This window comes from Stegodyphus dumicola, chromosome 3 (assembly GCF_044657685.1).
Source record: "Stegodyphus dumicola isolate Sdum_Otavi_A_Nest chromosome 3, ASM4465768v1".
In the NCBI taxonomy this organism is placed as follows: Eukaryota; Metazoa; Arthropoda; class Arachnida; order Araneae; family Eresidae; genus Stegodyphus; species Stegodyphus dumicola.
The window spans coordinates 5,509,635-5,653,813 of NC_140770.1; the positions used below are offsets into that span (position 1 = coordinate 5,509,635).

At 32.6% G+C, this 144,179-nt stretch overlaps 2 protein-coding genes and 4 pseudogenes across 2 annotated transcripts; all 6 read left to right on the forward strand.

Moving 5' to 3' along the window:
* Positions 1-28,162: 28,162 nt before the first annotated feature.
* On the forward strand, positions 28,163-60,187 carry LOC146997905 (DEAD-box helicase Dbp80-like). Its single transcript, XM_085812303.1, has 6 exons — positions 28,163-28,337; positions 47,380-47,798; positions 47,955-48,143; positions 54,105-54,111; positions 59,086-59,427; positions 59,504-60,187. The coding sequence occupies exons 1-6, from the start codon at positions 28,163-28,165 to the stop codon at positions 60,172-60,174; spliced, it is 1,803 nt and encodes a 600-aa protein (XP_085668429.1). The 3' UTR covers positions 60,175-60,187.
* Positions 60,188-63,819: 3,632 nt separating this feature from the next.
* LOC146997906 (ATP-dependent RNA helicase DDX19A-like) lies at positions 63,820-64,901 on the forward strand. The gene is made up of 2 exons (XM_085812305.1): positions 63,820-64,153; positions 64,230-64,901. The coding sequence occupies exons 1-2, from the start codon at positions 63,820-63,822 to the stop codon at positions 64,898-64,900; spliced, it is 1,005 nt and encodes a 334-aa protein (XP_085668431.1). The 3' UTR covers position 64,901.
* Positions 64,902-68,448: 3,547 nt separating this feature from the next.
* LOC146997907 (ATP-dependent RNA helicase DDX19A pseudogene) lies at positions 68,449-69,523 on the forward strand (annotated as a pseudogene).
* A 3,572-nt stretch (positions 69,524-73,095) lies between these two features.
* On the forward strand, positions 73,096-74,170 carry LOC146997908 (ATP-dependent RNA helicase DDX19A pseudogene; annotated as a pseudogene).
* Positions 74,171-77,738: 3,568 nt separating this feature from the next.
* LOC146997909 (ATP-dependent RNA helicase DDX19A pseudogene) lies at positions 77,739-78,812 on the forward strand (annotated as a pseudogene).
* Positions 78,813-82,322: 3,510 nt separating this feature from the next.
* LOC146997910 (ATP-dependent RNA helicase DDX19A pseudogene) lies at positions 82,323-83,409 on the forward strand (annotated as a pseudogene).
* The last annotated feature ends 60,770 nt before the right edge of the window (positions 83,410-144,179 follow it).

Sequence of the window (144,179 nt, forward strand, 5' to 3'; positions counted from 1 at the left end):
AATAGAATCTCAATATAACAACATTGTCATAAATGACACATAGGGTATCATTTTTGTGTGGAATCTGAAATTTTAGCAGAGACATTTCAAAAGTAATAAATGTATAGTCAATTCTATTTAATTTATAATTTTGGGGTGTAAAGTTCTTCATAACATAGGATAGTAGGATTATTTCTAATTTATAAATTTTTGTTCCTGCGCCAGCCCATAAGACGGTCAGTATCGAAATCGCAGGGTCCTGAGATGGGCATGTTTCATTAAAACAAATTTAGTATAATTTTATGTTTTTCAAATTTTTAAATTCTTAATGAAGATATGAGTTTTAATTATGTATTTTTGCCTTGCCATGAAGTGAGGACTGAATGAATGAGAAATATATCTCAAATTCCAGGGAATAAGTATAAATTGAAATGCTGCAAAAATTATTTATTATTTAATACCCCATAAAAGAAAGTCATATTTTGTTCATATCAGATTTTTTTAAAATAAGGAATGCAAAATTTTTCCTAAATAAAAATGCAAAACAATGTATAAAAATGAAAGTTGTCCATCAAAAAAGTTTTTAATTCGAGTACAAAAACATATCAACTTCAATTTGGATTTCCTGTGTTTCTACACAGCACCAGCTAGATGTAGCTGCAGTTATGAAAAATCTGTTGTTTACACCACATGACTTGCACGGAATATTAAATTATATGTCTTTCTTCTTGCATTTCATTTAAATTTACTGGATTGAATTAAGTCTATTTTGTCCACAGCACATAAACCACACTATTTTGTCCACAGCACATAAACCACAATAGAATAAAAGCACTCTTTAAAATTTACTATATTTGTCTAACATAGCGACGCTCTGGTACTGGGTTCAAATGACAGAGTTACATTTTGTCCATATTATATAACTCAGAATGCATATAAATTTATATCATTTGAAGAATGATCTAATTGTTGTCTCATATTCAAATACTGTAATAAATATAACATGATATATAAAAGAAATTAAGCAAACAAAACAAAAAAGAAACAGTATTTCACGGACGATTCAGTATTTCTCATTGAATTAATTCAGTTCTCACTTCCGGACAAGACAAAGGTACATAAAAACTCAAATATATCTCAAAATATCTATATCAAAACTCAAACTCAAAATAAATAAACTCATAATATCTATAATTAAAACTTACGAAGTAAATCTGAAACACTTATTTCCTCGAATAAATTCCAGAATGGATTAAACATGATTTAGTTCGCAATAATAAGAGAATGTATTATCTTTGTTGTTGCGAAGCTTAGTTTCTGTAGATTGGTAACAAATCCGCTATTTGGCCAAGTTTGAAGTGTAAACAAATGTGTCCGCAATCACAAAATTCATTAGGCTTAGGTGCACTTTCGCAACTTTTAAATTGTTGATAACTCCACAAATATTGCATGCAGATTTACTAAAAGGCATAAAAATCTTAGCCGGAAGATAAGAACATAATTCAATCCTTTTTAAAGCAAAAAATGAACAACTTAACAAACGTATAAGAGTAAAGAAACTGAGATCACCGATCCAGTTGACAGAGTGGATATATACATTTCTTTATATGCGTTTGGTGCGGTCAATTGCAACTAAAATAAGAGGTGCACATCTGCATGTTATAGGAGTGCTTTATAAAAAATTTCAATATTCTGAGGCTACTCCTTTTTGAGTTATGCGAGATAGGTACCTACAGTTGCCATGAAAAATTCTCTTTAGAATTAATTAAAAAAATCAGTTTTTTGGGTGGAAAAGAGTCTTTTATTCATTCCTTATATAGAGTTATTTCAAGATGTTTTATACCTAATTGTGAATATGAGAATATGTGCACTAACTATTGTAATAATTTTTTCTAAATATATTTGTTACTTTTATAGGCAAGAGGACATAAGACGAGGAGGATTTCTTCATCCACCACCTCCTCCTCGTCTTCCCTGGCGCCTTCCCCACGACAAGTAAGTTTTATGCTTCTTCATACACATTTTTTGCAACAGAACGAGACATAAATAATGATTCTAATCCAGTAGCATGATAGTTCCATTTCAGATACCGTAAAATTTTTGTGATTTAGAGATGTTTTTCATGCCATTGTTTTGGGGTGGAACTCGGTTTTGGAAAATGACAATGTAGACGTGCATTTTTATGATCTGTGGTAGTTGCCATTATGACATAAAAATTCTTTGTTTAGAATTCGAGAGAAAGTATATTTAATTAAAATTTTTAAATAAATTTCATTTACTTTTGAATAGAATCTCAATATAACAAAATTGTCATAAATGACACATAGGGTATCATTTTTGTTTGGAATCTGAAATTTTAGCAGATACATTTCAAAAGTAATAAATGTATATTCAATTCTATTTAATTCATAATTTTGGGGCTTAAGTTCTTCATAACATAGGATAGTAGGATTATTTCTAATTTATAAATTTTTGTTCCTGCGTCGCCCCATAACACGGTCAATATCGAAATTGCAGGGTCCACGGACGGGCACTTTTCAGTAAAACAAATTTAGTATAATTTTATGTTTTTCATATTTTTATATTTTTAATGAGGATATGAGTTTTAATTATGTATTTCTGCATTGCTATGAAGTGAGAACTGAATGAATGAGAAATATATCTCCAATTCCAGGAAATAAGTATAAATTGAAATGCTGCAAAAATTATCTATTATTTAATACCCCATAAAAGAAAGTCATAATTTGTTCACATCAGATTTTTTTAAATAAAGATTGCATAATTTTCCTAAATAAAAATGCAAAACAATGTATAAAATGTGATATTTTAAAATGTGTCTGTTTGTAATGAAAGTTTTTCTTCAAAAAACGTTTTTAATTCGAGTCCAAAAACATATCAACTTCAATTTGGATTTCCTGTGTTTCTACGCAGCACCAGCTAGATATAGCTGCAGTTATAAAAAATCTGATGTTTACGCCACTTGACTTCCTTGCACAGAATATTAATTATACTTCTTTCTTCTTGCATTTCATTTAAACTTACTGGATTGCATTAAATCTACTTTGTCCACAGTGCATAAACCACAATAGAATAAATGCACTCTTTAAAATTCACTATGTTTGTTTACCATAGCGACTCTCTGGTGCTGAGTTCACTTGACAGAGTTACATTTTGTCTATATTATATAACTCAGAATGCATATAAATTTATATCATTTGAAGAATGATCTAATTGTTGTCTCATATTCAAATACTGTAATAAATATAACATGATATATAAAAGAAATTAAGCAAACAAAACAAAAAAGAAACAGTATTTCACGGACGATTCAGTATTTCTCATTGAATTAATTCAGTTCTCACTTCCGGACAATAAATGTACATAAAAACTCAAATATATCTCAAAATATCTATATTAAAACTCAAACTCGAAATAAATAAACTCAGAATATCTATATTAAAACTTACGAAGTAAATCTGAAACACTTATTTCCTCGAATAAATTCCAGAATGGATTAAACATGATTTAGTTCGCAATAATAAGAGAAGGTATTATCTTTGTTGTTGCGAAGCTTAGTTTCTGTAGATTGGTAACAAATCCGCTATTTGGCCAAGTTTGAAGTGTAAACAAATGTGTCCGCAATCACAAAATTCATTAGGCTTAGGTGCACTTAAGCAACTTTTAAATTGTTGATAACTCCACGAATATTGCATGCAGATGTACTAAAAGGCACAAAATCTTATCCGGAAGATAAGAATAACATAATTCAATCCTTTTTAAAGTAAAAAATGCACAACTTAACAAACATATAGGAGTAAAGAAACTGAGATCACTGAGCTGGTGAACAGAGTGGATATATACATCTCTTTGTATGCGTTATACACATTTGGTGCGGTTAATCGCAACTAAAATAAGACGTGCACATGTGCATGTTATAGCAGTCCTATATAAAAAATTTCAATATTCTGAAGCTACTTCTTTTTGAGTTATGCGAGATATGTGCGTACAGATGCCATGAAAAATTCTCTTTAGAATTAATTTAAAAAATCAGTTTTTTATAATTTTTTGTGTGAAAAAAGAGTCTTTTATTCTTTCCTTACATAGAGTTATTTCAAGATGTTTTATACCTGATTGTAAATATGAGAAATATTTCGTATCTGTGCACTAACTATTGTAATAGTTGTTTCTAATTATATTTGTTACTTTTATAGGCACCAGGACACAAGACGAGGAGGATTTCATCCTCCACAACCTCCTTGTCTGCCCCGCCACCTTGCCCAAGACAGGTAAGTTTTATGCTTCTTCATACACAATTTTTGCAACAGAACTAGACATAAATAATGATTCTAATCCGGTAGTATGATAGTTCATTTGAGATATTTTATACTTTTTGTGATTTAGAGATGTTTTTCATGCCATTGGTGGGGGGACAATGTAGACGTGCATTTTGATGATCTGCAGGAGTTGCCATTTTGACATCAAAATTTTATTATGTATTTCTTCCTTGCCATGAAGTGAGAACTGAATGAATGAGAAATATATCCCAAATTCCAGGGAATAAGTATAAATTGAAATGCAGCAAAAATTATTTATTATTTAAATACACCATAGAAGAAAGTCATTTTATTCACATCAGATTTTTTTTAAATAAAGAATGCATAATTTAAATAAATAAGAAATCCAGAGAAATGTATAAAATGTTACATTTTAAAATTTAGAATCCTTCACATTTATGACAAATCATGAATATTTGGGTAATTTAAACATGACTCAATAAAACATAAAACAACATGACTCAATCAATTTTAAAGCAAAAAGTGTACAATTTACAAACATATAAGAGTAAAGAAACTGAGATCACTGAGCCGGGTAACATAGTGGATATATATATAAATATATTTATATACGTTTGGTGCGGCCGATTGCAACCAAAATACGAGGTGCACATCTACATGTTATAGCAGTCCTATATACAAAATTTCAACGTTCTGAGTCTACTCGATTTTGAGTTATGGTGTACAGAAGCCCTGGTATAAGCAAAACCCTTTTTAGGATTGCTTTCAGTAAGCAAACACAAATACAGGTAAAAGTGCAGTGGGGGTTTCAAATTCACTGAAGTTTTTATTTAAATGGAGGAAAAAAAAAAAAAAATGCAGCACTCTCAATTCTGATTTTAATCCTTTTCAGGCTCTCGGGAAGATCACTGCTCTCTGTGAGGAGGCTTACACCTTCCTCAGCTGTGCAGTCTCCTTAGGTAATTAATAGCATTTTTTTTGGCAGATGTAGTAATTTAATGTTTTATATATATTTAGTTTGATTTTTCTTCTTTTGTAACTCAATGATTAGTGCATTATTTTCTTTTTGGCTTTTGTTAACCACTTCCCTTACAAATATTTTTGAAAAAAATTGCAAAAAATCATCACATTATTTTAATTTTATTATTAAATACAACGAAACGAAACAAATCAAAATATGTAGGTTTTAAGTTAAAATTTTAATTTTTGTAGGTGTAAAAGCATTTAGTTTTAATATTAGTTTACTATCCCGAGTTATATCGGGCAAATGAAAAAACATTAAATATTACTCTTTGTATGACAGTTTTTGAAACAAGGGACAACACAAAGTGATACCTGACATTCTACACTGGTATCTGGTCTCTTTTTTTACTGGTTTACCACTGGAATCACTTTCACGGGAGCACAGAGTACACTGTATCGTTAGATTTGCTTTTTTTTTTTTGAATTTTTTTTCCACCTCTTCATAATCACTATCTGAAAAATCATCGCTTTCGCTATCTTGCATCATCACCAATATTTAATTTTTTTTTCAACGCATGTACCCTTCTTTATACATTACTAATCCACAAGCCAACGGAGACACGTGACTAGTCCCCCCAAAAGAAGTGTGCAACCAACAAAATTTGGCAAAATGCCAAACAAAGCTGAATCTTTCCTTTTATTTCCTCCATGCGGAGTAAAACATCGGTAAAACAAATCGTACTAACAAATTCTGCTTCACCCAAGTTTTCACGGGATAATAATTAACTTCAATATATACGAAGAGATAACTCAGGATAATCGGGCAAGCGGTTAATCTTGTAATGATTATAAAAGTTTGAATATAATGATGTTTGAAATGCACTGAACCATCTGTTAAATGAATTTATAGAATTTTTGATCATTTCCCTCATCTGAGAATGTATTTGTCCTAGAGACAAGCAAGTTACTGCCTCATTTACGAAATAAGAACTGAGTGCCAAGAAAATTTAAGCAAACTTATTTTTCTGAAAATGCTTTCAATGAACAAAAGGCATGTTCACGTTTTAAAACTCTTTGGCTTCTTGGCAATCGGCAGAAATTTTATCTTTTGATTTAAGTTCATGTAATACTGGAAACTAGCAATGTGAAATAAATTAGGCTAGCAAAATAAATTCATAGTTAACATTTTACCGACCGGTAGCGGTTCGAACGTACCATGCCCTTTCACCGCCCGCTCAGCCGCAGACCTTCCGAGACACCGGCTCGGTTTCGGCCTAGACTGATGCGCGGGAATATATGCGCTTTTCTTAAACTCTGGTAAAATTGTACACTTCGTGTAATTGAAGGGTAACGAAATTTAATAAAATCTTTTACTTAAATCATATTAGTGTTAAACAAAATTTATTTTATCTATTACATTCGTTTTCAGTTTATTATTTACATAAAATATACCATAATCCATATAACAATATTTTTTGAAAAAAGGAAGTTGTTTAATATTTTTTTAAACTATGATATCGCTCGAAACAGTCACCTTTGTGTAGTGGGACATTGCAGTATTTACAAGTGAAACCTGTTCTGCTTAGTTTTTTTTTTTACTTGTAGAAACTCTGCATTGTTGTAGGGGTTTTTTACATTGACCGCTGGTCACTATATTTACTAGTTTACGCTTTCCGAAATTTGCCAGTCTTCCGGGATGATCAAATCGGGATGTGGTTCTTATGGGTTCGGAATTAGATAGATCCTTACCTTGTTCTTCAGTTTCTCAGTCTTCTATCAATGAAAGTGCCGCTTTGTACAGAAAATTTTTATACGTAATCTTCTGTCCATTCAGTGTTGTATATACTTTAAAAGGAGTTAAAAAGTGCACAATTGATGAAGAACATTACGACATGTTTCGTCCATTTTTTTGTTTTCCTAAAAATGGAAATAGAACAGATATTGATCTGCACAATCTACACCCTTCATATGTTTATTATAATCTATTATTGAAATAGGCTTCTGTATGGGGCAATCTGATGTTCTGCTTCTGTTTCTAGATTACGCCATTTGTGAAGAATGTATTGTCGATATCATGTTTACATTCCTTTTGCCATTATTCCATACTTGTAATAAAATATGGCCATTTCTAAGAAATTGATGTTGGCCTCTTGAAAGCTTGACCGTTTGATGTATTTGAGGAAGACCTCTATTCTTTCGAATCGTCCTGCACACTCGCAATTTATTTTAAAAAAAAATTTAGCTATGTTGACACTATTATTATAACTATCTTGATATATATGGTGCCACATGTTCTTATACGGCTCAATGACTGATAATACTGTCTCCTAATTTTTTTCCATCAGCGGCTACACACAAAAGTACGTATCCTGTACGATCTTCGGACAGCTCTCTAACCAATATTCCATATTTTGTAATTTTTTCCGGATTGTATGTTTTGATTAACAGTCTATCTCTCCACGGAATTAAACATTCATCTAGAGACAATTGTTGAACTGGTTTATATATGTTGTTAAATTTTTCCTTGAAATGATCAATGACAGGCTGGACCTTCACCAGCATATGCGAATTGGGAGAAATATCGTTATTATTAGAAAAATGCCAGCTTTGCATTATTTGTAAAAATCTGTTCCTGCTCATAACTTTCGAGAAGAATGGCATTTCTATAGATGGGTCTGTAGAACCAATAATCGTAGAGAATGTCCTTCTTTACTTGTCCCGTGAGAATGATTAGGTGCGAAAATTCCTTCATTTCAGTCACCGTGACATCTTTCCATTTTTTTCGTTTTTGATCTAATTCTATATTTTTCCACAATTTGATAATGATATCTGTTAGACTTCCTCACAAAGTGCTCAATTAGGTCATTTCCAGTCAATAAATTCACAATATCCATTATTCTTTCGGAGGAACTTGGCATAATGTTTACGCCAGAGCTGCGTTCAAAAGGTTTCAAAATTATACTGTTTTTGTTCGTTGACCATGTATCATTGTTGTCTTCACGATTATTATTCATGTCCTCGTCTTCTGAATCACTGTATATTAGCGGTACAGGACGTCGCTTTCGAATGGCTATACTACTGCTATCACTTTCGTCATCAATATTACTTGCGGAATGGCAGTCAAAACAATCTGACAGGTCGTCGAGATAAAACTCGCCGAGACTATCCTTTCCATTCATTTCTAAGCTTAGAAAGAAGCACCGATTATCTAAATAAAGAATGCGAAATGCTTGCTACTTGTCAATCTAACCTAACCAAATCTAACAGAAAGATCAAAAGTCGATTAATCGACGACTCATCGGTAGGCGCTGGGGATCAAAAGTCGATTAATGGACGACCGGTCGGTAAGTGTTGAGGAGCAAACGTCGATTAATCGGCGGCCGGTCGGTATGCGCCAAGAACAAAACGTCGATTAATCGACAGCCGGTCAGTAAAGTGTTAACAGGAATAGCATCAGTAACTGTTTGAATGCAAGAAAGAGCATCGACTGGTCAATTTTCTACACCGTTCACATGTTGAATGAATATCAGTAACGTTGGTACATCGGCAAACTTGATTATAAAATATATTGTTCAGTCGGAAAAAACGCAAAACTTTTCTTAATTCTTTGCATTTTATAAGCAATAAGTTGGCCCCCCCCATGATTATTTTCAACCAAAGAACGTTACCCATATCTTATGATGCAATCTATCAAAGTAAAGATAATGACATCTGCTGTGATAAATCGAGAGATGAAATTTATGACGACTCGTTAATGACTGAAAAAGAATTTCTGGATTTATTGGCAGATTCTGAATTGAAAAAGTATTTAAAGGATTTGAATGAAATTCTTTAAAAATTTTGTACATATTTTAAAATTTTATGGTTTGGATTGGATTACTTAATTATGGCAAAGCACACGAGGGCTATCTGTTTAAAGGAAGGAATGCCTTTGAGGAAGACTTTCTAAAGGAAACTGGCTCGTATACACGTTACACATGGGGAAAACCACGAAAACTCCCATGCAGCCAGCCCGTTCACGGGATTCGAGCCTTGGACCGAACTACCAGTGCTCAGCGTCTCTATCGCTCGGCCGCTGGTGGTCCCTTAAAATTTATGTGCTAAAATGCAAATAAACAAAAATTCGCTAAATTTTATCAAGTATATCGGCATGCTGTTTTATCAGGCCCAGCGGCGGCACCGCTTATGTGACAAAATTGTTTTTCCGAAAATTTTATTGTTAAATCAATATGTTTAAAATCATAGTGATAAGTAGTTCTTTAAAGCAGCAGTTGTTGTTCCTTTAAACAAAAACCCTTCCAAGAGTGTTTATTTGTTGTTTCTCCAGCTTTGAATTTTTTTATGTCACAAATTGCTCTTGCCTGAAAATATTTGTATACAAATAAACAAATATTTTCAGTAGCAAAAAGAGCTTTTTTTTTTACTAAAATTCAGTGCGTATCTTTCTTTAAAATGTCAAATAATATATTGATTTTTTTTTTACAGCATACAGAGAGCAGGATCTCCAAAACGAGATCCATGTGGTATGTGTATAATTTTCATAAAACTTTTCTAAGCATTATCCTTTTGATTTTCTGTAAATGTTGTCATCTAAGAGCAGTGGACTCAAACATAGCATCAAACAAACACAAGCATCTTTCTTATTCCAAATAATTCTAGTATGTCGAATCAGTGATTAACTAACTTACTTAAGCTAAAAATAAAGGGTTTACAAAATATTTCTGAGTATTTCTGGCTGCAGATTTGTGCTGCAGAACCTGCTAACCATCTTCCAATCTCATTTTTTCCTTATTAATTTTCAACTGAGAAGAAACAATGTTTAGTTATAAATGTACATACAAACAAAGTGATTGTTATTTTTGTAAACATTCACAAATGAGGATGAATGAAATTTCATCAGATCTGTAGCTCGAAATCTTTGAAAAAATTTACAGGAATTAAATTTATATATTAATATATATATTTATATGAATTAGTTCCATTTGTGAATTTTTTGGCCGATTCTTATTTTTAATGATAAGTAAAATAATGTAAAACTGCACACTGAAGAATTTAAATATTGAATTTTGTCTTCAAAGTAATGGTAATTAAATTGCTGGATATATATCTGCAAGCTGTGTGAAACTGCTTCAGAGTTACATGCAGCCTGCAGGTAACCAGTTTGAGACGACTGCCTTAGAAAAGTTTTCTTTTTTGTTAATATACTTCATTTTGAATTTTATTAAAATTAATCAGATTAGAACATTAAATATTTTTGTAGGATTATATAACATATATTTTCACTTTTTAAGTGTACAGAAAATACATAATATTTCTCGTGTCAGTCTAAATGAATATTCATAGTACGCGTGCCACAGTCGGCATGCAGAGCCTCATCAGCCGGCATGTGACTAAAATATTACTTCCTTAATCAAAACCACAATAAAATGATACTATATAATTTAAATAAGTGTTTTAGTCTGTTTAGTTAGTTTAAATAAGTATTTAGTTTTGAACATTTCACTTACTTACTTATCATTGTATAATGCCACTGAGATAGGGCCGAATCCTATACATAAGCTTTTCATTTATCGCCACAGAAATGATATACATATTTATTGACCCAATTTATGACGTTTCAATTGTTTAGGCCAGTTATATTACTTGTTACATGGCAAAGAATATGCCAAAGTTGAAGATGTTTGCTAAACCAATTCAAATTTATTGCAGACTGCCAATGAGTTTTAATGCTTTCATTGTTAAATAGATTCCAGTTTTCAGATCTCAGCATCCTGTTATGAATAATTCTAATGTAATATATAAACAGAATGCACAAATATAATGGCAATAAATGATTTAGCATTTTTAGCACACAAAGAAATAACATTATTAGCACAGTAAAAAGAATTTCCTCAGAATTAAGCACATCAAAAGATTCATGCTTACCTTTGAAGAGTTGTACGAGTCCTTGGGAGATTCCTTTTTCTTGTGAAAACAACTAAGTTTCAATTGTTTTTCATCTTCAGTCTTAGCACTAGCCAGTATCTCATCAATATCCAAATTCCTCTGACTAATGGCATTTTGTAGTATGCTAACTTGTTGAGCAACAGTGACATAATCTTTTAAATATTGAGTATTTCATTTAGTAATTCAGTGCAGTTATCCTCAAACAATGCATTTGCATATTTATGTATTTCATCAGGTAGCCCCACAACGTGACAACTAATGGCAGCAACGGCATCTATTTTGTTAAGCGGAGGGAATTCGTTCTCCTCCATCGCACATGTTAATAACCAAAGTCGCAGATGAAAATTATCAGACACAGCACAAAAATAACCACATTCGATTCGATTTAATCCACCCGAGACTGAGATACTGAGATAGCACAGTCATAAAAAGAGCTTGAAAACAGCACAGAATATTTTGCTCTGCTCAGAACAGCAAGCACTTAAAGACTCCTCTCTCGAGCAGCATCTGTACTGAGAAAAAATCAGCAAAACACTTTTATAGTCCCATAGGCTGTTACTTGCGTTGTGTAAAGCTGTACAGAAGCTCCGGTGTAAGAGAAACTCTTAGAATTTTTTTACGGTAAGCGAACATCAATACAAGTGCAGATTTCTCATAAAAGCACACTGGTGTAAACTATGATAAAGAGAAGAATAGATATGTTAGAGATTATATGGAGTGCAATAAATTGCTCTTAAACTGTTTTTATTTCAATGCAAAAATAATTTATACAGCATTCTAATTGACAGGCGATGGAAAAGATAAGGGAGGTGAAGGCCTCTTCGGAAGCTGTGCTCCACGCAGGTAATTAATAGTACTTTTTTTTTGGCATATACAGTAATTTAATGTTTTATTTAACCTCCTCAGACCCGAGACAAAAATAAAAGCTTGATATTTTGTAAGAGGTATTTAAATAGTTGTTTCGATCACTTTGATGTAGAAAAGTGCAATAAAAAAATTTTTTTTTTTTAGTTTATGAAAGCTAGGGGGGATGTATCACATGTGATACATTAGGAACAAGGCACTACAATCAGAATTTTCTTAAGTATTAAGCAAGATTGAAGTAATTAATTTAATATTAGTCTTTAATCACACAATACATACAATTCATAAATTCAACACGAAAATTAAGTTTTATTGGCGTTGTAGGTACATATTATTATTATTTATATTTGTGAAATGCCTTGAAACAATTTCTACTAGTTGTAAAGCATAGAAAAACCTTGCAGTCTGTACATTGTACATTTGTTAAGGCCGAGCAGTTCTCATTCCTGCACCTACTTCGAGGAGTTCTATCCCCAACCATTTCAGGCATGTGCCTACCTTCATTGTTACGAGCTGCTTGATGTGGAATGCAAGTTGTAACTCTGCGTTTTGGAGGGGGTTCATCATTTTCATCTTCGGCTAGCGAAGGAGTGGGAGATGGCTTCTTCAGTAAGCTGTGGATGAGTGTATTTGCATTAACGCAAAATAGTCTAGAATGTTCTTAGGTTCCCCTAATTCTGTCATAGTATTTCTGTACGCGAGCCATGCACTCAACATGGTAAAGTCGATCATATGTAGAATGACTCGTACTGTCCATTTCTTGATTCGGTGCTTCATTCTGTAGAAACTAATGGTACGGTCCAGATGATCGACGCCCCCCATGTAATCGTTGTAATTTATTACAATATGAGGGCAATCAACTTCTAGGTATGACTTGTCCGTTTTCGACCATCTTTTGCATTTTGTGATGGGAGTTTTCCCGTGCTCACTGGACATCAGCAAAACACTTTTATTGTCGAACCATTTCACAAGGGAAATTTTTTGATCCACTCTCACAACTTGATCTATTGACCCTCGGCCTTCTCGTCTCATTTCTTATTGCAGAATACAAATGATGTCACATTTAAATGATAGTACCGTAATTTCCGGAAGAAACGACGCAGCGTTTACGTGTTTAAAACTTAAATTTTCAGCGGGTGCAGCGTTTCTACCCATGCGGCATTTAGGTGCACTAAAAATAAAATATTTTCTATGATGGTCATTGTACATAGTTTGGATGGCCATGTCATTGTGCATAGATTGGTGCTGTTCCCACACAAAAGACCACTCAGTTGCTTTTTGCGAATTTTATCGATAAATGACGGTTTCAGTAATAACTCATGGTGTGATGTCTAAACTTTTTTTTTTGTATTAGTAATTGAATAACAAGAGTATGGAATTCTTTTATGCTAACATTATGCTTGGCGATGATTATAGATTTTTAAATGGCCGACCGAGTTTTTATCACGTGTCATAATCAGAAAACCTTCTTGCTTACCTGTTTCAATATGGCATCAGAACCACACAGAGATGAGTTTTTACTTAGAAATATCATAACTGTATACAGCACGTGTCATAATCAGAAAACCTTCTTGATTACCTGTTTCAATATGGCATCGGAACCACACAGAGATGAGTTTTTACTTAGAAATATCATAACTGTATACAGCAATAAAATAAACAGCTTTGTTCGCGCCATCTTCAGATTTCTCAAACCGTATATATTGGTATAAGTTCAAATTCTCGTTAAAGGGGAAAACTGTATATTTATAAAGCAATGATCCGCACCAGTATATCCATATGCTTCACCTATTAATAACACCGTAAGTAATACGAACCTAAATAAATTACAGTTTCTACGAAACTACTACTTTCTGCCTTACAAAATTCTCCTTAATTATTATAAATATCGGCTATATCATGTGTAATAAAAAGCTCTATAAGTATCCCAATATTAAATACACCAAAAACTAACTTCAGGAATATAACAACTTTTAAAATAAAGCAGTTGACTGTGAAAGAGTATTGAATAAAATACAATTACGAAATTTTGGAGGAAAGTTACAACTTGTGTCATACAGCAATCATTTATTGAAGTTTAATTAAATTACCTTTGCAGTGACTTCTACAGGTTACATTATTTTTCACAAACACTGCTATCACAGATAAGCTGAGTGGTCAGTGCGCTGCTTTGTAAATGGAAAGGTGGCGAGTTCGAACCCCACCATAAATCATTATATTCTTATTTTACCTATTATTATTGTTTTCATTTCTTATTTTATTCCTTACTAGCAGCTTCGCTGGTGGCCTTCGTCTGGCTTTTAAATGTACGGGAAAAATGGCTGAAGGGAACACCAAACGTTAAATTAAAAAACTGCATAGAATGTTACCCTGTAGAAAAACTTCATAAAAAAAGTTATTACGTATAACAAAATTACAATGAAATAAGCAATATCCCTTAATACAAATATTAATTATCATAATAAATAAATTAACCAACTTCCCTTTGCAAAATCTTAAGAACTTAAATGGTATAAAGGAGGTTAATAACTTTGTTTCCTAAAAAAACCACTCAAAACTTTTCAATATCTTAAAAGAGTGAAATGAGCAATAAATAACATAAAAGAATACAAAAAACAAAAAAATTCTGAAAAGCAAAGTATAATTAATGATATTTTACCTTATATTTTCAAGAGAAAAAAATTAGGTGCTACTTTGGTAGATGGCTGCATGGATTTTTGGAGATTTACATTGGCGCAATTGTTGGTGCGGTTTTTACAGTCATCAGCCATCTTGAAAAATGCTGTTTTTACGTATTTTACGCATATAGTAAAGTATTAGAAAAATAAATATCGTTAAAAATTATTTATTATTAAGTAATATTTTGTTGAAAACGTTGTTGTTTAAGATGGCCTGCAAGTGTAAATAAATACATTTACTAAGAGTATTAAATGCTAAAGTAAGGTTAAATTATTACTTTCATATAATAGAATAAAAACACCGCTATAAAAACATTGCGCTAACATTTAATTGGATTAAAATATTGCTTAAATTGAATATCGAATTAAAAACATCATACCAACGTTTAAAAGAATTAAAATATTACTTAAATACTTTAAAATAAGTTTTATAGGATTTAATTATTTAACATTAAAACATATGTGGCAATAAATATCTCAGGAATTTTTGAAAACATTGTATTAATTTTCTAATAAAAGTTGAAGTATACAATTATAAACTATACAATTATAAAGTAAAAGAAAATTATGTACTTGCATTTTTTAAAAATGTTTTACCTGTCGTTTATTGATAAGTACCAGGAAAAAACCAATATTGATAAGTACCAGGAAAAAACCAATACGACATGTATTAGATTTATATATAGCATTTTTCCAGTGCAAATATTTTGAGACAAAATTGGAATACCTGCAAAAAATTAAAGCTTTTTATTCAAAATTTCCTAAGATATACGTGAATTTAAATTTTGGTGCATTTTGATGTTTGTCATATTCATTAACCCTTTCCGGCACGCTACCTTTTAAAGTTAGAGTTTTGATTAAAAAAAAAAAAGGTAGGCAGTCTAATTTAATTAGGCCTAGAGAGTACAGAAGTAAAATTTTGTGAAGATAGCACTTATCGTTTAATTCTGTGGGTAAGTGGGCGCACTGATTGAATAGAGTTTCAAAAAGAATTCTGAAACAAGCTTTGTTGTCAATGAACTGACTGATGAGATGCGGAGAACAAAGAATACAGACTCTCAGTAGTCCTAGATTATCTGTGAGCCTGGTCTGGGCACACCTAGGGTTCGCCGTTTGATTTTAGGCAAGATTTCAAGGTAAAAATTTAAAACTAATATAGAATAAGGAGATTAGTATATAGCTTAAAAAAGCACAAATTTCTTTTCAAACAAACCTTTTATACCCTAAAAAAGTCTGGAAGATTTCTTTGAAAAATAAGGGTCTTAAAAATCTAAACATGGATAAAATATATGGACTGGTTTGTGTTGAGCTGCCATCTACGATAAATAAAGAAAATTCAGTGTAACCAGTTTCATTCAACTTTTTCTGTGCGTACAGAAGGAAAATTTTAGGTGTGTCCAGACCGGACACACTGTGCCGCAAAGCGTTAAAGACATTAAATAATGAACAATATGCATGAATGTATGCCTGTTTCTCGGTAACCTAGAGTCATCCAATTTTCAATATCGTAGTCCTTCACCCAAAAATGGGCACCAGGCACACGAACATTTGCATTTTCCGTTACTTAAATATGCATTTTCTAAACATGCAGAAAATCTTTCAGTAATGTGCATGTTAGTATGCTTCATGCATTCAAAAACTGATATTCATTCGGTAGCATAATGAAGCTTTGTTTTTTCATTTAACATTGGTATCCCAAATATGAAAAAATAAAGCCATGGAAACTTAATAATAAATAACATAAATTCAAACATTCCTATTTATAATAGGTTTTGGATGTAACACGTGAACACGTATAACTGATTTTTGAATGGCACTAAGGAAGCAGTGCTGTGAATTGCGAATACTATTAAGAAAGTTGTAACACTTCATTTTGTTTTGGGATTAATGTTTTAAAAATAATTTGTGCTTTTTAAATTTTTGGTTTATTTGAAGCAGAAAACTTGCTTTCAGTCAAAACTTTGGTATAACCGTTGAAATGAATGTTAACGTTGAAATGAATATTCTTACATAATGTCCAGCTGCAGTAAGATAGTGCAAGGTGGATTTAGGGTTGCCAGAAAAGGGCAAGGGAAAGCAGGTTGCCTTGGTGCAAAATCTCCGTGGCGATAAAGTTGGCAATATGCCGTGGACTGAGTGGACTGACGGAGAACATTCTAGAACAAATTCTTACCAGTTTGGCACGAATGTTCTTGAAAGGAACCCAAAAGCTATATAACCCCGCCGGTATGCGAAGTAGTAGTGTCTCGTAGTCTATCGAGTTGATCTGTTCTAGTGTCGAGGTGTCTAGTCTGAGCATCGCGAGTTGATGCATCGAGTGCATCACGATTCGTAGCTCGGAGAGTCTCGATAGTACTCTCAGAGAACAAACCGAGTCGGGAGCCATTCTCCTTTGCTTCACCGTGAGGCTTTCTTCACCATTATAGCTTTATAGCCTGAAGCCTGTGTTGCTGATTGTTTTAGCGTTATTTGTCGTAGCATTTTAAGAAATAAGGACTAAATGCTGATTTTCTCCTTTATATTATGCTTTTCATATTGTTTTGTTATAAATATTCTAAAAATGCAGTAACAACAGATATTATTAAAGGGAAGGTCTCTCGATACCATTTCTGTTTGAAATGGAAATGAATGGAATTAGAAGAAAAATCTGTGTCAAAGTAAGAGTGAACTGATGATACAGAGAAAGTATTGATAATTTAAAATAAATTTCCCTTTTGATTTGTTTACAATTTTGGTTTTTTATTATTTATTTACTTTTTAAATGAAGTGTTTTTCCCCAAAATCCATTTTATTGTTAGATTCTATGTTAATGTTAATTTTTCGTTGAATATGCATTTTTGTTAATCATGCACTGCGTACATACAGTTCAATTAATTTTTTTTTCTTTTTTTAAAGTGATGCAAAGACTGCCAGGACCAGAAGAGGTAAGAACAATTTTCCCTCCCTCAACATTTCTCTAAAGCATGTCTTTAAAAAAATTCATGAATTTTGATGTATTTTTACTTTAAACATTCAACATATATTTTATTGTTGGAATTTTTTTAGCAGTGGAAAACATGGTATTTTTCTTGAGTATTGTGTTTAGGAAATTCCTAGCAGATTTATTATTCTTTTTAGTATGGAGATTTAAAACTCAGAAAAGCTTCTATTTTTATTAAACAGGAATATTATCAATGGTTATTGAACATCATAATACTATCTAAGCAGTTTCTCTTTTCAAATTTTAAAGGAAATTTACCGTATACGCTCGTGTAATGCCTTTACCCCAACTTTACAGATATAATTTACGTTAAAAAAAGTGACTCGCACAATGTCTGCTCCCCCAAAACTAAAGCATTTCTTACTTTAAAATATATTTTTTAACATTCCCTTTTTCCCTTCAGTCAATATCATTAGTGGATAAAAATCTTTAGAGAAAGAATATGCATTTGTTTTGTCTTTGGTTGATGCCAGGATGGAAAGCAGAGACTTTCCTGGCTTTCTGGTATCCAGTCATAACATGGGTGCAGACAGGATAATAAATGAAGGCAGTCCAAACAGGTTTAGTAATACTTTGTAGTGGTGATACTGAAGGTTTTCAGTTTTTGTTTAGATGGCACAATTAGGTCAAAAGGTTGAGAACCGTTGCTCTAGCTGTTTGACATCTGATTGTAAATTTAAGAACTATTTTTTTAAGAACTATTTTAATATGTGCACTAACTATTGAAAGTTTTTAAATGTATTTGTTACTTTTACAGGGTGTACCTTCACCTCCACGCCCACCAGCCAAAGTAAGTTTTGTATATTATACTTCATATATATTATAATGAGAATAAGTATCTCTCAATTAAGAGTATGAATGTAAAATTTTATTTAACTTGGTTATTAGCTTTTTTATCAGTAGTCAACTTAGTGTAGGAGCTTTTATTAGACATCGGTCGTCAGTTTTAACTTCCCAGTTGAAGTTAAGTCTTGCTTTTTGAGAGCATTATTTATGTTAATGCTTAAATAATGTCCTTTATGATTATTGCAAGAAATCTTCTTTTTTTTTTTTTAATAGAAGATAATTTTGAGGTGTGTGTGGATAAGTTCTTCATAGTATATCGAAATGAAGTAGTAAAGAAACATAAAATAATATCCTGAGATTTTCTTATAAAGCTGTGTAAGAAAGTCGGTTCAAAGATTTTAAAATATCTTACGCTGTTGTAAAGCTGTGAGCAGCTTGGAAAATGATTTAACATTATTCCGTATCGTAACGAAGTAATGACCGACATAATGCATCGTTTGTGCAACTGCCTTTCTCATCCTCTACAGCTATAAAATCTAAAGAGTAGAAAGATTAAACATGAAGGACATGAAAGATGTTTGTTTTGATTATTTACTGTTACGAAAATCTTTGTAGGTTTTTTGATGTAATATCTTAGCGGCACATTATTGCTGCACTGATCTCGTAAAAGCTCTCATATATTGTATTGAAAGTTGAGTATGTGTAGTATCGTATGAAATTGTATCTCTCATATGTATAGTATTGAAAGGTTCTAAGTATGTTTGTTGCTTTTACAGTGGGCAGCATCTCTACCATCTGCACCACCCCCACCACCTCCACCATCTGCACCACTTGCACCATCTGCACCACCCCCACCACTTGCACCACCTGCACCACTCGCACCATCTGCACCACCCCCACCATCTGCTCCATTTGCTCCTCTTTGTCCACCCCCTCCACCACCTTGCCCACCTGAGGTAAGTTTTATGCATTTTCATATGTATTATAAGGAGTATGATTAAGTATCTGTGAATTAAGATTTTGAATGTTTTTAATTCATAATTTAACTAAAGTTCCTGAGATTTGATATCAGTAGTCACCTTAGTGTAGGAGCTTTTAGAAGACGTCTGTGCTTAGTTTTAATTTCCCATCTGAAGTCGAAGTCTTGTTTATTGGGAGTATTGTTTTGTTAGGTTAATGTTTAAATAACATTAAATATAGTAACTTTTTTTATATATTTCATTTAACTTGGTTACTAGAATTCTCATTAGACTTAGTTTTGGAGCTTTTATTAGACATCAGTTCTTTGTCTTAATTTCCCAGTTGAAGTTAAGTCTTGTTTGTAAGAGCATTGTTTTGTTGTGTACAAGTTTAAATAATGTAATTATACATAATTTGTAATCATTTGCTTGCAATTTCTATTTGTAATAATTAAATATTGAGAAAGTTAATGTTTCTTCATGTGTCATATACTTACCAAAAATAAATTAGTTTTGAAATTTCAATTCTCTGTGTACGCCAAGAATTTTTAATGTATTGTTTGTTATGATGTTGCTTCTATTCTGTAAACAAATTCAATAAGATTTGCAAATAATTTGAGCACAAAAGGTATATTTGAGATAATCATTTGAAAAATGTCTTCATTTTTTATTTAACACTAAATTACATACAAGTCATATTTCTTATTATGAGTGTCTGATTCAGAATCTGTTAAGAATTCCGCAAAGAAGGATTAAAAAAATTTTTTTTTCTTTCATATTAACATTATATAGCAAAATCCTCAGCTAGATGGGAAATCCAGCAAACTTATTTAAATACGTTGAAGGCAGTAGGGCTGGAAGAGTGGCAGGGGCCGAGTCCCCTTGGTAGTATAGATGTCATTAATGTTAATGTCATTAATGATTATGGTTAGTTGATTTTCCTATGAAGTATATATAGTTACTGAAAGTTGGGAAAATTTAGGAAGCAGCATTTCGTTCAGCTGATAATCTCTGATATGTGGTACTTCCATACTTCCTTACTTTGTTAATGATATGGGAAATGTTTAAAATGTTATATTTTGAAATTTATAACCTTTCAGATTTATAAATGGCTAATTAAAAATTTTTGTTCCAGCACCGGCCAATTACACGGTCGATGACGAAAGGTCGGGCAGGCATCTCATTTCTGGTAAGACAAATGAAATTTATGTTTTTCATATTTTTCAATTTTTAATGAAGGAATTTTGAGTTTTTACATATTTTTCTGTTGCCGCAAAGTGAGAACTGAATTAAATGAATGAAAAATATGTCTCAAATTTGAGGAATTAAGTATAAATTCAAATGCATTAAAAATGTGTATAAATGCTCCATACAAGAAAGTCATATTGTGTTCACATCAAGATTTTTTATTAATAAGGAATGCATAATTTTCCTAAACACAAATATACGATAGCCAAAGAAATGTATAAAATGTTATATTTTGAAATTTATAATCTTTCGGATTTAAAAATGGCAAAACATGAATACTTGCATCATTTAAAACACTTTTTTAAGTGGAAGACAGACAAACAATCGTGCAAATAAAGGCCAGGAAAAGGAACTTGGCTGGATTTTCAATATAACTGGACTTTTGATGCAATTTGCACATGTGTGTCTTCAATTTTGACTGAATTTTTGAAACAGTCTTGAATTGTATGCAGGTCGGCTTATATTTGGAAATGTCTGGTAGTCTCTTAAATGATTTCTGCTGTTCCTTTAAGTATTGTTTTCTTGCTTTTATTTCAGTGTTGCAATAGCAATTATATTTTCTCATTTATTTTTATCTAGTAAATGTTTCAAATATCATATAATCTGTGTTTCATTATTTCATTTCTTGTAGTATTGTCATGGAATTGTATTGTTGAAATGTGCCTGATCTTAAAGTTTTCCTTCAAAAAAAAAAAAAAAAAAAAAAAAACGTTCTTAATAACATTAAAAGAACATAAAAGCAGTGTCTTTAGTGCAGTAATCCACCTAAATCCATGATTTTATGCCAATATTTTGGTAGTTTTTCAAAACCTTTGGCCCAGAAACTTGGTGGCTGTGAGTCTAAAAACTTATCAACTTCATTTTGACCACCTGTGTGGAATGGAAAGCAGCACCAGCAAGATGTAGCTGCAGTTGTAAAATGTCCGGGAAAGCTCGAAAATTCACATCCAGCAAAACATAACTTTGATAAGTTATATTAGTTTTTACTTGATTTCAGTATCTCATAAAAGCTCTCATATGTATTGTATAGAAAGTTGAGTATGTATAGTATTGTATGAAATTTTATCTCTCATATGTATAATATTGAAAACTTTCTAAGTATGTTTGTTGCTTTTACAGGGGGCGGCATCTCCTCCACCTCCACCATCCCCACCATCTGCTCCTAGGCCGTCACCTCCACGATCTGCTCCTAGTCCACCACCTCCGTCTCCTCCACCACCTAAGGTAAGTTTTATGCATCTTCATATATATTATAAGGAGTATGATTAAGTATCTGTAAATTAAGATTTTGAATGTTTTTAATTCATAATTTAACTAAAGTTCTTGAGATTTGATATCAGTAGAGATTTTTTATCAGTAGTCAGCTTAGTGTAGGAGCTTTTAGAAGATGTCTGTACTTAGTTTTAATTTCCCATCTGAAGTCAAGTCTCATTTATTGGGAGTATTGTTTTGTTAGGTTAATGTTTAAATAACATAAAGTATAGTAACTTTTTTATGGTTATTGCAAGGAATCATTCGTTTTATAGAGATAATGAGTCATTCGTGGAAATGACTTTCTCGTCCTCTACAGCTGTAATATCTAAATATTAGAAAGATTAAACACGAAAGACACGAATGATATTTTTCTTGATTATTTACTGCTTATAGAAAGATCTGTAGGTCTTTTGTTGTAATATCATAGTGAAACATTATTGCTACACTGATCTCATGGATATTTATCTGGTACCTCTTTAACACAATATATTTCAATTTTAAGCATTTCAATTTTAAAGCATTTTTGAAATCCAGATGCGTTTCCTATTTGAATGCTTCATGCTTAATTTGAGTGGTTTAGTAATATAGAATGAGTATCAGAAACAGTATCAAAATACATTTGTTTCTTTTACAGGAGATGATGACTTCCAGGCGGCGGCGGCGGCTCCCAACTCGTGTCAAACCGCCCGTAAGTTTTATTGATTTAACGTAGTTATTTAGTTTCAGTGGTTTTAGTAGACATCAGTACTTAGCTGTAATTTTCTAAAAGTTAGTTAAGTCTCATTTGTTTGGAGTGTGGAGGTATTGATTTTTGTTACTTGCAAGCTGCATGCCCAAATTTCTAGCTGTAACTGTAGCGGATATTTTCAAGATGCGTGAAAAACACTTAACGCTCTGTCGCTGCCGTGGTTGGTCCGATTTATTCGATTTATTCTCCGACTCAAATATCTTCAGTGTTGATTTAACGAGTAGTTATGATGAGTAATTGTTGTGATTAAAGGTGTATTGTTTAAAATCGATCATTTGTATGTGTTTATTCAGTGGTTCTCAACCTTTTCACCAACGTGTACCATCTAAACAAAAACTGAAAAACTTATGTACCACCACTACATTTTACAATGATTATTTTTCAGTTTCTCAATAGAGATATTAAGAAATATATTTTGTCATTTTCACAACCTATTGGCTGTATGGATTTAATATGTTTACATAAAAATGTTAGATTAAAAATTGGTTACGATTTTAATTATCAAAATGTCCTCTAAATAGCTTTAACTTTACAATTTAGTCAGAAATTTGGCTGTGCTTAAGATATTTGAATCTCTTTATGTTTGGTCTTATTTCACTTAGTTTTTAACCATAAATTAGGATCCACTTTTGATTTTATTGTGTATCTATTTTCAAATCTAACATGGAAGAAAATCCTTGTTCACACAAATAGGTTGTGAAAATAGGGCAATAAATTTAATATCTTTATTTGAAAATGCATTTTTTTTTTGGGGGGGGGGTTCAGCCAGAAGTTAACAAATGTGCTATTTTTTAAATCTTCAGTTAGAGTGTGACCACAGAAAATTTCTCTCAATTGTTCTTTTTCCAAACGAGATAAAATTTCAGGTACATTTGAGCAAAATTTTCTTTTTCGTAATCCTTGGGAAAATACATGTTGAGATTATTTATTAATGAAAAACGATGAATTTTATTGTTGTACGTTAATTTTTTTATTTCAAATTATTTTTAAATTATTTTTATAAAAGGTTAAAATATTATTACATAATTCTTTAATTATTAGCTCAAGTTTTTTAACAGAACATTTATTGGTAAATAAATTAACACATTGTCCTTGCAATCCTAAATTTTATTCATTTAATTTTCCCAAAATATCAGCTAAATATGCTAAACATGCCAACCAGAATTCACTAAATAAATATTTTTATAATTCTAATTTTTAATCATACAGGAAAATTTTAATTTCTGATTGAAGTTTAAAGAGAAGATTTAAAACTTTGCTTCTGGATAACCACCTTACTTCAGAGTATAGCAAAAGCGTTTCATGTTCGCTGCCCATCTCTTGGCATAAAATCGTAAATATTCTTCAATTTAAATTTTATTCTTCAATTCTTCATTTTTAATAAAATTAATAGTTTTCACAGCTTGATTCAAAACAATTTCCAGGTTTTCGGGGATTGTTTTAGCTACCAAAGCTTCACAATGAATGAAGCAGTGAGTAAATTTAGTTTCAGGTGCGACATTTTTTATTTGAGAAATAACACCCGAATGTTTCCTGTTAAAGCCTGAGTCCATCACTGCATACAGCAATGCACATATTCCAAGGAATATCATTATCAGACATAAAATTGTCAGTTACAGTACAAAGTCTTTAATCCGGACTCGTGGGGACTTCGGCAGTTCCAGATTTGGGATTTTTCCGAATTATAGATCATCAATTTAAATCTGGTAAGATGGCATTCATAAATTCTACAATTAAAAATATGAAATAAAGAACAAATATGATCTAAAAGGTATCAAAATTTACAACCAAGAAAGAGCTTAATATATATTTGTTTACTTTATTAAACATTTCTTTCAATGCACACATGCGTAAAGCATAAGTTACGCCTAGTGGAATTTAGAAAATTGCAACCAGAAAACTATTTGATGTATATCTGTAATATTTACAATGACGAGGAAATTGATTTAAATCATATCAGAGTACATAGAAATGAAATACTACATATAGTAAGGAATTTTAAACCTAATAAAATAAAAACATCTACCCTGAAGATGAGGATAGTGCTGACAGATCAACTTCCAATTAATTGCGCGCCGCGATGTTTCTTTCTCCACAGAGCAGCGGGAAATTGTTAAACAGATTTCGGAATGTTAGAGAAACAGAGGATATGCTTTATCCATTTTTTGCAGCAAATTCCACTTTTTTTTGCTTTCCACATTTTGCTTGAACTCCATTTTAAAATATTTTATTTCTAATTTAAACATTTTATTACAGCGCCGGCCGTGGACTAGGATAATGACTAAGTACCAGCCGGTGACTAGGTCACAGGCTAAAGAGAAGGGGGGCCCAAGGCCTTATTTTTAAATCCTCTCTCTCTGAGGTAAGCTTCATTTAATTTATGCATTTTATTTTATGCAATTTTTTCGTTATTGCTAAACTGTTGTAATAAATAGTGAATAATTAGGTACATTTGTGACTATTTATTTCTATTTGTATATTATGTTATGAAGCTAAAAAAATTAGAAAGAATGCAAACAAGTAAAACTAATAATGAAGGATGTCACTCACTTCGACCTTCATTTAAGTTTTGAAATGGTAATCTATATGTAGGCCCGGATCGAATAGGGTGCGGGGCCCGATTGGATTTTTTTTTTCCCCCAGAGACCTCTCTCTAAAATTAAATATTTAAATAAAACTCAAATTCAGTATATATATATATAAATATATCAAATGTCATGGATCATCAGACATGTAAACTTCTACATAAATTAAAAAATAAAAATGTTCAAAATGCAAAAACATTTATTGAATATAAATTTACCTCACCGAATATGAATGCATGAATTTACATATTTCTAAGTTTTTGTTCTGTAAATTCTAAAATTGTTTAAAAATCTAATTTCCTTGCATCTTCACTTTCAATCGACATAATTGCTAAACTATTTAATCTGTCCTTTTTCATTGTCGCTCTCAGATAGTTTTTTTGTTCTGGAAAATGATCTCTCTCCAGAAGCAAAACTTTCTGAAATTGTTAAGAATATTCAGAGAGCAATAAACACGTTTAGAAATGCCAGTGCTCTATCATTATCCAATAAAACTTTGAACATTTTAAACGGATTTTCAAAAAATTCTGAAGGAAAAATAGATTTCATAGCTTCCAGTTCTTCAACTAACATTTTCCCATCTATATCAGCTTCTTTCACTTTTGGTACATCATTTTCTGTTAACTTAGAATCTGCTAGAGAAATTTTTAATTCAGCTGCATGTTTTTGAAGTACTTCTTTTTCCATATTTTGAAGTTTTCACAGAAACTCAAAAGATTCATTATGATTTTTTAATTGTTCAAAACGATCTTTTAGTGATTCCGTTGTAACTAAATCTCTTAATTAAGACACAATAACACGCCGAATAAATACTGATTCAGAAGTCAAACAACAAAAATCAGCGTTAATTCACAAAATTTTCACAGGACTAGTTTCGATGGTTTTACCGAACCATCATCTTCAGCTGCAAAACAGCTTTGCAGCTGAAGATGATGGTTCGGTAAAACCATCGAAACTAGTCCTGTGAAAATTTTGTGAATTAACGCTGATTTTTGTTGTTTGACTTCTGAATCAGTAAATCTCTTATTTTTTTAGTAATAATCTCGGGCCAAGACGCAGGATCATAAGTTATATTCTGTGATTCCATTTTCATTCCAATATTTGCTTCTTCCTGTTCCGGCTCCATTCTGTGCAATTGTGTTTCTTCTTCATTCTTTACTTGTTCTTAATCTTCTTCATCTTTATCATGAACTTCTTCATTTTTGTCATTTTCCTCTTCATTTTTATCAGTACTTTCTGCTTCAACTTTGTCATTAGTTTCTTCTTCTCCTTTGTCATCAATATCTATTTAAAAAAAATTTGTTTAAAGCACTTCTGAGTTTTTCACTTTCCGTTTTCCTTTTTGCACTTAATTTCCTTTTTAGACTACCAGTTTTATATTTTCTTCCTACATCTCTTTCTTGTTTCAGTGGATTCGACATCTAATGATAAAATTATAGATTATGTATCCATTTTTTATCGAATACTCTACTTAGATTTTTAATTACAAAAATAATTGTATTGTCAATAAAATTATGTAGAATAATGAGTACTTACCTTATTCAACAATTAGTAATTGTAGTCAGAAAACACGACTCTAATAATTATAACGATTAGAAGAATAGAGAACTACAAATGCAAGAAACAATTGACGTTTGATACTATACCAATGGCTGGTATGTTTGTGGAAATAATTGCTTGTGCATATATACGTGCATAGTACTTAACGTACGTAAAGTAGTTCGCGTACGTAGTGCAAAATCTCTCTAATATAGGACTATCTCGATTAAATTCAATACATTTGACATGAACTTTTACGGGTATGAGTTTTCTATATAATAAAGTATAATATAATAATAAACACATTAATAAATCTCATCCAGCAATGCGAACTTAAAATAAATATATTTTTAATTATTTGAATAATTTATAATTTAGCCATTGTCAAAAGCAATTTGCTTTAAATTTCAAAATTTTTTTTGTTTAGTTTGATGGTAACCCCCTTTCAAATGCGGGGGGGGGGCCCAATCTCCTTTTATCTGGCCCTGTCTATATGGAGCTGCCATAAGGCAATAAGAGCTATTTTTCTAATAGTTCAATTTTAAATCTTCTTGAGCTTAGTTAGAGGGGGACTATAATAAAAGCAGTGCATCTAACTCATCATAAAGATTTTTAATGGGGATTCAAGTTAGGTGAATTGGATGGCCACTTCCTGTGAGCAGTGTTTTGATGTTTGAGGTACTCATTCAGAAATTTTGGTTTATGCGGACATTCATAATTATCCATAAGAATAAATATTGGACAACCTGCTATAACTTGCAGTGAGATAGCTCAATTGATGAGCCTGATCATCAACACCTTCTATTCCAAAAAAGAAATCTTTCTTCGAGAAACGATTTCAAACTCATCGGATATAAGTAATTCTGATGTATATTTGACATGTTGTAATATATTAAGATTGCAAACTAAATGAGGTAGTATACGAAGTCAAGAAGTAGCATTATGCCCTTGGGACCATAATTTGATTTCGTTGCAAAAATGTGTATTGGTCATAGATTATTTCAGTTTTACCGAGGGCCTCAATAATTTCGTTAGCATGACTGCAGCTACAGTAATATAGTATGTCTTAACTAGCAAGTTTATGGTTTAAAATTAGTTCATTGGAAGATATTAATAAATATAATGTGATTAAAAATTAGGATCTGAATTAAAGATATAAATTTTTTATTTAGGCACTTGGCAAAATCGGGGGTAGTGGTACGACAAAAGCAGATCTGGTAAACAACTTGGGAAGAATTGCAAAATCTAGTGCCAAAGCATTTATGGAAGCAGTGCAGGCTGGTGTGGGATCTGGTAAACAACTTGGGAAGAATTGCAAAGTCTAGTGCCAAAGCATTTATGGAAGCAGTGCAGGCTGGTGTGGATATCTCTATGATTGGACAGTTTGGTGTAGGTTTCTGCTCAGCTTATTTAGTTGCAGACAAACTAACTATAACAACAAAACGTAACGATGATGAGCAGAATACTTGGGAATCATCAGACGGTGGATCTTTCATGGTTCAACCTGATCATGGTAAGTTATTTAGTGGCATATGGCAGTATTAATTTTGCTATATTAAGAATAGCTGAGATATCTTTGGTAGTAAGTTAATAGAATATTAATGTTCAAGTAAATATACAATTTAAGGATTTCATTGTAGTTGTAAAAATTGATGACTTTAGATGAGTGTGATGAATCCATGGCCAAGAAGCTATTAGATACATAAATCTAGGATTTCTGTTACTCAGCACATCTGACTGATTACTACAGGTTGCTACAATAGTGATAATGAGTGCAAACTGTCACATTAGAGATGATCAGTTCAGTTACATTAAAAGTTTTATAACTGCCCCTTTGGCCATAATATATAGTTATTGTGAATTAAAATTTCTCTATGATATTAAAAGTAAATAGATGAATGAATGAAGTGATCCTTTTTAACACATAAGCCACACAATACATTAGTTTGTCTTATTTTTTTTTTTTTTTGAAATAATCATACTACAGTTTGTAAATATTTATAATGCTTTATTTGCTAAAGGAAACATCAAATTCAAAATTCTATGTGTACATCAAATGACTTCCTCGAACAGAATTCCCCTACATTTCATTTAAACTTATTGAATTTAATTAAATTTACCTATTGCTCGGTACTACAACCCAGCTTCACGCATCCCTACAATGCGACCACATATAAAGTCATTTAGTTGTCTGTGAGGTGTTCGATATCCTCGTAATAGCATCTTTAGTTGCTTCTTAACGGAATTACAATGCCAGCAACAAAAGAGGATAATTTTTCACCTCTGTTACTGCTTTTATACTTTGTGAATAGCGCATTAGAAATGTGCGCTATGATCCTAATTCCTGTTCATTTGCATGTTTGATCAAGATGTTTTTGCATGCGAAATTTCGTCCTTTATTGCAAAAGTCCTTCTTAGTGCTTTGATTTTTTTTGCAAAAGAGCATATATTTTTTGAAAACGTATAGTCACAAGTATTTATTTGAATTTGGAAATTAATGAAAATTGAAAGTCCTTAAAAAAGAAAGTTTAATTATTCCAAAAATGAATAAAATAAATTATACAGTTTTGTACTAAGAAATATGTTAAAAAATTCTTTGCATAGGCCCACCAGCGGCTGAGCGGTAAAGTCGCTGAACACTGGTAGTTCAGTCTGAGGTTCGAATCCCGCGAACAGGCTGACTGTATGGGCATTTTTGTGGTTTTCCCCATATGTAACATGCTTAAATCCCCTTAGAAATACAATTTTCCTTAGAAAGTCCTCCACGAAAGCATTCCTATTTCCATGTAGTGCCGAAGGGCAGAACATGTAAATAATAATCCTTTGCACTGGTTATTTAAAAGTGTGAGCATTGCAACCATTTTTCCCACATGGATATTAAAGTCACTGATGATTGATCTTTGAATCCTTCACTATGAGCAATGATCATCATGAATTTTTTTTTAATTGGAAACGTTTCGCAGAAGGCCACTTATTTTTTATGCAAATATGATTGAAAAAAGTGGTAATAAAACGTGATTATGTGTATCATACTGCTTATACTTTATTTAGGCCTTTTTTAATAGAATATTTTGACCACGTGCTAGTGAACAATATGCATTAGGGGTAAAATTATTTCCTAAAAGCCACATTACGCATTGGTACATATGTGTAAAAATGAAACGAAGTAATGAAAATAAGTGATAAAACACAAAAATTATTTTATATGATACTTTATCAGTGGCAGATATTTAATATACGTGAATTATTATAAGTTTGTAACAAATATATTATTACTGCAAACAGTATTTTTAAACATTTTACTTGTAGGTCATCTTCGTGCAATCCAAGCAATAAGTGGAAGATCCGTCGTAAATTTTGCATATATAAGTAATATCTGTATGTTTTCCTGGGAATAGCAACTTTTGCACTGCTTTCAAACTATCTTTCCACTTTTCTCTTCTTCTTGTTGATTGATCATATGTTCTAATTAGCTGAATTATGCACGGAATCACGAGGGACAAATTGTGGTTTCAATAAACTGCATATCACCAATAAACAAAAGTCAAAGTGATATTTTCTGTGGAATATTTGTTATAGAGAAAGTGAGAATTTGAAAATCATTAATTTCAAAATATGCACAAATATTTTGGTAGGCCATCTAGAGTCCCTTCTCCACCATGATCATCTGATCTTGCTTATCAATCCCTGTCATAAATTTATTACATTGAATGACAGCAAATAATTTTCCTTTTGCCTCTTGTTTGTCATTTCTACAATATCGTTTTTGTATTCATTAGAAACATAAACTACATTTCTTTTATCTTTCCTTTTGTTGATTATACACCATTAGCATACTTCACTACCGTTACCCCTATCTTCAGTTTTTCGTGCCAACCACCATCTAATTATTCTCTTGTCCTGGGTAGTGTATTTCAGCCAGCCACATTTTGAGCAAATTCACCATATTTCTAATTTTACATAGTCAATACTTTGGGGCTTCTGAATTTTGTAGTTTCACAAAGTGCAGTGCTCCAGCAATAAAAGAAAACGATTCCTGCTCATAGTGCGCTCAAGTGTGTTTCTCAAATATTGTATCTGTTTTCTGGTAATCTTGAATGTGGTTTATTCTCATAGTTCTCGTATGTAAAATTAATCCCACAAATACCAACATTTCATCTTTTGTGGATTCCTTCCAAGCATTTGTTTCACGGCAACAAAGTACTTTATGAGTCTAGTCATTCTTTTGAGTACTTACTTCATCCAAAATATTTTCAGTAAGTAAATGACAAAATAATGATTTGGATTGTAACCCTAAATAGGCTGCAACAAACACTCTGATTTTGCGAAAGATTTTGTGATTTTATTCCATTGTTGTTGGGGAATTTTCCCAAATTCGTACCATAGAAGAATCAAGCTGATGTCATGTCGCCTCTTGCACATCTTTCAACTCGTCATCTACTTCAGAATCCAAAATACGAGGGCCATCCAGGAAGTAGATTACGTTTCCGTCTGTGTCCGCTAGGGGCGGGGCTAGCGCGGCCATCTTGGGGTCAGAGCGTTGCGCAGCTCAGTCTGCATCTAGCCGTGCTAGTGAGAGGTTCGTGCTGTGCTCCGTTCAGATACTGTGATGGTTTGAAATGTCTGCATTAATTGAAAATCCCGCGAGCTGCGAGGTGCGCTCAGTAATAAGGTTTCTGACTGCAAAAAACTGTAAACCGATAGAAATCTATCGGCAGCTTCGTGAAGTGTATGGGGACAACATTATCACTGAAGGTGGAGTGCGTCAGTGGGTCATAAGATTTCAAAATGGCCGAACCAATGTTCACGACGAAGATCGAAGTGGGAGACCCAGCATAGTGACCGCCGAACTTCTCGAAAAAGTTGATGCTAAAGTCCGTGAAAATCGAAATTTCACAATAACGGAACTTTCTTTGAGTTTTCCACAAATTTCGCGAAGTTTGTTGCACGAAATCATCAGCGAAAAGCTTGGTTACCACAAGTTTTGTGCAAGATGGATTCCAAAAATCTTGACAGAGGACCACAAAAATCAGCGAATGGCTGCAGCGTTGAACTTTTTGGACGCTTACCATAAGGATGGTGACTCTTTACTCGATCGCATCGTTACTGGTGACGAAACATGGGTGAAACATGGGTGGCTGGCTATGCAGCGTTTTGATGACGACGCACAGCTGCAAGAAGAGGTAACGAAGTGGTTGAAGGCGCAGGCGGCCGAATTTTTCGACGAAGGAATTTCCAAGCTCGTACATCGCTACGATAAATGCCTTAATTTGTATGGTGACTATGTAGAAAAGTAGTATTTGAGTGTGGCTTTCATCTGTATATAATAAAATTTGTTTCCTATACTTTGTTTATTTTTTTATTCCTAAACGTAATCTACTTTCTGGATAGCCCTCGTATCATGGGTATCTTGGGGAGAAATTAAATCTTCATCGCTGTCATATCTAACATCATTCAAGTGCTCATCCAAAAGTTCAGCCAACAAATTTGCTATTTCATCACCTGTTAAAGGCTTCTTGGATTGCTTTTTTTTGGGGAGGGCATGAAGGCCCTGTAAAACTCATTAAAGATTCTTTTTTTCATAACTAATAAGGCTATAAATTTTAAACCATATGCTTTTAAAATTACTTCTAACCTATAATCCACCCAATACCAGCAGACATATTTAACATATAATGCCGACTAAAATGGAGACTTAACGTTGAGTTGCAGCTCTTTCTGCGCGAATGGACGGCTGGCTATCAAGATATCTCTCGACGCTCCACGCCGGCATGATTTGCTTTTTATTATCGACACCATGTCGCATGCTGGTGTGAGATAAGCAACAAAAGTGTTGAGTAGAGGTGTACCTTGTGGGAGGTATAATGTAAATGCAATTACTTAAATTTCTGGGCACTGTTGGATGCATTTATTTTAAAGAAAAATGTAGTAAAAGACTAATTAATGGCTAAAACTTACTTAAAATTACATTTTTCTAATGCTTCTGCATGACTGTTAATTTTTCTTCTCATTTCCATTCAAAATTACTTTTTAGGAATTATATTATTTCCTTATTTTGTTTTACAGCTAATTTTGCATGTTGGGTACGGTCAAATGCAGAATATGGAGCAATTTTTACTGTACTCAAGAACTGTATTCAACTTACTGTTTGTAGAACTGCACTCAAGTTACTGTTTGTTTGGGATCTTTGTCTTGGAGGAATTTTTATTCCAGTTTTTGTGCACATGCTTTTAGGTCTTTGTTCAGAAACTTTTCCTATTTTCATACTGATTAATCCATATTGTGTCTTATGAAGATTTTGAATTTCAAGGTAGCCACAGATACCAAATTATATATCCACTTTTCAGTAACAAGGCAACAGAGTTTTCTAATGCAATTATTTGTTGGGCTTTTGCTACACAGCACAATACATATGCTGGATCTAAATGTATTAAATAACGAGAAATTTGGAAATATTGCATAATGCAAATATTGTTGATATTTGTATTGCTAGCAGCCTTATACAGATTCTGGTTCAGTACAAAGTCTGAGATACGGGCTTCTTTGGACTTCAGCCATTATGGATTTTGAATTTTCCTGGATAAGTAGATCATCAGTTTATGTCTATCTAGTAAGATGGCATGTAGAAATTACAGAATAGTGATTTATGAAATAATGAAGCATTTGCGAAATAAAGGGAATAAAAATTTACACCCCCCCTCCAAAAAATTCAATGTAGGTTGTTTAAGTTGTTTCGTTTTTATTTGCTAATACTTTCTTTTTCATTCTATAGATAGACATCATTTCTTATTGGGTTACCTTATTAGAGTGCTGTAATGGCTGTTTCAAAAACTCCTACTAGATTGTCATTTGAAATTTTTTTATTGTAAATGAACTATCTGTTATCTTCTTCGCTACTGGTAGTAATATTTTTTTGGATTTAGACCTGTATTACAGATTTTGTCATCCATTAATTGATTAATGATTTGGATATTGTTGGATTAATGATTTGGATATTGTGAACGCAATGAAAAACTTCTGTTCTGTTATGTTACTTCTTCCCAATTGGAAAATTTCGATTTTTGTTTGTGATATCTGAAAACCATTTAATTCTTGACTATCATCATAAAGCTTAGCTATGATCCACTATACACTATTGGCAGTGTATCGCAAGATTGGTAATTAAATAGAGCTGGAGCAAACCACATGTATTCATTACCGAGTAGCAGGTACATCGGTTGACTCGAAGTACTGATTCGGTACTCACGAATTCATTTCTTTACTCGCATCTGTCGTACGACGCGGTTTATTCGAGTACGAATGATGCGGTTGCTATTAGAATACCTTTGATGCGGTTGCTATGGGAATACGAATGATGCGGTTTCTACGCGAATACGAATGATGCAGTTGCTGTTCGAATACAAATGATACATTTGCTAACAATACCCGTGTGCCACATTTTTCATTGATAATTTCGAATTTTTTGGTTAACTCATCGGGCAAACTCTTGTTTACATTATGTGTTTTAGTTGAAATATTGTTTAGTTGTTGATATTTAAGAAAATGATCAATTTTGATAGTGTGAAACGTTATTTTGTATTTGCTTTTTACATTTAGATTTATAGCACATATTATGTCTGTAATTTGAAAATTTAGATGATTATTGATTTTTTTCTTGAGGATGCCATAGGGAGATTTTATTGATTTGAAATATTTATATACTGCACTTAGGTATGGTTTAAATAAGAATATGTAGATTAATATAAGTTCTTTACTTCCTTGTACGAAATAAAAAGGAAGTAAGTATCGTAATCGAGAAAATTTTTTGGGTATCATATTTCAACGGAAATATCCATTTTTGACGATTACAGAATCCATGTGAGTTATTTTTTGGTGACGTCTGTGTACGTACAAACACATTTTTTTTTTCCAGAAAAGGATTGTTAAATGTAATCCCATTTACTCTAAGCTGATACTTATGAGTAATGATTATGACTTCAAGTTGGTACTTGAAAGGCATTTTTTCGTGACGTATATATGCATTTCGCATAACTGAAAAACGATTAGTTCTAGAACGTTGAAATTTTGTATATGGGCCCGTTTTAACATCTAGATGTGCACCTCCCTTTTTATTGCAATTGGTAATACTACAAAATGTAAATATGTATATTTTAAATAAATTATAATTAAATGTAAAGTACACACACACACACACACACACACATATATATATATATATGTATATAAATATAAAATAAAAGCCAAGTAAGGCAAAAATAAAAGCCTTGGTTTTTATTTTATTTATTTATTACTAAGTAAGTTACTTGGCTTTTTATTTCGCTTATATTTTATTTTTATTATTTCGTTGGTTGTAATCAGGACTTAATTTTTGAAATTAGAAGTGCTGGAGCTCTGGAAGGCTATCAGGAAAGATGAATAAATAAATAAATAAATAAAAATAAAAAATAAATAAAATAATTAACAACTAGAATATTAAATGATTATTATTATAATTCAAGAAAAATGTAAAGACAAATGAAAATTTAATTAATTCTTAAATTAATGATGAACAACTAAGTAATGAAATAAAGTACCAGACATCGTCTGGTTTAGGGGCTGTTGCTGAAATTGCAATTTAAGAACCAAGCCAGGCATTAGCTAAATTTAGGCCCTTGATGAGCAAATAATGTACTGTTTACCAGAGTATAGATAGAAATTTGGTTATGTAGCCTATTCTTCTAAAATGATGTTTCGTCGCTGCCTTCACCAACCAATTCCCTCTTTTTCGGTTTCGGATTAATTGGTTACAGCAATGCACACTAGGGCTATTGCCTAAGGGAAGGGATGCCTTCGTGGAGGACTTTTTAAAGGAAAGTGGCTCATATGCGAGTTACACGTGGGGAAAACCACGAAAATGCCCGGGCAGCCAGCCGTTAGCCGGGAAATAAACCCTGGACCGAACAATTAAGTCTTCAGCGACTTTACCGCTCGAGCGCTGGTGGGCTCTTCGCTGTTTGAAAAATAGGTGTTCACTTTACGATAAAGCAAGCACCTGTTTTCTTCAATTAAAACAGGTTAAACGATATGACTCTTACTACTTCAATCTCACTTAGCTTTCGATTTCTAATATTGATTCAATATTTTTTTGATTAGAATAATGGATTTCAAACATGTGCAAAAGGTGTGTATCTGAATATAATTAGGTTTTTATAACATAGGGCCCATTTTATTAATTTCTAAAGCAATAGAACCACATTATCGCCGTTTTGAAAGAAAGCAAAGATGTGGCAAATGTATAATGAACATTAATATACATGCTTTACTAGAAATTCACCCTTTCGTCATTAGCGGTTCTGATGAAAGGAATGGGGAGCAGCAGGAAACGAAATAACAAATAACGGACAAATAACGTAATCTAATTTTTAATGCGGTCTCATAGTTTCTTTAGCCCACCAGCGGCTGAGCGGTAACGTCGTTGAACATTGGTAGTTCGGTCTGCAGTTCGAATCCCGCGAACGGGCTGGCTGCATGGGTGTTTTCATGGTTTTCGCCATGTGTAACATGTATGCGAGCCATTTCCCTTAGAAAGTCCTCCACGAAGGCATCCCTCCCTTTAGGCAGATAGCTCTAGTGTGCTTTGCCATAATTAAACACACCAATAACAACCCAGTTTCTTTATTTGTATTTGGGAAAGTTTTATTGTCATTATGAAAAGTGAAATTTGATATGGGTACTGCATAACTTTTTAAATTATGCTTATTTTTGCTGCACTTCATTTAAATTTATTTCCTCGAATTATTCTAACTTAATTAAGCGATACCTGAAGGCAAGTTACAAATGGCATCAAACACTGCAAATTTTGAAATTAAATTTCCCGGTCAATCTCTGTTTACGGGAATCAAACTTCTTGTATTTTTATTTTTTCTTAATGAGTATAAAACTTTGCCAGCTATAAATATAGGAACCAGAAGACAACATTAAAAGTTAGATTTCATAATTTGTCCAAAATAATTTCTTTTTAAAATTTGACATTGACAAAATATGAATATTTTCGTCATTTAAAATACTTCTATTTTTGTTGCACCGTATTTAAACTTGCTTCTTCGAGTTATTGACATTAAATTACATTAATTCCGTTATCTATTAGAAAATAATTATAGCAAATCATCTAATTATGACATCTTTAAGAGGTCACTTTATAAGAGATCTGTATTTTTGAGAACATAAACAAACATTGGTAGTGAACATCACCTTTTTAAGACCACGACATGTAAAATACTCTAAAAAGTATGAATGGTTGCATTTAAAGAGGACCCATTACTTTTAATAAAGAATGTAACATTAATGTTAATTATACGTGTGTTTGGTGTGTTGTGTGCCAAAATAGTGATACCGTGGTTCTGTTGCTTTAGAAATGTGTGAAATTTAAAAAATGGATACTATATAACAAAAATGTTATTATATTCAGATACAACTTTTGAATATGTCTGAAATTCATTCTTCCGCTCAGCATAATTCGTCTGCATAAAATAATAAATAATATTAGAAATCAAAAGCTAAGTCGAAGTAGAAACAGACGTTCTAAACCATTTTAATTGAAGTAAACAGACGTTCGTCTTATCGTAAACACCTATTTTTCAAACAGCGGATAAAACGGAAAAGGGGGAATTGGTGGGGGAAGGCAGCGAACAAAATGACACTTTTTGGAGCTGGGATGAAATGAGAAAGGACGAGAAGGTACTAAGCCAACAAGACAAGGTCTGGTATTTTACTTTATAATTTAAGTATTCATCATAAATTTAAGAATTATTTTAATTTTTATTTGTCTTTACATTTTTGTTAAATTTTACTTATAAGTATTTTATATTTCAGTTGCTAATTATTATGTTACTTTAATTATTCATTATTTTAATCACTATTTTTTATTATTTTAATTATTAAGTTTTTAATAAGTAATTTTTTATTATTTTAATTACTAATTAATGTTATTATTGTAATATTTATTTTATTTCGTGTTTTATTTTTTATTTTATTTTTTCCTATTTTCCTGACGGCCTTCCGTAGGCGCTTCTGACTTCTGAGACACCACAAAAAGAGGTGAATTATTTGTATTCAAAAATACGACGCAAAACTCAGTATCGCATAGGGCCGTATACTGATCCCTAGGGCGGCATCCCTAGGGCCGTATACTGATAAAATAGTCTCAGGATACAAATACCGATTGACTTTACCGAAAGTAATGAGTAACGATACGATAGTAACGAGTACTGGTTCACTGAGTAATGAATACATACGGGTACACAATTTCTCGTTACTTCTACAGCACTTGTAATTAAAAAATATATAGTTCTGTTAAATTCTGCCTTGCTTCTACTGCACCCTGATGAATTTAAGCTGGAATTATATTTAGTCATTTAGTATACTTAGATCTATTTCCTGCACATGATTTTTGGTAGTCCTGAACAAATAAATTTCCACATATACTTCAGGATTATCCAGGCAGGCAATAGATATTTTGCAATCTGGTTCAGACTCTGTGGGTCTTAAATTCTGCCTACAGAGTCAAATTATTTTGACCATATAGAACTATGCCTATAAATGATTATTTCTTCAATAGGAAGGTATTTAATTCAGTGCTGAAGTAAAATCAAAAATCGGGACATGCACCTCCAAAAAAACATTTGCTGCTGATTTGGTGGTCTAGATTTCAGACTTTGTACTCTATATGTTTATTTGCATCTCCAGCCATTAGAAGTTAATTCGTGAGCGTAAAAGTTATGCTGTTTTTGCAGGTTTGCTTTTGTAAATAATTAGGTTATTATTATACAGTTTGTAATGGCTTTTTGATGAGCATGCAAGCTACACTCACCCACACACTAATACTAAACAAAAACAAAAGGATGAAAATTCAGATAATGATAAGGATTCTGATGGATTAAGCTAACCAAAACAGCTAAACTGCCAAAAACCTCACCTCCTAATTCAATTGCTACTCAGAATAGTTTGAGTGCATTATCGAATTCTACCACTCATTCAGACACTAGAAATGATAATCAACCATCGCAAATAATTAATAGCACTCAAAAGAGTTAACGATAATCAAGAAAATAGGAAAAATCAAACAATGGTAAACAATGGGAAGATGGCACCAGATATAACCGATATCTAAAAAAATCTCAAACCTTTCAAAAGCAGTATTCTATGGCACAGTGGAGAATGATGGTCACGGACAATTTAGAAACGCATAACATTGAACACTATGTAATTACACGTAGACATAAAAGACCAGTAAGAGTTGTTATCAGAGGACTGCCCATCACGACAGATAGAGATGAAATAATAGCAGAATTAACGAACTTAGGATACTCAATTTACAAAGTAGTACAAAGACCTCGTTTTAAAACTAAACAACCTTTGCCTTTATTTCAAGCCCAACTAATTCAAAGTGCCAATATTAAAAATATCTATAATGAAACACACCTAGGATTTTTCATGATCACTATTGAAAGATACATCAACAAAAGCATAGTTCCACAATGTCACAATTGTCAAAGATTCCATCACTCATCAGATAACTGCTTCTTTTTGCCTCGATGTGTGAAATGTGCACAAAACCATAAAACTTCAGAGTGCCCTACACCAGGACAAATAGATAAACCAGTCTGTGCAAATTGTCTAAAAAATCATCCAATGTCCGCAAGGTTGCAAAAAATTTCCTAAAAATACAAAAAGTTACGCCCAAGCCACGTCAAAACACATGCAAACAGTTAAATACCAGAACAACAGTAACCAGGATAATAATAATAATAATTTTTCAGATGTATTCTCTACTTTAAAAGAATTGTACACTATTTTTGGAAATAGCAATGTATCAAAATTATTCAATCTATTAAGATCCAACATGGATCAGCTAAGAAAGGCAGAAACTCCTATGGGAAAGCTATTCCTACTCTTCAATATATGTGAAGAAGCAAACATCTTTATTCCAAGTTAATTAATACACTTTAAATTTACAAAAATCATGGCTTGCATGTGATCTTCCTCAGCCTCTCAAATTGTAACTCCTTCTCAACCTGCCATTGGACGTTTCAGTGTCACCTGACCTTCCTCAACTTCAGATAGTTCAGCCTATTCTCCGCCCATTTCCAGCACTGATGTCTTCAATGATAGACGTTACTTCTCTCATCACGCATTACTTGCACGTATTCCCGATGCTACGTTTCGATATGTTTATCAAGGATTATTGCCTTTAATTATTGCTTTTCATTACGATATGCCTTCACTCACCAGATGTAAATAATGATCGATGATCATTATTTATTACTCATTACGATGAGTGACGTAACATCGATCCGGATAGGACTCCAGTCCAGGCGCCCGTTGCAATGAACGTCTCATTCAAGGATGAAATAATATAAAGCAGTTGATAAAAAAAGGGTTTGTCTATATTTTAGGGTGCCAAATATATTATCACTAAGTTGTTTTATTTATCACCAAATTGTTGTTTCATTATGTTAACCTGAGTAGTTGAATGTTATGGAAAACCTATTTTGACCTGATTGGTTGCAGACTACAGTGAATTTAACAGATGGGAAAATATTTGTAAGGGTTTATTTCAGCATAGGATGTCAGTTAGGAAGTATGTTGCTTATTTTGCATTGTACACCATAAAATGGCTATATGTGATGAGATTAATGTGAAGTTTTGTATGATTTGAAATGAAAGGGGGGAAAGCATTAATTGACTGGTATGTAAATAAAGGTTTACTTAGTCATTATAAGTTCCCTATTTGTACAAAGAAAGTGCATACGGTCAAATGTAAATATCGTTCAGCTAGCTTTGAATGGGTTTGTCGCAAGAAAGGTTCATGCAAGGAATGCCACCGACAGTCTGCCACTATGGAGGATATTTTTTTACTCTTATTTTTGTGAATTTGTGGTGACGGCAGTATGCATATTTTAGTTCAGATCAGTTAAGAAAGTTTTTGGAAGCTGTTAAGGAATTCTGTGTACTACAGACTGAAGACACAGAAATTTCTAAATATGCTAAGTCGATATTTCCTTTTTGTAGTGCATATATGCAATAAGATGTATTTCTTTTTTTATGTTATTTCATTGTGTGATTTACAATGCAGTTTATTGAGCTTTGATTAGCTACAAATTGTGTTCAATTTTGGTGATGAGTAACTTTATTTTAACATTATATGACATCATAATTCTTCTGAATTTTTTAAAAGTGGAAATAGATCAATGTGTACATGGACTGAGTTTGTGCAATTTTCGGATTTTTTTAAAAGTGAGAATAGATCGATGTGTACTTGGACATCGAGTTAGTGCAATTCTTTGACTTGTTATTTTGGTTTTGTATAGCGGCTGTCTTGAAAGTGTCCCTTTCTGGCCAATCGCCAAAAATTGGCAACTTTTGCCGAGGCTGACACTGAACTGAAATATATTTTTACACTGTTTTTAAATTTTTTGTAGTTTTGCTGTTGAATTGAATTTTATGTGGCATAAAAGCAAAGAACATGATATTTAATAAATAATGCATAAAAGTGATAAATAAAAAGGCAAAAATTTGTTAGCCATCTGACTAAGATAATTGAATATTGATATGACAAACTGAGGAGACTGAAAAAATATAAAAGTGTATGTGAACACCTGACACTTTATCGTGAATTCTAAACATACCGCTATGCAACTTTCAAAATGTTTTTGCTGTTGTACTGAATGAGGTGTAAAGGCAAATAAAACAGTGCTTAATAAAAAAAGTTCTGTACAAAATTTCTGATTATTTCTGATTACAGCTGACTGATAGACTACAAGCTTGGCAAGAGCATTAAAAACCTTTCTAGGTGACTGTTAATACCCAAAACCTTTCAGTTTCTTTTACTTTTTCTATGAAAATTCAGAGGATAAACTATGTGAATAATTAAATTACCAAAAGATGCAATTACAAAACTTTACCAATATCTAATAAGACATATATATTTCTACTTGTATCTCGAATATCTTCTGTTTTTGTTGTCCACTGCCACTCTGTAGAATTCAAATCATTAACTGCGTCTTTGTAGTCTAGTGCAAGTCAAGAGTGTGTACAATGCCATTTTTGTGCGTACGTGGATAACGTGTATGTGCAATTCTTAAAAACGTGGAAAGCAGTTTGCGATTCTGGACTTTCTCCCAATTGCGCACCTAATCTTCGTCATGATTAAGCACTTTTGTTCCATAAAAGTTCTAGCATATGCGTAATTCGGCTAGCAGATTGTTGGAAAAAAATTTTGAGTAAAAAATAAATAAATAAATATATGCCTTTACTTCGTGAAAACAAAATGGCGTAAAAAAAAAAAAGGCACCTAGCAGGTTGCTGTAGCACGGTTGGTCGCCAAATTTTTACCAAAAAATCGCGAAGTTACCATAATCCAAAGATTAACCAAATACATTATTAATTAATTATGTAGCTAATTTTGCTTTGTGAATTGTGCTTTATTTTTATTTATTTATACAGTTAAAAGTCATTAATCCGGACTCATCAGGACTTCGGTGATTCTGGATTATCGATTTTTCCGGATTATAGATCATCAGTTTGAATCTGGGAAGATAGCATGCAGAAATTATAAAATTAAAAGTATGACACTGTAATTCATAAAATAAAGAACAATTATGATCTAGAGGGTATCAAAATTTACAAAAAGAAAAAGCTTAATATTTATTTTTCTATCATATGAGGAAATAGAATTGGGAAGTTATAGTAAAGGCTAAAATCACAAACAATTGGCTAATTTACATAATAATAAAATATTTTTAAAAATCCGAAATGTTTCAGATTTTAAATTACATCCAAAGGGCATTTCGGCTAATCTGTGGAATATGGTAACAGGTTTTTTGGCAACATTTTGGTAAGGCGATAAAAGTTACTAGCTATTACTTTAGTAGTGTACATGGATAAAGTCAAGAGTGTGCGCAATGCCATTTTTGTGCAATTCTGGGTTTTTTTAAGTGAAAATAGGTTGACGTGTACACGGATGATTCCGTGTATGTGCAATTCTTAAAAATGCGGCAAGCAGTTTGCGATTCTGCACTTTCTCCCAGTTTCGCACCTAATCTTTGTCATGATTAAGCATTTTTGTTCCATAAAAGTTCTAGTATAAGCGTTAGCAGATTGTTGGAAAAAATGTTGGGGGGAAAAAAAAATAGAACATGCCTTTACTTTGGGAAAACAAAATGGCGTCCAAAACAAAACTAGCAGGTTGCTGTAGCAGGGTTGGTTGCCAAATTTTCGCCAAGTTACCATAATCCAAAGATTAACCAGTGTTTCTTTAACGTTTTGTGCATTACCTTTATTTATTAAATGTCAGGTTCTTTGGACTTAAACCATAAAAGTTAGTTTAATAGCAATGTTGCAAATATGAGCATTTCTTTAGAATTTCCGATACACTGTTCGACGTGCTGGAGATAAAAAGTCCCCCCCCCCTAGTGTGTTGCCATTGCTCGCTTTTAAATCATTGAGTTTGTTATTCAAAAATTCATTAAAAGTTTTACAAAATATGAAATCGATAATAAAACAAATTCCAAATGCCTATATTCGCAGTAGGATTACGTGATTCAAAATTGGATGTCTCTAGATACCTTTGTTTTATTACAATACGAGAAATATACATATATTTATGCAGATTTTTCATTATTTAATTTCTTGAAATATAATGCAGGACTCGTAACATTTTGTGGCAACATTTGAAAAGTGAACCGACATTTATAGGAGTCCGACGCAAAATGCCAAAATGAAAGTAATAGTCCTTCGGGACTCAAATCCCTTTGGACTAAGAACTGCACATATCTTTGAAGAATAATTTTCCTTAAGTATTGTTTCTTTCTTCAACATGTTTCCTTTTTATTTTATAATTTTTTGCTTTAATTAAGGATTTCTGTTTTTTTCTAAAAAACACTAAATGCATTTAGAATGTACAGAAAAAGTGACGAATTATATTTCTTTAGTAATATGAACATTCAAAAGAAATATGAAATATATATGGTAACGTGCTGACGTGGCAGAATTTTTAGAATTTAGTTACTCACCGACCAACAAAATCTAGAAAAGGCAAAACTTTTAGAATTTAGAGCAAGCATTGGAAGCAGAATTTAGAAAGGTACTAGGCAGCAGAATTTAGGATTCACAGAGATTGCATCAGGCGGGAAAATGCTTAGTGCCAGCTGTGAATGATGCATTAAGACCTATTAGATGAATCTTTTAAATTGTAAGTTTTCAATTTCTTTATTAATGAAAAAAATCCTTTTTATAATGCCTGCCCATGTGATAGGATTAGAAGCATTTTTTTATATTTTCCATGCTTGTGTCTAGAGAAAATAATGGGAAGATAAACATGTTAAGATTCAAGTATCAGAAGTAAGACATTCAAATATTCCGTTTTCATTGTTCTTCCAGACATTCTCCAAAAAGTAAGAAATTCATTGCACACTTTCTAGAAAATACATCCATTATGTGTTGATACCATGCATTTTTCATTTTGTCACATATTTCTCGAATCTTCTAGAATCATGGGTTGCCTTCAAATCCTTTTCCACTTTCCAAGCTGCAATGTCTAAAATCCTAAAGAAAAATTATCCCTACAATTTCTGTAACAGCAAAAAGCCATAGTTTGGGGAAAAAAAGGGAAAAATGTAAAATTAATTTTATAGAGAAAACTGATGCACATTCTGAGACAATTACACAGGAAAAACTCTTACTATGAAAAAATTAATCTTTGGAATATGGTAACAGGTAGTTTGGCGAAATTTTGGTAAGGCGATAAAGGTTACTAGCTAGGACTTTAGCAGTGTACATGGATAAAGTCAAGAGTGTGCGCAATGCCATTTTTGTGCAATTCTGGGATTTTTTTTAAGTGAAAATAGGTCGACGTGTACATGGATACCGTGTATGTGCAATTCTTAAAAATGCAGCAAGCAGTTTGCGATTCTGCATTTTGTTCGAATTTCGCACCTAATCTTCGTCATGATTAAGCACTTTTGTTCCATAAAAGTTCTAGCATATGCGTAATTCGGCTAGCAGATTGTTTGAAAAAAATGTTGAGTAAAAAAAGTAAATAAATAAATAAAAACATGCCTTTATTCGTGAAAAACAAAATGGCATATTTAAAAAAAAAAAAAAAAAAAAATGCTTTGTGAATTGTACTTTATTTTTATTTATTTATACAGTCAAAAGTCGTTAATCCGGACTCGTCGGCACTTCGGCGATTCCGGATTATAGATCATCAGTTTGAATCTGGCAAGATGGCATGCAGAAATTATAAAATTAAAAATATGAAACCGTAATTTATAAAATAAAGAACAATTATGATCTAGAGGGTATCAAAATTTACAAAAAGAAAAATCTTAATATTTATTTGTTTACTTTATTAAACATTTCTTTCAATTCAGAAGTCAAACAACAAAAATCAGCGTTAATTTATTAACGTTGATTTTTGTTGTTTGACTTCTGAATTAGTATTTATTCGGCGTGTTATTGTGTCTTAATTTCTTTCAATGTAAGTTGTTTAAGTTGCTTCGTTTTATGTGATAATACTTTCTCTTTAATTCTATAAACAGAGATAATTTCTTGTTCAGTGACAAAGTTCCCCTGTTCAAGTCCTATAATTGCTGTGTCGAGAATACCGCAATCGAAATTTTTTCGTTTTCAATAACCTCTGTGTTACTTTCTTTACTACCGGAAGCAAATTATAATGACGAGGAATTTGATTTAAATCATATCAAAAATGGAATACATCGAGATGAAATACTATATTTAGTAAGGAATTATAAGCCAAATAAAATGAAAACATCTGCCCCGAAGATAAGGATAGTGCTGACAGATCAACTTCCAATTCATTGCATGCCGCGGTGTCCCCCCTTCCCTGCAGGATAATACTTCTGATTTCTGAATCATATCACTAATTTTATCTGCCATACACGCTAACTTGCGTATATCTTCATCACTAACTAATAATATATTCTTTATTTAGGTAGCTTCTCAAGCCAAAATGATTTGATTAAATTTTCAGACACATCCATAGTAGCAACTGATCTCAATTTTTGCAAAAGTTGTTTTGTCTCCAAGCTCAATATCAGTAATCAAACATTTAATCTGTACATTTTCACTTTCCTTAAATACATGTAATTTTAGCATCTGAAATATTTTGTGGCACTTTTGTTCGTTACAATATCCCAGATACTTCCGACTAACTTAGGTTCAAGTTGTGAAATTAAATAATTTAATTTCGTTTCTTCTGAAACAATATTACTGATTTTGAACTGCACCTTGGAAAAAAAAAATATTTCTGGCTTATCATCCCCAAAGAGGAGGTATTTTTACACTCCTCTTATGAAGTTCCAGCCACTGCACCTGCACCAATTCTTCTCCATGAGTCATGTGTTGTCATTTCAAAAATAAAACAGGGTCAGCAGTATGTAGTCTTGACTACTGATATTCAAACTGCATTATAATTAGAAACAGCAAGAATCACTAACGAATAGCTAAGTTAGTGCTTTTATCTTTTTGCTATTAAATGAGCTGCTGCTTGAATAACAATAGAATCAACATTAGAAAACGGAATAATCACAAATCATTATTAGTTCCTATTCAGTGTAAAATAAATATAAATATGAATAACTACTTGTTGCCATTCACCATAAAAGAAATATAAATATGAATATTAACAAAACATTAAAGTTAGTTTTACAAAATAATTAAACACATGCAAAAATATAAAATACTTGAAATAAAAAATAATTATTACTCATGCAATAACTACACATCTTAACATTAACTTTATTTAGGAATACAGTTACTTTAATTGCAGTTTGTGAATGCTTAGAATATACGAGTAGTTTATTTAATTTTACGTTTAATTCTAATCTAATAATTAATTTTCCTTATTTTCGGAAAATTGGTTATCACAGTGGGAGAAATGTCTTGACATTTGGTAAATTCATTTAAAAATGTATTATACTTGTGCAATTAATAGCAAGCAAGCTTATCATTATTTTGGTTTTGCCTTTGTTTTTTCAGTTCAAAAAAACAAAGAAACAAGTTAACTTATATTGTTGCATAATATTTTGTGTATTAAGTTTCTCATTTCAAGTAATCCTAACATGATCTCTTGTCATACATTTTTAATACCAATTGTGCAGCACTAGAGCATGAGAGATCTTGAGAAATTTCACAATTTTTTAAAAATTAATGAGTTAAATTTATGCACTTAAAGCTTTACATGTTTTGCTGTGCTCCATTGCTCCTTTTTTGATGCATTTCAGACATAAGTAATTAAAAAATCAGAAGATGCTCTTGCGAATTCTTTTATTAGAATTGTCAAGTTTAATTATGATTACGCATTTCTTCCAAAGTTTTCTTGACACAATGTAATATAAATTGCTGAAATATTTAACCGATTTTTTTTCCTCTTTCTGCAGGTGGTTCAGTTATAGAACTTGGAGCTCAGTGAATCCATGGCATCGAAAATCCACTGTATGTATTTTCGAAAGCATGTGAACTCTTAGCTGATAATTTAAATGAAATCTCTTATGAAGACAAAGGCCTATTTTGTACTCCTGCTGGGGCTGTTGATAAAATGATTATAGGAGAAGTTCAAAAAGTTTTAAATGATGCAAAAAATGCCCTTGGTGAAAGCTGTTATCCAGACAGTGATATTCCACAATCAGTAACCGAATATTTGTCTCACGTATTTCAGAAGTATTTGGCTAGTTGTTCTGATGATTATGATATATCTATTAAATGGGGAATATTTAACTGGTTTTTGACTTTTGAGATGATAGACAATGGTTCAGATGATTTAAGTGATGTTTCTGTCCAGAGTTATATTGAATGGGCTGATTGTCCTGATGATTTATATCATATAAACTTCAAAAAAGGATTTAGTTCTTTGATAGACATTCTTAATTGTCAACTATCTGATAAGACTGTGCTTCTAAACAAGGCTGTCAAGATTGTAAAGTAGTGTAAAAACTTTTGCTACGATAGTTTCAATGAATTTTCATTAAAACATCGATCTTGTGATAAATTTCCTGTTTTAGTTGAATGTGAAGATGGTGAAAAGATTTCTGCGGATTGAGTAATAATTTCTGCTTCTGTTGGGTTTTTGAAGGAAAATATGCATACGTTTTTCAGTCCTAATTTACCCGAAAAGAAAACCAAAGCCTTATCTAATATTGGTTTTGGAACAATGGATAAAATATTCTTGATATTTGATGAACCTTTTTGGACTTCTGATGACCATGGATTTAAAATAATTTGGGCAAATGAAGATGAGAAAAGTATAATGCTTCAAAATGAGGTAAAAATTATCACTCTTCTTTAGTTTCCTATTTTTTCCTCTTAAATATGTATCTGTTTTAATCTAATTTTATAGGAGTTAACTAAAATTTAATGCTTGAAATTTTTCATAATTCTTCTGTATCGATGATGGAGATAGTCTCTGTTCATCTAGTAAAGTGATTGGTAGCTGTAAGATAATATGTGAATCCATTGGAAGGAAATGCGCCTGTTCAGGAACGTGCACGAACTCAGAACATACACAATTTAATATGTACTTTATAATGTAGATTTTTTGTGGCAACAGTGATGTTTTGTTATATACAGTCAAAAGCCGTTAATACAAACGCTTCGGGACTTCGGCGATTCCGGATTATAGATCATCAGTTTAAATCTGGTAGGATGGCATGCAGAAATTATAAAATTAAAAATATGAAACCATAATTTGTGAAATAAAGAACAATAATGATCTAAAGGGTATCAAAATTTACAAAAAAAAAAAAAAAAAAAAAAAAAAAAAAGCTTAATATTTATTTGTTTACTTTAGTAAACATTTCTTTCAATGTAAGTTGTTTAAGATGCTTCGTTTTTTATGTGATAATACATTCTCTTTAATTCTATAAACAGACATATTTTCTTGTTCAGTTACAAAGTTCCGCTGTTCAAGTCCTATAATTCTTGTGTCGAGAATACCGACTAATTTGTCAATCAAAATTTTTTCGTTTTCAATAACATCTGTCACTTTCTTCCCTATCGGAATTTGATTTAAATCATATCAAAGACGGAATACATCATCCAGATGAAATGCTACATTTAGTAAAGAATTATAAGCCAAATAAAATAAAAACATCTGCCCTGAAGATAAGGATAGTGCTGACAGATCAACTTCCAATACATTCCTGCTGGGGCATTAAAGATAAACAAAGTTTAGATAAACAATTGTTAAAGTTTAGATAAGCAAAGGATATGCCTTTATCCATTTTTTACTGCAATTCCACTTTTTGTTTAATGGACTTCGAAACATAGTTTCGCTTTGTAGATCCTTTACATATTAGTAAATATATATCAGAAATTCTATTTGACATAATCGAAAGTTCAAGCTTACTTTTATAAAATTGCTGTAACAGTCTGCAAAAAATAATAAGCCGGATCCAATTCGAAGATTAAGGAACAACGCAATCTGCAACATTAACTGAATTAGATAATTTTAGCTTAGCTTATACCGTCCATTATACATTAAACGTGCATGCGTAAACATATTTTGCGCATGTGCACATGCATATTTGCAGCGTAAAGGTCTTACGCACGTGCGTGAACGTGACACGTGCGCAGAAAGTTTGTAGCTTTGAGGTCCGGATTATGGGTGTCCGAATTAACGACTTTTCACTGTAGCTTGTTTCTTTTTCAGATTCAAAATATTGTATAATAAGTTGCCAAAATGAAACTTTATAATATGACAGTGAAAAATAAAAATGTTTTATTTTAGTGTTATTTTTTAAATATAATTTTTTATATATTACCATTATTTTAATGAAATTTATGAATGTTAGGATGTTTTAAAAAAATTATCGAAAGATTCTCAGATTTGGGAATTAAAAAGATCTTAAAATCGCCCAAATGTTGACAAGTCGCCAAATTTAGAACCGTTTAATAAAAGAATTCACATCCCCAAAAGAGAAAAGTTGTTTAAGAGGTCTTTATTAGAAAAAATGAATTTTGAAATGCTTATGTTTCACTTCTTTCTTAGAAACTCGAAGAACCCATCATTTATATTAGAAATAGAAACAAATTATAACTCATGAACCCATTCAAAACATAGCCATGTATACATCAGTGAATCTCCAAGAATATTCCTCCAAAATGCTCATTCACACTCAAAATGGCAGTCGTAAAAACAGACAGAAGTTTCAAATGATTAAAATTAAGGACCTTCTGCTGATTTTAGCCAAAATTAAGGACTTTTAACGACCAAAAATCGATTTAAAAAAATCTAAGGACTTTTAAGGACCGTACGAACCTTGTGATTACCTATTATTTTCCTTTGTCTCTCAGTGCATAAATAAATATATGTAATTTTGAGATAAACAAATCCCCGTATTTACAAATTATATGCGTTATTGTAAGACAACTATCACTCTTTTTAATTGCTTACCAATAAATTCACAAAATATTCTTCAAAAGAGGTGCCAGATGATGCTGGCTAAAATACCCTATTATGCTGCTCCTATTACGATAAGAATATAGTTAAAAGCAATTTAAATTATGTATATAATGAAAAATTCATCCTTCCTTTACGTCAATATCCAAAAAGCCTCCTTCAGCTACTTCAAATGTCAAACCCATTTTTGTACCGGCCGTTACTGCATCAAAAAAACATTCTTCTGCATGGGCATCTACATTTACAAAATAACAGTTAATGAAGGGCAAGAATACTGTTGCAAGAAATACAGCCTGTAAAACTGATAATTTGTGGGAAATGATATTCATTTTTAACTAATTATAGGTCAATCAAAATTTGCTCATAATATTAACAGCCACGTTCATTTACGTTTTACGGACAGAGTCAGAAACATTGCAGATGTTGCCACTTATACAAAGTTCTATCTACTAAACTTGATTTTAAATGGTTAGGCTCAAGAGCATATTATTTTACACATGTCCTAACAGACTGTAGAAACATTAAAGATAGAAAAAATTATTCGCTCTTCTAAACAACTTCCAGTTCTTAATTTCCTTGTCATGCAAGTTATATTTATATGCGTTATGTGGTCAGCCATCAGGATTATCGGTGATCCTACTTAAATTCAATACTAACTGGCATTACGATTTTCATGGTTGGTCTGATGCCGACTGTTGAGTAGTACTATCTGTGCGAGAGTAATAAAAATCAAGCACCTCAGTGGAAAAAGAAAGAAATTATTATAATTGCTTGAGAAATAATCTGCTATCTTTTCATCGTATAAGCCGAAAAGTATGTATCATAATATCTGATGTCTTTTAATTGGTTTCGTATATTGTTTTGTAGTTTGCAGTGCCATGCCGTTCTGGTACAAGTGTATTCGATGTGCTATTTTGGTGCATTCTAGCATTTTCCTCATTGTAAATATTAATTTAAAAATTAATTCATTGTTAATATTAATTCATAAAATTATAATGAGAGATTTTCTCTTCCTAAGTCAAGAAGCACTGTCAAATTATTTTGAGTATATTTTAAGTGCTTGTATTAGCTTATTGGACTTATTTAGATTAACAGTCTGTGTTGAATGAATGATTTTGCATAACTTAGTGTAATAAAATTTATTTTCAAAATCATTTTAACTGTTTGGTCATTATAATATTGCACTAGCTTAGAGTAAGAAACCAAACTCGATTTCTTTGCATATTAATCAGTCTCTTCTGAGCAATTTAACTAACTAATATTTGAAGTTACTATGAAAGAGCTTATCTGTGAGATTTCATATTATTCATAAAAGTAAAAATGTTTTTGAAGTACTTATTCTAAAAAGAGTTTTGGTAACAATACGTGGAATCTCAAATTTCCTGTTGAGTGTTTTTTCGGAATAATTGACTAAATATAAATTTATGCTGGCATTTTATTTTAAAAAAACGTAAACAAGTTCACTTTTTAAAAATTATCTATTGATATTTAAAATGGATTTTAAGTAAATTTGTAATCATTTTTCCATATAGATTATATATACAGACAAAAGTCGTTAATTCGGACACCCATACCTCAAATCTACAAACTTTCTGCGCATGCGTCGTGTTGATTCACAGCGTAAGACCTTTACCGCTGTGAATTTGCGTGTGCGCATGCACAAAATACATTTACGAATGCGCGTTTAATGTATAACGGACGAGATAAGCTAAGCTAAAATTATCTAATTATCTATTTCAGTTAATGTTGCAGATTGCGTTGTTCCTTGATCTTCGAATTGGATCCGGATTATTATTTTTTGCAGACTCTTAGAGCAATTTTATAAAAGTAAGCTTGAACTTTCGATTATGTCAAATAGAATTTCCGATATATATTTACTAATATGTAAATATATATCGGTATATACAAATCGAAAGTATCTTTCGGAGTCCATTAAACAAAAAGTGGAATTGCTGTAAAAAATGGATAAAGGCATATCCTTTGTTTATCTAAACTTTAACGTTTGTTTATCTAAACTTTTATCTAAACTGCGGTGTGCAATGAATTGGAAGTTGATCTGTCAGAACTATCCTTATCTTAAGGGCAGATGTTTTTATTTTATTTGGCTTATAATTGCTTACTCGGCTTTGATATGATTTAAATCAAATGCCTCATCTGATAGGGAAGAAAATGACAGAGGTTATTGAAAATGAAAAAAATTTCGATTGACAAATTAGTCGGTATTCTCGACACAGCAATTATAGGACTTGAACAGCGGAACTTTGTAACTGAACAAGAAGTTATGTCTGTTTATAGAATTAAAGAGAATGTATTATAACATAAAAAACGAAGCAACTTAAACAACTTACATTGAAAGAAATGTTTAATAAAGTAAACAAATAAATATTAAGCTTTTTTTTTTGTAAATTTTGATACCCTTTAGATCATAATTGTTCTTTATTTCGTAAATTACGGTTTCATATTTTTAATTTTATAATTTCTGCATGCCATTTTAACAGATTTAAATTGATGATCTGTAATCCGAAAAAATCGATAAACCGGAATCGCCGAAGTCCCCACGAGTCCGGATTAACGACTTTTGACTGTATACATATATACGTATATATATATTTGCAATAAGTGAAGTTGATAACATTTACGCATGTGGCATTTTACATTTTTGGTCTATATTTTAAATTAAATATGCTTTCCTTAAGAGAATAAAAGGTATCTTAGAGTAAGAGGTCTGTTATTTTTAGTTGTCTATCTTACATACGTATATAATATGTTTTGCTTTTTAAGAGGAAGAAATATTAGTAAATGCAAAAAAAATATTTAGTGTTTGTCAATTCTTTATGAGATTTTCTCATTGCCACATGTTAAATACTCTCTTTTAGTGTAATATGATTAAAACTTTTTAAATTTATTTCCATTTTATAATTAATTTTTTTTGATACAGTAAGAAACAAGCAATCTATATGCTTAATTAGTAGAATTACCAAATATGGGGCCTAATTGGTTTTTCTGGTGGCATTTGTCACCAAAGATAAGCAAACCCAGATACTAAGAAATGAATAATTTCTGAGAACTGTCGATTTATCATAAAGTGAGAATGAAAGCATAGTTGACATAACGCCCAAATTTGTGAAAATATGCATAAAATAGAGTTATGTAAATCCATGGAAATGAATATGAAGATGCAGTGTGTAAAATAGCCAGGAGGGAAGAGGCTTTCATGTTATTTTCAGGTTATTTTCTGGTTAAAGGTCACATTCTTGATAGTGGTCATTCTATGGCTACATGAAAAATAAATTAGATACTTTTCTGTTATGCTCCTGCCACACATTTTGGAAAGTGTGTACCTAATGGAAAAATACAGCATGTGTGTATGCATCCTTATGTAAACTAATCTTACAACTTAAAATTATTTACCCATAAAAAAACCTGCCAAAATGCATAGCAGGCACATAACTGAAAAGTATCATAAATAACTTTTTTTTTAAGTAAAAAGTTTGGAATTTATTTTCTTTTAAAAAAACATTTCAGTTAAAACTCCTTTGTTTAAGTGTGCTTCTCCTTTCTTGATTTTTTTAAGCTTAAATCATCAATAAAACCCAAAATACCCAATTTGTGATTATTTCCTGCTAATTGTGTCATTTCTATAAAAATTATATAAATCAATATTTTACCTAAATGCATACTAAATCTCTCTGGATTTTGGTATTTTTTCACATCATGTGAAATTTTTGTCTTCGTGATACAGTCTGGGTTTTTTTCATTATGTGTGTTTGCACTTGCAGTACTAAATACCCTTTCAAAATTCATCTCAAAGCTTCCCCTTCATAGGGAGATGGTAAGTGCTAGGCAAATGTTTCAGCATATACGTTTATTGGATCATCTTAAAAGTTTTTGATGATAAATACTAATGAAGCAATGAAAAAACATAAGAAAATTTGGAACTACTCTTATATGCGCCGTCAGGTCGCCAAATGTGGCGAAAAATTTCTCGCCATGCTGGCACATTACTATCCAAATTTTTTGTCTACATTTCGAACTTTATGCGTAAAATGTCTCCAAAAAGCCGGTTTTCGCATGAAAAAAATCCAAAACAAAAAATTTAGAGAGCAAAAACGTAGTTTCTAACCAGAAATATTTTATATGAATCCATGTACACAGCGATATGTTTTAACTTAAAAAAAAAAATCTACGTATTGCACAGTCTAGCGAGCAAAGGAATCTACAAACTACGCACACCTCGCTTTAATAATTTAACATAACAACAATAAATTTCAAAGAATACCATGTACACAGCATTCTGTTTAAACTTGAAAAAACATCTACGAAATGCACAATCGAGAATAAATTACAAATAATTAAAAAAACAACAGAAATTCATAGTAAAAAAACAATGAACATAACATTCTACAAAATAAAAACAATAAAATAAAATGCACTTACCATAATCAGTACTTTTTCGGACAGCAGAACGTAGCTTTAACATGCCGCCACATGCGCTCTATATGACAGCCACAAACGTCCTCCACGGCATCAGGACGTAGTGATGCCGTGGAGGACGTCGCTATCCACAAAATTGATGCTATGGTTCACAAATAAATGTTCAAAACCTTCTTCTCCTAAATCCTTGTAAGATTTCCAGCCATCCAAAAAAATAGTTTACAAGGCTCAATCCCCTCTTTAATACACTGCATCAGCGTTTCCTTACTTCTGTCATGCACAGCCACTAAAAATAAGCTCCCAGACCCTCTTACAACCACGTCTCTCATTGCAACATAGGCCATTTCAAAACATGCACGACACGAACCAACAAGCAATTAAACCACTCCAGCAAATGAGTTTTCAACTTCAAAAGGGTTTGTCACAATCGTGACAGAAACCAGTGCCGGACACATATCGCCACATTTAGTGATCTTAGGGTGCATATAAGAGTACAGCTGAAAGTTTCATTGAATTACATAAGTATCATTTTGTTCTATGACTTTTTGCTTTCCTTTTGGCTGCTGAGAAATTCCTTTCATAAAAATGTTATTAGGTTCTTCATAAAGAAGTTACTGAGGCCCTGCTTGACAATCTCTCGGAGACTTTCAAAGAGACAGAAATGTGAGGGGGGTCAAGGTCTGGTGAACATTAAGGATGACACAAAACATCTCAGCCATGCTGAATAGGTCTTTGCCTGATACTCTTTAAAGTGTAGGTCCGAGCATTGTCATGGTAAAAGATAACACCTCGACTATTGGTCAGTTCTGAGCACTTAGCTTCGGTTTCTGCTTTTAGTGAAAAAGTATATTGCCTGACTTGGTAGCAATAATTTATGTTACACAATTTCTTTGTTGTCCCACCATACACAAAGCATTACTTTTTTGGGATGCTATCCTCTACAAAAGGAGGTTCATTTAGTGTATCCTGTAATCTTTTTTTGTAACATTATTGCATAGCATCCACTTTATGTCTCCAGTAATGAGCCATTTAAAAAAATGAGCTTCTTTATTTATTTTTGGCAAGAAGTCGCATGTGGAAACTGAAGCAAGCATATTCTGCTCTGTTAAAAGTATGGGGTACCCATACGTCATAGCAAGTTACCTACCTAGTCGCCTTCTAATGACATACAGTGCATTTGAAATATTAGGTTTGCCTGATACTTCTTGCTCTGTTTAATGTGGATTTTCAATGATAACTTTTAATAGAACCTTGTTTATGGAGGATGGCCATCCATAATCTTCGAGGCTGAAATTTCTAGCTTAAACTTCTTGAATCACATTTGAATTATGTCATCAGAAACAGTATTTTGTCTACATACAGCACAAATTTTATGAACTGTGTGACTACCATTTTTAACATTTTGCATATTAGCGGAACCACCTTTTGTGCAATGCGAGTTTTTACAGATGAAAAAATAAAAGGTTTTGTTGGACCATGTGTGTCCAAATCACGAAAATCACCAACCTTTCATGACTTTTTGTTAAAGAAAGGTTGCCAAATAATAATTCGTGTTTTATATGTGTTCTCAGGTTAGATTGTCACGAGTATGGCAGGATCAAGCTGTTGCGTTGCCGGCTTCCGTTCGCAAAAATATTCTGGGCTGCCAACTTTATTTTTGCACAAGGTCAAGTAAAAACAAACCACATAAAAAATCTAGATATTTTTTACTTCTGACTCTTTTTGTTTTTTGTTTATTTGTTCGTTCAGTTAAGCCAAATGTCTTGGTTCAATTAATTATGAAGCTTTTACAATATTTCACACTGCACAGTTTGTAGTAAGTCATTGCCATTGATCAGGTCTTGAGGGTATCTCAAATCGGACTATTTTTATTTAACAATTTGAAGCCTGAATCAAATAAATATTTATAATGTTTTTATGAAAATGTTTTTATCAACTTTTGTAATAAGCAATATTTTAAATTATTAAAATATTTTACAATTCATGACATGATCAGGTGCAATGTGCATGAAAAGCCAGAGCCCCAAAACATACTCAGTTTTGTAGATAATAATAAAATATTTTGTTATATGCTAACAAAAATGTGATATAGTATTAAAAAGTCACAGAAAACTTACTTGTCAAATAGCAACATAATAGGTTACAGGGAGCCTATGGGGCATTTCATATGTTAACTGGAAATGAAGAAATATATTCACTGACTGACCTTATGACTGTAAGTGGCACTAGAAGAGGGGCAGCTAATTGGCTGGAGAGAAGGAGGCAGAGCAAACAAAAGTGCTCGATGTGTGCCTAGCAGATCAAATTGTGCCTAGCAGATCAAATGCGACTGGCAGAGTTTTTAATTAGTAGGGAGAAAATCATTTTAACAGCACACATGCTTTGAGTATTATATTTCTCATTTCTAAACCTTTGTAAAGAAAAGAAAAATTTGCTGGGGGTTTCGATATCTATATTTTGGACTTCGTACAGTAATTATTACTTTTTATGTTTAGAAGAGTCACCAGTATAGGTCACTGGTCATTAAATTAATTCAGTCTTACCAGTGACCCTACCAAAGCTAAATTCTGGAACAACTGTTTTACAGAATCTGGAAGATGTATTCATTTATGACATGGTCATTAGGGATTTATTGTGCCTGCTGCTCTCTCAAGGTCACCATTTGGATCTCTCATGAAATCCAAGGGAGGAATTAACTATCCAGATTTTTTTTCTTTTTTTTTTTTTTTTTTTTTTTTTTTTCTAAAAACCACCTATGAACATGAAGCACAATGCTAACTTCACCTAGAAAAGTGCTTTACGAGTGCTAGTTTGAATAGTAGGTTTCTATCTGCAGTTTTTTATGATGATGGGAGAGAAGTTCAACTGTATGTTTTATGTTTTTTAACCTCATGGAAGGAAGAAAGAAAAGATCACTAGGCCTTATTGGGAAAATTTAAGTGAAGATTACTTGAAAAGTTGCATTTAGTGAAATATTGAGAAATTGCATTGTGTGCTCTGATAGTGATTTAACATTTAATTTTACCTTCTTCATGCTATAAACATCTCTATGGCAAATAATCTTTGTCAATTATAATAATAATAATCTTTGTCAATAATCTTTGTCATCTTTAGAATTAAAAAAAAAATTGTTGGTGAAATAACTAAGTTGTTCCTCTGATTTTTAATTAAGGACTGGTTCATAGTCCTGCTGTAGACATAAAGATGGGATAATGGTTAGAGATGGTGACTGCTGTCCCAGAGAGCCCAGGTTCAATTCTCAGAGAAGGCATGTGTGTCTGTAAGTGTTTTGCTGGCAAGGGGGCACTCAAAATATGCAGCTAGCTGACACCTTTTTGAGAGTTTAATGGTAGGAGAACAAGGTTTAGCAACCTTCGGTATTTCATCAGCAGTTAGGCATTGTGATATCTAATATGCCTACTTGAATATTTGCCTTGTTTTAACCTGTCGACCTCTGAGTCCAGTTACTGTAATGATTAGTGATACATATTGATGGGTCTGTCTTTAAATCCTGGAGAAAGCATGGATGTATATAAGCATATAGTGTCTGCAGCAAGCGACACTGAAAATATACAGCAAACCTGAAGTCCTTTCAAGAGATTGGTGATAGAGGGAGAAGGGTGCAAGTCTCTTGTACCACCACACCTCTCAAAATTGAGACAGAAAGCCAGGTTGGAGGTATACTTGCGAGAATGTACAGGTTCCAGTCATCATATAGTATGTAATCTACTGCTTTTAGTTAGTTATTTATTTCTTAGACTAAAACATTCTTTTTAAATTTGAGCATGCAAAATAAAGGTGAGAAGACAGCAAATTTTAGGATCACCCTCTAAAAATAAACAGCTAAGTAATTAGATCACATATTACATGATTACCCAGGTGCTGGCCTTTCTTCAACCTGGCTCTGTTGACACAAACATATTCATGATGTAAAAACTTCACAAAATATGATTATTTATTCTGTCCTGTTTAAAAACCAAAGTCTAGATGGTAACTAAACAAGATAGTTCCAAATTGAAATAGATACTATTTCTCCACTGGGAACCATTTTCTACATTTAGTTAGTAGGTAACTTGTATATTCATGAGTTTTTGGACATAGAATTGAATACCATTTAATGAAAGGCATAATAATCAGATTTATTTTTATTTATTTATTTATTTATTATTTTCTTAAGTGCAGCAATAGAGTTATCACTTTAAAGTAATGTCATATAACTAAAATAACTGCTTTTTATGATCTTCATACATTTTAATTATTTGGGACGCATGCATTATATTTGTTATGATTTCAGTTTTTCTAAGTATATCTTTGTCTTTGCATATGTTAGAATTTACAGAAATCTATATTTTGACATTTACATTTTCGATAGGCTTTATCATGGCAGATGTTGATGATTGGGGTCTTTCTTCTCATATACAAGATAAAGGAATTTCGAAATTAGTTGACAATTTAAATTTAGACGATCCTATTCTACCACCTGTGCCACCTCCAATACCTCCTCCAAAGATTCCTGATGAAGCATCAAAAGACGATGATGAAAAAGATGATGAACCTGAATTAAATCCTGCTGAGATATCTCTGATGAAAAAACTTGCAAGATTTCATTTAATTGAAGTTTCTCATGATATAGATATCCAGAGAAATCCTAATTCATCTCTGTATTCTGTGAAATCTTTTGAAGAATTGAATCTGCGACCTGAACTTCTTAAAGGTGTGTGTGGTATGGGATTTAATTCACCCTCAAAAATACAAGAGGCTGCAGGCTGCTCTTCCTACTCTTATTGCAGATCCTCGACAAAATATGATTGCTCAGTCTCAGAGTGGTACGCTTAAAACTGCTGCTTTTCTTTTGGCAAGTTTGAGCAGAGTGGACAGAAATTTGAAATATCCTCACATGCTTATTTTGTCCCCAACATATGAGTTAGCCATGCAGACAGGAAAAGTGACAAAACAAATGGCAAAATTTTGTCCTAACATTGAATTTTTTTTTGCTGTTAGAGGTGAGGTTTTGCAAAGAGGAGAAAAAATTACTGCTCAGTTTATGATTGGAACTCCTGGTAAAGTTTATGATTGGGCAATGTGCTATAAGTGTTTTGATCTCAGGAAAATAAAAGAATTTGTTTTAGATGAAGCAGATGTTATGATCTCGACTCAAGGATATCAAGACCAGTCTATTCGCATCCGTAAGCAGCTACCGAAAGACTGTCAGATGCTGCTGTTCTCAGCTATTTATTCTGAAGAAGTCATGCAATTTGCAGAATTGATTGTTTCTGATCCTATTATAATTAAACTGAAAAGGGAAGAAGACAGTTTGGATAATATAGATCAGTATTACATAGTATGCAGAGATAAAGAAGAGAAATTTCAAGCTTTGTGTAACATATATGGTACTGTGTCAATAGGACAGGCTATTATATTTTGCCATACCAGGAAGACTGCATCTTGGTTAGTTGAATAGCCATTCTCAATAGATTTACAGAAGGAAAAGAAAAAGTAAGTAACAATTCTTGGTAAGATGCTCTGTAATTATAAAATAAAATTTATTTATGAAAGCAGTTTTTGCTTTTCAAAGAATAAAAATATTAATTTACCTTTAGTCAAACATGGTATTAATATTCGCATCATCCAAATGAGTAATTTTCTAAATTTTTGAAATTTCTGAATTTAAAGAAAAAGAGAAATGAATTATTGATATATATGTTGTTTAATTATTCTGTGTATGGTTAGTCATTTCTTGGATTTTTGTCATTATATTTCCCAATAAAAATATTTGCAAGTTATTGCGATAGAAATTTTTTAAAGTTAATTTTAATCACAAAATATAAATGGACAAAAAATATATGATAACTTGATTCAATATTGTAATTTATGTAGTTAAGACCACCCAGTAATGTCCAAAGTAAATGCCTCTGGCAGCATGAATGGCAGATGCTGTGGAAGTGACTCAGATATTGAATGTCTGATATAGTGTCTGGAGTGATGTATTCTCCAGATATCTTCGGCAGTGTGAAAATTGCTCACATTTTGTGCAACATTACATTTGGTGTTTTTTTAGAGAATCCGGTTATTGAACTTGTAGTAATCTCAAAAGTTTTCACACTTAGTGTGAGGACTTACCTGGAAGTAGTGTTCTTGCAGTGAGACTATTTGAAAGCAATTCTGATTGTATGACATGCTGTATTCAAGGCCAGAGCCAATGCAGCTATACCAGTAGCATTTTAGGAGACATGGGATGGCAAAAATCATATCTTCGATTGTGGCTGTGTTATCTTGTGGAAAGATTACATAGATAATTGTCAGCTTGCATGAATGTACTTGATTGTGAAGGATGGACACCAAATTAGTTTAAATTGCCATTTAGAGCTACTGTTAACGAAGAACACAGAAAATATATAAATCAAATATATTCAAAACAGTTTGTTCAGTTGCGGGCTGCCTCTACCCGAGGCTGGGTGCATTATGAATAAAGACAAAAAATTCTTAACCCCTTCGCGCCGACTGTCACGTATACGTGCCAGCAACGAACACACTTACCTAGCGGCCGACACGCAGGCGTGCCAGAGGATTGTTCCGTTCTCTACCGACTGTCACGTATTTGTGCCAGTACTTTGGAACTTTTTTCAAACTATAATTTCTGCCACAAGATGGCACTGTATGTCCATATGGTTTCAGATACATGTACATTAGACCTTCTGCTCGAAATGAGAGAAGCATGACTCACATACACGTGCTTTTGATTATATAAACAAACGGGGAAATAAATGTTTCCGAATGGCGTGATGTCTCTTTAAATCGCACGTGGTAGTTGTTTACTGTAAGTAGAGAAGTTTTATTTGCTCTAAAGCGTTGGGTATTTCGGTTTGCAGTTCAGTTTTTAGAAAGTAATTAGATCTTGTTAGACGTGAATTCTTTGTTTTTACCGTTGCAATGTCGAAGCCTCGAAAATGTTTAACAGAGCATGAAATAGCAGAAATGATGCAAAATATTTCAGATATTTATTCTGATATTCTGATATTGATTCTGAAAGATTAACTGAAAGACATTTTCCAAAACTTTGTTCAGAAGAGACTGATAAGAAAATGAGACGACGATGCTTCGTTTGTTCACATTCCCGGAAAAATCCTCCAAAACGGCAAATGAGTTATTACGAGTGCAAGGAATGTAACGTAGGACTGTGTGTAGATCCCTGTTTTGAAATTTTTCATACGAAAAGAGAATTTTAAGTAATATATTTAGTTTTCAGGTGTATAATGTTAAAATTCATAAAATGGTGAGTAATTAAAATAAAATGTGTAAAATATGCATTTAAACAAGAAATAAGGTAATTAAAGTATATATATAAAAATGTCTATAAAGCATAAGCCGTTTAAATACTCTATAGAGCATTTTTAAACAATGCGTTGATACTTCGGAAATTTCATAGATTTAGGCTTACTAGCAAAAAAGGCCCCCGGCCCTGGAGAGACGCTCGCGTAAGACACTGCCGGCCTCAGCGATAAGCGCGCGTTTTCGCTACCCGGCTCGAAGGGGTTAAGAAGCCATTCTTTTTTTTCATCACAACATTCTCACTCTTCCGAGATCAGCTTTCGTTCTGTCTACAAGCAAAACATTCGAAAAACTCAGCATGCAGGCTGAGCAGTGCTTCGCGCCATTTATTACTTTAGTTCATTTCACAACATCCTCCCCCCCCTTTGAGACTCAGGTTGAGTCTCAAGCTCATAACAAACATTACTTAAAAGATCACAACATCCTCCCCCCCCCCTTTGAGACTCAGGTTGAGTCTCAAGCTCATAACAAGCATTACTTAAAAGATCAAGTTTTTTTTGGAGCTTTCACATGTTGTCCAGAGGAGGAATATTGTTGCATCACCATTTTATCAGGTGCAATTTCCCTTTTTAACATACATCCAGCACTAGAATTAGATTCCTCTGCACCCAGTTTCTTATCAGGAATTATGTTTCTATCATTGGCCTGTATCTCCAGAGGAAAGATGCATTGTATTGGTCGTACAGCTGTTCCATGCCGGGTCTTGAGTTTAACCGTACAAATCTTTCCATCACGTCCAGGTATGAATTCTGTAATTCGGGCTAAGGACCAAAATAAACGTTTTCTGTTATCATTCTCCATCAGTACTATTTCTCCTACTACAGGTTCCCGAGATCGTTTTTCATTATGCTTTTGAACCAGTTGACTAAGGTATTCTTTTCTAAATCGTTGTCTCAGATCATTTAACAATTTAGTTCTATACTTTAATCTCTTATTAAGACTTGACGAATTTAATTCATCAAGATCTTCAACATTGGAATTTCTGTTCTCGATAAGAAACATGGCGGGTTTCGGAGGGACTAATTCCTGCAGACCACACCTCTCAAAATTGGAACAGAAAGCCAGGTTGGAAGTATACTTGCGAGAATTTACAGGTTCCGGTAATCATATAGTATGTGATCTACTGCTTTTAGTTAGTTATTTATTTCTTAGACTAAAACACTCTTTTTAAATTTGAGCATGCAATAAAATAAAGGTGAGAAGACAGCAAATTTTAGGATCACCCTCTAAAAATAAATAGCTAAGTGATTAGATCACATGTTACATGATTACCCAGGTGCTGGCCTTTCTTCAACCTGGCTCTGTTGATACAATCATATTCATGATGTAAAAACATCACAAAATATGATTATTTAGTCTGTCTTGTTTAAAAACCAAAGTCTAGATGGTAACTAAACAAGATAGTTCCAAATTGAAATAGATACTATTTCTCCACTGGGAACCATTTTCTACATTTAGTTAGTAGGTAACTTGTATATTCATGAGTTTTTGGACATAGAATTGAATACCATTTAATGAAAGGCATAATAATCAGATTTATTTTTATTTATTTATTTATTTATTATTTTCTTAAGTGCAGCAATAGAGTTATCACTTTAAAGTAATGTGATATAACTAAAATAACTGCTTTTTATGATCTTCATACATTTTAATTATTTGGGACGCATGCATTATATTTGTTATGATTTCAGTTTTTCTAAGTATATCTTTGTCTTTGCATATGTTAGAATTTACAGAAATCTATATTTTGACATTTACATTTTCGATAGGCTTTATCATGGCAGATGTTGATGATTGGGGTCTTTCTTCTCATATACAAGATAAAGGAATTTCGAAATTAGTTGACAATTTAAATTTAGACGATCCTATTCTACCACCTGTGCCACCTCCAATACCTCCTCCAAAGATTCCTGATGAAGCATCAAAAGACGATGATGAAAAAGATGATGAACCTGAATTAAATCCTGCTGAGATATCTCTGATGAAAAAACTTGCAAGATTTCATTTAATTGAAGTTTCTCATGATATAGATATCCAGAGAAATCCTAATTCATCTCTGTATTCTGTGAAATCTTTTGAAGAATTGAATCTGCGACCTGAACTTCTTAAAGGTGTGTGTGGTATGGGATTTAATTCACCCTCAAAAATACAAGAGGCTGCAGGCTGCTCTTCCTACTCTTATTGCAGATCCTCGACAAAATATGATTGCTCAGTCTCAGAGTGGTACGCTTAAAACTGCTGCTTTTCTTTTGGCAAGTTTGAGCAGAGTGGACAGAAATTTGAAATATCCTCACATGCTTATTTTGTCCCCAACATATGAGTTAGCCATGCAGACAGGAAAAGTGACAAAACAAATGGCAAAATTTTGTCCTAACATTGAATTTTTTTTTGCTGTTAGAGGTGAGGTTTTGCAAAGAGGAGAAAAAATTACTGCTCAGTTTATGATTGGAACTCCTGGTAAAGTTTATGATTGGGCAATGTGCTATAAGTGTTTTGATCTCAGGAAAATAAAAGAATTTGTTTTAGATGAAGCAGATGTTATGATCTCGACTCAAGGATATCAAGACCAGTCTATTCGCATCCGTAAGCAGCTACCGAAAGACTGTCAGATGCTGCTGTTCTCAGCTATTTATTCTGAAGAAGTCATGCAATTTGCAGAATTGATTGTTTCTGATCCTATTATAATTAAACTGAAAAGGGAAGAAGACAGTTTGGATAATATAGATCAGTATTACATAGTATGCAGAGATAAAGAAGAGAAATTTCAAGCTTTGTGTAACATATATGGTACTGTGTCAATAGGACAGGCTATTATATTTTGCCATACCAGGAAGACTGCATCTTGGTTAGTTGAATAGCCATTCTCAATAGATTTACAGAAGGAAAAGAAAAAGTAAGTAACAATTCTTGGTAAGATGCTCTGTAATTATAAAATAAAATTTATTTATGAAAGCAGTTTTTGCTTTTCAAAGAATAAAAATATTAATTTACCTTTAGTCAAACATGGTATTAATATTCGCATCATTCAAATGAGTAATTTTCTAAATTTTTGAAATTTCTGAATTTAAAGAAAAAGAGAAATGAATTATTGATATATATGTTGTTTAATTATTCTGTGTATGGTTAGTCATTTCTTGGATTTTTGTCATTATATTTCCCAATAAAAATATTTGCAAGTTATTGCGATAGAAATTTTTTAAAGTTAATTTTAATCACAAAATATAAATGGACAAAAAATATATGATAACTTGATTCAATATTGTAATTTATGTAGTTAAGACCACCCAGTAATGTCCAAAGTAAATGCCTCTGGCAGCATGAATGGCAGATGCTGTGGAAGTGACTCAGATATTGAATGTCTGATATAGTGTCTGGAGTGATGTATTCTCCAGATATCTTCGGCAGTGTGAAAATTGCTCACATTTTGTGCAACATTACATTTGGTGTTTTTTTAGAGAATCCGGTTATTGAACTTGTAGTAATCTCAAAAGTTTTCACACTTAGTGTGAGGACTTACCTGGAAGTAGTGTTCTTGCAGTGAGACTATTTGAAAGCAATTCTGATTGTATGACATGCTGTATTCAAGGCCAGAGCCAATGCAGCTATACCAGTAGCATTTTAGGAGACATGGGATGGCAAAAATCATATCTTCGATTGTGGCTGTGTTATCTTGTGGAAAGATTACATAGATAATTGTCAGCTTGCATGAATGTACTTGATTGTCAAGGATGGACCCCAAATTAGTTTAAATTGCCATTTAGAGCTGCTGTTAACGAAGAACACAGAAAATATATAAATCAAATATATTCAAAACAGTTTGTTCAGTTGCGGGCTGCCTCTACCCGAGGCTGGGTGCATTATGAATAAAGACAAAAAATTCTTAACCCCTTCGCGCCGACTGTCACGTATACGTGCCAGCAACGAACACACTTACCTAGCGGCCGACACGCAGGCGTGCCAGAGGATTGTTCCGTTCTCTACCAACTGTCACGTATTTGTGCCAGTACTTTGGAACGTTTTTCAAACTATAATTTCTGCCACAAGATGGCACTGTATGTCCATATGGTTTCAGATACATGTACATTAGACCTTCTGCTCGAAATGAGAGAAGCATGACTCACATACACTGCTTTTGATTATATAAACAAACGGGGAAATAAATGTTTCCAAATGGTGTTCGCACGTGGTAGTTGTTTACTGTAAGTAGAGAAGTTTTATTTGCTCTAAAGCGCGGTTTGCAGTTCAGTTTTTAGAAAGTAATTAGATCTTGTTAGACGTGAATTCTTTGTTTTTACCGTTGCAATGTCGAAGCCTCAAAAATGTTTAACAGAGCATGAAATAGCAGAAATGATGCAAAATATTTCAGATATTGATTCTGATATTCTGATATTGATTCTGAAAGATTAACTGAAAGACATTTTCCAAAACTTAGTTCAGAAGAGACTGATAAGAAAATGAGACGACGATGCTTCGTTTGTTCACATTCCCGGAAAAATCCTCCAAAACGGCAAATGAGTTATTACGAGTGCAAGGAATGTAACGTAGGACTGTGTGTAGATCCCTGTTTTGAAATTTTTCATACGAAAAGAGAATTTTAAGTAATATATTTAGTTTTCAGGTGTATAATGTTAAAATTCATAAAATGGTGAGTAATTAAAATAAAATGTGTAAAATATGCATTTAAACAAGAAATAAGGTAATTAAATTATATATATAAAAATGTCTATAAAGCATAAGCCATTTAAATACTCTATAGAGCATTTTTAAACAATGCGTTGATACTTCAGAAATTTCATGGATTCAGGCTTACTAGCAAAAAAGGCCCCCCGCCCTGGAGAGACGCTCGCGTATTACACTGCCGGCCTCAGCGATAAGCGCGCGTTTTCGCTACCCAGCTCGAAGGGGTTAATAAGCCATTCTTTTTTTTCATCACAACATTCTCACTCTTCCGAGATCAGCTTTCGTTCTGCCTACAAGCAAAACATTCGAAAAACTCAGCATGCAGGCTGAGCAGTGCTTCGCGCCATTTATTACTTTAGTTCATTTCACAACATCCTCTCCCCCCTTTGAGACTCAGGTTGAGTCTCAAGCTCATAACAAACATTACTTAAAAGATCAAGTTTTTTTTGGAGCTTTCACATGTTGTCCAGAGGAGGAATATTGTTGCATCACCATTTTATCAGGTGCAATTCCCCTTTTTAACATACATCCAGCACTAGAATTAGATTCCTCTGCACCCAGTTTCTTATCAGGAATTATGTTTCTATCATTGGCCTGTATCTCCAGAGGAAAGATGCATTGTATTGGTCGTACAGCTGTTCCATGCCGGGTCTTGAGTTTAACCGTACAAATCTTTCCATCACGTCCAGGGATGAATTCTGTAATTCGGGCTAAGGACCAAAATAAACGTTTTCTGTTATCATTCTCCATCAGTACTATTTCTCCTACTACAGGTTCCCGAGATCGTTTTTCATTATGCTTTTGAACCAGTTGACTAAGGTATTCTTTTCTAAATCGTTGTCTCAGATCATTTAACAATTTAGTTCTATACTTTAATCTCTTATTAAGACTTGACGAATTTAATTCATCAAGATCTTCAACATTGGAATTTCTGTTCTCGATAAGAAACATGGCGGGTTTCGGAGGGACTAATTCCTGCAGACCACACCTCTCAAAATTGGAACAGAAAGCCAGGTTGGAAGTATACTTGCGAGAATTTACAGGTTCCGGTAATCATATAGTATGTGATCTACTGCTTTTAGTTAGTTATTTATTTCTTAGACTAAAACACTCTTTTTAAATTTGAGCATGCAATAAAATAAAGGTGAGAAGACAGCAAATTTTAGGATCACCCTCTAAAAATAAATAGCTAAGTGATTAGATCACATGTTACATGATTACCCAGGTGCTGGCCTTTCTTCAACCTGGCTCTGTTGATACAATCATATTCATGATGTAAAAACATCACAAAATATGATTATTTAGTCTGTCTTGTTTAAAAACCAAAGTCTAGATGGTAACTAAACAAGATAGTTCCAAATTGAAATAGATACTATTTCTCCACTGGGAACCATTTTCTACATTTAGTTAGTAGGTAACTTGTATATTCATGAGTTTTTGGACATAGAATTGAATACCATTTAATGAAAGGCATAATAATCAGATTTATTTTTATTTATTTATTTATTTATTATTTTCTTAAGTGCAGCAATAGAGTTATCACTTTAAAGTAATGTGATATAACTAAAATAACTGCTTTTTATGATCTTCATACATTTTAATTATTTGGGACGCATGCATTATATTTGTTATGATTTCAGTTTTTCTAAGTATATCTTTGTCTTTGCATATGTTAGAATTTACAGAAATCTATATTTTGACATTTACATTTTCGATAGGCTTTATCATGGCAGATGTTGATGATTGGGGTCTTTCTTCTCATATACAAGATAAAGGAATTTCGAAATTAGTTGACAATTTAAATTTAGACGATCCTATTCTACCATCTGTGCCACCTCCAATACCTCCTCCAAAGATTCCTGATGAAGCATCAAAAGACGATGATGAAAAAGATGATGAACCTGAATTAAATCCTGCTGAGATATCTCTGATGAAAAAACTTGCAAGATTTCATTTAATTGAAGTTTCTCATGATATAGATATCCAGAGAAATCCTAATTCATCTCTGTATTCTGTGAAATCTTTTGAAGAATTGAATCTGCGACCTGAACTTCTTGAAGGTGTGTGTGGTATGGGATTTAATTCACCCTCAAAAATACAAGAGGCTGCTCTTCCTACTCTTATTGCAGATCCTCAACAAAATATGATTGCTCAGTCTCAGAGTGGTACGCTTAAAACTGCTGCTTTTCTTTTGGCAAGTTTGAGCAGAGTGGACACAAATTTGAAATATCCTCACATGCTTATTTTGTCCCCAACATATGAGTTAGCCATGCAGACAGGAAAAGTGACAAAACAAATGGCAAAATTTTGTCCTAACATTGAATTTTTTTTTGCTGTTAGAGGTGAGGTTTTGCAAAGAGGAGAAAAAATTACTGCTCAGTTTATGATTGGAACTCCTGGTAAAGTTTATGATTGGGCAATGTGCTATAAGTGTTTTGATCTCAGGAAAATAAAAGAATTTGTTTTAGATGAAGCAGATGTTATGATCTCGACTCAAGGATATCAAGACCAGTCTATTCGCATCCGTAAGCAGCTACCGAAAGACTGTCAGATGCTGCTGTTCTCAGCTATTTATTCTGAAGAAGTCATGCAATTTGCAGAATTGATTGTTTCTGATCCTATTATAATTAAACTGAAAAGGGAAGAAGACAGTTTGGATAATATAGATCAGTATTACATAGTATGCAGAGATAAAGAAGAGAAATTTCAAGCTTTGTGTAACATATATGGTACTGTGTCAATAGGACAGGCTATTATATTTTGCCATACCAGGAAGACTGCATCTTGGTTAGTTGAATAGCCATTCTCAATAGATTTACAGAAGGAAAAGAAAAAGTAAGTAACAATTCTTGGTAAGATGCTCTGTAATTATAAAATAAAATTTATTTATGAAAGCAGTTTTTGCTTTTCAAAGAATAAAAATATTAATTTACCTTTAGTCAAACATGGTATTAATATTCGCATCATCCAAATGAGTAATTTTCTAAATTTTTGAAATTTCTGAATTTAAAGAAAAAGAGAAATGAATTATTGATATATATGTTGTTTAATTATTCTGTGTATGGTTAGTCATTTCTTGGATTTTTGTCATTATATTTCCCAATAAAAATATTTGCAAGTTATTGCGATAGAAATTTTTTAAAGTTAATTTTAATCACAAAATATAAATGGACAAAAAATATATGATAACTTGATTCAATATTGTAATTTATGTAGTTAAGACCACCCAGTAATGTCCAAAGTAAATGCCTCTGGCAGCATGAATGGCAGATGCTGTGGAAGTGACTCAGATATTGAATGTCTGATATAGTGTCTGGAGTGATGTATTCTCCAGATATCTTCGGCAGTGTGAAAATTGCTCACATTTTGTGCAACATTACATTTGGTGTTTTTTTAGAGAATCCGGTTATTGAACTTGTAGTAATCTCAAAAGTTTTCACACTTAGTGTGAGGACTTACCTGGAAGTAGTGTTCTTGCAGTGAGACTATTTGAAAGCAATTCTGATTGTATGACATGCTGTATTCAAGGCCAGAGCCAATGCAGCTATACCAGTAGCATTTTAGGAGACATGGGATGGCAAAAATCATATCTTCGATTGTGGCTGTGTTATCTTGTGGAAAGATTACATAGATAATTGTCAGCTTGCATGAATGTACTTGATTGTGAAGGATGGACACCAAATTAGTTTAAATTGCCATTTAGAGCTACTGTTAACGAAGAACACAGAAAATATATAAATCAAATATATTCAAAACAGTTTGTTCAGTTGCGGGCTGCCTCTACCCGAGGCTGGGTGCATTATGAATAAAGACAAAAAATTCTTAACCCCTTCGCGCCGACTGTCACGTATACGTGCCAGCAACGAACACACTTACCTAGCGGCCGACACGCAGGCGTGCCAGAGGATTGTTCCGTTCTCTACCGACTGTCACGTATTTGTGCCAGTACTTTGGAACTTTTTTCAAACTATAATTTCTGCCACAAGATGGCACTGTATGTCCATATGGTTTCAGATACATGTACATTAGACCTTCTGCTCGAAATGAGAGAAGCATGACTCACATACACGTGCTTTTGATTATATAAACAAACGGGGAAATAAATGTTTCCGAATGGCGTGATGTCTCTTTAAATCGCACGTGGTAGTTGTTTACTGTAAGTAGAGAAGTTTTATTTGCTCTAAAGCGTTGGGTATTTCGGTTTGCAGTTCAGTTTTTAGAAAGTAATTAGATCTTGTTAGACGTGAATTCTTTGTTTTTACCGTTGCAATGTCGAAGCCTCGAAAATGTTTAACAGAGCATGAAATAGCAGAAATGATGCAAAATATTTCAGATATTTATTCTGATATTCTGATATTGATTCTGAAAGATTAACTGAAAGACATTTTCCAAAACTTTGTTCAGAAGAGACTGATAAGAAAATGAGACGACGATGCTTCGTTTGTTCACATTCCCGGAAAAATCCTCCAAAACGGCAAATGAGTTATTACGAGTGCAAGGAATGTAACGTAGGACTGTGTGTAGATCCCTGTTTTGAAATTTTTCATACGAAAAGAGAATTTTAAGTAATATATTTAGTTTTCAGGTGTATAATGTTAAAATTCATAAAATGGTGAGTAATTAAAATAAAATGTGTAAAATATGCATTTAAACAAGAAATAAGGTAATTAAAGTATATATATAAAAATGTCTATAAAGCATAAGCCGTTTAAATACTCTATAGAGCATTTTTAAACAATGCGTTGATACTTCGGAAATTTCATAGGTTTAGGCTTACTAGCAAAAAAGGCCCCCGGCCCTGGAGAGACGCTCGCGTAAGACACTGCCGGCCTCAGCGATAAGCGCGCGTTTTCGCTACCCGGCTCGAAGGGGTTAAGAAGCCATTCTTTTTTTTCATCACAACATTCTCACTCTTCCGAGATCAGCTTTCGTTCTGTCTACAAGCAAAACATTCGAAAAACTCAGCATGCAGGCTGAGCAGTGCTTCGCGCCATTTATTACTTTAGTTCATTTCACAACATCCTCCCCCCCCTTTGAGACTCAGGTTGAGTCTCAAGCTCATAACAAACATTACTTAAAAGATCAAGTTTTTTTTGGAGCTTTCACATGTTGTCCAGAGGAGGAATATTGTTGCATCACCATTTTATCAGGTGCAATTTCCCTTTTTAACATACATCCAGCACTAGAATTAGATTCCTCTGCACCCAGTTTCTTATCAGGAATTATGTTTCTATCATTGGCCTGTATCTCCAGAGGAAAGATGCATTGTATTGGTCGTACAGCTGTTCCATGCCGGGTCTTGAGTTTAACCGTACAAATCTTTCCATCACGTCCAGGGATGAATTCTGTAATTCGGGCTAAGGACCAAAATAAACGTTTTCTGTTATCATTCTCCATCAGTACTATTTCTCCTACTACAGGTTCCCGAGATCGTTTTTCATTATGCTTTTGAACCAGTTGACTAAGGTATTCTTTTCTAAATCGTTGTCTCAGATCATTTAACAATTTAGTTCTATACTTTAATCTCTTATTAAGACTTGACGAATTTAATTCATCAAGATCTTCAACATTGGAATTTCTGTTCTCGATAAGAAACATGGCGGGTTTCGGAGGGACTAATTCCTGCAGACCACACCTCTCAAAATTGGAACAGAAAGCCAGGTTGGAAGTATACTTGCGAGAATTTACAGGTTCCGGTAATCATATAGTATGTGATCTACTGCTTTTAGTTAGTTATTTATTTCTTAGACTAAAACACTCTTTTTAAATTTGAGCATGCAATAAAATAAAGGTGAGAAGACAGCAAATTTTAGGATCACCCTCTAAAAATAAATAGCTAAGTGATTAGATCACATGTTACATGATTACCCAGGTGCTGGCCTTTCTTCAACCTGGCTCTGTTGATACAATCATATTCATGATGTAAAAACATCACAAAATATGATTATTTAGTCTGTCTTGTTTAAAAACCAAAGTCTAGATGGTAACTAAACAAGATAGTTCCAAATTGAAATAGATACTATTTCTCCACTGGGAACCATTTTCTACATTTAGTTAGTAGGTAACTTGTATATTCATGAGTTTTTGGACATAGAATTGAATACCATTTAATGAAAGGCATAATAATCAGATTTATTTTTATTTATTTATTTATTTATTATTTTCTTAAGTGCAGCAATAGAGTTATCACTTTAAAGTAATGTGATATAACTAAAATAACTGCTTTTTATGATCTTCATACATTTTAATTATTTGGGACGCATGCATTATATTTGTTATGATTTCAGTTTTTCTAAGTATATCTTTGTCTTTGCATATGTTAGAATTTACAGAAATCTATATTTTGACATTTACATTTTCGATAGGCTTTATCATGGCAGATGTTGATGATTGGGGTCTTTCTTCTCATATACAAGATAAAGGAATTTCGAAATTAGTTGACAATTTAAATTTAGACGATCCTATTCTACCATCTGTGCCACCTCCAATACCTCCTCCAAAGATTCCTGATGAAGCATCAAAAGACGATGATGAAAAAGATGATGAACCTGAATTAAATCCTGCTGAGATATCTCTGATGAAAAAACTTGCAAGATTTCATTTAATTGAAGTTTCTCATGATATAGATATCCAGAGAAATCCTAATTCATCTCTGTATTCTGTGAAATCTTTTGAAGAATTGAATCTGCGACCTGAACTTCTTGAAGGTGTGTGTGGTATGGGATTTAATTCACCCTCAAAAATACAAGAGGCTGCTCTTCCTACTCTTATTGCAGATCCTCAACAAAATATGATTGCTCAGTCTCAGAGTGGTACGCTTAAAACTGCTGCTTTTCTTTTGGCAAGTTTGAGCAGAGTGGACACAAATTTGAAATATCCTCACATGCTTATTTTGTCCCCAACATATGAGTTAGCCATGCAGACAGGAAAAGTGGCAAAACGAATGGCAAAATTTTGTCCTAACATTGAATTTTTTTTTGCTGTTAGAGGTGAGGTTTTGCAAAGAGGAGAAAAAATTACTGCTCAGTTTATGATTGGAACTCCTGGTAAAGTTTATGATTGGGCAATGTGCTATAAGTGTTTTGATCTCAGGAAAATAAAAGAATTTGTTTTAGATGAAGCAGATGTTATGATCTCGACTCAAGGATATCAAGACCAGTCTATTCGCATCCGTAAGCAGCTACCGAAAGACTGTCAGATGCTGCTGTTCTCAGCTATTTATTCTGAAGAAGTCATGCAATTTGCAGAATTGATTGTTTCTGATCCTATTATAATTAAACTGAAAAGGGAAGAAGACAGTTTGGATAATATAGATCAGTATTACATAGTATGCAGAGATAAAGAAGAGAAATTTCAAGCTTTGTGTAACATATATGGTACTGTGTCAATAGGACAGGCTATTATATTTTGCCATACCAGGAAGACTGCATCTTGGTTAGTTGAATAGCCATTCTCAATAGATTTACAGAAGGAAAAGAAAAAGTAAGTAACAATTCTTGGTAAGATGCTCTGTAATTATAAAAGTAAAATTTATTTATGAAAGCAGTTTTTGCTTTTCAAAGAATAAAAATATTAATTTACCTATAGTCAAACATGGTATTAATATTCGCATCATTCAAATGAGTAATTTTCTAAATTTTTGAAATTTCTGAATTTAAAGAAAAAGAGAAATGAATTATTGATATATATGTTGTTTAATTATTCTGTGTATGGTTAGTCATTTCTTGGATTTTTGTCATTATATTTCCCAATAAAAATATTTGCAAGTTATTGCGATAGAAATTTTTTAAAGTTAATTTTAATCACAAAATATAAATGGACAAAAAATATATGATAACTTGATTCAATATTGTAATTTATGTAGTTAAGACCACCCAGTAATGTCCAAAGTAAATGCCTCTGGCAGCATGAATGGCAGATGCTGTGGAAGTGACTCAGATATTGAATGTCTGATATAGTGTCTGGAGTGATGTATTCTCCAGATATCTTCGGCAGTGTGAAAATTGCTCACATTTTGTGCAACATTACATTTGGTGTTTTTTTAGAGAATCCGGTTATTGAACTTGTAGTAATCTCAAAAGTTTTCACACTTAGTGTGAGGACTTACCTGGAAGTAGTGTTCTTGCAGTGAGACTATTTGAAAGCAATTCTGATTGTATGACATGCTGTATTCAAGGCCAGAGCCAATGCAGCTATACCAGTAGCATTTTAGGAGACATGGGATGGCAAAAATCATATCTTCGATTGTGGCTGTGTTATCTTGTGGAAAGATTACATAGATAATTGTCAGCTTGCATGAATGTACTTGATTGTCAAGGATGGACCCCAAATTAGTTTAAATTGCCATTTAGAGCTACTGTTAACGAAGAACACAGAAAATATATAAATCAAATATATTCAAAACAGTTTGTTCAGTTGCGGGCTGCCTCTACCCGAGGCTGGGTGCATTATGAATAAAGACAAAAAATTCTTAACCCCTTCGCGCCGACTGTCACGTATACGTGCCAGCAACGAACACACTTACCTAGCTGCCGACACGCAGGCGTGCCAGAGGATTGTTCCGTTCTCTACCGACTGTCACGTATTTGTGCCAGTACTTTGGAACGTTTTTCAAACTATAATTTCTGCCACAAGATGGCACTGTATGTCCATATGGTTTCAGATACATGTACATTAGACCTTCTGCTCGAAATGAGAGAAGCATGACTCACATACACTGCTTTTGATTATATAAACAAACGGGGAAATAAATGTTTCTAAATGTTTCCAAATGGTGTTCGCACGTGGTAGTTGTTTACTGTAAGTAGAGAAGTTTTATTTGCTCTAAAGCGTTGGGTATTTCGGTTTGCAGTTCAGTTTTTAGAAAGTAATTAGATCTTGTTAGACGTGAATTCTTTGTTTTTACCGTTGCAATGTCGAAGCCTCAAAAATGTTTAACAGAGCATGAAATAGCAGAAATGATGCAAAATATTTCAGATATTGATTCTGATATTCTGATATTGATTCTGAAAGATTAACTGAAAGACATTTTCCAAAACTTAGTTCAGAAGAGACTGATAAGAAAATGAGACGACGATGCTTCGTTTGTTCACATTCCCGGAAAAATCCTCCAAAACGGCAAATGAGTTATTACGAGTGCAAGGAATGTAACGTAGGACTGTGTGTAGATCCCTGTTTTGAAATTTTTCATACGAAAAGAGAATTTTAAGTAATATATTTAGTTTTCAGGTGTATAATGTTAAAATTCATAAAATGGTGAGTAATTAAAATAAAATGTGTAAAATATGCATTTAAACAAGAAATAAGGTAATTAAATTATATATATAAAAATGTCTATAAAGCATAAGCCATTTAAATACTCTATAGAGCATTTTTAAACAATGCGTTGATACTTCAGAAATTTCATGGATTCAGGCTTACTAGCAAAAAAGGCCCCCCGCCCTGGAGAGACGCTCGCGTATTACACTGCCGGCCTCAGCGATAAGCGCGCGTTTTCGCTACCCAGCTCGAAGGGGTTAATAAGCCATTCTTTTTTTTCATCACAACATTCTCACTCTTCCGAGATCAGCTTTCGTTCTGCCTACAAGCAAAACATTCGAAAAACTCAGCATGCAGGCTGAGCAGTGCTTCGCGCCATTTATTACTTTAGTTCATTTCACAACATCCTCTCCCCCCTTTGAGACTCAGGTTGAGTCTCAAGCTCATAACAAACATTACTTAAAAGATCAAGTTTTTTTTGGAGCTTTCACATGTTGTCCAGAGGAGGAATATTGTTGCATCACCATTTTATCAGGTGCAATTCCCCTTTTTAACATACATCCAGCACTAGAATTAGATTCCTCTGCACCCAGTTTCTTATCAGGAATTATGTTTCTATCATTGGCCTGTATCTCCAGAGGAAAGATGCATTGTATTGGTCGTACAGCTGTTCCATGCCGGGTCTTGAGTTTAACCGTACAAATCTTTCCATCACGTCCAGGGATGAATTCTGTAATTCGGGCTAAGGACCAAAATAAACGTTTTCTGTTATCATTCTCCATCAGTACTATTTCTCCTACTACAGGTTCCCGAGATCGTTTTTCATTATGCTTTTGAACCAGTTGACTAAGGTATTCTTTTCTAAATCGTTGTCTCAGATCATTTAACAATTTAGTTCTATACTTTAATCTCTTATTAAGACTTGACGAATTTAATTCATCAAGATCTTCAACATTGGAATTTCTGTTCTCGATAAGAAACATGGCGGGTTTCGGAGGGACTAATTCCTGCAGACCACACCTCTCAAAATTGGAACAGAAAGCCAGGTTGGAAGTATACTTGCGAGAATTTACAGGTTCCGGTAATCATATAGTATGTGATCTACTGCTTTTAGTTAGTTATTTATTTCTTAGACTAAAACACTCTTTTTAAATTTGAGCATGCAATAAAATAAAGGTGAGAAGACAGCAAATTTTAGGATCACCCTCTAAAAATAAATAGCTAAGTGATTAGATCACATGTTACATGATTACCCAGGTGCTGGCCTTTCTTCAACCTGGCTCTGTTGATACAATCATATTCATGATGTAAAAACATCACAAAATATGATTATTTAGTCTGTCTTGTTTAAAAACCAAAGTCTAGATGGTAACTAAACAAGATAGTTCCAAATTGAAATAGATACTATTTCTCCACTGGGAACCATTTTCTACATTTAGTTAGTAGGTAACTTGTATATTCATGAGTTTTTGGACATAGAATTGAATACCATTTAATGAAAGGCATAATAATCAGATTTATTTTTATTTATTTATTTATTTATTATTTTCTTAAGTGCAGCAATAGAGTTATCACTTTAAAGTAATGTGATATAACTAAAATAACTGCTTTTTATGATCTTCATACATTTTAATTATTTGGGACGCATGCATTATATTTGTTATGATTTCAGTTTTTCTAAGTATATCTTTGTCTTTGCATATGTTAGAATTTACAGAAATCTATATTTTGACATTTACATTTTCGATAGGCTTTATCATGGCAGATGTTGATGATTGGGGTCTTTCTTCTCATATACAAGATAAAGGAATTTCGAAATTAGTTGACAATTTAAATTTAGACGATCCTATTCTACCATCTGTGCCACCTCCAATACCTCCTCCAAAGATTCCTGATGAAGCATCAAAAGACGATGATGAAAAAGATGATGAACCTGAATTAAATCCTGCTGAGATATCTCTGATGAAAAAACTTGCAAGATTTCATTTAATTGAAGTTTCTCATGATATAGATATCCAGAGAAATCCTAATTCATCTCTGTATTCTGTGAAATCTTTTGAAGAATTGAATCTGCGACCTGAACTTCTTGAAGGTGTGTGTGGTATGGGATTTAATTCACCCTCAAAAATACAAGAGGCTGCTCTTCCTACTCTTATTGCAGATCCTCAACAAAATATGATTGCTCAGTCTCAGAGTGGTACGCTTAAAACTGCTGCTTTTCTTTTGGCAAGTTTGAGCAGAGTGGACACAAATTTGAAATATCCTCACATGCTTATTTTGTCCCCAACATATGAGTTAGCCATGCAGACAGGAAAAGTGACAAAACAAATGGCAAAATTTTGTCCTAACATTGAATTTTTTTTTGCTGTTAGAGGTGAGGTTTTGCAAAGAGGAGAAAAAATTACTGCTCAGTTTATGATTGGAACTCCTGGTAAAGTTTATGATTGGGCAATGTGCTATAAGTGTTTTGATCTCAGGAAAATAAAAGAATTTGTTTTAGATGAAGCAGATGTTATGATCTCGACTCAAGGATATCAAGACCAGTCTATTCGCATCCGTAAGCAGCTACCGAAAGACTGTCAGATGCTGCTGTTCTCAGCTATTTATTCTGAAGAAGTCATGCAATTTGCAGAATTGATTGTTTCTGATCCTATTATAATTAAACTGAAAAGGGAAGAAGACAGTTTGGATAATATAGATCAGTATTACATAGTATGCAGAGATAAAGAAGAGAAATTTCAAGCTTTGTGTAACATATATGGTACTGTGTCAATAGGACAGGCTATTATATTTTGCCATACCAGGAAGACTGCATCTTGGTTAGTTGAATAGCCATTCTCAATAGATTTACAGAAGGAAAAGAAAAAGTAAGTAACAACTCTTGGTAAGATGCTCTGTAATTATAAAAGTAAAATTTATTTATGAAAGCAGTTTTTGCTTTTCAAAGAATAAAAATATTAATTTACCTATAGTCAAACATGGTATTAATATTCGCATCATTCAAATGAGTAATTTTCTAAATTTTTGAAATTTCTGAATTTAAAGAAAAAGAGAAATGAATTATTGATATATATGTTGTTTAATTATTCTGTGTATGGTTAGTCATTTCTTGGATTTTTGTCATTATATTTCCCAATAAAAATATTTGCAAGTTATTGCGATAGAAATTTTTTAAAGTTAATTTTAATCACAAAATATAAATGGACAAAAAATATATGATAACTTGATTCAATATTGTAATTTATGTAGTTAAGACCACCCAGTAATGTCCAAAGTAAATGCCTCTGGCAGCATGAATGGCAGATGCTGTGGAAGTGACTCAGATATTGAATGTCTGATATAGTGTCTGGAGTGATGTATTCTCCAGATATCTTCGGCAGTGTGAAAATTGCTCACATTTTGTGCAACATTACATTTGGTGTTTTTTTAGAGAATCCGGTTATTGAACTTGTAGTAATCTCAAAAGTTTTCACACTTAGTGTGAGGACTTACCTGGAAGTAGTGTTCTTGCAGTGAGACTATTTGAAAGCAATTCTGATTGTATGACATGCTGTATTCAAGGCCAGAGCCAATGCAGCTATACCAGTAGCATTTTAGGAGACATGGGATGGCAAAAATCATATCTTCGATTGTGGCTGTGTTATCTTGTGGAAAGATTACATAGATAATTGTCAGCTTGCATGAATGTACTTGATTGTCAAGGATGGACCCCAAATTAGTTTAAATTGCCATTTAGAGCTACTGTTAACGAAGAACACAGAAAATATATAAATCAAATATATTCAAAACAGTTTGTTCAGTTGCGGGCTGCCTCTACCCGAGGCTGGGTGCATTATGAATAAAGACAAAAAATTCTTAACCCCTTCGCGCCGACTGTCACGTATACGTGCCAGCAACGAACACACTTACCTAGCTGCCGACACGCAGGCGTGCCAGAGGATTGTTCCGTTCTCTACCGACTGTCACGTATTTGTGCCAGTACTTTGGAACGTTTTTCAAACTATAATTTCTGCCACAAGATGGCACTGTATGTCCATATGGTTTCAGATACATGTACATTAGACCTTCTGCTCGAAATGAGAGAAGCATGACTCACATACACGTGCTTTTGATTATATAAACAAACGGGGAAATAAATGTTTCCAAATGGTGTTCGCACGTGGTAGTTGTTTACTGTAAGTAGAGAAGTTTTATTTGCTCTAAAGCGTTGGGTATTTCGGTTTGCAGTTACCGTTGCAATGTCGAAGCCTCAAAAATGTTTAACAGAGCATGAAATAGCAGAAATGATGCAAAATATTTCAGATATTGATTCTGATATTCTGATATTGATTCTGAAAGATTAACTGAAAGACATTTTCCAAAACTTAGTTCAGAAGAGACTGATAAGAAAATGAGACGACGATGCTTCGTTTGTTCACATTCCCGGAAAAATCCTCCAAAACGGCAAATGAGTTATTACGAGTGCAAGGAATGTAACGTAGGACTGTGTGTAGATCCCTGTTTTGAAATTTTTCATACGAAAAGAGAATTTTAAGTAATATATTTAGTTTTCAGGTGTATAATGTTAAAATTCATAAAATGGTGAGTAATTAAAATAAAATGTGTAAAATATGCATTTAAACAAGAAATAAGGTAATTAAATTATATATATAAAAATGTCTATAAAGCATAAGCCATTTAAATACTCTATAGAGCATTTTTAAACAATGCGTTGATACTTCAGAAATTTCATGGATTCAGGCTTACTAGCAAAAAAGGCCCCCCGCCCTGGAGAGACGCTCGCGTATTACACTGCCGGCCTCAGCGATAAGCGCGCGTTTTCGCTACCCAGCTCGAAGGGGTTAATAAGCCATTCTTTTTTTTCATCACAACATTCTCACTCTTCCGAGATCAGCTTTCGTTCTGTCTACAAGCAAAACATTCGAAAAACTCAGCATGCAGGCTGAGCAGTGCTTCGCGCCATTTATTACTTTAGTTCATTTCACAACATCCTCCCCCCCCTTTGAGACTCAGGTTGAGTCTCAAGCTCATAACAAACATTACTTAAAAGATCAAGTTTTTTTTGGAGCTTTCACATGTTGTCCAGAGGAGGAATATTGTTGCATCACCATTTTATCAGGTGCAATTTCCCTTTTTAACATACATCCAGCACTAGAATTAGATTCCTCTGCACCCAGTTTCTTATCAGGAATTATGTTTCTATCATTGGCCTGTATCTCCAGAGGAAAGATGCATTGTATTGGTCGTACAGCTGTTCCATGCCGGGTCTTGAGTTTAACCGTACAAATCTTTCCATCACGTCCAGGTATGAATTCTGTAATTCGGGCTAAGGACCAAAATAAACGTTTTCTGTTATCATTCTCCATCAGTACTATTTCTCCTACTACAGGTTCCCGAGATCGTTTTTCATTATGCTTTTGAACCAGTTGACTAAGGTATTCTTTTCTAAATCGTTGTCTCAGATCATTTAACAATTTAGTTCTATACTTTAATCTCTTATTAAGACTTGACGAATTTAATTCATCAAGATCTTCAACATTGGAATTTCTGTTCTCGATAAGAAACATGGCGGGTTTCGGAGAGACTAATTCCTGCAGACCACACCTCTCAAAATTGGAACAGAAAGCCAGGTTGGAAGTATACTTGCGAGAATTTACAGGTTCCGGTAATCATATAGTATGTGATCTACTGCTTTTAGTTAGTTATTTATTTCTTAGACTAAAACACTCTTTTTAAATTTGAGCATGCAATAAAATAAAGGTGAGAAGACAGCAAATTTTAGGATCACCCTCTAAAAATAAATAGCTAAGTGATTAGATCACATGTTACATGATTACCCAGGTGCTGGCCTTTCTTCAACCTGGCTCTGTTGATACAATCATATTCATGATGTAAAAACATCACAAAATATGATTATTTAGTCTGTCTTGTTTAAAAACCAAAGTCTAGATGGTAACTAAACAAGATAGTTCCAAATTGAAATAGATACTATTTCTCCACTGGGAACCATTTTCTACATTTAGTTAGTAGGTAACTTGTATATTCATGAGTTTTTGGACATAGAATTGAATACCATTTAATGAAAGGCATAATAATCAGATTTATTTTTATTTATTTATTTATTTATTATTTTCTTAAGTGCAGCAATAGAGTTATCACTTTAAAGTAATGTGATATAACTAAAATAACTGCTTTTTATGATCTTCATACATTTTAATTATTTGGGACGCATGCATTATATTTGTTATGATTTCAGTTTTTCTAAGTATATCTTTGTCTTTGCATATGTTAGAATTTACAGAAATCTATATTTTGACATTTACATTTTCGATAGGCTTTATCATGGCAGATGTTGATGATTGGGGTCTTTCTTCTCATATACAAGATAAAGGAATTTCGAAATTAGTTGACAATTTAAATTTAGACGATCCTATTCTACCATCTGTGCCACCTCCAATACCTCCTCCAAAGATTCCTGATGAAGCATCAAAAGACGATGATGAAAAAGATGATGAACCTGAATTAAATCCTGCTGAGATATCTCTGATGAAAAAACTTGCAAGATTTCATTTAATTGAAGTTTCTCATGATATAGATATCCAGAGAAATCCTAATTCATCTCTGTATTCTGTGAAATCTTTTGAAGAATTGAATCTGCGACCTGAACTTCTTGAAGGTGTGTGTGGTATGGGATTTAATTCACCCTCAAAAATACAAGAGGCTGCTCTTCCTACTCTTATTGCAGATCCTCAACAAAATGTGATTGCTCAGTCTCAGAGTGGTACGCTTAAAACTGCTGCTTTTCTTTTGGCAAGTTTGAGCAGAGTGGACACAAATTTGAAATATCCTCACATGCTTATTTTGTCCCCAACATATGAGTTAGCCATGCAGACAGGAAAAGTGGCAAAAAGAATGGCAAAATTTTGTCCTAACATTGAATTTTTTTTTGCTGTTAGAGGTGAGGTTTTGCAAAGAGGAGAAAAAATTACTGCTCAGTTTATGATTGGAACTCCTGGTAAAGTTTATGATTGGGCAATGTGCTATAAGTGTTTTGATCTCAGGAAAATAAAAGAATTTGTTTTAGATGAAGCAGATGTTATGATCTCGACTCAAGGATATCAAGACCAGTCTATTCGCATCCGTAAGCAGCTACCGAAAGACTGTCAGATGCTGCTGTTCTCAGCTATTTATTCTGAAGAAGTCATGCAATTTGCAGAATTGATTGTTTCTGATCCTATTATAATTAAACTGAAAAGGGAAGAAGACAGTTTGGATAATATAGATCAGTATTACATAGTATGCAGAGATAAAGAAGAGAAATTTCAAGCTTTGTGTAACATATATGGTACTGTGTCAATAGGACAGGCTATTATATTTTGCCATACCAGGAAGACTGCATCTTGGTTAGTTGAATAGCCATTCTCAATAGATTTACAGAAGGAAAAGAAAAAGTAAGTAACAATTCTTGGTAAGATGCTCTGTAATTATAAAAGTAAAATTTATTTATGAAAGCAGTTTTTGCTTTTCAAAGAATAAAAATATTAATTTACCTATAGTCAAACATGGTATTAATATTCGCATCATTCAAATGAGTAATTTTCTAAATTTTTGAAATTTCTGAATTTAAAGAAAAAGAGAAATGAATTATTGATATATATGTTGTTTAATTATTCTGTGTATGGTTAGTCATTTCTTGGATTTTTGTCATTATATTTCCCAATAAAAATATTTGCAAGTTATTGCGATAGAAATTTTTTAAAGTTAATTTTAATCACAAAATATAAATGGACAAAAAATATATGATAACTTGATTCAATATTGTAATTTATGTAGTTAAGACCACCCAGTAATGTCCAAAGTAAATGCCTCTGGCAGCATGAATGGCAGATGCTGTGGAAGTGACTCAGATCTTGAATGTCTGATATAGTGTCTGGAGTGATGTATTCTCCAGATATCTTCGGCAGTGTGAAAATTGCTCACATTTTGTGCAACATTACATTTGGTGTTTTTTTAGAGAATCTGGTTATTGAACTTGTAGTAATCTCAAAAGTTTTCACACTTAGTGTGAGGACTTACCTGGAAGTAGTGTTCTTGCAGTGAGACTATTTGAAAGCAATTCTGATTGTATGACATGCTGTATTCAAGGCCAGAGCCAATGCAGCTATACCAGTAGCATTTTAGGAGACATGGGATGGCAAAAATCATATCTTCGATTGTGGCTGTGTTATCTTGTGGAAAGATTACATAGATAATTGTCAGCTTGCATGAATGTACTTGATTGTCAAGGATGGACCCCAAATTAGTTTAAATTGCCATTTAGAGCTACTGTTAACGAAGAACACAGAAAATATATAAATCAAATATATTCAAAACAGTTTGTTCAGTTGCGGGCTGCCTCTACCCGAGGCTGGGTGCATTATGAATAAAGACAAAAAATTCTTAACCCCTTCGCGCCGACTGTCACGTATACGTGCCAGCAACGAACACACTTACCTAGCGGCCGACACGCAGGCGTGCCAGAGGATTGTTCCGTTCTCTACCGACTGTCACGTATTTGTGCCAGTACTTTGGAACGTTTTTCAAACTATAATTTCTGCCACAAGATGGCACTGTATGTCCATATGGTTTCAGATACATGTACATTAGACCTTCTGCTCGAAATGAGAGAAGCATGACTCACATACACGTGCTTTTGATTATATAAACAAACGGGGAAATAAATGTTTCTAAATGTTTCCAAATGGTGTTCGCACGTGGTAGTTGTTTACTGTAAGTAGAGAAGTTTTATTTGCTCTAAAGCGTTGGGTATTTCGGTTTGCAGTTCAGTTTTTAGAAAGTAATTAGATCTTGTTAGACGTGTTTTTACCGTTGCAATGTCGAAGCCTCAAAAATGTGTAACAGAGCATGAAATAGCAGAAATGATGCAAAATATTTCAGATATTGATTCTGATATTCTGATATTGATTCTGAAAGATTAACTGAAAGACATTTTCCAAAACTTAGTTCAGAAGAGACTGATAAGAAAATGAGACGACGATGCTTCGTTTGTTCACATTCCCGGAAAAATCCTCCAAAACGGCAAATGAGTTATTACGAGTGCAAGGAATGTAACGTAGGACTGTGTGTAGATCCCTGTTTTGAAATTTTTCATACGAAAAGAGAATTTTAAGTAATATATTTAGTTTTCAGGTGTATAATGTTAAAATTCATAAAATGGTGAGTAATTAAAATAAAATGTGTAAAATATGCATTTAAACAAGAAATAAGGTAATTAAAGTATATATATAAAAATGTCTATAAAGCATAAGCCGTTTAAATACTCTATAGAGCATTTTTAAACAATGCGTTGATACTTCGGAAATTTCATGGATTTAGGCTTACTAGCAAAAAAGGCCCCCGGCCCTGGAGAGACGCTCGCGTAAGACACTGCCGGCCTCAGCGATAAGCGCGCGTTTTCGCTACCCGGCTCAAAGGGGTTAAGAAGCCATTCTTTTTTTTCTTCACAACATTCTCACTCTTCCGAGATCAGCTTTCGTTCTGTTTACAAGCAAAACATTCGAAAAATTCAGCACGCAGGCTGACTTCACAAACAGCACCGCTTCACGCCATTTATTACTTCAGTTCATTTCACAACATCCTCTCCGCTGAGTCTCAAGCTCATAGCAAACATTACTTAAAAGATCAAGTTTTTTGAGCTTTCACAAGTCGTCCAGAGGAGGAATATTGTTGCATCACCATTTTATCAGGTGTAATTCCCCTTTTTAACATACATCCAGCACTAGAATTAGATTCCTCTGCACCCAGTTTCTTATCAGGAATTATGTTTCTATCATTGGCCTGTATCTCCAGAGGAAAGATGCATTGTATTGGTCGTTCAGCTGTTCCATGCCGGGTCTTAAGTTTAACCGCACAAATCTTTCCATCACGTACAGGGATCAATTCTGTAATTCGGGCTAAGGATTAAAATAAACATTTTCTGTTATCATCCTCCATCAGTATTATTTCTCCTACTACAGGTTCCCGAGATTGTTTTTCATTATGCTTTTGAACCAGTTGACTAAGGTATTCTTTTCTAAATCGTTGTCTCAGATCATTTAACAATTTAGTTCTATACTTTAATCTCTTATTAAGACTTGACGAATTTAATTCATCAAGATCTTCAACATTGGAATTTCTGTTCTCGATAAGAAACATGGCGGGTTTCGGAGGGACTAATTCCTGCAGACCACACCTCTCAAAATTGGGACATTGTTTGAGCCTTTAAAGCGATCAAATCCATCTTCAAAGTATATTCAAAATCGAAGTTCAAAATCAAAAATTCAATATGAAAATTCCAATTCGTAGCACCCGGTCCCATCAAGGGTACCACTATGTTGCGAAGAACACAAAAAATATATATCAATCAAATATATTCAAAACAGTTCATTCAGAACAGCTGCCTCTACCCGAGGCTGGGTGCGTTATGAATAAAGACAAAAAATTCTTAATAAGCCATTCTTTATTTCCATCAAAACAGTCTTTCTCTTCCGAGATCAGCTTTCGTTCCATCTACAAGCAAAACATTCAGCACGCAGGCTGAGGTCACGAACAGCAGCGCCTCGCGCCAGTTATTACTTTAGTTCATTTCACAACACTATGGCTCACACAAATTCAGTTGGTAATCTGGGGAGTTCCATTGAAAGATCTATGCATGGCTAGGCTTCATGTGATTTCATTTAAGACCAAAATGTCTGATAAATCTGTCACAGATTTGAGATATTTTAGCAGATAAATACAAATAGAAATGCATGTGAATGAAAATATGATATTAGGTGCTGGTGTGGTTGTTGAAATTGATAGAAACAAGCTTGTAAAGAAAAAATTTCTGAATGATTAAAGAGTGAATGGAGTCTGGGTATTTGGATGTTATGAAAGATCATGTGATTTTTGTTCTCCATCTGATGAAGTTATGAAGAAGAACATAAAGCAGAATCTATAATTTTCTGACATTGCTGGAGCACACGTAATTGTCTTCCAGTCATTCATTGTGTGACATTTAAGGGCCCTCTTTCTATGGCTCACACAAATTCAGTTGAGAATCTGGGGAGTTTCATTGAGAGATCTGTGCATGGCTAGGGTTCATGTGATTTCATTTAAGACCAAAATGTCTGATAAATCTGTCACAGATTTGAGATATTTTAGCAGATAAATATAAATAGAAATGCATGTGAATGAAAATATGATATTAGGTGCTGGTGTGGTTGTTGAAATTGATAGAAACAAGCTTGTAAAGAAAAAATTTCTGAATGATTAAAGAGTGAATGGAGTCTGGGTGTTTGGAGGTAATGAAAGATCATGTGATTTTTGTTCTCCATCTGATGAAGTTATGAAGAAGAACATAAAGCAGAATCTATAATTTTCTGACATTGCTGGAGCACACGTAATTTTCTTCCAGTCATTCATTTTGTGACATTTAAGGGCCCTGTTTCTATGGCTCACACAAATTCAGTTGAGAATCTGGGGAGTTCCATTGAGAGATCTGTGCATGGCTAGGCTTCATGTGATTTCATTTAAGACCAAAATGTCTGATAAATCTGTCACAGATTTGAGATATTTTAGCAGATAAATACAAACAGAAATGCGTGTGAATGAAAATATGATATTAGATGCTGGTGTGATTGTTGAAATTGATGGAAACTAGCTTGTAAAGGAGAAATTTCTGAGTGATAAAAGAGTGAATGGAGCCTGGGTGTTTGGAGGCGATGAAAGATCATGCGATTTTTGTTTTCCGTTTTATGTTATGAAGAAGAACATAAAGCAGGGTCTATAATTGTCTGACACTACTGGAGAGCACGTTATTGTCTTCCAGTGAGTCACAGTGTGACATTTAAGGATTCTGTTTCTATAGCTCACACAAATTCAGTTGAGAATCTGGGAGTTCCATTGAGAGATCTATGCATGGCTAGGCTTTATGTGATTTCATTTCTTTTAAGACCAAGATGTCTGACAAATATGTCACAGATTTGATAAATTTTTGCAGGGAAATATATGTAGGAATGCAGGTGAGATATGACATTAGGTGTTGGTGTGATTGTTGAAAGCAAAAATTTCCAAATGATGAATGGAGCTTGGGTATTTAGAGACACTGAAAGAGAGAATAACTTCCACACCCTTATTGAAGTTATGATGTGAAATTTAAAGATGGGCCCTATAATTGCCTGTGTTAGAAAGCACATTGTGTTCTTATAGTGTGTCATTTAAGGTGACACTTCTTATAGTCTGCCTATTTCTAGGACTCTCACTACTCCGTTGAGAATCTGGAATGCTCCACTGAAACTGGCCACTTGTAATTCAGAATCTTTTGAGATACAAGTCTAGGAGAAATATGTCATGGGTAGGAAGAACTTTCGCAGAGAAGTGTATGTAGAAATGTATATGCATAAAAATAATATGATTATAGAGTTTTTCGTGTAACTGTTGAAATTAGTGGAAGCACAATTGGAAAGTGGAAATTTAATCATGATAAAAGAGTGAATAGAATCTACGTTTAGAGGCACTGAAAGAAGCTGCAACACTTTTTTCTTCTTTAGAATTTATTGGCATAAACTGAGGGGGATGTTGAGCTAAAACACATTTGATTAACTAGTCTGTTATTTGTACATTTTTCATAAGTATAAATGGCATCTTCCTGTGCCCAAAAACATAAAATGACAGAATTTCCATTATATTTTTTAAGAAATTGTTTTTTACTTCAAACAAGGTTTTTAATGAAAGAAGCAGCAACATATGTGTATAAAAATGAATTCGATTCTTTTAACATTTTGTAAGGCTGCTTTGCAAATAAATTTTGTAAATATGAATATTCAGAAACAAATGTAAGGGACTAAATGAATTCCTCCTGAATGCAGTTTCATGAATAATTAAATATAGCACTTTTATTATAATTTATTGTCATTAATGTATTCCATATAAAATACATGATTTGAGATTCCTCCCCCCCCCACACACACGTGTAAAGAAGCATCACCTGACCTAATTATTTAAAGAGATCTTTTTAGCACATAAACATATATAGGACAATTAAAACAAATTACAGTACAAAGTCTTTAATCTGGACTCGTCGGGACTTCGGATTAGGGTTTTTTCCGGATTATAGATCATCAATTTAAATCTGGTCAGATGGCATGCAGAAATTATAGAATTAAAAATATGAAACTGTAATTTGTGAAATAAAGAGCAATTATGATCTAAAGGGTATCAAAATTTACAAAAAAAAGTTTAATATATATTTACTTTATTACACATTTCTTTCAGTGCGCGCATGCGTAAAGCATACATTACGCATAGTCAAAATTAGAAAATTGCAACCAGAAAACTATTTGATGGCTATTCATGATATTTATAATGACAAGGAATTTGATTTAAATCAATCAAAGACGAAGTACATAGAGATGAAATGCTACATTTAGTAAGAACTTATAAGCCGAATAAAATAAAAACATCTGCCCTGAAGATGAGGATAGTGCTGACAGATCAACTTCCAGTTCATTGCGCGCAGCAACGTTTCCTCCCCGCAGAGCAGCGTGAAATTGATAAACAGATTTCGGAATGGTTAGAGAAAACAAAGGATATGCCTTTATCCATGTTTTGCAGCAATTCCAATTTTTGTTTGATGGACATCGAAACATGCTTTCACTTTGTAGATCCTTTGGCAGCTCCAGAATCAGAAACTCTTTTTGAGATAATCGAAAGTTCAAGCTTACTTTTATAAATTGCTCTAAAAGTCTGCAAAAAAATAATAAGCTGGATCAATTTGAAGATTAAGGAACAACACAATCTGCAACATTACCTGAAATAGATAATTAGATAATTTTAGCCTAGCTTATACCGTCCGTTATACATTAAACGTGCATGTGTAAATGTATTAAGCGCATTCGTAAATGCATTATATGTTTACGCATAATGCATTTAGGCATGCACAGGAAGTTTGCAGCTTTGAGTATTAAGATCATTCTGGATTATGGATGTCTAAATTAAAGACTTTGTACTGTATTTTGAAAATATCATTTACAGTTGCTCTGTAATGAAGATATTCTCAAAATAAATACTCTTCGGCAATTCATTTATCTTCTTCAAAACGTATTTAAGCTAATAATTGAACAGAGTACGTTATATCAGTATTTTCATCCAACTGTAATGCGAAATACTTGCTGTGTTTTACTTTCTGAACAAGTGTCTTAGGTATGAATTTGCCATTTCATGAATTCATCAACTTTACTAGATCATTTGATAACGTGTTATTATTAATTTCATTAGCTCCTTTTTCGTTTAATAATTTTAAAACGATATCTTTAGCTGCTGGTAATGTAAGGTTTTCTCCAATAGTGTGAACCTGCCCCAGTCTTAGCCATTCTTAGGTTTACTAGACAACTAAGTTCCAAAGCTAAGTATTTTAGGAATTCTCCAAAGAATGATTTTTTAAAATTCTGTTCCTATTAACGTTACACTACAAATCCTCAGCCAGATTGAAAAACCAGCAAGATTGCTTATTTAAATCCATTGAAGGGCTGGAAGAGTGGCAGGGGCTGAGTCCCGTTGTTAGTAGGGATGTCATTAATGTTACGAATACGATTATTGTTAGTTGATTTTGCTATGAAATATTTATAGTTTCTGAAAGTTAAAATTTTGGAAGCAGCATTTCATTCAGTGAGTATCGGTGGTCAGTCTCATATGTGGCACTTTGTTAATAATGATATGGGCAATAATAATGTTAATAATGATATGTACTTAATTTTTGGGAGGAAGAAAATGTAAATGAATGTAGTGCGAAGAAATGAATGAAATGTTAGATTTTGTAATTTATAATCTCTTAAATTTAAAAATACCAAAATAAAAGTATTTGGGTCAATTTAAAACATTTTTGTAACTGGAAGTATGTATATCTGTGATAAACAGACAAACAGTTGTGCAGGTAAAGGCCGGGGAAGGAATTTTGCTGGATTTGTGTTATAAAAAAGGCTGACAGAACATATCAAAAACGCTGAGATACATGACCATTATCTACGGAATCACATCCAAAATGAACACCTCCATCTGATGGGTGAAGTGGTTCTCAAGAAAATAATTGCAGATGCTCACACTATCAAATATGTCTCCATCATGGTAGATTATACTCCTGATGCAAGCCATCAGGAGCAAATGACTATGATAATATGAATTGCCAATGTTTATGTGACAAAAATTGTGATTTGTAGGCTTTTTGGCAGTAGGTAGTAGCACACGTTCGACAGAAGCATGCTTGAAAAAGCTTGATGAACTAAATTTGCTGCAGAAAATACAAAACTGCAGATGGCAAGGATTTGATAATGGATCCAATACGAGAGGACAGAACAGTGGGGTACAAAAACGCATACTTGAGCTAAATCCGAAAGCATTTTACCTTCCATGCGGTTCTCAGATATGGTGAAATCTTCGACTACTACTATCGACCTTTTTTTGGATTTTTTGCTGTTTGCTGCAACAACTCAGTTATGGTATTTGCTCAAGCGATATGTTAAATTGTTTACAGTGAAGCCAACCTCAGAAACATGCTGCCAGTGTCGAAGAGATTCCGTTAAATCTGTGAGGTTTCAGATAGAATTGATTTATGGTGCATTATTAATTGAGGTCTCCGAGAGAAACGACCCAAAGGTAACAATGAAGGCTGCCAGTTTGGCAAACCAAATTAAATGCTACCCTTTCTGGGTATTGTTAGTAATAGGGTACTATCTCTTGGAGAAAGTTAATATTGTGAGCAAAATGTTGTAAAGTAAGGCTATGCAATTTGATGTCACTTTGAATTGTATTCAGAACACAATCAACTTCCTGAAATCCTACAAAGAAACAGGTTTCGATTTGGCCCAAGATGCAGCTAAAGAGTTATGACAAGTTTGGTTTCTTGCTCAATTTCCGATGCATTACGGGAATGAGCGCAACTGACCTGTGATGTTCTGAGCGTTACCTTAACAGATAAAATTTCTGGGTCGGTTGTTGATGCTCATGATTCATGTGCTGAATTGGGCAACTTAACAGGTTTAGTGCAACAAAGTACTGCTGCTTTTAAAAATCTGCAGTTCATTAAATTCTTTCCCAAACGTCTCTGTTGCATTGCTTATAGCTTTGACATTTCCAGTAACTGTCTCGTCTGCTGAACGAAGCTTTTCAAAGCTCAAGCTGATTATGAGTGACCAGCAAACAAGCATGATGGAAGAGCGATTGAGCAAACAAGCATGACGCAAGAGCGTTAATATCAATTGAGGGACAAAATCTCATGATACTGAGGAATACAGTTGTTTGGTAGGAAGTTCGATATTACCTTTAATGTTACTAACAGAGGCTGTTTGAAGTCTTTAACATGACTTTGCAATATTTTTTACAATTATTCCAAATTTGTCATAGTTTAAAGCATTGGCTTTTTTTTTCTGTTAACACAATATGTGCAGTTGATGAAAATAATTCATTCACGTCATGTTCGTTTTTGTTCTTTTACTGCTTGTAGTTGAAACGTATTAACTTATTTTTAATGATCAGCAAACAAATGCTTTTAGATAAATGTGAAAACAACTATATTGAGAAAATTATTTCTGTACACTGATAAATGTACAGAAGTACAACAAAGTTTATAAATTAGTGGATGAATGTTCATTAGTATTTAATATCTGATACAAAATAACTGATACATGATCAGAAAATTGCATGAGGCAAAATGGCTGAAATTTTTAATTTTTATTTTAGATGCCAAGACAAGAACGAAGTTTGTATGCAGGATGATCACAGTGATGCGGAAAAGTTTGCATTCCAAGCTGAGAAGGCCACTCATTGAGCATCAGCATCAACACCTTCTATTCCAATAAAGAAATCTTTCTTCGAGAACTGATTTCAAACTCATTGAATGTAAGTAATTCTGTTGTATATTTAACGTGTTGTAACATGTTAAGATTGCAAACTAAATGAGGTACTATACAAAGTCAAGAAATAATGGAGGACCCTTGTGACCATCATTTGATTTCATTGCAAAAATTTTTATTGGTCATAGATTGTTTCAGTTTTACCGAGGGCCTCAATAATTTTCAACAAAGTACTGCTGCTTTTAAAAATCTGCAGTTCATTAAATTCTTTCCCAAACGTCTCTGTTGCATTGCTTATAGCTTTGACATTTCCAGTAACTGTCTCGTCTGCTGAACGAAGCTTTTCAAAGCTCAAGCTGATTATGAGTGACCAGCAAACAAGCATGATGGAAGAGCGATTGAGCAAACAAGCATGACGCAAGAGCGTTAATATCAATTGAGGGACAAAATCTCATGATACTGAGGAATACAGTTGTTTGGTAGGAAGTTCGATATTACCTTTAATGTTACTAACAGAGGCTGTTTGAAGTCTTTAACATGACTTTGCAATATTTTTTACAATTATTCCAAATTTGTCATAGTTTAAAGCATTGGCTTTTTTTTTCTGTTAACACAATATGTGCAGTTGATGAAAATAATTCATTCACGTCATGTTCGTTTTTGTTCTTTTACTGCTTGTAGTTGAAACGTATTAACTTATTTTTAATGATCAGCAAACAAATGCTTTTAGATAAATGTGAAAACAACTATATTGAGAAAATTATTTCTGTACACTGATAAATGTACAGAAGTACAACAAAGTTTATAAATTAGTGGATGAATGTTCATTAGTATTTAATATCTGATACAAAATAACTGATACATGATCAGAAAATTGCATGAGGCAAAATGGCTGAAATTTTTAATTTTTATTTTAGATGCCAAGACAAGAACGAAGTTTGTATGCAGGATGATCACAGTGATGCGGAAAAGTTTGCATTCCAAGCTGAGAAGGCCACTCATTGAGCATCAGCATCAACACCTTCTATTCCAATAAAGAAATCTTTCTTCGAGAACTGATTTCAAACTCATTGAATGTAAGTAATTCTGTTGTATATTTAACGTGTTGTAACATGTTAAGATTGCAAACTAAATGAGGTACTATACAAAGTCAAGAAATAATGGAGGACCCTTGTGACCATCATTTGATTTCATTGCAAAAATTTTTATTGGTCATAGATTGTTTCAGTTTTACCGAGGGCCTCAATAATTTTGTTAGCATGACTGCTGCTAGAGTAATATAGTACATCTTAACTACCAAGTTTATAGCTTAAAATTAGTTCATTTGGATGACATAAGTAAATATAATGTGATGTAAAAACTAGCATCTGAATTAAAGATATCAATTTTTTATTTAGGCACTTGACAAAACCAGGTGTGAATGTCTCACAGATCCTAGCCAACTGGACCTGTAAAGAGTTAAAATCATTCCGAACGAGGAGGATAGAACCTAGGCCATCATTGACACCGGTATTGGTGTAAGAATTGCAGATTTGGTAAACTTGGTGATTTGGTAAACAACATATGCCTTAGTTTTTATGTTTTTAGCAAGGAAAATATTTTTCTATTATAAAATTGCAAGCAATTGTATCCTGAAAAGCACACTGAACTAATTATTTGGTTTAATTAATTGGTTTAATTATTGATTTCCATACACCAAATGATGCAAATTTTTTTATGAACAAAAATGCTGATTGTGAAAATCGACAACCATAATGATAATGATAGTTTTCAAAATATAGAATTTATTCATCATTGGTTTTTATTAACATTGAACATTTGTACATATATTTAGCTACTAAGCCATTTTTAATCCTTTTAGGTGCATTCTGATCAAAAATCAAAGATTATAAATACTTGAGTAAATTGGTTCATGATATGCATGAACAAAATAAATAATAATGCTTAATTAAGCATGAAGAAATGTAAGAGATGTTCACCTGATGGCAATAAATTGGTGAAGCTCAGCTTAGTTTTACTGTTGTTATTGTAAGCACCACAGATGTTAACATGTATTTTGCATGGAAGTTTGAAATTCTTTGGCCCACAGAAGACATTTCTCCACTATCCAGCAGGAATGGACTAGAATCTGCAATCATTAGCATTATTATTGAGGAAAATTTTGGAAGTTCCTGTGAAATCCAGACTGACGAGAAAATTAATACAGACAATAATTCTGCCCTCTAAAAATTAAGCTTTTGCTACTTTTACCCAATAAAAGATGTTAGTATTGAGGATCCCCTTCCAATTCTATTCCAAATGCTTGTTACATTCATTAATTTATCCTGAATTTTAGAGATTTGTCTGTTTGTCCTGTGTATGATTATGTGATGTGCTCAGTTTCAAGGATCTCTTTAAATAACTAGAATGGATAATTCTCGTTAACGTGCAGGGAGGGGGAAAACACAAATCATGAACTTTATGGTATGTATTAACAAGAATAAAATGCCTTATAAAAATATTATATTTCATTGTTAATGAAACTGCAGCCACAGTTAATTCATGCAGTGGCTTGTTTTGTTTTTAAATATTTAAGTTTACTTTTTTTCTTGCTAAACAGCCCTAGAAAATGTTAAAGAAGTAAATGATTCCTTTTCCAACACATATAATATTGCTTATTTCTGTCACATACTGCTTATTGTTATAAATAATAAAAGAATTTTTAAGTTGTATAATTTATTAAAGATATAGCTTAAATGTTTGGGCATTGGAGGCTGCATTTTACATTTAAGAAGAATGTACAAATAAAGGACTAATTAAATGCATATATTTTAGCTAAAATTGCACTTTAAAGTATGCTCTGGCATGAGGTTCAGTTTTTCTACCCATTGAAAATTATTTTTCAAGAGTTATATTCTTTCCTTATTCTGTTTTGCAACTCATTTTACATGTTGGGTAAGTGTTTACATGTTGGGCAACTCATTTAAGTGCACAGAATATGGAGGAATTTTGCCAACATGTGTGCAGTTCTTCTATATATGCAATTCTATAAATGAGCACATAGAACTTTTATTTGGATATTTAACCTGGAAGAATTTTTTTATTTGAGTTAATGTGCAGTTATTTTTAGGTCTTAGGTCATTAGGAAACTTTTGTATTTTCATATTCTTATTCATATTTGTATGTTCATATATGTTGTATATTTATTTAGGAAACTTTTGTATTTTGTATATCCATAGTGTTTGTTACGAAAATTTTAAGTTTTTTAATTTGGAGGCAGTAAAAGATACCCAAACTATTATGCCTCCACCATTGGGTAGCAAAATTATCTTTGTTGAATCTAAATGTGCTAAATATTGTGGAATTTGTAGATGTTGGAAAATGCATACCATTTTGAATTTATTTTGCTGCTGCATCATACAGGTTCGAAAGTTCAAGACCTGGATTTGTCATAACATCAGGTATTCTAGATTTGAGACTTTTCTCAATATTACATCATCAGTTTAAATCTGATAAGATGACATGTAGGAATTATAAATCTGAAAATATGAAATAGTGATTTATGAAATAATCTAAATATTTGTGACCTTAAGATGAATAATATTGCTACGAAATGTACAAGGGCGGTAAGATGGCTTCCCCACAAAGCAGTTTTAAAATTGCCATAAAATGGCAAGGGAAGACAGGGTCGCCACATTTGGTGAGAAATCGCCCAATTTGGCGACAAATTTGGCTATATATCATGGACGGGTGGAGAACTTTCTGGAACGAATTCTTACCAGTTTTGCCCAAAATGTTCCCGAACACAAGCCGAAAGCTATATAAAACCTGCTGGTCTGCAGTGAGTGTGTGCTTCATCGAGAGGGCGAGTGTGTGCCTCGTCTAGAGTGTGAGTTAGTATCGAGTTGGTATCTCGTCTAGTGAGTCAATCCCTGCGGAGTCGATCGAGTTGACAGCCGAGCAGAGTGTGCCGAGTGTGTCGGCAAGTGCACCAAAGGAGTCTGTTAGTGTATCGTGGTTAGTGCATCGTCGAGAAAGCGTGTTGAGCTCCAGGAACGACAAAACCGAAGAGTTGGGAGCTGTGCTCGTGTGTTCTCGAGTGCATCGTGAGTTGTAGTGTGGAGAGTCTTGAGAGTATGTGAGGCTGTGTGACACTGTGCCTGTTAACCTGTAGGCTGTGTCGCTGATCATGTTTATAGTAGTTCATCGATGACTGTTAAATGTGTTTTGGAGCTGTCCTGACAATACTGGCCAATAAAGTGTGTATCGATACTTTATCAAGTGTCTTCATCCTCAGTCACTCCAAATCCTCACAAACCCCGTACGAATGTGAAAGAAGAAAATAACGCATTAACTGGTGTCTGGAGAATAAAAAAAAAGTAACAGTATGATTTATATTGATTAATATGACCTTAAGAGCACAAAAAGATGCTTTATTTAATTAAAATTTTTATGCGTGTTTTGCATAAAAATACAAAACATGCATAACGAAATAAAATTAAAAAAAAACATAATGAAAGGAAATATAAAAAAAATCTGAAAGCTTTCAGATTTTACATTATGCCCCAATAGGAATTTTTTAAATGTTTTGTGTGTTACCTTTATTTATTTGCCACGTATGGCAATTGGATTTCATTCCAAATAAAGCTAATATTATGTATAGAAGAATGAGATGTACTTAGTAGGGGGAAAAAAAGAAATAAATAATGGTTCTTCTGGGAAGTTTCCTAATAGCAAAATGAATGGGCATCATGTGAGAATGTCTATGATTAAATATGCCTTTTTTGGAGATAGTGCATTTGGTAATGCCATACATGGGTACAAAAGCCATCGATGGTTTAATTTATTTTGATGTAGATTACTTTGAAAACTTTGTCACAGACTGGATGACGTTTCCCAAAGAGTTATGTGTAGGAATGTGTATGCAATGATGAAAAACAGCATGATTGGAGGTTGTAGTGGGATTTTTAAGACTGACGAAAGCAAGTGTGAAAAGCTAAAATTTAACCGTTACAAGATGTAAACTGTAAATGGGCACTGACAATTTAAAAAAAAATATTTTTTGAGGTTCTGGAAAGAATTGAAAACTGTTTTTCAAGTTACACAGAAAAATATGAGGCAAGGTCCTATAAATGTCTCGGATTCTTACAAGGAAGAAGACATTCTTCATTGTGTCACATGTAAGCTGTGATAATGTGACATGTAAGGTTCTGTTCTTAGGGTTCACACAAAATTCACGGAAGGCTTGTGGATTTTCATTAAAAGCTTTTGCATAGAACTGGGCAGGCGTTATTTAATTTCATAATGAAGCTTTGGTGATATGTAACACAGATGCAAGAGATTAAGGAGAGAAATGAAAATAGAAATATATGTGAGTGAAAATAATATGATTGAAGGTGCTGTTTTGATTGTTGAAATTTATGAAAGGAAGTTTGAAAACGGTGGAAATTTCATAGTGATAAGAGTGTTTGTTGGCACTTAAAAGGGAGGGTGATTGTTTCCTCTCTTCTTTAACGGTATGAAGAGGCAAGTTCCTGTAATTGTCTTTCAGTCAGTCAGATCGTGCATGGAACTCACCTCGTGTGATTTTATTTGTTTTGATGTAGATTACTTTGAAGCATCACAAAATATATCACACAGTGGAGAAGTTTTAGCAGAGAAGTATGAGTCATACTGTGTGTAAATCAAAGTATGATTTTAGGTGCAGGTGTAATTGTTGAAGTTCATGAAAGCAAGTTTGAAAAGTGGAAATTTCAAATTGTGATAAAAGAGTGAATGGAGCTTGGGTGTTTGTTGGCACTAAAAGGGAGTGTGATGTCCCCCACTTCTTTGAATTTATGAACAGGAACATAAAGCAGGTTGCTATAATTGTCTGATATTGCTGGAAAGCATGTAATTGTCTTTCAGTCATAGTGTGGCATTTAAAGACCCTATTTCTGGGGCTCACATAAAGTTGGTTGAGAATTTGTGGAGTTCCATTGAAAGAGCTCAGCACAAATCTGGACATTTGTGATTTAATTTCTTTTGAGATGTCTGGGAGATGTGTGTCATGGATTGGAAGAGTTTTTGTGGAAAAGTATGTGTATGAGAATATGAGTGGAGCTTCTGGTGTGATTGCTGAAACTGGTAAAAGCAAAACTGGAACGTGGGAATTTGATCATGATAAAAGAATGAATAACGTTTGGAGGTATTGTGAGAAATTCTGGCAGTGTTCTTTTTTGAGTTTTCATAAATGCAAATGGCATCTTTTAGTGTCCAAAAACTTATGTTGCTTCGTTTCCATTATATTTTGAATAATTTGCTCAATTTAAAAATATTTTTCTTATTAATAACAATATGCATAATGTGAAAGAAATGAGGTACATTATACAGTAGACTCCCGATTATAAGCGCTTCCCGCACAAAGTTTTTTTTTTTTTTAAAAAAAACAAGCGTAAAGCAAAGAAAATAAAAATGTTCCAGAAAACTGAACGAAATGTTAAATTTGCTAACATCGTGTTTATTTATGGCAAAAATATCCCAGGCCTTCTCTGAACCTTCCCCTCTGATGAGTCAATTATTTCTTACTCACCCTTGCAGTGCCCGCTCGACAGCCTTCTGTCGTCTTAATCTTACTGACACGTCCACTTCCTCCCACTCGGTATTTTTAGTTTAAGCCTGATAGTGTTTGAGAACCGGTCAGAGTTAATTTCTTATCTTTTATTGTGTTCAGTGCTTGTGCTTTTTGGTTTTGCGTTTTTCGCTACCGATTTAAAATGTCAGGAAAAGGAAAGAAGGTTGTGTTGAGAATTGCGCAAAAACTATAATTAATTACCAAAGTCGCAAACGGTGCTACAAGGCAAGAGATGGAATTGGATTACGGAATCGTAGAAACAGCAGTACGTGACGTTCTAAAGCAAAAAGACAATCTGGTGAACTTTGCATCAATGTCAGACAGTGCTTCTGCAATGAAAATGCGAAAAACTATGAAGAGTTGTACCTTTGAGCTAGACACAGCATTGACAGAGTGTAAAAAGTTCACGATTTGTGTTTTTTTCCCCCTTCCCTGCATGTGAATGAGAATTATCTTCTCTAGTTATTTAAAGAGATCTTTGAAACTGAGCACATAATCATACACAGGACAAACAGGCTGATCTCTAAAATTCAGGATAAATCAATGAATGTATAACCAGCATTTGGATTAGAATTAAGGGGAGAAAATTCTCAGTACTACATCCTTTATTGGGTAAAAATGGCAAAGCTCAATTTTTAGAGGGTGGAATTATTGTCTGTATTAATTTTCTCCTCTGTCTGGATTTCCCATTAACTTCCAAAATTTTTCTCAAAACTAATGACGCAGCTCCCAGTCCATTCCTGTTGGAATAGTGGAGAAACTTCTTCTGTGGGCTCCTTCTCAACCAAGAATTCCCAATTTTCCATGTAAAACACCTGTTAGCATCTGTGGTGCTTGCTGTAACAACAGTAAAATTGAGCTGATCTTCACCAATATACTGCCATCGGTGATAATTTCTTACTTTTGTTCATGCTTGATTAAGCATTATTATTTTATTTTATTTATGCATTTTATGAACCAATTTACTCAGGTATTTATAATCTTTGATATATATTTATAATCTTTATTATATTTATAATCTTTGATATATTTATAATCTTTGATTGCACCTAAAAGGATTATACAAGATTAAAAATGGATAAGTAGCTAAATATATGTACAACTATTCAAAGTTAATAAAAATACGAATGATGATTAAATTCTATATTTTAAAAAATATTGTTGAGTTATCACTAAGGATACAATTTCTTGCACTTTTATACAGAGGAAATTGTGAGTAGGGTAGGAAAGCATTAATTTCTGAAGGAGTAAGAAAATGAGGAATATAAAATGAATAATGAATGTACACAGTGCTGATGTGGGTAAACTTCTTTGAAGTACATTATATTGGAGCAAAACAAATTAAAGTGCGAATATTAACACATTAAACAGTGCTTGAATCTTCATATAAAAGTCTATAAATAGGTACTGTAGAATGAGACTTTTCAGATCAAATGAAATTTACGAAAAATTTAATATATATTGTAAGAAAAAAAATCAGTTAAAAAAAATCAGTTGAAATAAAAGGGAAAATCGTTCTGAAATCCTCTAAAAGTGGGGAATGAAATTTGTAAAACTCAAATTGGAAAGTAATAAATGGAAAGTAATGCCAACGAAAAGCAATTTCCATTAACATCAGCAGTACAACTGGAACTTGGAACTAGTTGTTATACTGCCATGCAACTATTATAAAATACCTCTTACAAGCTCTTTAGAGAGTCACCGAGCCATGACAAAAGTGATAGTTCGCTAACAGAATTTCCCAGAAAAGGTCACCAGTTCGCTAACAGAATTTCCCAGGAAAGATCACAGAAATAAGGTGGGAAGCAAGGACACTTTATCCATCAACGTCCACAACACAAAAACCATCCACTACATAGGAAACAATGGTGAGAACTGGAAGCAGGTGGCACATGTGGCTCCATCCGCTGATTGGAAAGGAGAAGATAATCATGGGGCAGAAGGGGCCAGAACAATGCTGATATGTTCAGCTGATGAATCAGAAGCATTATAGTGGCGAATCAGGAAGGTTGAAGTCACAGGAATTTTGTCAGCAGGTCCATGCTATGAGAAAATTAATTTCTCATTGCAAGTTCATCATTAGATGTGGGAATATATTAGTAATTAATTTATCTAACTTAATGATTTGCATGAGGTCTTCAGGTGGTGAGGTAAAGTGTGATATTCTTTGGGGAGGAAATCCCATCAGTCATGAAGTTCGTAATTTCTTGATCCAGAGGGTTGTTAGCTGGAAAAACGTTTGGCTTGAACTGATTTTCGAGAGAGTTGGCAAAAAGCTCTGCTTTTTCTTAATCAGTGCAAGCAGTATTCTTGTTTCTGATTGGCTGAGAGTAATGTTTGGTCAAATTAAATCGTCCAACGTAGTTACAAAAGGAACTGTCATCTAAGTTAAGCTGATGGACTTCACATTGCCATGGTTGGAATCTGTGTTTGCTGATAAGAGACTTAATTATTAGATTTTTGGTTTTTGCATAAGGATCCCAGGTGAGATTGAAGTTTTTATGCAGGTGATTCCGTTGATCAAATTTTATGGTGGTGGCAGAGTTATCCACAAAAAGTATGACGATTTTTAGTGAGACAATGAATTTAAAAAATTATGTCGGTATCATACTTTAACTGAGTTTAGTGATATTAGGAGGTGATGTGCAGGTAAGGAGGCTTAGAATCCCAGATCTTAGAACAGTATCTGAAAATCTACGTATGGAATTTATGTATGGAATGTACCAGGTCTGTTTTTCATAGTGACGAGAGAGAGGGGCATTTAATAATCGCAGTAAAACTGTGCTTAGCGACACCAATATAGTGATATCAGTGATCATATATTTTCCTCATATGTATTATTTTGCAAAAATTTCTGCTACCGTTATAGGCTTTGTTTTTATATTTTATTTTATTTCCTTTATGCTATCTGTGAAATTTGTGTTATATGGAATACTCAGATTTAATATTACAATAATTAGAACCTGATATGAGTAACTTTAATGTCCTTTAAATTATTTTCATCTAAGCTGGGAACTAGAAACATACACTAAAGTAAAATAGCTTATTCACTAAAGCAAACATAACAGTTAATTTTAATTCTTTATTCGTGATGTTATACATAGAAGGTCAGCTGTTGATTTAAAGAAGTGAATTATGAGTTTCCCTTAAAAGAAATTTCATTGCTAAAACTGCAGTTGTGAAATAAATTGTTTAATTTCTAACTTAATCTGGACCTCGCCATTGTTACTGAGATTTTCCAGGTACTTTTTTTTTCTCCATTTTGTACTAAAATTGGAGGAAATTATATGTCTCAAAGAAGAATTTCAAAGTAAAGAAAAATGAAGTTAAAGAATGAGAGGGGCATTCTAAAATACAATTTGGAAAAATAAAAATGATAATATAAAATTAAATTCAGTAGGTAGGCAAGCATAGAATAAAAAAAGACATGTACATTTTATTATTATCCTCAGTATTGTAACATGAATGGCATTTCACATCAAGAACAAAATATTTTAACACTAGTATATGTGTTTGTCACAGCTCTGTTATTATATGATATATGCAAACAGTTAGAACTGGATTAACCATTTAGCAAAATAAGCATGTTTTAGGGCAACAAGGAAATGGTCATTAGGAACAAAACGTCGTTAGAAACTCGAGGAAAGGATGGGGGGGGGGAATTGCCAGTTTTATTGTGGAATGAACCAAGACCTAGAAAGAAGAAATGGGGGGGGAGAAGTAAATGTATATGAGGCTTAGTCTTAATCTGGGTCTACATATTTTATATATACAGTATGTATATGTAAAATAATAATAATCTTCATAATATGCACATGGAAATGTAAATTTTAAAATTTAGTTTAATTAAATATTTATTTTATAAGGCAAATGGATAAATTTAAGAAAAAAAATTGAAAATTATTTTGAGTTTTCTTTTTCTGTGTGACAAGTGAAATATCTAAAAGAAGTTACTTCATCCCCATACCAAGCATTTTAGGCCACTTTCTGTGGCACATGTTTGCATGATTCCTGAGTTTTGCAGAATTACATACACTAGTAGGAATTTATTCACTCAGTGGCTAAATATATTATGCAAATCAGATCATATTCACACTACATACCTAGGAAGGGAAAAAAGTTAATTCCCTTCCAGTCCTACTATTATTTTTTGTAATAAAATATTATAATTGTGTAACCAGTTTTTCATAAAAAATTATTTTATATCAGATTCACATGCTTCACTAAACCATCTAAAAGACTGGGACAAAATTATTGTCATTCAAAAAACAAATTATGTTTAAACTCCCTCCCCCCCCCCCAATTCACCAGAACTAATACTAAGTTCTGGTTTCTTTGCAACAGAACACTTTTAATTTTGTGTAGGAAATCTTTGCCTTCTCCAAAATCTTTCTTTTAAAACACTGACAAAATTTATAAAAAAATACCTTTCTGTCAAATTTTTCAAGTCTGGTTTAAGTAATTTATTGTGCATGTAAAATTGCATTCTTATATATTTTTTTAATATCATAAGAAACTAATATAATAATAATATAGTAATAATATGCAAGACTGTCTGAGTTCTACTCCAATAAAGTATTCATCTGAGAATTTATTACAAATTTTATGAGAATTAAATTACAAATTTTATGAAGGTTGATGATATATTTTTATTTCAAACTGTTTATTTCACTTTATTAAACATGAAGTGGAACAAAAATTTCATATTATTCATGACATTATTAAACTACCTTCTCTATGGTCTTGCTGACCTCAGAGTATTGAGCTAATACTTTAATTTGAAAGCCTCTTATACTATTCAGTCACTTATAAATGTAATCCTTTTATCCTTAATTAATTTAAATTTTATATGTTAACATGTCTTTTGTGTAAAGCTTAAACTGTAATTATATAATTTATACATTTTAGGCATTTTAAATTTGTGTGTGCATTAAAACAGTTGTCAAAGCACACTGTTATAATTCTTGACACTATGTTTAAATACAATTCATCATAGAAAATTTTTTAAAGAAAAAAATTATTGTGTTAAGGCTATTGAAAATCTATACAATAATTTTTTAGTAAAAATCTTTTCTTTTATGCATATAATTTCTAAGTGAATATTTTTGTTTTAAAAAATCTTCATGTTTAAAAAATTATTAAATAGATGCAAAGTAGTTCATGAAGTCAGTTATTAGGCTATTAGAGGAAGAAAATTTGCTTAGCACAATATATAGAAATGTGTAAACCTTTTCTGGGGAAATTTTAATCAATTTAATAATATCAATGTTTGTTGAAAAAAAAATGTCATTTTATTATGAGGAGGGAAATAATAAAATTGTATGCTTTAATTTGTGCATTTTCTTATTTTTATGTGCAGCATGTACTAATTCTGTAAAATATAAAAACATGACTGCACTTAGTTGAAACATGACTGTTTAAGGAAATCTGTTGTTTTATAAAAAAATTGTGAATATACCAGATTTTATTGTTTGAAATAATTAGCGAAATTATTGTATTATGAAGATGCATAAATACAATTTTTGATTGAAATTTTAACATGCATTTGTATTATATTTATATAAAAAAACAAATTTACTTTTTATTGAGATAGTTATGTCCATCTTTATTTTTTGTGTGTCTCTTACAACTAAAAATATTTTATCAGAAATGCTAACTTTCTAAAAGTTCTATTTTATTAGAACTGAGTATTTTTTTAAATTGTTTTTTCTTTATATATTGATGAGCCAAACTACATTTGCATGCAAAAATATTTTGTTTTATGTATTTTAATACATCTTCCTCATTTTATTTAACATTTGTAATTAAGAATAAATTATACACAGTTCTTGGCTATGTTGAACCATTCTGGCATAAACTGTTATAACTTTCATCTATGTTAGGTTATATTTCTGTGTATTTGTTTGACACGTTAACTCTGTATATTCTGCTTAATTCTGTAGTTTCATCTTCTGTTATATTTTGAGGATAAAATCTAAGCATTTTGCTTTTAAATGATCCTCTGTGCACTTGAACTGTTATTCATATTTTCACAATAGCGACCTATCACAATAATGAATAAATTTTCTACCATTTGTGTTTACAGTTTATGAACTACTGCTTCTCCAGTAGGTGGGGGGGGCACTGAATAGGGCACACTGCTCATGGCCTCGCGTATATGCATTAGACACTCATCAGCTGTAATACACAAGTTTGGACCGCAAGGAGAAAAAAAAAAAAAAACTTTTAAGCTCAGCCAGAAATGAGAGATATTACTGGTGCATTAAAATTAAGTCACTAATTCTTGTCTCTGACTTTTTTTCTGATGTTAGAAATCATCAACCTCACAGGACTGCCAGCTCCAGCAGTTTACTAATTATGACTTCAACATCGTTTTTAAAACTGGATGAGAGTTATTGAGTGCCAACACTGTGTGATATGATTTTAAATCTTCTCTTTCCAAAAGAGATCTTTTGGACCTCAAAAATGAACTTCTTAACCACGAGCTTTCAACATTTCTATGAACTCCTTTTATTGCCTAGAGGAGATGGATTGATTGGATACAGCGTCCCACCTCCCGTGGAAAAGAAATTTTGTCTGCTTCCCCTAATGTGCCTGCGACCTCAAGTCATGTGGAAAGAAATCTGTTTTCGTCAAAAATAATATCGATGCTGCCATTCCTCTGCAGTGTCACCTTTATATGTTCCCAAAGAAGGTGAGACTCTACAAAATCGTAAATGTTTAGGAGAATATTCCTGAATGTTCCATGACTGGCACAGCAGAAAACGGGCTGTCAGTGCCTTTCAGTGCAAAAGAACAACTTCCACTTAAGGTTTTTGTATGTGGCTTACTTAATCAGTGGATGAAAACTCTGACTCCACCAGAAGCAAAATACAGATCAGGGAAGCAAACAACCAGCAGCTGTTTCAGGTGTCAGTACTTTGGGCATATGCAAACTGGATGCCCTAAACATTCTGGATGTCTTTACTGTTTATCATATACTTGCAAGTTCCCAGGAGATGCAGAATACCTGCATAAAACGTAACTCAGACAAAATTGGTGACTTTTACAAAATGTCCTTTCCATCACAGCCATAGGCAGGAAAATTCCAGCTTCAACTGAAAGCCTAGAGTTTTGGACTTTTATCGAAACGACTCCCGAAAATCGAGCCAAACTTTGTCAAACAATTTAAAAACAGGGAATTTGACCAAAATTTTGGTTTACAGGATCTCCACTATTTAGGACTTTCTGTGCAAAATTTTAGAGACTGTAAAATTGTGTTCACTTGGCAAATTGTTTCGAGAAAAAACTGTAAAGGTGTCGACAATTTCCATAATAATGATTCGCCTGGACAGTTCCTGAGCAAACATGGAAGAATTGCCTATCTATATTAATTTTTCATACCCCCCCCAACAGAGATAGCAAATCAGATACTTTTCACTCTCAGACTCCATAAGGAACACTTTGAATGTCTGCGAAGTATCACTGTAGCTGTGATTTGCCTAAGTTTGTAAGTTCACTGTGTGTGTTTTCGTAGCAGTACCTTTCTAAGTTTACTACCTGAAAGGCAAGGACACTTATTATGAAAGACAACACTTATTTGTTATTTAACTCAGGACTTGCAGTCTGCATTGTTCAAATGTTTGTTACCTTGCTCCTGCTGACAGAAATACTTAGAATGTATTTCTAACATTACTTAAGCAGGAGAAACTGTATTTTGAGATCCCATAGTATTTAAGTGAGAGAAACTGTATGTATTTCGAGCTTCTGTAGTATTAATACTTGATACAAGTACATGATGGCAATGAGTATTTGCATTTATTATCTTTTTCTATTGTGTTAAATAACTGATGCTTGTGACAAATTCATCACTCCCCAGTGATCTGTAGTATTTAAACATTTACAGAAAATTTGTGTAAATGAATTAAAAAAAGAAATGTGAATATATGAATATGTTAAACAAGGCAAATAATTTTGTGTATTTAATAAATAAATAATTAATTTTTTTAAATTAATTTATCTTGTATAATTTTCAATTTAAATATTGAAGTTAATTTTTATTAACTTTTTCTGCTGTTGATAAACATTTAATGCTCTGAACATTCATATTTAAAATAACTTTCTATTTTTTAACATTTTAAAAATTTATATTATATGAAATTATATATAATTCTTTTATTTTTATAATTATTTTGATTTAGAAAACTAAGAAATCGGGAAATAAAGATGAAACTTGTCACAAAGAGAAAAAAAAAAAAAAAAAATCTCCAAGATATGTGTTGTCTTTGTTATTGATATTTGTTGTTATATCTGATCATGTTTTTCTGCTTGCAAAATTGCAACTTAATTTGGCATTTCTGTGTAAATTAGGAGCACTAAATAACAACATAATGCTTTGTAATTTCAATATTGAGAATTGAATTATTATTCAGAATGAATAATTCCTAAAATTCAATATTTCAGAATTGTGCCATGAAATGTTTAATTTTTTTAATTTGGAAGCATTATTTTACAAATATTTTGAAAAAGGAGAAAAATCTTTTCAATACTTTATATTTCTTACATTTATATTTTTTGCCTCCTCCTTGAAATTTTCCAATTAATATCTAATGTTAATTAGTTGTTAAAAGAATATATTTTTGAACTTGATATCTGAATTTTTTGTTTTCTGTGAAAAAAAAAAAATGATGCAAAAAAGTATGTCACAAGACGTATATTTAAGATTTTAAAATTGATTCTTTTTGACAATTACAGTCAGTTTTTGAAGAGCTATTATTAGATTTATTCTAAATTTTATTAATTGCTTTATGTTGTTTAATATATTTAATGCAAGATATCTTGCACTAAACAGTAGGTATTACAATGACAGCTATTTAAAAAAAAAAAAAAAGAAAGAAAGAAGAAGCATTTCTTGTGGAAAAAAATTATTTTTAATTATAATTTTCTCTGTTACTGAGAAACGTTAATTCCTAATATTAATTCAGAAGTTATTAATATATTTTTATTTTCTAAATCTGTAAACATTATTTAACAAAATAAAGTGTTTTTCATATTTCCAAGAATTTTATTAAAAAAAATGCAGAAGTGTGGGAACATTTTTCTCAGTATATTATTTTTTTTTTCCTAATCATAGAATTGCTTCTGTCTTGAAAATTTCTCATTAATAACTAATATTCAGTAACTGTTAATATGAATTAAATTTATTACCTCAACTTTTTGTTTTATATATCTGAAAATTATTACAACAAAATATTGCTTCAGAAATAAATTTTATATGTTGTGGAAAAAAAATTAAGGAGGCTGGCAAAATTGTCTGTTGTTATGTAAACCAAACCCTGGTACCTTGTGTTACTATGGAAATGCATGTATTACCTAAGAATTACGTAGAAAAACTTTGCATCTATTTCATATTTCATAAGAAATATATTTGATATTTTTTGTTTTAATTATATATTTGTGAAACTTAAATTTACATAGCATTAAATGCTACATTTCTCTGAAAATTTCAAATGGGAAATGACAGTTTTGCATTTTAAAGCTGGGCTAATTTTTAGCATTCAAGAAATATTTCAGGTTTTGTATTTAAAAAAGAAAAAATTTTTTTAAAATAAGATCTTAGGCTAAAAAATGAAGTCTAAGAGGATTTTAATATTAGTGTTTGAACCTATATTAATTGTTTTCTGTTAAAACCCATGAAATTTTATGCAGGATAAATCAAAGCACAGGCACAACAAAGCACAGGATAAAAGAAATCCACTTTTTTTGTTTTATTTTTTCCTTTAAATATAAGACCATGTGGAATTTTTTAAAACTTTTCTGTTGTCTTTCATTCTGAAATACTTCATTTAGCTGTGATATCTGTAGAGTTCACAGCTAAGTGTTAAGGAAAAATATAATTTTTTATTCTTACGTGCCTTAATGTTTAGCTGTAAACAAATTATGCTTTGAAACATTCTGCATATACTTTTTAATTGTAAAACAGTATATTATTTTAATATTAATAATATATTAAATAATAAATATATATTATTTTATATATTAAACAATAAAAATATATTATTTTAATTATAAATGAGTATTTTGTAAGGAGGCAAAGCTAATCTTTGAGGAGTAGTATGCATGTGCATCAAACTCTCTTCAGAGGATAATGTACCTGGTGAAAGGGAGACATGAAGTATTTTTCTTCCTTCAATTCCTTTGTTCCTAAACATCTTTCATGGGTTTTTAAATCAGCACGATTCATACAATAAAATTGATGAAATGCAATTTTCACTGCAGGAGAGGGGGGAAAATAATGCTTCAAAATAATTTTATCCAAGTTTTTTAAAATGGTTTAGTTAAGGTAAATGTATGCAAGTCTGTTGTAAAATAAGTTTTTGTGAAAAACTGGTCATAAAATGATATTTTATTAAAAAAAATAATTGTGAGAAAGGAGGGGAATCACTTTTTCCCCTTCATAGATATGTACTGTGAATTTGATCCATTTTGCATTGGAAATTTCTCCATGAAGGCAGTCCTTTTAATTACATTTCATCAGTCAATATCATGTATCATGTCAGTGTCATGTATCAAGAAAAGGACAAGTTAAACAAATTTAGATGAAAAAACAAATTAATTATAGAAGGACTGTATCCTGTCCTTTTTAAATAATTTATTTGCATGTTGTTGTTATTGGATATTTTGTCTAATATTCATGAGGAACTAGATTGAAAGTTTTAAAACTTGAATGTCTGAAACATAAAAATACCCTTTAGCTTAGAGAATTAAGAGAATTAAGTTTATTAATTAAGAGAATTAAGATGTAGAGAATTAATTTTTAGTTCATATATATTTTAATTGTGTAAGTATATTACTGAGATACCAGATAAATCATTTCAAGGGAATAATTTATTAGTTTAGTCTTAAACAAATCATTTCTACCTTTCTATGTGCATATTGTTTTTATTTAACATTTTGGGGCACAAATGATAAGCCTTAATAAAGATTTAAAAATGTGCGTTTTTGCTTAACTAATGAAAAGGCATTCTTTGAATTGAATTTGCAAGGAGAAGGAATGATTTAATTGAACATTGTGTAAGTGTTATTGAAATAAAAGTCAAAGCAACAGTTTTTAATTAATATAGAGAGAATAATTTATAAAATTTCTAAAACATTCATTTTGGTAAGTTGTAAAATTTCTGGAATTTCTCATAATTTTATGGAAGGATTGCATCCATTCACTTGCTAGTAGAAAATGTTGATTTTTGTTTTAGAATAAATTTAATTTAAAGCAGTTTTCTAATTTCTCCACCAAATACTCAAAATTAGGCTTGAGTTTTCACATGTGTTATCATTTACCCAGGCTTACACATAGCTTGTGAGGCATGAATAATCATGAGATATTTAAGAATTAAATCTTAAATGATTTTAATTATTAAATAATAGTTGCATTCACTTTAAACCTTATGTAATTTTTAAAAAAAATTGATAGCTTAATATCTCTGTTGCAATGAAGTGAATGAAAAGCGCGACTTTTTCACTTTAGATCTATATTTGAACTATTTGGTAGAAAAGTACTCTGAGAATTTCTGCTTTTAAATTGTGTTTTATATTTATGCTTATGAGAATTACCCCACTCTAAATTTCTACACTTTTTTTCTGCATTCATCATTTTCATTTTGCTGAGCTACTGTCTGTGTACTATAGCAAGTTACTTTATTATTATTAGCTTTGTCCTTACTGTTCAGTAATCTTAAAAACTATTTACAGTACATGTGAATATGAAGTTCATAATAGTTGAAGATAACAGAGCATGCAGTTATATCAGTATTTCTATGATAGGAAGAGGTTCTAAAATCACAGATTCATAAGTGAAAGCTTTTATATTCTGTGTATAAAATCTCAGGAAATTGTATAGATAGCCTTAAACGATTTTTATTTTTAGTCTTCTTATTTTGATTTTTAATGTATTCCCCCCCCACCCCATATTTAATGTGAATGATACTGTTTATTTTGCAAAATGAAAATAAGTCTATGGTTTTAGCAGACATTTTTGAACAACTTATTTTTCTATGCATAGACCTGATATGCAGTTCTGTTCTAATATATATGAATAAATGTTCTGATATGAATATTTCATCCTACAACCCCTCAAGGCAATGCAACAGTTATATATTTAATAACTTTAGTTATTATGTGTTTTTGTTTCTGGCTTTCACAAGAATAACACATTTTCTAATAAAAAGCTATGTTTGAAATTTATATTGTTGAAAATATTTAAATGCCCGCTGAAAAATTATATAGTTGAAATATAAATGAGTAAACAAAATGAATAAACTTTTAAAATAACTTTTTGTAAATTATAAATAAAAAATATTTGCTCTATATGGTTGCAAAGATTACTGCATATTAATTACCGTATTTTTCGGCGTGGGACGCCCACCAGTGTATAATGTTCATCTATAATTTTATGCTAGATTTTTAAATTTTTGTGTGTATATCTGTATAACGCGCCTTTCGAACAATAATGTACTGCATTGACAAGTCTTAAGAGGAACAATATGTGTGTGGGTTAAATGCTTGAGGGAGTATTTCCTGCAAAGAGGATGGATTCAATGCAAATGTCCAAAAGAATGCTATGGTAGGGTTTTGAGAGAAGGTGGATATAATCTGGAGAAAGAATGCACTTCCAACACGAAAGAAGTCGTGGAATTAGATTTCATATGTTTGCTCTTTCTGTGAAGTGTGATTTTCAAGTGAACATCGAAGGTTTTAGTTGAAATACAGTTGATCTTGTGTTAATTTTAGTAATAAATATGGTTCCTGCAAAAAACACACTGCTGGTTTCAAATGCAAAATCATTCAGTTTGTGAAAGAAAATGGAAATTGTGCTGCAGTGAGGGTGTTTGGTGTTGGTGAATGATGGACCCAGTGATGTTTGTTTATGTACCAGATTTGCAGGGACGGTGAAGATAAAACAGAAATTGATGATGTGCCTGAGGATATAATGGAATACCAGCATGTTGAACATTTTATGCTATCCGATAATGAAAAGATTTTAAATTTAAGAGGTATGCCTTTTCTTTTAAAACAGTATAAGTAAACACAAAAATGTAACTTATGTGTGCCAATTTTTTTCCATATTTTTAATTTATTATTTTTATATCCGTCGTGCACTCGTATAACATGCACTCGTAAATTTCGATCATATTTTTGGCAAAAGTGCATGTTATACACTGAAATATACGTTATGCATTATGTACTGTGTAGAAATGCATTACTTGCCATTTAATGTCAGAATTAATAATATAGCTGCTAAAAATAGAACATATTTTGGGTTTCATATGTTAATTATACCAAAATGTATCATATTTGCATAAATTTATACATTTTGAGCGGAAGGCTTAAATATAAAGGAGGGATAAATATTATTAATTCAGTAATAAGAATAGAAAATAGGCAGAGTATAATTGAACATTTAAAAATTGATACTTATTTGAATGAACTATGCTTCAATGCGTATGTTATTTTGTATATGAAATACTAATGACAGTTTTAAATAATCAAAATGAGAATAAAATTTCATTTAATAATCAAAGGCGTACATCAAAGGCGACCTCATGGACAGAGGACTGCATATCTAGTAGAATAAAATATTGTTAGTACTGTCTTGAGACAAGTTTTGGAATTTTATTGTTGAGAGACATTAATAATGAATAGTCTTTCAAAAAATTTTAATTCTTTTTTCAATTAAAATAATTTTAATTCAAAAGTAAACACATAATTTTAGGAAGCTTATAGCCATGTCACAATATGAAAAAATTTATTCTGCAGCAAACAGTTAAAACTGTCAGTTAAGCATAAATAATAAGATTCTGAGACGACGATCATTTTAAACTGCTTAATATGTATTAAAGGAAAAAATTTGTCTATTAAATAGTTGATATTTTGAAATACATAATTATAAATTTAAATTAAATAAAAATGTAAAAATTTATTTTGCTGCTGTCATAAAAGAAATACGCAAATTCATAATTTGTTTCACCTTTTCAACAACATCTCTTCACTGAATATATAAATATTAATGATAGCTAATGATGTCCAATTAGCTACATATCTTGTTTACCAATCACCAGTTTACCAATTAATGTTTTGGTATCTGAATGTAATAATTATGATGGATGTAGAATTTTTGAAATATAAACCAGGTTACGAAATAAAAAAGAACATTTATTAACACAATGTAAAGAGGGAAAAAAAGACAGTCAGCAGCACTGCATGACCGAAAGTGTAAATCAATCCGGAGAATACTATGATGACGTGGTTATTTGTAACAGTAATGAGCCATCTTCATGACTTGTAATATGCTGCAGATGTAGGTAAAAACTCAGATCCCATGTGGCACACAGCCATCACACCTGTCCTGAAGAAGTGGATTCTTAATTAACTTGCTTGAAATAAAACTTGAACTTACAAGAGCAAGTCCATGTTGTGCTGGATATATCTCTACTATTCTTCTTAATAGCCATGTCACCTTTTAGCAGAATAATATCACCAATTTCCAGGATTGACCATTCTGATCTGGATTTCAGCATATGCAAGCATTCACTGTGCGATCTCTCTTCTTCATCTTCTTTATTTTCTGCAACAGAAACCTCATGGAATGAAGGTGAGGCCTGATACAATCACATTCAGGAATACTTGTAGTAGTTTCACATAATTCTTTCAAAATTCACTCAGTTTTCTCTTTGCTTCAATAAAGTTACTTCCTTGTCACAGGAAATGTGTCAGGTATGCCTTGGCTGCCAGCAAACCTCTTGAATGTAACAGTCAATTGTTAAATCTGAGACAGCTTCTTGGTGAATAGCTGTTGTTGCCATGCAAACGAATAATGCAGCATAGCTGTTAGTATTTTTCATTTATCATGTCCTTAGTTAAATTTTAAGTTACTGGGCCCACATAATTAATACTACAGTTAACAAGTGCCCCTTCTAATTATACTTTAAATTCTGGCAAGTTAAAATTTACTTTTACACGTTACAAACTTTGCATTTTGCTTTAAAATCTTTTAATAATTTTCTTTGCTCCATTGATCCAACAGTTGTGTTTTAAAATGGAATTTACCACTATACAGCTTGTATATGTAAGTTATCTAATTTCATTCAGCTCAATCAAGAGTTCATCCAGTCTATTAGGAGATGGAATAATAAATGAATGCTTAGCATTATAATTTATTCTAGTATGCTGAATACAACCTGCCACTTGTAGGAGGCCATCTTCAAAAAAATTATTCGATGCCACCAACAAAATTATTTTCAAAGGTTTCTTGTAACTTAATAATTGTATTCCATCTTTAAAATGCACTTACTATACCCACAGTGCTAAATAATGCCTTGATGCTTTTCTACATTCCAAAGAGTTATAGGGAAAGGTTCACCCTTGAAATTTAGCATACAGTTTTGTATCTTTTTGATAAGGAAGCTGTGCTATTTAAGAAAGTACTTAAAGTTTCAATTTTTAAACTATGTCATAAAAGTATGGTATTAGTCCTCTTTTCAGTCAATGATCCTCAGTGATTCAGTCAAATTCAAGGGGCCTCTTTTAACCACCACAGTCAGTTCATTTTGAGCTTTTGGAACAAATACCTCAGGAAGCAGGGCCTGCTGGGTATAATTTTGATTGAATGTAATTCTGATGAGACCTCAGTAAAACTCCCAAGATTTCTTTACTTCAGTTAACATGTTTTCCATCTGTGAGAAGATGATGATAACCTTATTAGTACAACTTTAGAATCAGCCCATGCAAAGATTTGAAATTTACAGTAACTCGGAATATTTTGGATGGAACCAACAAACTATGATAGCATTCAGTTCTAATCTAGGAAGAGAAGAATAACTGTAGTCATCACAGCTATTATAATATTAAGTTCTTGCTGTTATAATTAATCACTTATTGGTATGCAAAATCTGATGCATCACAAGATGTTTGTTAACTGCATTTTCTGTAAGTGAATGCATCTAGGAGGAATTTTAATATACTGAAACTGAATCCATTTTTCATTAATACTATTAGGAACCAGTTCATACCAATCACTATTGAAAATCCAAAGATGTCGATATGTAATCTTCATCGCTTTTACAGCTATTGGAAGGTTGAAAAATCTCCGATGATTAAAATTTTTTCATATTTTAGGTTTTCTTCAACAGCCAAGACTGTCTTAATCCCATTATATAATAATGTTGAATCACATTATAATTTCAACAATTTAGACAATTTATTAGGCATAATTTTCATGTTGAGAGAACCAGTTTCTTGGTTCAACAAATTTTGGCTTAAAGAAAGGCTAATTGTTTCACCATTTCCTCAGTTTAAACTTTTTCAGTTCCTTAATTTCTTTAGTCACAAATTTCATAGCTTCCGATATATAAACTGCCTACAAGTATCAAAAGCCTTTTCAGTGCATTCCAATCTAAAGAAACGACCATTGCATAGAAATAATTTTTTATTATCTCTGATAATGTGGGAAATCTTTTTCACCATTCACTGCAATTGTTTCAAAGTGTCATTGGCAGAAATGAAAAGGAGCCATGAAATAAATTACCATAATTAATCAATCCCATACTTTTGTTCTGCAAAGCATTTCTACCTTCTTTAGCTATAAGAATGTGCTCATACAAATCGGCAGTATTAGACATCAACACTACAATATGTATTCTGAAACTTCCAAGTACCGAAAGTAATCGCACTTGATAGTTAGGCCTGCAAATAATATGGAATTCAAAGACTTTCCTTTATAGTACGCTTAGAAAAACCATAGCACTATTTGGTATAAATGCAGAATGTTGAGGAATGTATTATGCATTTTCAGGTACACATGTGTGTTAAATTAACTAGACTCATAGACTCAGTTTTTCATATTGGGGCATGTATTCTTTATAACCTTTTTGCAAACTACGATTTCACTTAATATATTCTCTCATATTTTTAGCAGAATCTCAAAACGGAAGCATTACGAAGAGTCTAATCAGAATTCACTTTGAAAAGTTTTACATAATATTTCTCTTTGCCTGCTAGCACTGTAACCCTTTGAAGTAACTCACTAGTTTGCCAAAACCACTTCAGGGCTTTGTCAGTGTTTAACTCAGTCCAAAAGTTGTGTAGTGCAATTGCGATTTCATTATCACGAAATGTGTTTCATGTTTCCAATTCTTCGAGAAAGTACTCAACCAAAATATCTGTGTTGTGCCACTACTGAATTTTTAATTATACCTGGCAACAAAAGGCAAATCCATTATAACTGCCAATAATAATGTCAATTTTTCTTACTATATTCAAGATCAGCTAACAACAGAATCTGCAGATGGCAGAATATTATGATCCGTATGCCTCGGTGGAAGAGGAGAGGTAACTTATTTAGCATAACACTCTCTTCCAGAATGAAATTTTGGAATCATGGGCAGAAAAGCACATCTGGATAAACAGTAGATAGAGCATAACTTCTTTTCAGTGGTAACTTCAGTGTACAAGACTCCGAAATAAAGCTGCATTCATTACCAGTATGCAGAAGAACAGAACAACTGTGCTGGTTTCCCATTCTATCAAGTGCTTGAATGATTACTGTGGGAAACAATACTTCTTATTTTTTCCACAAAAATAACATGCCATGTAAGCTTTAAATTATAAGAATTTGAGATCACAACTGGATTTACGTCAGCTGTAACAAAACTGACTTACTGTTCTCATGTAACAGTGTATTACTTAAATTTAGAAAAAGTAATGCAAGTATGTTAAGTACCACAGAGGCAATTAAAGCACGGATTATATATTTTTTTTACGTTATCTTTCCATATGTTACACCTAATTCCTTAAATTTAAATACTTTAATGGTACCCATTCTTTAAGCAAATAAACAAAATTATTTCTTTACATTAATCAGACGCAGATTTTATTTACAGTGGCATTTTCGCTAAGGTCTCTATTCATGTTCAGTATTACAAATTTCTAATGAAGCACATCTGTTACTTAAATTCTGAGACGTTATCAGATAAGGAATGTCAATAGCTACTTTTGAGACCATAAATAATGAGTTTCAGAGTCTATTTTTTGACACAAAATAAATATTAAAACAACTTTTAGAAGCTTCTACATGCAATGAATATGAGTTCTGAATTACCTCATTAGAAATATCACCTAAACGCTGTAAGCTTGAATGATTTGATGCTGGTTTATCTGAAAACGTTTCTAATAGCGATATCAGTATCTCTTTTTGTCATTATATTGCTTGAAATTGTTGTATTGTCAGAAATAACTGTTGCCCACTGATTAATGGGTAACAGATAAATACCCAAAATTTTACCTGCCTTATTAAATAGCAATTAGAAGCATCTCTCATTGGCCTTACTGGGAAAATCTTGAGGCACTTTACATGTAATATACCTGTCTGCTGTATAAAGCCTTAAACTTTCTGTACGAAAGTTCACTTTGCAGCCCATAGCTACCATATCGAGTTGACGATGATCTAAAACAAATGGCCACTCTAAGATACATAAGATACTGTTTCGGTACTGTAATGAAAGTCAGTAGAGTACAGGAAGTCTTTTTTGGAGAAGTCTGATTTTACGAGAAGTTAATTCTCTCACAACTGGGAAGGAGTTGAAATTAATCTTGTCTAATAGAAGATATCCAAGACTGTGGCCAGTAACAGACACTTAGTGAGGTATCAGGATGGTAAGTAGCATCATAATATTTCATCTGTTTTGCAGAGTATATTTATAGAGCGCAGTAAATGCTTTTACGGATTTCTACTGGTAATATAGCCTTAAGAGTAGAAAGAATTTATCTCATGTTATCTGCCACGACTTACCTCAACAGGCTTGTTACCTAGTTTAAATTAACTGAATTCATTTAATGTATCTAAGAATTTTCTTTGCACTGGTTTTCAGTGTAGCTTTTAATAATTATAAATTAATGAGTTTTCCCTGTAGATTCTCCAGTAAGTTTTGTAGAGTTCTAAGTATTTCCAAAACTCAATTCTTATGTAATTTATTGTAGTTACATGGAAGATGAAAAAAAATTAATTTCCATGAAAATTAGTCCTTTACCTACCTTTTGCCTCCCCTCTCGTAGGGAAACTTCCAGATTGGCAAATTAAAATGATATGAAACATTCTAAGCATGTTCTTTTAAGGTCTACACAGTTAGTGTTATAGAAGCATGTTAATTATTTTATGTACTTCAACAATGTTTGAACACTGATGCCATATGTGTTGTGAATTTTGTATAAAAATTGTATTTGTGTAATTCAACCTCTTTAGAGCACTTGATGGATCTTTCTAGTGAACTAAAATGCCTTTACATTGAAATAATAACATAATATCTAAAGTATCCTTGACTTTCAATAACTAGCTAGAGCATATAGTTTAACTTACTCAATACCAGTACTCAAGGCTACAAAACCATTTCATTTGGACAACTTAAATCTTAAATGCATTTACCATCCTAGACTTCATGTACTGCAATGTGCTTGCTTGAGCAGCGTCTTCTAATAATACAAGGCAAACATCAGCAGCCAAAAATCCAACAGAATGCTGTGGTTTCATAACTGTGGTTATGATTCTTTCTCTGAATTTAAACTGCCATTTGCCAAACTAATCTGCATAAAATCCTAGTGTGAACTTGTGACAAAACAAGGCATAAAAGAACGGAGTAAAATGCTAGTTAAACTCAAATTAAATGGCATATCTTCAAAGATGAGTTTTTTATAATGGCTCAAAATAATATAATTTGCCTTTTATTTAGTAAGGTCTTATATGTTTAGCAGCAGTAATTCAGAGCCAGGAAACAATAATAAATATGTGCAAAAAAGGCATTGTCCAGATAATGGCAAATTTTGAACATTCATTCTTTTCCTAAGTCTGGCATATATCTACTTACTTGTTATTGAGATCATCTGAATATAGTGCATATTTAATATAAAACTACATCTTTTAACAAACTGTTCCGTACCTCGATTGACTTATAAAATAATGAACTTAAAAAAGGCATGTTTAGATTTTTCTGCATAAAATATAACTCACCTAATAATATCAGCATCATTATGAATAACTATTTATTGCTTGATTTTCATTGTTTTTGTACATAAAAAACAGAAAATAAATTTTGCAGAAGTCTTGTTTTGTCCAGCAATTTAATTGTTAGGAATTAAAAATTCAGTAAATTGATACATATGTTAAGTTTAAAATTTAAGTCTACAGATTAATATTAAAATATTCACCTGATAAATCAAAGCACAGCAAAATATGATTCTTTGTTTCTGCTTCGTTTGTCCCACATGTTCTCAAAGTAGGACTTGTCTGCTGCATTCATTGTTTTATTATCTGCTTCTATGCAAACTTTATATAAATTGTCAATTTTTGTTTTTTTCATGATGTACCAGTTTCATTAATCAGTGGCACATAAAAAATGTTTCTCATTAAATTCCACAATTTTGGTTATTAATTTATATAGCATATATAAAACTAAAAAGCGAATAATGTTTTCGAATTCTGTTGATCCCTTTGGGGTACATTCTTAACTCGTTTCAACAGAAATATTACGTAAAGTTCCTTTTCATATTTTCTTATAGCCCATTTATTAAATTGTAAATCCAAAAGAAAATTTCAAAAGCAGAAATCTTCCATTCATAGTTTACAAATTAAAAATTACCTTTAGTTATGAAAAATCATATCAATGAATATAAAAACATTTTCTGAATAATTTTAAAATTAATATAATTGAGTATTAAATTAAATAACTGTTAAGCAAAGGTTTTAGTAAATTTTTTTCTTGATTTTGTTGTAGCAAATTCGTCAAATATTTTCGAGGTATGGATATTATTTAACACTTCTTGTTCTATATATATAATATACGCTTAGTGTTTAATCATTCTTCTGACATGGTACTTCTTAAATAGATTTTTACTATTTTTAAAACAGATCCTGATGCATTAGAAACTCTAATGGTCAAAAAATTTTTCAGAATAATACATTGGGAAAAGTTGACATTTCTCGGGCAGCATGATATAATTCTGTGGCAGAACTAAATTCGTCATCTTTCTTTAAAAATAATAAAAATTGTCGTACTTCATCATCAAATTCTATACCACTTATATCACCTTTATAAATATTTTAATTTTTTCATGCAGACTTTTTGCTCTTAACTCGAAAAATTTTAAAGTATATTTTAAAATTTTCTATGTTATCTCTGTGAGCTATTATATTGTTCCTATAATATATTGTTACAAATAACAATAAAAGAATTAAAAATTGTTGTGAAAGTGATTTGGATTCTTCAATACTCTTGTCAAAAATATTTTCTTTATTTGTGGTCTGGAATTCTGCTTTTGATATGTCAGAGATGTTATAGAAGTTTCTTCTTTTATGCCAAAACATTCATGATGGAATACTGCAATAAGATTTTCTAAAGATTTTAAGAAATCAGCTCTTTTAAATATGTTGCATTGAGCTGATTGTATGGATTTGCTGCTAGCATTGGTTTTCTGTAAAATGGTGTTCCAAATTATTGAGTATAGTTCTGTATCTGCACATTTTTAAAACTAAAGATGTGCCCTCCACTACAGCTACTTTTTTTTCCCCTGAAAGTTTCATTGTTTTATTCCAGATTGGATGTTATCCAAAATTAAAATCCAAGTACCAGAAAGAATTTTCTAGTATTATTAAATGAAGCTAAATTAAAAAAAAATTTAAATATGAGAACATTTGGTTTCATTCAGAATATTACAATTTTAAAATTTTAATTATTCTTCATAATATAGTAATTTTGTAAATTGTAATAAAACTAAAATGCCCTCTAATCATGAACATATTATAAAACTACATAAATGACATATTATTTATTACAGTATAAGTAAACATTATAGTATTTGAATATTATTATAAATGATTATACTTATCAGTTTAGCAAATGAGACATAGGAATAATTTTTTCATGTATGAACATTAACAAAGCAAACTGAAAGTACACTGAAGAAGCTGTGTACTGAAGCAATGTTTAAAATGTTAGAGCCGCTTGGGCAATGACCTATTCTCAACAGGGTCAAGATAACTTGTTCTCCTCTATTTGCCATATACAGCCAGCATTCAGTTGTGGATTAAACATTTCTCAGCTCGTTAATCGCGATCTCTCTGCCATTTATTAAAAAAGATTCATCATCGTACTAATATCTATGAGTGAAATCTGGGAATTGGATATTGTAGTTAGCAGTTTAACTGTAATGTCTGCAAGTTCATTCGCTTTTATGCCACCCTCGCCAGGGATGCAGAAATAAAGAATCTGATATCTTCGATATTTTAGTCTGTTTAAGCTTCAGAATTCTGGTAATACTGCAATATGAATTTATACTTAAGCTCTTTAAATGATGTTAGGACACTCAAGGAATCTGTATAGATAACGAAAATCCTCCAACATTCTTTTGACATAAATGTTTAGAGCATGATAAACTGCAGTGAGTTCAGAGGAAAAAACGCTGCAGGCCGGTTGTAATCGATATCCCAGAATTTTTTTTTCCCTACTACAAAGGCTACACCAACGTGATCTTGACATTTTGATCCATCTGTACAGAGGGATATCATTTCTGTATTTGTGTCTCTGTTTCACAGTGATCTGGCTGTAAATAACATCACTAACTGAGTCAGTGTGCTTTTGAAGTCAGTGTGAACTCTGTATAAAAGACGAAGTAGTGAATACTCGATATGTCTTTGAAGAATAAATACTGCAGAAGAAAGTTCTAAATAACCTTTTTATTTCAACTAAATTAAACAGATGCCTGTACTTGGTGGTCACAATTCACCACCACTTATGGCTAAAGAAATTAACAGAAAATAAAAAATATGAAATGCACATTAAATTCAGATGGGTATCGACTAGCTCAGAGACTGAATTTTTCAGTTCTCCTTTAGTGGCATCTGAAAAGGATTCTCCAGCTGTGTATTTAGGTTAGTCATATATTGTAAGTGTGCTAACTCTTAAACCAAACGATTGGATACATGTTGTGCATGCCTGATATAAACGGGAGCATGAATCATTGAGTAAATGTAGACAGATGGGATTCTGGTCTGGATATAGTACAAAGTCAGTAATCCGGACGTCTGTTATCCGGAATGATCTATAATCTGGACCTCAAAGCCACAAACGCTTTACGCATGCGCATAAAGAATGCACATACACTACGCACCCTATATTTCCACAGTCATAACACCTTGATTCTTTACTCTTGTTAGGTTATAGCGTGTGCTTTATTTTGTGTGTTAGTCTTCGGAAAGCTTGACTTCAATCTACTGACCAGTTGGACTAGTGACTAGCCGGTTGACACTAGCGGTCACAGCTAAGTGCCTTCCATTTAGGCAGAAACAGAGGTCATAGGACTGTGTTGGTGATTGTATTTCACCCATCAACTAGCAGGATCACATTTTCCTGCCGTACGAGTCTCCATGGGTGATGCTGCGGAGCTTCGATGTTAAATGAGCCCAAAGCAATTAGCAGCTTATAGTGGTTTTTCAAAAAGAAGGCATGCCATTTGCATATAAATGATATGCAAATCATTCTGAACTTTCTCTAAATCAGAAAGAATACAATTTCTCTGATTCAGTTGAAAGAAAAACCTTGGGTGTGTCATGGAAACCAATATAGCATTTCCTTTAAAGTAGAGCGTAGTGTTATCATATACATATATAAAGTAGAGCCGTAGTGTTATGTATCATATCACATACATAAGTGATGTGTCTTATCTTCAGTTGCTAGATTATTTGATCCTTTTGGTCTTTTTGGCCCAACTATAGCCAAAGCAAAGATTTTTATGCAGAAACTGTGCCGTCTTAAAATTGATTCGAATGATGGACTTCCTACTGCAGAAAACGGCTTCAATTTCTTTTGACACTAGAGAGCATAAACAACATCAATAATGACAGACATGTAGTGGTTGATCAAGCTAAAATTGTTGAAATCCATAGTTTTGCCGATGCTTCGGAGGAGCAGTTTATTGCAATTCTGTATATTCTTCTGGGAGAACATTGGTAAGGTTAATCTTGAGCAAATAAAGAGTTGCTCCTCTTAGGAGCTTAATCATTCTCAAGGCTTGAGCTCTATGTGCCACTGTCTTATTGCCCGAGTTGGTTAAAAACGCCTTTATTGCCTTGAAATTAGCAGTGACTCAAGTCTACTTATGGACAGACTCAATGATAGCCCTGGAATAGATATAAAAGGAACCTGCAGATGATAAGATGTTTGTTCAGCATAGCGCGGCCACAATTCAAGAACTTTTCATCTGTTCAACCATGGCATCGAATCAGAATCCTGATAAGCTAGTGCATCACAAATTGTGTGGTCAGGCACTTCTGTTGGGCAGAAATTATCCAACTCGGACAGTAACTATTTGAGATAAAAGTGAATAGCCTTTTACATAATTTACTTAAATTAAGTAATAATTATATAATTATTTTATATGTTATTAGTTATATTTTCAGGTTTATTTGAAAAAGGGCCCTTAGAAAGATTTTCAGGACCAATTAGTGTTCAGCATGGCCAAATGTTCCTGATACAACAAACAGAAAGTGAATGCTTTGAAAAGGACATTCACCAATTACATACGGCATAGAAATGTCTTACGTAAATGTAAGTTAAAAAATGTGAATCCATTCGTGGATTCTGATTTAGTTCTCAGAGGCTGTTTGGGTAAGACAAATCTTACTTATTTTGGTAAACATCTGGCAATATTACCTAAAATTCACAAATTTATCTTATTAGTTTATTGAATATTATCAAAAAATTTTTTTGCATGTTGATGCAGGACGCGCATTATAGAGTCACATGCACGAAAAGTTCTGGCCATTAAATGGTCAATCTGTTTGTCATGAAGTTGTACTTCATTATATTATGTGTTTTAAAAACAAACAATTTGTGTGTCAAAAAATAATAGGAAGTCTCCCATCAAACAGAGATGTACCAGATTAAACTTTTAATTTAGTGAAATGGACTGCGCAACATTATATTGTGTCAGTGCCACAAATCTAGTTGGTACCAACAAAGAAATAAAGAGACTTCATAACGTAATTAAAACCCCAAAATGAAACTCTATTATCTCCTGGGAATATTGAATGGAAATTAATTTCAATTGGGGCACCAAATTTCGCAGTCCCCTGGGAAGCTGCAATTAAATCTTTCAAGTATCATTTTTAAAGAGTTGTAGACAGCACAGATTTAGCGTATGAAGAGTTCTGAACAGTAATTATTCAGATTGAGGGACCTCTGTGTCCGTTAATAGCTAACGAAGATGATTGTAGAGTAAAGAGAGCATTTTAGCTTTTTACACACACACAAAAAAAAAAGGAGAAAATTAACAGTAAGGAACAGTATAATTGGTAAAGACTAGTGTAAGGATATTAATTTCGACTTAGTCAGTTTTTGCAAGCAGGAGAAGTGTCATAAGAAGTGTTATATAACAATTACTAACAGTTTATGTACTCTCCTCTTTTTTTTTTTTTTTTTTTTTTTTTTTTTTTTAACAGGGGGAAGTTAATTGACCACATGTTGTAAAAATATCTTACATTATTAAGAGTTAACTGAAAATAAAAGAAATAAAATTTTAAAATTATTGTTTAAAATTAAAAAACAAACCTTTAGACAGTGACTTTTTTATAATACTCGGAGAAAAAAATCATTCATAAGCTGTTTTGGATATCCAAAAATGTTATTATGGCCTTGGCCTGTAAGATACAAAATAAAAACATTTTTGTTTTTGATATGTTACTTCCGTTAGAATAATTTTGAATATATTTAACGGGCTGTATGCAGAAAAAAATACAAAGGTAATATGAAAATGTTGGACAAACCACCATGGAGTTTTGAAAAAATAAATAAGAACATGCTTTATAAGTGTTTAGTTTGAAATTCTCAGTGCCATTATTAAAAATTTTCACTCATAGACCCAACAAAGGTCATTAAAAGATTTGAGAATTTTTTAACTTGTTGTGGCAGAAAAACCCAAAAATTTTACTTTAAATTTAAAAATTCTGTAATTTATGTTAATATATACTGGGGAAACATTCAAAATGGAGTGCATATGCTGTTGTTACACAGGTAGCCTGGAAACCTTTTTTTCTATTCTCATTGATATGGAATACTACTAATATCCATTAATGATATAATCCCTAAAACATTTTCAGTATAACAAAGAATGCAATCCATTTTTCACATGGAAAGGGAACTGCATTTTGACATTATATGAAGTATGACTCTCAGTTATCTGTCCATAGTAAATCATTTTCATAAAGAATGTGTAAAACACTCTCAGCTTAGTCTTGAAATCAAATTCCAAAATTAACACTCACTGATGGCTGTAACAGCATTTGCCATTATTTGAACATATAAGCGTTTTGCGGTAACAGCATTTGCCATTATTTTAACATATAAGTGTTTCGCGGTATATTAAAAGATTTTAAAGTTGCACAAGTAGCACAAAGAAATGATGGAGGAGCAAAATTTTCCCCAAAATTGTATACAGATAAATTTGGGTCCCAGTGTTTTTGTCAAAAGTAGCAAATTTGCCAAAAATTGCATGATCTGGCAACACTGGGCTGGAACAGTTTTTTTTTTTAACTTGTTTATAAATTGTGTTTTAATTTTTTAACAAGGCCTATATGCTTTCAAAATTTGCATTTAGTTTTTTTATTTCCCCCCCCTCCAAGTGTTGGATTATTATTTTTGCAAGTTTTGTTTCTGGAATCAATCTGTTAAAAAACCTAGCATTGGACCCAAAAGTCTGACACCTCCCTCTTGTCATCATGATGTGACCGGGAAATATAAGAGGGATGGGAGCCCCTGGGACCTACTCTTGAAGTGGATTTCCCTCAAAATTGATGTGAAACTAGGGAAGAACCATACTGTAGCCTATACGGTACCCAAGGCTCTTGCCCAACGACAGACGTAATCATGTACTCCTGAGCTTAATGGTTTGTTCTAATGTGAGGCAAGCCAGATTAGTCACAACAACATCAGCAACAAGCCTTAAGTACGTACACAAAATCTTTAAAGCATATTCCATGGTTCGTAGTAGGCAAGAAATAAGCATACCTGCACAAAGATGCCATCTGTTGTCTTTTGAGTTAAAGAATGAATTGCATTTTATTAGGCACTTCGATGCGGGTTCGAGACCACTTGGGAAGTTTTTCTGTGCTTCCATGCCGCTCTGTGGCAGGCAGCACAAGGAAGGACGTCTGTTCAGAAACAAACTATTTCATTTATTTACTTTTCTAGTTTTACCAACCTCCTGATGATAGTGCATCCAAATACGGAAAGGTTAGCGCTTTGCTTCTGTTTTTTGGTGTGGTTTACCTGAATTTTAAATGTACTTATTTAAATTTTGTTTTTATCCCACTTGTTGCTGCTATCAGCACACAACTGAATTTGGTTTTTAAATGTTTTTTTTTTTGCTGTGTATTTATTCCTTTTGTGATGTTCTGATGAACAGGAATGATCACTTTAGCCGAACTGCTCGCGCCTTGTTGTTTCGCCTCTCTCCCACATGAGAGGAATGAAGAGAAAAGAATCTCACGATAATGCATGTTACATTCTATATACCAGCAGAATATTATGATACTGACTTTGTATGAACTATATTTGTTTTTGTTTGTGTTCATCATCCTATTCATACATATGCTATACAAAAATGCCCACATCATGCCACGTTTGTGTTAAATATTTCTAGAGCACCTCACAATGTATACACGGCAGTCGTTTCAGAATAATGCGCTTTATATACGTATATATATATATATAGCATATAAGTAAATGTATTAAAACATTAAATAAAATTCAAAAAGTAATAAAATAATAATTCATATACTAATGGATTATTTAGTATGTTATCTCCTTTGATAAAAGTAGTATAATTTTATTAAAATGAAATAACTTATAAGCATATTTAATAAATGAATCTTGAAAAAAATTTTTTTTATTAAACATGAAATATGAGTCTGTAGAGACATTAGGTAATCTTTGAAAGCAGGAGAGATGAAAAATGAACAACGTCCTCACCGGAAATCGAACCACAGACCTCTGGAATACGCACCAAGCATGCTGACCACTACACTACGAAGGCATGCTAAGAAGGTGGGAGAAATACCTTATATACTCCCCCTTTTAAAGGCCGACTGGGGTTTTAGGGAACCTAATCGCCAAATCCTGGTGGTGAAGAATCACCATTCACCACCTCTTTAGTTTGAGTGCCGCTGTAGAGACAGTAGGTTATTTCGAAGCAGGAGATGTGAAAAATAAAAAACGCCCTCACATTGACTCGAACCACGGACCTCTTGAATACATGTCAAGTGTGCCGACCACTATACTACGAAGGCATGCTAAGAATGTGGGAGAAATACCTTATGTACTCCCCCTTTTATATGCAAACTGGGATTTTAAGGGAGCCAGTTGCCAAATCCTGGTGGTGACGAATCATCATTCACCTCTTTTTAGTTTGGGCACCAGTGTAATAACATTAGACTTGAAAAATGAGCAAATTCATCGGGAATCGAACCACAGACCTCTGGAATACGTACCCAGTGTGCTGACCACGACACTACAACAAAGAAGGCGGAAGAAATACCTTATAAATCATGAATAAGTTTCCAAAAAATTAAAATCTACTCAATAAACCAAGTAATTATTGTCATTGACTAGAAACTGGTAGAGTTTTCAAGGGGAACAAAGTAGAAGTTTTTCAATGAGAAACCTTTTTTTACCCATTGGTAACAGATGTATCACTTCTGTGTGGTTTTCTTCTAGTAATAGCATGCAATTTTAGAGATACTAACTTAATGGTACTGATGAGCATATAAGTAGGAAGGGGATTAAGAAGGCAATGTGTATATCTGAATAAACAGTTAATTTATTTATGTAATATTCTTCGCAATGTATAAACATTTTACGAAGAATGCATACAGAGGATTTTGGAAAAGATATTATAGCATACTTTTTTGGTTATTTTATTTAAGAAATTAACGTGAGTTTTAATTTAACATTATATTTAAATTCTAAAGTGTAATTTTCTTTCTATGCAAGTTAAATAGATTTACACTAAAAATAAATCAGACTATTTATTGAAAAATTAAAATGGGGCATTTGAAAATTTCAGGTGATCAGTTTTGATTGTACATGATCATGGAAGTTTCTGGTTGCAGAATGAAATCTAGGATACCCTGATACATTTAATGGAGCATACTAGGAATATGTAACTGGCTGATATGAGGATGAGATTATTAGCATTTGACACCTTGTAAATGTGATTATTTTTTTATTACGATACTTGTTATAACTAGGTTCTCAACTCGGGCATTTGAAGATGATTGATAATGATTTTAATGAGGATGCTGTTGTTGATCGGAAGATCTACTGCAAAAAAACACAGTATTATATTATAAAATTTAAATAATATTTGAAAAAGGAAAATATAAGAACACCTTTTGTTTTACTTTGTTTGGCCATCCAATCATTCTTTTCTAACATGTAATGAACCATCTCCAACACCTGAAAGAAATGAAATAAAGCTTCATGCATCTCTTTGTTAAATACAAAAAATATTGCAGTGACATATATGTATGTTTAAACCAGTTCATAAAAGTGCTTCATAAAACTGCCTTTCAAAAACAAAATTACAAAATGAATATTGATTGCAAATATTTTAATACAAGCTATTCCTATTCTAACATTGTTTTAAGAAGTAGAATAAAAACACCGCTATAAAAACATTGCGCCAACTTTTAATTGGATTAAAATGTTACTTAAATTGAATATCGAATTAAAAACCATCATACCAACGTTTAAAAGAATTAAAAAATTACTTAATTTCAAATACTTTAAAATATGTTTTATAGGATATAATTATTTAACATTAAAACAATATATGTGGGAATAAATATCTCTGCAATTTTTGAAAACAGCTTATTAATTGTTTTAAACAAAAATTGAAATATACAATTATAAAGTTAAAAAAAAATATCTACTTACTCTTTTTTTGGGGGGGGAGTATTGATTTAACCTGTCGTATATTGATAAGTAAAGTACCACAAAAAAATGTAATATTAAGGGCAGGAATAAAAAAAATTATGAATAGATAAAGCAATTTAGAGTCAAACTGGGGGATCATGAAGATTAAAAATAACAAAAATATTTGAAAAATAATAAGTATTGTTTTTAAGATTTAGAAGACATTACCTGAAATTTGAATTCCAGTTTAAGTTATTACCTCTAAAATATCTTTTATTTGGTGGAAGGTAGCAATAAGTTTTCTCCATCAAAGCATACTTTTAGATGAAAAGTTTTAATTTAAGATTTTTGATTATATTTTTGACTCAATTTTTTCACTCTTTTTTTGGGGGGGGGGCGTTTGCTTGACTATTTGAGATGTTTTCAATTGCTGAACATAATTTATCCGAGGTTTGTTGATCGTTATCCTAGTAAATGTAAAATAAAATAATTTTACCTCTAATATTCCAAAGTGTCATGTGTATTTTCAAAATCCGTAAAACAACAAACTACAACAAAGCTCAGACGGTGACAAACTATGAAAGAAAGATAACAACTGAGGCTTGGTTCCAACAATACTTCCTCCCACCTTTTGATTGATGACATACACTTAATCAATCGATCAATCAAAAAAAATACTGTCCATACAAATATTAGGGCTAAATAGTAAACAAAAAGAAAATTAAGTTATTAAATTCCTACACTAAAATGACTTAAGTAATGTTCAGGTAAGAAATTAGTTGAAATTTTAATTTATTGTTCACTTCTAGTCATGACAGTCTTAATGACCTTTGATAAATCTGGAGCTAAGTTATTGTTTGGTAATTTTTAAACTACATTGTCTTTACCCTGCGTCTCAGTTTCATTTGCTTCGTCTAACTCCAAAGATGAAGGTATTTCCAGAGGGAATATTCTCTGGATTGGTCGAAATAATTTTCTAGACATGGTTCTGACACGAACTACTCAAATGTTCCCTCTTTTCCTGGTTATAGCTCAATCACTAGAGGCTGCAGAATTTTGCATTTGTCATCACACTCGATGAGAACTATATCCCTGAATTTTTATTTGTTGAGAAATCGGCACTGTAGATGGATGTTGCATTAACAGCCTGAGATATCCATTTCTAAATCTCATTTCTCAAGAGTTCTCGTAAATTCTGTAGATGTTTCAGAAATAAACTTTATCAAGGTGATCCAAGTTAGGACAAAGACTGGAATTTCACCTAAAAATAAGGACGGTGTCAAACGGATGAGACTATCAGAGTCCTCTGACAGATTAGTGAGTGGTCTGGCATTCACAGTCGCACATCACACTCATCAGTTCTTAATAATTCAGACACGACTGGCCTAGGACTTGACACAAAAGTTTTTACAACCATTTAAACAAGTCATTCCCAAAAGCCGCCCCACCATGGTGCTGCGGGTGGACTGAACTTCCAGTCGATTTTGTATGTAGCAGCCAATATTAACCTCTTCTTTATTATGGATTGGGATAGAAAGAGGCCATTCTTCTGCTTCCTGTGTCAACCAAAGTGGGCCCTCCCATCATCCTGATTCAATAAGTTTCTTCGCAGAACATCCTCTTGATGGCATATCGGATGGTTTTCTGCACCGGACATGGTGCCAGTTTTCCTGGTCCGATAGTATTCTAATTTCTGAAACTAATATTTACAAAAGTGCTCCGAACTTCTACATTCTTTATTCAGAAAAGTCCTGATGAAGAATCTGTCCAGTAATATTCCTTTGAAATTTAAACCTTATTTTTCATGATAAATGAGGCTTATCACACTCCAGTAAGACAAGCAAGCAATTCAGGTTGTGGTATGCTTGTTTTTTTCAAGGGAGCTGCTCGTGCTTTGGTTTGCAGTAGAGTCACTTCTTTATATTGTCTTCTCAAATATACTACACTAGCATCGGTAAAAACTCTCTGTACAAGTACATAGTACGTTTCGTCTTGTCACTGACAACTCAGTCAAGCGATATTAGGGATGTCACAAAGGGATGACTCTTTGTATTTATGCCACAGAAGATGAAGTACTTTCAGTAGTTCAAGCATTGTAGATTTTTCACTGCTGAATTCTGTTTATTCCCACCTTCTTAAGTCGAAGTTAGCATTTGCCATTAACTGAGTTGATTTTGCAATAAATTATTCTTTTTCTTTATTCGAATTCTCTGAAGGGACACAGTTGTGAACATAGAAGGAATTGTTCAGTTTTTTAAACGCTTCTTCAAAGAAAGTTCACATTCGTATAAATGAGTGTTGATTACTGCTCCTAAAAGAAACGGACTGCATTTTAGTTCGAAGACTACTCTACAGCTGCGAAATTTTGTTATTTCCTTTTTGTTCCAAGTTTTTCTACTACAGGAATCCTAAGAAATCACAATTACTTCTTTGAACAGATTCCTTGCTAAATTCCAGAAGCAATCTAGGTATCAATTCAATTAAAATTTGATCTTTTGCCTGACAGTCAGTCATTAAGTGACAAGAAATCTTTTTGCTTGCATGAAGCGTCAAATAATGCTGTACACTTTTCGTTCAAGACCGGTCTGTGGGGAAGATAATGATTATTAACTCGTTCCTCTTCTTCCAGTATTTCTTGTATTAGTCCAGATTCGAGCCATTCTTCACACAACACACTGCATTTCATGTGTCAAATTTATCTTTCAGCAGAAGCTTCTTTGTTACGGAAATCAATCGTTTTTTAGCAACTTCTCTGTTACTTGATAAAGCTTCTTTATCATTGGACCCAAAGTAAACTGACTTGATATCAACCGCGAAGAATCTTGTGAAAATGATCCCACATTGCTTCTTCTAACTCTGAATCAGATTTATTTTCTTTTAGCATCTGTTCCTAGTGCTTCCACAAGTTTTCTTGAGTCAACATGGATATTATTGTTGATGTCACAGATAAGTAGTTTCTTTCTGAAACTTGATCATTTATCTTTCCCATGACTGCCCATCCAAGTGGTGATTCCACAGCAGTCAGCCCATTTTCTATTTCTGAATTCTTCCGATTGTAGAGACATTAGATTATTTGGAAGCAGGAGAGATGATTGAAACCACGGACTTTTCGAATATGCGCCGAGTATGCTAACCGTTACACGACGAAGGCATGATATAAAAAGGTGGGAGAAATATCTTATATGCTCCCCCCTTTTAAAGGGTGACTGGGGATTAGAAGACCTAGTCGCCAAATCCTTGTGGTGGAACATCATCCACCACCGCTTAGAGACGTTAGGTATTTTTTGAAAGCAGAAAAGTTGAAATATAAGAAATGCCCTCGCCAGGATTCGAACAACGGGACCTCGAATACGTGCCGAGTATGCTGAAGACATGCTAAGAAGGCAGGAGAAATACCTTACGTCTGCGACATAAGCTCAAATAAGAACTTCTATTATTAAATCCCTTCTTCCTACATCAGATATATAGATAAATATTTAAGCCTTCTATCCGTGGTCCAGGCTTTAAACTGACTACTAGTTTACAAATCTTTGACTGATCCAACAAGATTAATCGTCTAGAAAAATTACATTTTAGGCTTCTAACGTTCACTTCATAGCGTTTGTGAATTTCTCACTTTGTTGTTACTCTTCCAAAAAGTGCATGAATTAAATATTCAAATCCAATTGTATGGCACCGTATGTCTACAGCAGTCTCCTTTAATAGAAGAAACACTTCATCTAGGAAATTAGTGCTCGCAAGTGATACGTTTTGTGTTTCCTCTTCTTTATTCTTTTCAACATCATTGCTCTTTTGATTGGTGGGCAAATCTGGACACATGACACCCCAATGTCTTTTCGAGCATATCAAACCTCGTACATTTTTCTTGCATTGCTTGGCCCTGTATCCAATTTTGAGGCAGAAGAAGCAACCCTTCTTTTTCTTAATTTCATCATTCTTTTGACTCAGAGGCATCTTCTGAGCAACAAAGCAATCTCGACTTTCATGAAATTTTTCACAAAATATGCAAGGATTCTTCTCACTATAATTGGTTGCTTTACTTTGGTGCTCGCAAATGATACGTTAAGACAAAGATCCGACAGTTACTACTTTTGCAATAGCAAACTATGAAAGAAAGATAATAAATGCGTCTTGTTTCTGACACCCTATGCTTTGCGAACAGAATAAGCAAAAAATACTTACGAAAATTTTCAAGCAGGGGAAAACAAAAATTGACTTGTCTCTGAGTTCAGCAGTCTATCGTGATGTTCATGAGGCGTAGCTTAGAAATTTCACTTTTCATATGTGTCGTTTATTCACGTGATTGATCAATTCCAGTTTACAGAAACGTATAATCAGACCGGCGAGGTATCTTGATTTTTTTATTTTGATTTGCGTGACGGCCGCCGAGCTCTGAGCTCAGCTGTTTAGATTGCTAACCTGAAGGCGGCTTCGCCAGCTGGCAGTCATCCTGCTATAAAGGCGATTATGTAGCCTCCTGGACCTCTTCATGTTATTACGAATTGAGATATGGACACCTCAACTATCTCCAAATGAACTGCTCAAAAATATGACACAGATTTATGCACTGAAGAACCACCACATGGAGAAGATGTTTGAAATCACTTCAGGTCAAGCCAAACAAAGAGCCGATGCTGAAACAGATGAGAGCCGACGGTAAGAAAATTTTATTTTACTTAAAAACGCTTTGTGTGAGCCTTGGTGTTTACTTGTTTACACTACCAGCCACAGAACAAAAATTTTTAGCCTATTGCAACAAACTGAATTCTAAAAACAGCAGCAGTACTGCTACTGGTATTCAACCCCTCTCTTAGTTCTGCAAAAACTAATTCTCAAAAGACTGAAGACAAAAAAACGATTTCAACCAGTAGACTCCGAAGGATTTGCTTTACCGTATTGCAAAGAAAGTCCCAGGGACGTTTTTTCTAATAAGTTTTATTAATAATATCAATAATATTAATAAAACTACCAGCACATCTAATCAGTTTGAAAACTTGGAAAATTTCAACTTACTGCTGAAACTAATACCCCGCAGCCGGCCGTAAACCCTGCACCTAAAGTTCAGACTCAGTACCCACTACCCAACCCTGTCTCTATCCTGTCCTTTCGTTGGTCCTACCTTCAATGCAAATAATAGTTCAAATTATGACTGACTGCAACTTTTACCACTTTCTACTAAAGTTCTCCCTGGAATTTCACTCTTAAATGTTTTAACGAGCTCTCCAATTTTCTGATTCCCCAATCATTAACATTCAATACTTTAAGATGTTTGAATTTTTTAAAATTATGTACCTGGAATGCTAACGGCATTATTCGTGATTATGTAGATGAGAAGGGCTTTGACATTATTTTTGTCCTGGAGACCAAACTCCGGCCAGGAAGAGCTCCCAAGCTTACAAATTATAATTTTTATCAAAATGACAGACAAGCCTCGGATTCTCGTGCTAGATATCAGGTGAATTTTTCATCCTCGCTTAGTCTTGGATCTCTCCCTATCTTCCACCTCATAAAAAATTCCTAGCTGAAGATTTCAACAAGCTGCTCACTATTTCAAACAATATCACAATTGCTGGTGATCTAAATTGCCTCCTACAATGGGTTCAGTGTTGCTCCGGATTTCCCTACACAATGTGATACACAGGAGTCCTGTCGTTTATTGATTTGGCTGTTTTTCGAAATATTCCATTTGGGTATCAAGTGACTGTAGAATGCTGTTTATCCTCAGAACACAACCCCGTGCTCATCGACCTTAACTGTAACTCTTTATCAAAATTCTTCGGCACTCGTCTCAACAAATTGGGAGCACGTTCATTTTAAACTGAACACTAAAATTTGACGCTCCCTTGAAATTAAATCCAGCATTGATGAGGCAGTTTATGAATTAACTTCAACGTTAACAAATACTTACCATTTGCCCCAATTTTTTCTAAACTGCCAACAGAAAGTGAATTTGGAATTCGTGAAAAGAATAAAGTACGAAGAGCTTGAGAAAGAACTTGGAGTTCTGAACTAAAATTACAACTTCATACTCTCCAAAATGAGATCAAGGCATCATATGACCAGTACACCCAATCACGATATTCTGACCACATTCAGACCGAAACTATCTCAGATAAATTAATCTTTGGCATGCATCTGCCAGACTTCGCAAACATAAATCACACATTCCGTGCTTAACTAAGGATGCAGTGGTCGTTTTTGCCAAGACCGCAACTTCCTTCCAACATGATCTTGCACGCTTTCTTAACTCTCCATGCAGGAGAGATTTATGATGCAATATGCAACACTGAGCAAAGTAAGGGAATATATCGCCAAGCTCAAACCTAAGAAGACTCCAGCATTGACTCTATTACTAATCGCATGATTAAATACCTTCCTACCTGTTATATATTTTTCTTAGCAATGCTGATAAGTTATACGTTACTGCATTGCTGTTTTCCTCAAAGCTGGAAGCGCACGCTCGTCGTGCCGATTCTGAAACCTGGCTAGTACCGTTCAAATCCTCAAAATGAAAACCCAAACCGGCTTCCTATCTTCATTATCTAAGATATGATTTTGTGCTACTTAAAGGCCTAAATAGTTAGTTTTCTCTGGAGCCAAAAAGTCCTTATTGACGAGCAATTTGGTTTACGAGTACACTGCCCAACGCACCAGCTTCTGAGGACAGTGGAGTTCATTTGTGAACAGTTACAGCACTAAAGCATGGTGGAAGGGAAGAGAGAAAAATACCTCATAAGGTAAGAGAATTTAATCCTTTTCATTATTTCCATTCATATTCCAATTTTTATTTACTAGGTTGGTTAGATCTGAACTCAAACACTCAAACACTTTTCTGTAATTTTGGTCAATTCTATGAAATTTTATTCGTAAGCAAATATTAAAATAATTACTAATCTCCTTTTCTTTTTTTGAATCCTTTTCGTGTGCCCCAAAAATTCAGCCAAATGTTTTCTCTGCTTGCCAATGCTGCAATGAAAAAAGAAAATATATACCTATTTTTTTTTAACAACTACAAGTTCAGACAGGAAAACATCTTCACATTCTTAAATAGGAATAACTGCAATCATTACATTATCTTCATCCTTGCCCATGAGAAATCACTGATGGATAAGCAAACTCTGATGCATCGCAAAATGTATGTAACTGTATGTAATTGTCCGTATATGAATGCATCTAGGAAATTCAGTATGGTGAAACTTAATACATTTACCAATCATTAGTGTAAATCCAAAAATGTCGATACATGATCTTCACCGCCATTACTCCTGGAGGGTTAAAAATCTTTGATGAGAGTGATAGCATTTTTTGCTTGGTTAGATTTTCTTCAACATCCAAGGCATGTCTTTAATGCCAGTGTATAATAATATTGAATCACAATATAACCCCAACACTTTGTGGGGTTCCAACTTTCTATCTAAATGTGTAGGAACCTCGTTAAGGGATAAGAGAATAATCGCTTAAGAAAAACAAACGTAAAATTCAAGAAGGGTTAATTACCCTTTATTTCTCTAAATAAGAACTTAAAAGTAGTAGGCTCCTTTCTCAGAGCTTACAGCAAAGCCTCCAGTTAGACTTGAACTCAAAAGTAATAAGAAAAAACGGTTCCTTTCTCAGAGCTTACAGCAAAGCCTCCAGTTGGATTGATGTTGCATTGAGCTGATTGTATGGATTTGCTGTTAGCATTGAAATTCTTTAAAATGGTGTTCCAAATTATTATAATGAGTATAGTTCTGTATCTACACATTGTTTAAATTAAAGATATGTCCTCCACTACAGTTACTTTTTTCCCCTGAAAGTTTCACTGTTTTTTTCCAGATTGGATTTTATCCAAAATTAAAATACAAGTACCAGAAAGAATTAAATGAAGCTAAATTAAAAGAATGTTTAAATTTGAGAACATATAGTTTTTTCCAAAATATTACAATTTTAAAATTCTGATTAATCTTCATAATATGGTGATTTTTTAAATTGTAATAAAACTAAAATGCCATCTAACCATGAACGTTATTATAAAACTACATAAATGACATTATATTATTACATTATATTATTCAAATATTATTCTAAATCCTTATACTTACCAGTTTACCAAATAGGCATAGGAATAATTTTTTCATGTATAAACATTAACAAAGCAAACTGAAAGTACACTGAAGAATCTCAGTGCTGAAGTAATGTTTAAAATGTTAGAGCCGTATGGGCAATGACCTATTCTCAACCGGGTCAAGATAACTTGTTCTCCTCTATTTGCCATATACAGCCAGCATTCAGTTGTGGATTTAACATTCCTCAGCTCATTAATCGTTTGGGTGACCAAACGATCTCTCTGCCATTTATTAAAAAAGATTCATCATCGTACTAATATCTATGAGTGAAATCTGGGAATTGGATATTGTAGTTAGCAGTTTAACTGTAATGTCTGCAAGTTCATTCGCTTTTATGCCACCCTGGCCAGGGATGCAGAAATAAAGAATCTGATATCTTCGATATTTTAGTCTGATTAAGCTTCAGAATTCTGGTAATACTGCAATATGAATTTATACTTAAGCTCTTTAAATGATGTTAGGACACTCAAGGAATCTGTATAGATAACGAAAATCCTCCAACATTCTTTTGACATAAATGTTTAGAGCATGATAAACTGCAGTGAGTTCAGAGGAAATAACTCTGCAAGCCGGATGTAATCGATATCCCAGAATTTTTTTTCCTGCTACAAAGGCTACACCAACGTGATCTTGACATTTTGATCCATCTGTATAGAGGGATATCATTTCTGTATTTGTATCATATCACATACATAAGTGATGTGTCTTATCTTCAGTTGCTAGATTATTTGATCCTTTTGGTCTTTTTGGCCCAACTATAAGCCAAAGCAAAGATTTTTATGCAGAAACTGTGCCGTCTTAAAATTGATTCGAATGATGGACTTCCTACTGCAGAAAATCAGGAACGGCATCAATTTCTTTTGAGACTAGAGAGCATAAACAACATCAATAATGACAGACATGTAGTGGTTGATCAAGCTAAAATTGTTGAAATCCATTGTTTTGCCGATGCTTATGAACATTATTTCGGAGCAGTTTGTTGCAAGTCTGTATATTCTTCTGGGAGAACATTGGTAAGGTTAATCTTGAGCAAATCAAGAGTTGCTCCTCTTAAGAGCCTAATCATTCTCAAGGCTGGAGCTATGTGCCACTGTCTTATTGCCCGAGTTGGTTAAAAACGCCCTTATTGCCTTGAAATTAGCAGTGACTCAAGTCTACTTATGGACAGACTCAATGATAGCCCTGGAATAGATATAAAAGGAACCTGCAGATGATAAGATGTTTGTTCAGCATAGCGCGGCCACAATTCAAGAACCTTTCATCTGTTCAACCATGGCATCAAATCAGAATCCTGATAAGCTAGTGCATCACAAATTGTGTGGTCAGGCACTTCTGTTGGGCAGAAATTATCCAACTCGGACAGTAACTATTTGAGATAAAAGTGAATAGCCTTTTACATAATTTACTTAAATTAAGTAATAATTATATAATTATTTTATATGTTATTAGTTATATTTTCAGGTTTATTTGAAAAAGGGCCCTTAGAAAGATTTTCAGGACCAATTAGTGTTCAGCATGGCCAAATGTTCCTGATACAACAAACAGAAAGTGAATGCTTTGAAAAGGACATTCACCAATTACATGCGGCATAGAAATGTCTTACGTAAATGCAAGTTAAAAAATGTGAATCCATTCGTGGATTCTGATTTAGTTCTCAGAGGCTGTTTGGGTAAGATAAATCTTACTTATTTTGGTAAACATTTGGCAATATTACCTAAAATTCACAAATTTATCTTATTAGTTTATTAAATATTATCAAAAAATTTTTTTGCATGTTGATGCAGGACGTGCATTATAGAGTCACATGCACAAAAAGTTCTGGCCATTAAATGGTCAGTCTGTTTGTCATGAAGTTGTACTTCATTATATTATGTGTTTTAAAAACAAACAATAGTGTGTCGACAAATAATGGGAAATCCTCCCATCAGACAAAGATGTAGCAGATTATCCTTTTGAATTTAGTAGAAATGGACTGTGCAGCATTATATTGCGACAGTGCCACAAATCTTGTTGCGGCCAACAAAGAAATAAAGAGACGTAATTAAAATTCCAAGATAAACTCTAGCTAGTTTTTTATCTCCTGAGAATATTGAATGGAAATTCATTTCACCTAGGCCACACAATTTTGGAGGGCTCTGGGAAGTTGCAATTAAATTCATTCAAGTATCATTTTAAAATAGTTGCTGACAGCAAAAATTTAACATGTGAAGAGTTCTTAACAGTAATTATATGGATTGAGCGATCTCTATGTCTGTTAACAGGTAACAAACATGACTGCAGAATAAATAAGGAGAGGAATAAATGAATAATTTTAAATATATTTAACCGGTTATATGCAGAAAAAAAAATATAAAGGTAATATGAAAATGTTGGACCAACATGGAGTTTTTAACAAATAAAATAAATAAATAAAAGAACATGCTTTATGAATATTAAGTTGGAAATTCTCAGTCCCACTATTGAAAATGTTCACGCATAGACCCACCAAAGTGCATTAAAGCATTTGAGAATTTTTAAATGTATACACTAACAGAAAAACCCAAAAACTATATTTTAAATTAGAAAATTCTGCAATAAAATGGATTAATATGTACTGATAAAATATTCAAAATGGAGTACATATGCTGTTATTTACAGGCATCTTGGAAACCTTTTTCTGTTCTCACTGATAAGTAGCTTGTTATAGAATACTAATAATGTCTATTAATGAAAATCCCTAAAACAGATTCAGTATACCAACACTGAAATCCATTTCTTATATCGAAAGAAAACTATATTTTGAGATTAATGTGAAGTATGACACTGGACACTCTCAGTTATGTGTCCATTGTAAATCATTTTCTTAAAAGAATATGTAAAAAACTCACAGCTTAGTCTTGAAATCAAATTAAAAAACTAACACTAATTGATGCTTGTAACAGTGTTGACAGAAATGTTTTAATTAAAGTAGGAAGACAAGACCAGTAAAGTTGACAAGTATAGAATAGGAAACGTAGCACATTACATCATAGTTACATATGTTATATGATCTCCGACGTCATTGCAAGTCAGTCTTCATTGGTTTTTTTTAAAGTTATGGACTGCAGTTTGATTTATATAAATTTTATAACTATAGTGCTTAATTTATCCATTGTTTAAACCAGGAGTTCCCAAAACGTATGCCTGCAAGCACAATGGTGCCCACTGTTGATTTAATGAGTTAATGTTCATTTAACGGATGCTGTTCAATCACAATAAAAATGTTTTAGTTTCTGTAAAAATTCCATGTGAGAGTTTTCTCATTTTCCATGAAATAGAAATTGCATCCAACATAGATGATACCGGCACAAAGCTAAATGTGATCGTTGTTTTTTTTTGTGTGTGTGTGTGTGCATGTATCAAATTGGGCCCAACACGAAGCGAAATGTGAGCGATCTCTCTCTCTCTCCTTGTTTTTTTAAGTGTGCAACTCTATCCAACTATGAAATCGCCTTGGAAAAAAAGGAAATGTTGCCTGCTGTCCAACAGATAATCTAAAATGTGCTCTTAGCGACGTAAAGGGTGGGATCCCCCTGGTTTAAACATTCATCTTTTAATTAATTCTCAGTTAATTTAGATTTTTTAAAAATTAATTTGTTCATATCCATTGTTAAGTGCATCCTCAATTTTTGATTTTATTTTTGAGGTGGCAGTTCCTTTTTGTAATTATTATTATTGCTTTATTTTAATTGCTAATGTATTTCAGTGAATTTTACATTCTGTTTGTTTCAATTATTTAACTTATCAGAAATTTATTGTGGCAGAGAAGATTACGCCTGTCGTTGGCAAGTACCAAGCACCAACCGCTAGCAGTTCAACAGCATACGCACGTCCGACCGGCTGCTCAGCCGCAGATTCTTCATGTTCGAAATAACTGTCAGGACAATCTGATAAATCGTCTAAATAAAACTCTCCAGTACCATTTTTTTCGCTCATTGTGAACGGTAATTTTTTTTAAAAAACAGTGTTAAAATGTGGCAGTTTATGAAGAAATGCACTTAACGCAAGTGAGCAATGTACCTCAATACTAATAACAAAATGCAGATGATATAGCAAATGGCAATTGTTTATCCTCGTGGCTACCGATTGATAGGCAATTTTTAAGTAGTCTCGAGAAAAAAGCGATTAATGGGCTATCGGTCGATAGGCGTTGGCAAAAAAAAGCCGATTAATAGGTAATAGGTCGGCAGGCTTTGCCTAAAAAAAGCCAATTAATAGGCGATCGATCGTTAGACGTTGGTGAGGAAAAGCCGATTAATAGGCTACCGGTCGGTAATGTGTTAATGAGTAAGTTATTATAAATATTACAACAAACAAGTTAACGTAATTACGCTTTTGTAATATATTTTTGAATCTCTCATGTTATTCAGTAAGTATGGTACTATCAAAATTGTATGAATATAAAAATATTACTCATCTGGACAGCTTTTAAAAGTTGTAAAACAGAAACCGTAAATCAATCTCGGCTCCCTGATGAAACTAAAAATTTCCGAGAGAAAGCACAGGCAAAGAAATGGAGATGCAGAGGAAAGAACTGGCTAGTTCACTTCCCAAGCGGACTAGCACAAACAGTGATCTTTGGGAGACTCCACTGTTTTGATAAATCTCCCCTTCCCCTTCTTTCAAGTCAGCATAAGCATGTGGTTCAAGTGTAGTTTCACTTCATTGCACCTATCATGCTCCCCAGCGTACATTCCTTCCTTAAAGCTTAAAAATAATTTTGTCATAATTTTTTTAAATGGTAATAATTTATTTCCGTTTAAGTTTAGTTTCGGCAAAGTATGTGAATCTGATGTAAAATTTTTATAGAAAACTGGTTATAAAATTATAATATTTTATGACAGTAATTGTAGGAGAGGATGAAAGTCACTTTTTTGCCTTCATAGATGCATATGATGTGAATATGATTAATTTTGAATAAGAAATTCCTCCACAAAGGCATCCCTTCCCTTGGGCAGGTGGCTCTAGCGTGATTTGCCACATATAAATAAACTTTCCCATTTACAGTAATAGTTTGTCAGCCAGCATCCTCTGCTATTTAAATATTCTATTTTAGAGGTTCCCAAATTGTGGGCCGTGGTGTCCATAGGCATATCATAGAGTCGTATTTAGTAAAGTGTTGTGATTTGCTATGAATAAGCAGGTTGTAAAGAACAAACATTGTACAACACCTTCGTCGAACATGACTGGGGCGGCATGACAAAATAACTAAACCTATAAGTTCGCTACCAGTTTAAAAAGTTAAACTTAATATAACACTTCAGCTTATTTTCCATTAGATAGATGTAGAAATTAAATGTTAGTTTGTACATATTCTGATTTTGCAAGTATTTTGCTGACATACCTAATAAAATATTTTAAAGGACTAATTTATTAGTATTTTTAACAAGTCGTTTCTACATTTTTGTGCATATTGTTTTTGTTCATATTTTTGAGGATGAATGATGGGGCATAATAAAGGTTTAAAAGAGTGCTTCTTCTTAACTAACAGAAAGTACTTTTTGAATTAAATTTGTAAGGAGAAGGAATAGTTTTGTTGAATATTGTGCAGGAGCTATATAAAACTCAGAACTGATATTTAATTTTTATATAGAGAGAATAACTTTATAAAATTTGTAAACCATTCATTAAATTCATATGCAATTACTTTATGTTTGTTATTAATGAAATACTTTTTAGATTATAAATGCGTTATAAACTATACTTTTATCATAATGTTACATACTGATATATTTCAAATTTATGGATTTATTATTTATGCATGATTAAAAACATTTGCATACACATTCATTAATATAAAACGTATTCATTGCATTAATACCAATGAACATATATCAACAACTTCTAATCCATCGCATCTGTCATTTCTTCATTTAATCCTTAAGAAAATGTTGATTTTTTGTTTTGAAAAAAAAAAAAAAAATAATAATAATAATTTATTGCAGTATTCTAATTCTTGCACCAATTATTGATAACAATGCTCCACACATGTGAAATATGAGAAAATGGTGGAATTGTGAATATTAAAAAATTTCTGTTCTACTCTGCTAGTATTTAAATGATTATCTAGGAACAAAGTTGTTAAACTAGGATAAATGAAAATAGAACTAACTATAAAATCATTAAACACTAATCTATCCATGGTCAGAGGTTTTGTTATTATTATTAACCTAGGTTTACACATAATATGTGAGCAATGAATGATAAATGATAATGATATACATATTAACACATATATATATGAACTAAAATCATTAAATGGAATAAAAATAAACATCCATGATTAGATATTTTGGATATCCATATTGTTAGATATTTTGTTATTATATCCATATTGTTAGATATTTTGTTATTTGTTTTTTATTTTTGTTTAAAAGTTCAGCAGATTGGGCTAATTGAAAGTTCTTCTCATTTGGATTTGAAAACAAAATTACTTTTCAAGGCCCTTTTTGTGGGAATTAAAAAAACAGTAATAAAAGGTGGTGTTAAAAATAACTGGGAAAGAGAAAACTCTTGGATTTTTCGATATTCGCAAGTAAATTTACTATTGTATACAAAAACAAATGCAACCAAAAAAGCAATAAACCAAATAAAAATTAATTTTATTCAATTCGTTTATTTTATTATATCTA

What these genes read in the sequence shown, in the direction of transcription:
- LOC146997905 (XM_085812303.1), top strand. Translation starts at nt 28,163, where the DNA reads ATGGAAGCAGTGCAGGCTGGTGTGGATATCTCTATGATTGGACAGTTT. An exon ending in CATGGTTCAACCTGATCATG is followed by an intron (nt 28,338 to 47,379) that starts GTAAGTTATTTA and finishes TCTCTTATGAAG; the next exon opens with ACAAAGGCCTATTTTGTACT. An exon ending in GCGACCTGAACTTCTTAAAG is followed by an intron (nt 59,428 to 59,503) that starts GTGTGTGTGGTA and finishes CTCTTATTGCAG; the next exon opens with ATCCTCGACAAAATATGATT.
- LOC146997906 (XM_085812305.1), top strand. Translation starts at nt 63,820, where the DNA reads ATGGCAGATGTTGATGATTGGGGTCTTTCTTCTCATATACAAGATAAA. An exon ending in GCGACCTGAACTTCTTAAAG is followed by an intron (nt 64,154 to 64,229) that starts GTGTGTGTGGTA and finishes CTCTTATTGCAG; the next exon opens with ATCCTCGACAAAATATGATT.